Source organism: Pimephales promelas, chromosome 25 (assembly GCF_988280905.1).
Source record: "Pimephales promelas chromosome 25, fPimPro1.hap1.1, whole genome shotgun sequence".
NCBI classification, from domain to species: domain Eukaryota; kingdom Metazoa; phylum Chordata; class Actinopteri; order Cypriniformes; family Leuciscidae; genus Pimephales; species Pimephales promelas.
In genome coordinates this window covers 21,750,564-21,894,742 of record NC_142793.1, presented here as the reverse complement: position 1 = coordinate 21,894,742, position 144,179 = coordinate 21,750,564, and the positions used below count along the sequence as shown (strand labels likewise).

General features: G+C 37.9%; 3 protein-coding genes across 7 annotated transcripts; 1 reads left to right on the top strand and 2 right to left on the bottom strand.

The window, feature by feature from the left end:
- Positions 1–73,601: 73,601 nt before the first annotated feature.
- tmem266 (transmembrane protein 266) lies at positions 73,602–133,677 on the bottom strand. Of its 3 annotated transcripts, none has more exons than XM_089127954.1 (11): positions 133,543–133,677; positions 123,457–123,571; positions 110,221–110,409; positions 93,551–93,705; positions 89,432–89,505; positions 87,625–87,681; positions 86,344–86,482; positions 83,367–83,482; positions 80,984–81,164; positions 78,187–78,246; positions 73,602–77,221 (listed from the first exon to the last, which is right to left on the bottom strand). In XM_089127954.1, exons 2-11 carry the CDS (start codon positions 123,468–123,470, stop codon positions 76,575–76,577), a joined length of 1,632 nt encoding a protein of 543 aa, XP_088984080.1. In that variant the 5' UTR covers positions 123,471–123,571; positions 133,543–133,677; the 3' UTR covers positions 73,602–76,574. The 3 variants fall into 3 exon arrangements, with proteins under 3 accessions (XP_088984080.1, XP_088984079.1, XP_088984081.1); XM_089127953.1 differs by lacking the exon at positions 133,543–133,677 and adding an exon at positions 127,773–128,451; XM_089127955.1 differs by lacking the exons at positions 110,221–110,409; positions 133,543–133,677 and adding an exon at positions 127,773–128,453.
- nrg4 (neuregulin 4) lies at positions 130,844–134,816 on the top strand. Its single transcript, XM_039647069.2, has 5 exons — positions 130,844–130,970; positions 132,689–132,757; positions 132,941–133,034; positions 133,115–133,267; positions 134,021–134,816. Exons 2-5 carry the CDS (start codon positions 132,748–132,750, stop codon positions 134,100–134,102), a joined length of 339 nt encoding a protein of 112 aa, XP_039503003.1. The 5' UTR covers positions 130,844–130,970; positions 132,689–132,747; the 3' UTR covers positions 134,103–134,816.
- A 1,801-nt stretch (positions 134,817–136,617) lies between these two features.
- Positions 136,618–143,873, bottom strand: lactb (lactamase, beta). 3 transcript variants are annotated; one of them, XM_089127694.1, is made up of 7 exons: positions 143,382–143,873; positions 142,391–142,457; positions 142,015–142,205; positions 141,531–141,831; positions 139,877–140,042; positions 138,613–139,190; positions 136,618–137,239 (listed from the first exon to the last, which is right to left on the bottom strand). In XM_089127694.1, the coding sequence occupies exons 1-6, from the start codon at positions 143,733–143,735 to the stop codon at positions 138,659–138,661; spliced, it is 1,611 nt and encodes a 536-aa protein (XP_088983820.1). In that variant the 5' UTR covers positions 143,736–143,873; the 3' UTR covers positions 136,618–137,239; positions 138,613–138,658. The 3 variants fall into 3 exon arrangements, with proteins under 3 accessions (XP_088983820.1, XP_039502982.2, XP_039502983.2); XM_039647048.2 differs by lacking the exon at positions 136,618–137,239 and having other exon boundaries at positions 138,188–139,190; XM_039647049.2 differs by lacking the exon at positions 136,618–137,239 and having other exon boundaries at positions 138,188–139,190; positions 143,394–143,872.
- Positions 143,874–144,179: the final 306 nt, after the last annotated feature.

Genomic DNA, 144,179 nt, shown 5'->3' with positions numbered 1-144,179 from the left:
GGTTTAAGTCTCATTGCCCTCTATCAGAATCCAGAGTTTTGAGAAGATTGGAGAAACTTCATTTTTCACCCGAAAAAAAAAAACGTAAGGGGTACCACTGTCGTTTTTTTGGGGGGTCGAAATTTTGAGTTTCGATATCTCAGCTCTGGAAGGGTCTAGAGCCTCCATTTTTGCACTCAGGTGTAAGTCTCATTGCCTTCTATCAGAATCCAGAGTTTTGAGAGGATTGGAGAAACTTCATTTTTCGCCCGAAAAAAAAAACGTAAGGGGTACCACTGTTGTTTTTTTTGGGGGTCGAAATTTTGAGTTTCGATATCTCAGCTCTGGAAGGGTCTAGAGCCTCCATTTTTGCACTCAGGTGTAAGTCTCATTGCCCTCTATCAGAATCCAGAGTTTTGAGAAGATTGGAGAAACTTCATTTTTCGCCCGAAAAAAAAAAAAAAACGTAAGGGGTACCACTGTCGTTTTTTTTGTGGGTCGAAATTTTGAGTTTCGATATCTCAGCTCTGGAAGGGTCTAGAGCCTCCATTTTTGCACTAGGGTTTAAGTCTAATGGCCCTCTATCAGAATCCAGAGTTTTGAGAAGATTGGAGAAACTTCATTTTTCGCCCAAAAAAAAAAAACGTAAGGGGTACCACTGTCGTTTTTTTGGGGGGTCGAAATTTTGAATTTCGATATCTCAGCTCTGGAAGGGTCTAGAGCCTCCATTTTTGCACTCAGGTGTAAGTCTCATTGCCCTCTATCAGAATCCAGAGTTTTGAGACGATTGGAGAAACTTCATTTTTCGCCCGAAAAAAAAAAACGTAAGGGGTACCACTGTCGTTTTTTTTGGGGGTCAAAATTTTGAGTTTCGATATCTCAGCTCTGGAAGGGTCTAGAGCCTCCATTTTTGCACTCAAGTTTAAGTCTCTTGGCCCTCTATCAGAATCCAGAGTTTTGAGAAGATTGGAGAAACTTCATTTTTCGCCCGAAAATGAAAAAAAACGTAAGGGGTACCACTGTCGTTTTTTTGGGGGGGTCGAAATTTTGAGTTTCGATATCTCAGCTCTGGAAGGGTCTAGAGCCTCCATTTTTGTACTCAGGTGTAAGTCTCATTGCCTTCTATCAGAATCCAGAGTTTTGAGAGGATTGGAGAAACTTAATTTTTCGCTAGAAAAAAAAAAACGTAAGGGGTACCACTGTCGTTTTTTTGGGGGTCGAAATTTTGAGTTTCGATATCTCAGCTCTGGAAGGGTCTAGAGCCTCCATTTTTGCACTCAGGTTTAAGTCTCATTGCCCTCTATCAGAATCCAGAGTTTTGAGAAGATTGGAGAAACTTCATTTTTCACCCGAAAAAAAAAAACGTAAGGGGTACCACTGTCGTTTTTTTGGGGGGTCGAAATTTTGAGTTTCGATATCTCAGCTCTGGAAGGGTCTAGAGCCTCCATTTTTGCACTCAGGTGTAAGTCTCATTGCCTTCTATCAGAATCCAGAGTTTTGAGAGGATTGGAGAAACTTCATTTTTCGCCCGAAAAAAAAAAACGTAAGGGGTACCACTGTCGTTTTTTTGGGGGGTCGAAATTTTGAGTTTCGATATCTCAGCTCTGGAAGGGTCTAGAGCCTCCATTTTTGCACTCAGGTGTAAGTCTCATTGCCTTCTATCAGAATCCAGAGTTTTGAGAGGATTGGAGAAACTTCATTTTTCGCCCGAAAAAAAAAACGTAAGGGGTACCACTGTTGTTTTTTTTGGGGGTCGAAATTTTGAGTTTTGATATCTCAGCTCTGGAAGGGTCTAGAGCCTTCATTTTTGCACTCAGGTGTAAGTCTCATGACCCTCTATCAGAATCCAGAGTTTTGAGAAGATTGGAGAAACTTCATTTTTCGCCCGAAAAAAAAAAAACGTAAGGGGTACCACTGTCGTTTTTTTTGGGGGTCGAAATTTTGAATTTCTATATCTCAGCTCTGGAAGGGTCTAGAGCCTCCATTTTTGCACTCAGGTGTAAGTCTCATGGCCCTCTATCAGAATCCAGAGTTTTGAGAAGATTGGAGAAACTTCATTTTTCGCCCGAAAAAAAAAAACGTAAGGGGTACCACTGTCGTTTTTTTTGGGGGTCGAAATTTTGAGTTTCGATATCTCAGCTCTGGAAAGGTCTTGAGCCTCCATTTTTGCACTAGGGTTTAAGTCTAATTGCCCTCTATCAGAATCCCGAGTTTTGAGACGATTGGAGAAACTTCATTTTTCGCCTGAAAAAAAAAAACGTAAGGGGTACCACTGTGGTTTTTTTTGGGGGTCGAAATTTTGAGTTTCGATATCTCAGCTCTGGAAGGGTCTAGAGCCTCCATTTTTGCACTCAAGTTTAAGTCTCTTGGCCCTCTATGAGAATCCAGAGTTTTGAGAAGATTGGAGAAACTTAATTTTTCGCCCGAAAAAAAAAAAAGAACGTAAGGGGTACCACTGTCGTTTTTTTGGGGGGGGGGGGGTCGAAATTTTGAGTTTCGATATCTCAGCTCTGGAAGGGTCTAGAGCCTCCATTTTTGTACTCAGGTGTAAGTCTCATTGCCTTCTATCAGAATCCAGAGTTTTGAGAGGATTGGAGAAACTTAATTTTTCGCCCGAAAAAAAAAACGTAAGGGGTACCACTGTCATTTTTTTGGGGGGTCGAAATTTTGAGTTTCGATATCTCAGCTCTGGAAGGGTCTAGAGCCTCCATTTTTGCACTCAGGTGTAAGTCTCATTGCCCTCTATCAGAATCCAGAGTTTTGAGAGGATTGGAGAAACTTCATTTTTCGCCCGAAAAAAAAAAACGTAAGGGGTACCACTGTCGTTTTTTTTGGGGGTCGAAATTTTGAGTTTCGATATCTCAGCTCTGGAAGGGTCTAGAGCCTCCATTTTTGCACTCAGGTGTAAGTCTCATTGCCTTCTATCAGAATCCAGAGTTTTGAGAGGATTGGAGAAACTTCATTTTTCGCCCGAAAAAAAAAAACGTAAGGGGTACCACTGTCGTTTTTTTGGGGGGGTCAAAATTTTGAGTTTCGATATCTCAGCTCTGGAAGGGTCTAGAGCCTCCATTTTTGCACTCAGGTGTAAGTCTCATTGCCTTCTATCAGAATCCAGAGTTTTGAGAGGATTGGAGAAACTTCATTTTTCGCCCGAAAAAAAAAAAACGTAAGGGGTACCACTGTTGTTTTTTTTGGGGGTCGAAATTTTGAGTTTCGATATCTCAGCTCTGGAAGGGTCTAGAGCCTCCATTTTTGCACTCAGGTGTAAGTCTCATGGCCCTCTATCAGAATCCAGAGTTTTGAGAAGATTGGAGAAACTTCATTTTTCGCCCGAAAAAAAAAAAACGTAAGGGGTACCACTGTCGTTTTTTTTGGGGGTCGAAATTTTGAGTTTCGATATCTCAGCTCTGGAAAGGTCTTGAGCCTCCATTTTTGCACTAGGGTTTAAGTCTAATGGCCCTCTATCAGAATCCAGAGTTTTGAGAAGATTGGAGAAACTTCATTTTTCGCCCAAAAAAAAAAACGTAAGGGGTACCACTGTCGTTTTTTTTGGGGGTCGAAATTTTGAGTTTCGATATCTCAGCTCTGGAAGGGTCTAGAGCCTCCATTTTTGCACCCAGGTGTAAGTCTCAATGCCCTCTATCAGAATCCAGAGTTTTGAGAGGATTGGAGAAACTTCATTTTTCGCCCGAAAAAAAAAAACGTAAGGGGTACCACTGTCGTTTTTTTTGTGGGTCAAAATTATGAAGTTTCTCCAATCCTCTCAAAACGCTGTATTCTGATAGAGGGCAATGAGACTTACACCTGAGTGCAAAAATGGAGGCTCTAGACCCTTCCAGAGCTGAGATATCGAAACTCAAAATTTCGACCCCCCAAAAAAACGACAGTGGTACCCCTTACGTTTTTTTTTTCGGGCGAAAAATGAAGTTTCTCCAACCTTCTCTAAACTCTGGATTCTGATAGAGGGCCATGAGACTTAAACTTGAGTGCAAAAATGGAGGCTCTAGACCCTTCCAGAGCTGAGATATCGAAACTCAAAATTTTGACCCCCCAAAAAAACGACAGTGGTACCCCTTACGTTTTTTTTTTTTTCGGGCGAAAAATGAAGTTTCTTCAATCCTCTCAAAACTCTGGATTATGATAGAGGGCTGTAAGACTTTGACCTGAGTGCAAAAATGGAGGCTCTAGACCCTTCCAGAGCTGAGATATCAAAATTCAAAATTTCGACCCGAAAAAAAAACGACAGTGTTACCCCTTACGTTTTTTTTCATTTTCGGGCGAAAAATTAAGTTTCTCCAATCTTCTCAAAACTCTGGATTATGATAGAGGGCTGTGAGACTTTGACCTGAGTGCAAAAAGGGAGACTCTAGACCCTTCCAGAGCTGAGATATCGAAACTCAAAATTTCGACCCGAAAAAAAAACGACAGTGTTACCCCTTACGTTTTTTTTCATTTTCGGGCGAAAAATTAAGTTTCTCCAATCTTCTCAAAACTCTGGATTATGATAGAGGGCTGTGAGACTTTGACCTGAGTGCAAAAAGGGAGACTCTAGACCCTTCCAGAGCTGAGATATCGAAACTCAAAATTTCGACCCGAAAAAAAAACGACAGTGTTACCCCTTACGTTTTTTTTCATTTTCGGGCGAAAAATTAAGTTTCTCCAATCTTCTCAAAACTCTGGATTATGATAGAGGGCTGTGAGACTTTGACCTGAGTGCAAAAATGGAGGCTCTAGACCTTTCCAGAGCTGAGATATCAAAATTCAAAATTTCGACCCGAAAAAAAAACGACAGTGTTACCCCTTACGTTTTTTTTCATTTTCGGGCGAAAAATTAAGTTTCTCCAATCTTCTCAAAACTCTGGATTATGATAGAGGGCTGTGAGACTTTGACCTGAGTGCAAAAATGGAGGCTCTAGACCCTTCCAGAGCTGAGATATCAAAATTCAAAATTTCGACCCGAAAAAAAAAACGACAGTGTTACCCCTTACGTTTTTTTTCATTTTCGGGCAAAAAATTAAGTTTCTCCAATCTTCTCAAAACTCTGGATTATGATAGAGGGCTGTGACACTTTGACCTGAGTGCAAAAATGGAGGCTCTAGACCCTTCCAGAGCTGAGATATCGAAACTCAAAATTTCGACCCGAAAAAAAAAACGACAGTGTTACCCCTTTCGTTTTTTTTCATTTTCGGGCGAAAAATTAAGTTTCTCCAATCTTCTCAAAACTCTGGATTATGATAGAGGGCTGTGACACTTTGACCTGAGTGCAAAAATGGAGGCTCTAGACCCTTCCAGAGCTGAGATATCAAAATTCAAAATTTCGACCCGAAAAAAAAAACGACAGTGTTACCCCTTACGTTTTTTTTTTCATTTTCGGGCGAAAAATTAAGTTTCTCCAATCTTCTCAAAACTCTGGATTATGATAGAGGGCTGTGAGACTTTGACCTGAGTGCAAAAATGGAGGCTCTAGACCCTTCCAGAGCTGAGATATCAAAATTCAAAATTTCGACCCGAAAAAAAAAACGACAGTGTTACCCCTTTCGTTTTTTTTTATTTTGGGGCGAAAAATTAAGTTTCTCCAATCTTCTCAAAACTCTGGATTATGATAGAGGGCTGTGAGACTTTGACCTGAGTGCAAAAATGGAGGCTCTAGACCCTTCCAGAGCTGAGATATCAAATTTCAAAATTTCGACCCGAAAAAAAAACGACAGTATTACCCCTTACGTTTTTTTTCATTTCGGGCGAAAAATTAAGTTTCTCCAATCTTCTCAAAACTCTGGATTATGATAGAGGGCTGTAAGACTTTGACCTGAGTGCAAAAATGGAGGCTCTAGACCCTTCCAGAGCTGAGATATCAAAATTCAAAATTTCGGCCCGAAAAAAAACGACAGTGTTACCCCTTACGTTTTTTTTCATTTTCGGGCGAAAAATTAAGTTTCTCCAATCTTCTCAAAACTCTGGATTATGATAGAGGGCTGTGAGACTTTGACCTGAGTGCAAAAATGTAGGCTCTAGACCTTTCCAGAGCTGAGATATCAAAATTCAAAATTTCGACCCGAAAAAAAAAACGACAGTGTTACCCCTTACGTTTTTTTTTTCATTTTCGGGCGAAAAATTAAGTTTCTCCAATCTTTTCAAAACTCTGGATTATGATAGAGGGCTGTGAGACTTTGACCTGAGTGCAAAAATGGAGGCTCTAGACCTTTCCAGAGCTGAGATATCAAAATTCAAAATTTCGACCCGAAAAAAAACGACAGTGTTACCCCTTACGTTTTTTTTCATTTTCGGGCGAAAAATTAAGTTTCTCCAATCTTCTCAAAACTCTGGATTATGATAGAGGGCTGTGAGACTTTGACCTGAGTGCAAAAATGGAGGCTCTAGACCTTTCCAGAGCTGAGATATCAAAATTCAAAATTTCGACCCGAAAAAAAAAACGACAGTGTTACCCCTTACGTTTTTTTTCATTTTCGGGCAAAAATTAAGTTTCTCCAATCTTCTCAAAACTCTGGATTATGATAGAGGGCTGTGAGACTTTGACCTGAGTGCAAAAATGGAGGCTCTAGACCTTTCCAGAGCTGAGATATCAAAATTCAAAATTTTGACCCGAAAAAAAAACGACAGTGTTACCCCTTACGTTTTTTTTCATTTTGGGGCGAAAAATTAAGTTTCTCCAATCTTCTCAAAACTCTGGATTATGATAGAGGGCTGTGAGACTTTGACCTGAGTGCAAAAATTGAGGCTCTAGACCCTTCCAGAGCTGAGATATCAAAATTCAAAATTTCGACCCGAAAAAAAAACGACAGTGTTACCCCTTACGTTTTTTTTCATTTTCGGGCGAAAAATTAAGTTTCTCCAATCTTCTCAAAACTCTGGATTATGATAGAGGGCTGTGAGACTTTGACCTGAGTGCAAAAATGGAGGCTCTAGACCTTTCCAGAGCTGAGATATCAAAATTCAAAATTTCGACCCGAAAAAAAAACGACAGTGTTACCCCTTACGTTTTTTTTCATTTTCGGGCGAAAAATTAAGTTTCTCCAATCTTCTCAAAACTCTGGATTATGATAGAGGGCTGTGAGACTTTGACCTGAGTGCAAAAATGGAGGCTCTAGACCTTTCCAGAGCTGAGATATCAAAATTCAAAATTTCGACCCGAAAAAAAAACGACAGTGTTACCCCTTACGTTTTTTTTCATTTTCGGGCGAAAAATTAAGTTTCTCCAATCTTCTCAAAACTCTGGATTATGATAGAGGGCTGTGAGACTTTGACCTGAGTGCAAAAATGGAGGCTCCAGACCCTTCCAGAGCTGAGATATCAAAATTCAAAATTTCGACCCGAAAAAAAAAAACGACAGTGTTACCCCTTACGTTTTTTTTCATTTTCGGGCGAAAAATTAAGTTTCTCCAATCTTCTCAAAACTCTGGATTATGATAGAGGGCTGTGAGACTTTGACCTGAGTGCAAAAATGGAGGCTCTAGACCTTTCCAGAGCTGAGATATCAAAATTCAAAATTTCGACCCGAAAAAAAAACGACAGTGTTACCCCTTACGTTTTTTTTCATTTTCGGGCGAAAAATTAAGTTTCTCCAATCTTCTCAAAACTCTGGATTATGATAGAGGGCTGTGAGACTTTGACCTGAGTGCAAAAATGGAGGCTCTAGACCCTTCCAGAGCTGAGATATCAAAATTCAAAATTTCGACCCGAAAAAAAAAAACGACAGTGTTACCCCTTACGTTTTTTTTCATTTTCGGGCGAAAAATTAAGTTTCTCCAATCTTCTCAAAACTCTGGATTATGATAGAGGGCTGTGAGACTTTGACCTGAGTGCAAAAATGGAGGCTCTAGACCTTTCCAGAGCTGAGATATCAAAATTCAAAATTTCGACCCGAAAAAAAAACGACAGTGTTACCCCTTACTAGAGGGCTGTGAGACTTTGACCTGAGTGCAAAAATGGAGGCTCTAGACCCTTCCAGAGCTGAGATATCAAAATTCAAAATTTCGACCCGAAAAAAAAAAACGACAGTGTTACCCCTTACGTTTTTTTTCATTTTCGGGCGAAAAATTAAGTTTCTCCAATCTTCTCAAAACTCTGGATTATGATAGAGGGCTGTGAGACTTTGACCTGAGTGCAAAAATGGAGGCTCTAGACCTTTCCAGAGCTGAGATATCAAAATTCAAAATTTCGACCCGAAAAAAAAACGACAGTGTTACCCCTTACGTTTTTTTTCATTTTCGGGCGAAAAATTAAGTTTCTCCAATCTTCTCAAAACTCTGGATTATGATAGAGGGCTGTGAGACTTTGACCTGAGTGCAAAAATGGAGGCTCTAGACCCTTCCAGAGCTGAGATATCAAAATTCAAAATTTCGACCCGAAAAAAAAACGACAGTGTTACCCCTTACGTTTTTTTTCATTTTCGGGCGAAAAATTAAGTTTCTCCAATCTTCTCAAAACTCTGGATTATGATAGAGGGCTGTAAGACTTTGACCTGAGTGCAAAAATGGAGGCTCTAGACCCTTCCAGAGCTGAGATATCAAAATTCAAAATTTCGACCCGAAAAAAAACGACAGTGTTACCCCTTACGTTTTTTTTCATTTTCGGGCGAAAAATTAAGTTTCTCCAATCTTCTCAAAACTCTGGATTATGATAGAGGGCTGTGAGACTTTGACCTGAGTGCAAAAATGGAGGCTCTAGACCCTTCCAGAGCTGAGATATCAAAATTCAAAATTTCGACCCGAAAAAAAAAAACGACAGTGTTACCCCTTTCGTTTTTTTTCATTTTGGGGCGAAAAATTAAGTTTCTCCAATCTTCTCAAATCTCTGGATTATGATAGAGGGCTGTGAGACTTTGACCTGAGTGCAAAAATGGAGGCTCTAGACCCCTCCAGAGCTGAGATATCGAAACTCAAAATTTCGACCCGAAAAAAAAACGACAGTGTTACCCCTTACGTTTTTTTTCATTTTCGGGCGAAAAATTAAGTTTCTCCAATCTTCTCAAAACTCTGGATTATGATAGAGGGCTGTGACACTTTGACCTGAGTGCAAAAATGGAGGCTCTAGACCCTTCCAGAGCTGAGATATCGAAACTCAAAATTTCGACCCGAAAAAAAAACGACAGTGTTACCCCTTACGTTTTTTTTTTATTTTCGGGCGAAAAATTAAGTTTCTCCAATCTTCTCAAAACTCTGGATTATGATAGAGGGCTGTGAGACTTTGACCTGAGTGCAAAAATGGAGGCTCTAGACCCTTCCAGAGCTGAGATATCAAAATTCAAAATTTCGACCCGAAAAAAAAACGACAGTGTTACCCCTTTCGTTTTTTTTTCATTTTCGGGCGAAAAATTAAGTTTCTCCAATCTTCTCAAAACTCTGGATTATGATAGAGGGCTGTGAGACTTTGACCTGAGTGCAAAAATGGAGGCTCTAGACCCTTCCAGAGCTGAGATATCGAAACTCAAAATTTCGACCCGAAAAAAAAACGACAGTGTTACCCCTTACGTTTTTTTTCATTTTCGGGCGAAAAATTAAGTTTCTCCAATCTTCTCAAAACTCTGGATTATGATAGAGGGCTGTGAGACTTTGACCTGAGTGCAAAAATGGAGGCTCTAGACCCTTCCAGAGCTGAGATATCAAAATTCAAAATTTCGACCCGAAAAAAAAACCGACAGTGTTACCCCTTACGTTTTTTTTCATTTTCGGGCGAAAAATTAAGTTTCTCCAATCTTCTCAAAACTCTGGATTATGATAGAGGGCTGTGAGACTTTGACCTGAGTGCAAAAATGGAGGCTCTAGACCTTTCCAGAGCTGAGATATCAAAATTCAAAATTTCGACCCGAAAAAAAAACGACAGTGTTACCCCTTACGTTTTTTTTCATTTTCGGGCGAAAAATTAAGTTTCTCCAATCTTCTCAAAACTCTGGATTATGATAGAGGGCTGTGAGACTTTGACCTGAGTGCAAAAATGGAGGCTCTAGACCTTTCCAGATTTGAGATATCAAAATTCAAAATTTCGACCCGAAAAAAAAACGACAGTGTTACCCCTTACGTTTTTTTCATTTTCGGGCGAAAAATTAAGTTTCTCCAATCTTCTCAAAACTCTGGATTATGATAGAGGGCTGTGAGACTTTGACCTGAGTGCAAAAATGGAGGCTCTAGACCTTTCCAGAGCTGAGATATCAAAATTCAAAATTTCGACCCGAAAAAAAAACGACAGTGTTACCCCTTACGTTTTTTTTCATTTTCGGGCGAAAAATTAAGTTTCTCCAATCTTCTCAAAACTCTGGATTATGATAGAGGGCTGTGAGACTTTGACCTGAGTGCAAAAATGGAGGCTCTAGACCCTTCCAGAGCTGAGATATCAAAATTCAAAATTTCGACCCGAAAAAAAAAAACGACAGTGTTACCCCTTACGTTTTTTTTCATTTTCGGGCGAAAAATTAAGTTTCTCCAATCTTCTCAAAACTCTGGATTATGATAGAGGGCTGTGAGACTTTGACCTGAGTGCAAAAATGGAGGCTCTAGACCTTTCCAGAGCTGAGATATCAAAATTCAAAATTTCGACCCGAAAAAAAAACGACAGTGTTACCCCTTACGTTTTTTTTCATTTTCGGGCGAAAAATTAAGTTTCTCCAATCTTCTCAAAACTCTGGATAATGATAGAGGGCTGTGAGACTTTGACCTGAGTGCAAAAATGGAGGCTCTAGACCCTTCCAGAGCTGAGATATCAAAATTCAAAATTTCGACCCGAAAAAAAAACGACAGTGTTACCCCTTACGTTTTTTTTCATTTTCGGGCGAAAAATTAAGTTTCTCCAATCTTCTCAAAACTCTGGATTATGATAGAGGGCTGTGAGACTTTGACCTGAGTGCAAAAATGGAGGCTCTAGACCCTTCCAGAGCTGAGATATCAAAATTCAAAATTTCGACCCGAAAAAAAAAAACGACAGTGTTACCCCTTTCGTTTTTTTTCATTTTGGGGCGAAAAATTAAGTTTCTCCAATCTTCTCAAAACTCTGGATTATGATAGAGGGCTGTGAGACTTTGACCTGAGTGCAAAAATGGAGGCTCTAGACCCTTCCAGAGCTGAGATATCAAAATTCAAAATTTCGACCCGAAAAAAAAAACGACAGTGTTACCCCTTACGTTTTTTTTCATTTTCGGGCGAAAAATTAAGTTTCTCCAATCTTCTCAAAACTCTGGATTATGATAGAGGGCTGTGAGACTTAACCCGAGTGCAAAAATGGAGGCTCTAGACCCTTCCGGAGCTGAGATATCAAAATTCAAAATTTCGACCCGAAAAAAAATAAACGACAGTGTTACCCCTTTCGTTTTTTTTCATTTTGGGGCGAAAAATTAAGTTTCTCCAATCTTCTCAAATCTCTGGATTATGATAGAGGGCTGTGAGACTTTGACCTGAGTGCAAAAATGGAGGCTCTAGACCCCTCCAGAGCTGAGATATCGAAACTCAAAATTTCGACCCGAAAAAAAAACGACAGTGTTACCCCTTACGTTTTTTTTCATTTTCGGGCGAAAAATTAAGTTTCTCCAATCTTCTCAAAACTCTGGATTATGATAGAGGGCTGTGACACTTTGACCTGAGTGCAAAAATGGAGGCTCTAGACCCTTCCAGAGCTGAGATATCGAAACTCAAAATTTCGACCCGAAAAAAAAACGACAGTGTTACCCCTTACGTTTTTTTTTTATTTTCGGGCGAAAAATTAAGTTTCTCCAATCTTCTCAAATCTCTGGATTATGATAGAGGGCTGTGAGACTTTGACCTGAGTGCAAAAATGGAGGCTCTAGACCCCTCCAGAGCTGAGATATCGAAACTCAAAATTTCGACCCGGAAAAAAAACGACAGTGTTACCCCTTACGTTTTTTTTCATTTTCGGGCGAAAAATTAAGTTTCTCCAATCTTCTCAAAACTCTGGATTATGATAGAGGGCTGTGAGACTTAACCCGAGTGCAAAAATGGAGGCTCTAGACCCTTCCGGAGCTGAGATATCAAAATTCAAAATTTCGACCCGAAAAAAAATAAACGACAGTGTTACCCCTTTCGTTTTTTTTCATTTTGGGGCGAAAAATTAAGTTTCTCCAATCTTCTCAAATCTCTGGATTATGATAGAGGGCTGTGAGACTTTGACCTGAGTGCAAAAATGGAGGCTCTAGACCCCTCCAGAGCTGAGATATCGAAACTCAAAATTTCGACCCGAAAAAAAAACGACAGTGTTACCCCTTACGTTTTTTTTCATTTTCGGGCGAAAAATTAAGTTTCTCCAATCTTCTCAAAACTCTGGATTATGATAGAGGGCTGTGACACTTTGACCTGAGTGCAAAAATGGAGGCTCTAGACCCTTCCAGAGCTGAGATATCGAAACTCAAAATTTCGACCCGAAAAAAAAACGACAGTGTTACCCCTTACGTTTTTTTTTTATTTTCGGGCGAAAAATTAAGTTTCTCCAATCTTCTCAAAACTCTGGATTATGATAGAGGGCTGTGAGACTTTGACCTGAGTGCAAAAATGGAGGCTCTAGACCCTTCCAGAGCTGAGATATCAAAATTCAAAATTTCGACCCGAAAAAAAAACGACAGTGTTACCCCTTTCGTTTTTTTTCATTTTCGGGCGAAAAATTAAGTTTCTCCAATCTTCTCAAAACTCTGGATTATGATAGAGGGCTGTGAGACTTTGACCTGAGTGCAAAAATGGAGGCTCTAGACCCTTCCAGAGCTGAGATATCGAAACTCAAAATTTCGACCCGAAAAAAAACGACAGTGTTACCCCTTACGTTTTTTTTCATTTTCGGGCGAAAAATTAAGTTTCTCCAATCTTCTCAAAACTCTGGATTATGATAGAGGGCTGTGAGACTTTGACCTGAGTGCAAAAATGGAGGCTCTAGACCCTTCCAGAGCTGAGATATCAAAATTCAAATTTTCGACCCGAAAAAAAAACCGACAGTGTTACCCCTTACGTTTTTTTTCATTTTCGGGCGAAAAATTAAGTTTCTCCAATCTTCTCAAAACTCTGGATTATGATAGAGGGCTGTGAGACTTTGACCTGAGTGCAAAAATGGAGGCTCTGGACCTTTCCAGAGCTGAGATATCAAAATTCAAAATTTCGACCCGAAAAAAAAACGACAGTGTTACCCCTTACGTTTTTTTTCATTTTCGGGCGAAAAATTAAGTTTCTCCAATCTTCTCAAAACTCTGGATTATGATAGAGGGCTGTGAGACTTTGACCTGAGTGCAAAAATGGAGGCTCTAGACCCTTCCAGAGCTGAGATATCAAAATTCAAAATTTCGACCTGAAAAAAAAACGACAGTGTTACCCCTTACGTTTTTTTTTTCATTTTCGGGCGAAAAATTAAGTTTCTCCAATCTTCTCAAAACTCTGGATTATGATAGAGGGCTGTGAGACTTTGACCTGAGTGCAAAAATGGAGGCTCTAGACCTTTCCAGAGCTGAGATATCAAAATTCAAAATTTCGACCCGAAAAAAAACGACAGTGTTACCCCTTACGTTTTTTTTCATTTTCGGGCGAAAAATTAAGTTTCTCCAATCTTCTCAAAACTCTGGATTATGATAGAGGGCTGTGAGACTTTGACCTGAGTGCAAAAATGGAGGCTCTAGACCTTTCCAGAGCTGAGATATCAAAATTCAAAATTTCGACCCGAAAAAAAAAACGACAGTGTTACCCCTTACGTTTTTTTTCATTTTCGGGCAAAAATTAAGTTTCTCCAATCTTCTCAAAACTCTGGATTATGATAGAGGGCTGTGAGACTTTGACCTGAGTGCAAAAATGGAGGCTCTAGACCTTTCCAGAGCTGAGATATCAAAATTCAAAATTTTGACCCGAAAAAAAAACGACAGTGTTACCCCTTACGTTTTTTTTCATTTTGGGGCGAAAAATTAAGTTTCTCCAATCTTCTCAAAACTCTGGATTATGATAGAGGGCTGTGAGACTTTGACCTGAGTGCAAAAATTGAGGCTCTAGACCCTTCCAGAGCTGAGATATCAAAATTCAAAATTTCGACCCGAAAAAAAAACGACAGTGTTACCCCTTACGTTTTTTTTCATTTTCGGGCGAAAAATTAAGTTTCTCCAATCTTCTCAAAACTCTGGATTATGATAGAGGGCTGTGAGACTTTGACCTGAGTGCAAAAATGGAGGCTCTAGACCTTTCCAGAGCTGAGATATCAAAATTCAAAATTTCGACCCGAAAAAAAAACGACAGTGTTACCCCTTACGTTTTTTTTCATTTTCGGGCGAAAAATTAAGTTTCTCCAATCTTCTCAAAACTCTGGATTATGATAGAGGGCTGTGAGACTTTGACCTGAGTGCAAAAATGGAGGCTCTAGACCTTTCCAGAGCTGAGATATCAAAATTCAAAATTTCGACCCGAAAAAAAAACGACAGTGTTACCCCTTACGTTTTTTTTCATTTTCGGGCGAAAAATTAAGTTTCTCCAATCTTCTCAAAACTCTGGATTATGATAGAGGGCTGTGAGACTTTGACCTGAGTGCAAAAATGGAGGCTCCAGACCCTTCCAGAGCTGAGATATCAAAATTCAAAATTTCGACCCGAAAAAAAAAAACGACAGTGTTACCCCTTACGTTTTTTTTCATTTTCGGGCGAAAAATTAAGTTTCTCCAATCTTCTCAAAACTCTGGATTATGATAGAGGGCTGTGAGACTTTGACCTGAGTGCAAAAATGGAGGCTCTAGACCTTTCCAGAGCTGAGATATCAAAATTCAAAATTTCGACCCGAAAAAAAAACGACAGTGTTACCCCTTACGTTTTTTTTCATTTTCGGGCGAAAAATTAAGTTTCTCCAATCTTCTCAAAACTCTGGATTATGATAGAGGGCTGTGAGACTTTGACCTGAGTGCAAAAATGGAGGCTCTAGACCCTTCCAGAGCTGAGATATCAAAATTCAAAATTTCGACCCGAAAAAAAAAACGACAGTGTTACCCCTTACGTTTTTTTTCATTTTCGGGCGAAAAATTAAGTTTCTCCAATCTTCTCAAAACTCTGGATTATGATAGAGGGCTGTGAGACTTTGACCTGAGTGCAAAAATGGAGGCTCTAGACCTTTCCAGAGCTGAGATATCAAAATTCAAAATTTCGACCCGAAAAAAAAACGACAGTGTTACCCCTTACTAGAGGGCTGTGAGACTTTGACCTGAGTGCAAAAATGGAGGCTCTAGACCCTTCCAGAGCTGAGATATCAAAATTCAAAATTTCGACCCGAAAAAAAAAAACGACAGTGTTACCCCTTACGTTTTTTTTCATTTTCGGGCGAAAAATTAAGTTTCTCCAATCTTCTCAAAACTCTGGATTATGATAGAGGGCTGTGAGACTTTGACCTGAGTGCAAAAATGGAGGCTCTAGACCTTTCCAGAGCTGAGATATCAAAATTCAAAATTTCGACCCGAAAAAAAAACGACAGTGTTACCCCTTACGTTTTTTTTCATTTTCGGGCGAAAAATTAAGTTTCTCCAATCTTCTCAAAACTCTGGATTATGATAGAGGGCTGTGAGACTTTGACCTGAGTGCAAAAATGGAGGCTCTAGACCCTTCCAGAGCTGAGATATCAAAATTCAAAATTTCGACCCGAAAAAAAAACGACAGTGTTACCCCTTACGTTTTTTTTCATTTTCGGGCGAAAAATTAAGTTTCTCCAATCTTCTCAAAACTCTGGATTATGATAGAGGGCTGTAAGACTTTGACCTGAGTGCAAAAATGGAGGCTCTAGACCCTTCCAGAGCTGAGATATCAAAATTCAAAATTTCGACCCGAAAAAAAACGACAGTGTTACCCCTTACGTTTTTTTTCATTTTCGGGCGAAAAATTAAGTTTCTCCAATCTTCTCAAAACTCTGGATTATGATAGAGGGCTGTGAGACTTTGACCTGAGTGCAAAAATGGAGGCTCTAGACCCTTCCAGAGCTGAGATATCAAAATTCAAAATTTCGACCCGAAAAAAAAAAACGACAGTGTTACCCCTTTCGTTTTTTTTCATTTTGGGGCGAAAAATTAAGTTTCTCCAATCTTCTCAAATCTCTGGATTATGATAGAGGGCTGTGAGACTTTGACCTGAGTGCAAAAATGGAGGCTCTAGACCCCTCCAGAGCTGAGATATCGAAACTCAAAATTTCGACCCGAAAAAAAAACGACAGTGTTACCCCTTACGTTTTTTTTCATTTTCGGGCGAAAAATTAAGTTTCTCCAATCTTCTCAAAACTCTGGATTATGATAGAGGGCTGTGACACTTTGACCTGAGTGCAAAAATGGAGGCTCTAGACCCTTCCAGAGCTGAGATATCGAAACTCAAAATTTCGACCCGAAAAAAAAACGACAGTGTTACCCCTTACGTTTTTTTTTTATTTTCGGGCGAAAAATTAAGTTTCTCCAATCTTCTCAAAACTCTGGATTATGATAGAGGGCTGTGAGACTTTGACCTGAGTGCAAAAATGGAGGCTCTAGACCCTTCCAGAGCTGAGATATCAAAATTCAAAATTTCGACCCGAAAAAAAAACGACAGTGTTACCCCTTTCGTTTTTTTTTCATTTTCGGGCGAAAAATTAAGTTTCTCCAATCTTCTCAAAACTCTGGATTATGATAGAGGGCTGTGAGACTTTGACCTGAGTGCAAAAATGGAGGCTCTAGACCCTTCCAGAGCTGAGATATCGAAACTCAAAATTTCGACCCGAAAAAAAAACGACAGTGTTACCCCTTACGTTTTTTTTCATTTTCGGGCGAAAAATTAAGTTTCTCCAATCTTCTCAAAACTCTGGATTATGATAGAGGGCTGTGAGACTTTGACCTGAGTGCAAAAATGGAGGCTCTAGACCCTTCCAGAGCTGAGATATCAAAATTCAAAATTTCGACCCGAAAAAAAAACCGACAGTGTTACCCCTTACGTTTTTTTTCATTTTCGGGCGAAAAATTAAGTTTCTCCAATCTTCTCAAAACTCTGGATTATGATAGAGGGCTGTGAGACTTTGACCTGAGTGCAAAAATGGAGGCTCTAGACCTTTCCAGAGCTGAGATATCAAAATTCAAAATTTCGACCCGAAAAAAAAACGACAGTGTTACCCCTTACGTTTTTTTTCATTTTCGGGCGAAAAATTAAGTTTCTCCAATCTTCTCAAAACTCTGGATTATGATAGAGGGCTGTGAGACTTTGACCTGAGTGCAAAAATGGAGGCTCTAGACCTTTCCAGATTTGAGATATCAAAATTCAAAATTTCGACCCGAAAAAAAAACGACAGTGTTACCCCTTACGTTTTTTTCATTTTCGGGCGAAAAATTAAGTTTCTCCAATCTTCTCAAAACTCTGGATTATGATAGAGGGCTGTGAGACTTTGACCTGAGTGCAAAAATGGAGGCTCTAGACCTTTCCAGAGCTGAGATATCAAAATTCAAAATTTCGACCCGAAAAAAAAACGACAGTGTTACCCCTTACGTTTTTTTTCATTTTCGGGCGAAAAATTAAGTTTCTCCAATCTTCTCAAAACTCTGGATTATGATAGAGGGCTGTGAGACTTTGACCTGAGTGCAAAAATGGAGGCTCTAGACCCTTCCAGAGCTGAGATATCAAAATTCAAAATTTCGACCCGAAAAAAAAAAACGACAGTGTTACCCCTTACGTTTTTTTTCATTTTCGGGCGAAAAATTAAGTTTCTCCAATCTTCTCAAAACTCTGGATTATGATAGAGGGCTGTGAGACTTTGACCTGAGTGCAAAAATGGAGGCTCTAGACCTTTCCAGAGCTGAGATATCAAAATTCAAAATTTCGACCCGAAAAAAAAACGACAGTGTTACCCCTTACGTTTTTTTTCATTTTCGGGCGAAAAATTAAGTTTCTCCAATCTTCTCAAAACTCTGGATAATGATAGAGGGCTGTGAGACTTTGACCTGAGTGCAAAAATGGAGGCTCTAGACCCTTCCAGAGCTGAGATATCAAAATTCAAAATTTCGACCCGAAAAAAAAACGACAGTGTTACCCCTTACGTTTTTTTTCATTTTCGGGCGAAAAATTAAGTTTCTCCAATCTTCTCAAAACTCTGGATTATGATAGAGGGCTGTGAGACTTTGACCTGAGTGCAAAAATGGAGGCTCTAGACCCTTCCAGAGCTGAGATATCAAAATTCAAAATTTCGACCCGAAAAAAAAAAACGACAGTGTTACCCCTTTCGTTTTTTTTCATTTTGGGGCGAAAAATTAAGTTTCTCCAATCTTCTCAAAACTCTGGATTATGATAGAGGGCTGTGAGACTTTGACCTGAGTGCAAAAATGGAGGCTCTAGACCCTTCCAGAGCTGAGATATCAAAATTCAAAATTTCGACCCGAAAAAAAAAACGACAGTGTTACCCCTTACGTTTTTTTTCATTTTCGGGCGAAAAATTAAGTTTCTCCAATCTTCTCAAAACTCTGGATTATGATAGAGGGCTGTGAGACTTAACCCGAGTGCAAAAATGGAGGCTCTAGACCCTTCCGGAGCTGAGATATCAAAATTCAAAATTTCGACCCGAAAAAAAATAAACGACAGTGTTACCCCTTTCGTTTTTTTTCATTTTGGGGCGAAAAATTAAGTTTCTCCAATCTTCTCAAATCTCTGGATTATGATAGAGGGCTGTGAGACTTTGACCTGAGTGCAAAAATGGAGGCTCTAGACCCCTCCAGAGCTGAGATATCGAAACTCAAAATTTCGACCCGAAAAAAAAACGACAGTGTTACCCCTTACGTTTTTTTTCATTTTCGGGCGAAAAATTAAGTTTCTCCAATCTTCTCAAAACTCTGGATTATGATAGAGGGCTGTGACACTTTGACCTGAGTGCAAAAATGGAGGCTCTAGACCCTTCCAGAGCTGAGATATCGAAACTCAAAATTTCGACCCGAAAAAAAAACGACAGTGTTACCCCTTACGTTTTTTTTTTATTTTCGGGCGAAAAATTAAGTTTCTCCAATCTTCTCAAATCTCTGGATTATGATAGAGGGCTGTGAGACTTTGACCTGAGTGCAAAAATGGAGGCTCTAGACCCCTCCAGAGCTGAGATATCGAAACTCAAAATTTCGACCCGGAAAAAAAACGACAGTGTTACCCCTTACGTTTTTTTTCATTTTCGGGCGAAAAATTAAGTTTCTCCAATCTTCTCAAAACTCTGGATTATGATAGAGGGCTGTGAGATTTAACCCGAGTGCAAAAATGGAGGCTCTAGACCCTTCCGGAGCTGAGATATCAAAATTCAAAATTTCGACCCGAAAAAAAATAAACGACAGTGTTACCCCTTTCGTTTTTTTTCATTTTGGGGCGAAAAATTAAGTTTCTCCAATCTTCTCAAATCTCTGGATTATGATAGAGGGCTGTGAGACTTTGACCTGAGTGCAAAAATGGAGGCTCTAGACCCCTCCAGAGCTGAGATATCGAAACTCAAAATTTCGACCCGAAAAAAAAACGACAGTGTTACCCCTTACGTTTTTTTTCATTTTCGGGCGAAAAATTAAGTTTCTCCAATCTTCTCAAAACTCTGGATTATGATAGAGGGCTGTGACACTTTGACCTGAGTGCAAAAATGGAGGCTCTAGACCCTTCCAGAGCTGAGATATCGAAACTCAAAATTTCGACCCGAAAAAAAAACGACAGTGTTACCCCTTACGTTTTTTTTTTATTTTCGGGCGAAAAATTAAGTTTCTCCAATCTTCTCAAAACTCTGGATTATGATAGAGGGCTGTGAGACTTTGACCTGAGTGCAAAAATGGAGGCTCTAGACCCTTCCAGAGCTGAGATATCAAAATTCAAAATTTCGACCCGAAAAAAAAACGACAGTGTTACCCCTTTCGTTTTTTTTCATTTTCGGGCGAAAAATTAAGTTTCTCCAATCTTCTCAAAACTCTGGATTATGATAGAGGGCTGTGAGACTTTGACCTGAGTGCAAAAATGGAGGCTCTAGACCCTTCCAGAGCTGAGATATCGAAACTCAAAATTTCGACCCGAAAAAAAACGACAGTGTTACCCCTTACGTTTTTTTTCATTTTCGGGCGAAAAATTAAGTTTCTCCAATCTTCTCAAAACTCTGGATTATGATAGAGGGCTGTGAGACTTTGACCTGAGTGCAAAAATGGAGGCTCTAGACCCTTCCAGAGCTGAGATATCAAAATTCAAATTTTCGACCCGAAAAAAAAACCGACAGTGTTACCCCTTACGTTTTTTTTCATTTTCGGGCGAAAAATTAAGTTTCTCCAATCTTCTCAAAACTCTGGATTATGATAGAGGGCTGTGAGACTTTGACCTGAGTGCAAAAATGGAGGCTCTGGACCTTTCCAGAGCTGAGATATCAAAATTCAAAATTTCGACCCGAAAAAAAAACGACAGTGTTACCCCTTACGTTTTTTTTCATTTTCGGGCGAAAAATTAAGTTTCTCCAATCTTCTCAAAACTCTGGATTATGATAGAGGGCTGTGAGACTTTGACCTGAGTGCAAAAATGGAGGCTCTAGACCCTTCCAGAGCTGAGATATCAAAATTCAAAATTTCGACCTGAAAAAAAAACGACAGTGTTACCCCTTACGTTTTTTTTTTCATTTTCGGGCGAAAAATTAAGTTTCTCCAATCTTCTCAAAACTCTGGATTATGATAGAGGGCTGTGAGACTTTGACCTGAGTGCAAAAATGGAGGCTCTAGACCTTTCCAGAGCTGAGATATCAAAATTCAAAATTTCGACCCGAAAAAAAACGACAGTGTTACCCCTTACGTTTTTTTTCATTTTCGGGCGAAAAATTAAGTTTCTCCAATCTTCTCAAAACTCTGGATTATGATAGAGGGCTGTGAGACTTTGACCTGAGTGCAAAAATGGAGGCTCTAGACCTTTCCAGAGCTGAGATATCAAAATTCAAAATTTCGACCCGAAAAAAAAACGACAGTGTTACCCCTTACGTTTTTTTTCATTTTCGGGCGAAAAATTAAGTTTCTCCAATCTTCTCAAAACTCTGGATTATGATAGAGGGCTGTGAGACTTTGACCTGAGTGCAAAAATGGAGGCTCTAGACCTTTCCAGAGCTGAGATATCAAAATTCAAAATTTCGACCCGAAAAAAAAAACGACAGTGTTACCCCTTACGTTTTTTTTCATTTTCGGGCGAAAAATTAAGTTTCTCCAATCTTCTCAAAACTCTGGATTATGATAGAGGGCTGTGACACTTTGACCTGAGTGCAAAAATGGAGGCTCTAGACCCTTCCAGAGCTGAGATATCAAAATTCAAAATTTCGACCCGAAAAAAAAACGACAGTGTTACCCCTTACGTTTTTTTTCATTTTCGGGCGAAAAATTAAGTTTCTCCAATCTTCTCAAAACTCTGGATTATGATAGAGGGCTGTGAGACTTTGACCTGAGTGCAAAAATGGAGGCTCTAGACCCTTCCAGAGCTGAGATATCAAAATTCAAAATTTCGACCCGAAAAAAAAACGACAGTGTTACCCCTTACGTTTTTTTTCATTTTCGGGCGAAAAATTAAGTTTCTCCAATCTTCTCAAAACTCTGGATTATGATAGAGGGCTGTAAGACTTTGACCTGAGTGCAAAAATGGAGGCTCTAGACCCTTCCAGAGCTGAGATATCAAAATTCAAAATTTCGACCCGAAAAAAAAAAACGACAGTGTTACCCCTTTCGTTTTTTTTTCATTTTGGGGCGAAAAATTAAGTTTCTCCAATCTTCTCAAATCTCTGGATTATGATAGAGGGCTGTGAGACTTTGACCTGAGTGCAAAAATGGAGGCTCTAGACCCCTCCAGAGCTGAGATATCGAAACTCAAAATTTCGACCCGGAAAAAAAACGACAGTGTTACCCCTTACGTTTTTTTTCATTTTCGGGCGAAAAATTAAGTTTCTCCAATCTTCTCAAAACTCTGGATTATGATAGAGGGCTGTGACACTTTGACCTGAGTGCAAAAATGGAGGCTCTAGACCCTTCCAGAGCTGAGATATCAAAATTCAAAATTTCGACCCGAAAAAAAACGACAGTGTTACCCCTTACGTTTTTTTTCATTTTCGGGCGAAAAATTAAGTTTCTCCAATCTTCTCAAAACTCTGGATTATGATAGAGGGCTGTGAGACTTTGACCTGAGTGCAAAAATGGAGGCTCTAGACCTTTCCAGAGCTGAGATATCAAAATTCAAAATTTCGACCCGAAAAAAAAAACGACAGTGTTACCCCTTACGTTTTTTTTCATTTTCGGGCGAAAAATTAAGTTTCTCCAATCTTCTCAAAACTCTGGATTATGATAGAGGGCTGTGAGACTTTGACCTGAGTGCAAAAATGGAGGCTCTAGACCCTTCCAGAGCTGAGATATCAAAATTCAAAATTTCGACCCGAAAAAAAAACGACAGTGTTACCCCTTACGTTTTTTTTCATTTTCGGGCGAAAAATTAAGTTTCTCCAATCTTCTCAAAACTCTGGATTATGATAGAGGGCTGTGAGACTTTGACCTGAGTGCAAAAATGGAGGCTCTAGACCCTTCCAGAGCTGAGATATCAAAATTCAAAATTTCGACCCGAAAAAAAAAAACGACAGTGTTACCCCTTACGTTTTTTTTCATTTTCGGGCGAAAAATTAAGTTTCTCCAATCTTCTCAAAACTCTGGATTATGATAGAGGGCTGTGAGACTTTGACCTGAGTGCAAAAATGGAGGCTCTAGACCTTTCCAGAGCTGAGATATCAAAATTCAAAATTTCGACCCGAAAAAAAAAACGACAGTGTTACCCCTTACGTTTTTTTTCATTTTCGGGCGAAAAATTAAGTTTCTCCAATCTTCTCAAAACTCTGGATTATGATAGAGGGCTGTGAGACTTTGACCTGAGTGCAAAAATGGAGGCTCTAGACCCTTCCAGAGCTGAGATATCAAAATTCAAAATTTCGACCCGAAAAAAAAACGACAGTGTTACCCCTTACGTTTTTTTTCATTTTCGGGCGAAAAATTAAGTTTCTCCAATCTTCTCAAAACTCTGGATTATGATAGAGGGCTGTGAGACTTTGACCTGAGTGCAAAAATGGAGGCTCTAGACCCTTCCAGAGCTGAGATATCAAAATTCAAAATTTCGACCCGAAAAAAAAACGACAGTGTTACCCCTTACGTTTTTTTTCATTTTCGGGCGAAAAATTAAGTTTCTCCAATCTTCTCAAAACTCTGGATTATGATAGAGGGCTGTAAGACTTTGACCTGAGTGCAAAAATGGAGGCTCTAGACCCTTCCAGAGCTGAGATATCAAAATTCAAAATTTCGACCCGAAAAAAAAAAACGACAGTGTTACCCCTTTCGTTTTTTTTCATTTTGGGGCGAAAAATTAAGTTTCTCCAATCTTCTCAAATCTCTGGATTATGATAGAGGGCTGTGAGACTTTGACCTGAGTGCAAAAATGGAGGCTCTAGACCCCTCCAGAGCTGAGATATCGAAACTCAAAATTTCGACCCGGAAAAAAAACGACAGTGTTACCCCTTACGTTTTTTTTCATTTTCGGGCGAAAAATTAAGTTTCTCCAATCTTCTCAAAACTCTGGATTATGATAGAGGGCTGTGACACTTTGACCTGAGTGCAAAAATGGAGGCTCTAGACCCTTCCAGAGCTGAGATATCGAAACTCAAAATTTCGACCCGAAAAAAAAACGACAGTGTTACCCCTTACGTTTTTTTTTTATTTTCGGGCGAAAAATTAAGTTTCTCCAATCTTCTCAAAACTCTGGATTATGATAGAGGGCTGTGAGACTTTGACCTGAGTGCAAAAATGGAGGCTCTAGACCCTTCCAGAGCTGAGATATCAAAATTCAAAATTTCGACCCGAAAAAAAAACGACAGTGTTACCCCTTTCGTTTTTTTTCATTTTCGGGCGAAAAATTAAGTTTCTCCAATCTTCTCAAAACTCTGGATTATGATAGAGGGCTGTGAGACTTTGACCTGAGTGCAAAAATGGAGGCTCTAGACCCTTCCAGAGCTGAGATATCGAAACTCAAAATTTCGACCCGAAAAAAAACCGACAGTGTTACCCCTTACGTTTTTTTTCATTTTCGGGCGAAAAATTAAGTTTCTCCAATCTTCTCAAAACTCTGGATTATGATAGAGGGCTGTGAGACTTTGACCTGAGTGCAAAAATGGAGGCTCTAGACCCTTCCAGAGCTGAGATATCAAAATTCAAAATTTCGACCCGAAAAAAAAACCGACAGTGTTACCCCTTACGTTTTTTTTCATTTTCGGGCGAAAAATTAAGTTTCTCCAATCTTCTCAAAACTCTGGATTATGATAGAGGGCTGTGAGACTTTGACCTGAGTGCAAAAATGGAGGCTCTAGACCTTTCCAGAGCTGAGATATCAAAATTCAAAATTTCGACCCGAAAAAAAAACGACAGTGTTACCCCTTACGTTTTTTTTCATTTTCGGGCGAAAAATTAAGTTTCTCCAATCTTCTCAAAACTCTGGATTATGATAGAGGGCTGTGAGACTTTGACCTGAGTGCAAAAATGGAGGCTCTAGACCTTTCCAGAGCTGAGATATCAAAATTCAAAATTTCGACCCGAAAAAAAAACGACAGTGTTACCCCTTACGTTTTTTTTCATTTTCGGGCGAAAAATTAAGTTTCTCCAATCTTCTCAAAACTCTGGATTATGATAGAGGGCTGTGAGACTTTGACCTGAGTGCAAAAATGGAGGCTCTAGACCTTTCCAGAGCTGAGATATCAAAATTCTAAATTTCGACCCGAAAAAAAAACGACAGTGTTACCCCTTACGTTTTTTTTCATTTTCGGGCGAAAAATTAAGTTTCTCCAATCTTCTCAAAACTCTGGATTATGATAGAGGGCTGTGACACTTTGACCTGAGTGCAAAAATGGAGGCTCTAGACCCTTCCAGAGCTGAGATATCAAAATTCAAAATTTCGACCTGAAAAAAAAACGACAGTGTTACCCCTTACGTTTTTTTTTTCATTTTCGGGCGAAAAATTAAGTTTCTCCAATCTTCTCAAAACTCTGGATTATGATAGAGGGCTGTGAGACTTTGACCTGAGTGCAAAAATGGAGGCTCTAGACCTTTCCAGAGCTGAGATATCAAAATTCAAAATTTCGACCCGAAAAAAAACGACAGTGTTACCCCTTACGTTTTTTTTCATTTTCGGGCGAAAAATTAAGTTTCTCCAATCTTCTCAAAACTCTGGATTATGATAGAGGGCTGTGAGACTTTGACCTGAGTGCAAAAATGGAGGCTCTAGACCTTTCCAGAGCTGAGATATCAAAATTCAAAATTTCGACCCGAAAAAAAAAACGACAGTGTTACCCCTTACGTTTTTTTTCATTTTCGGGCAAAAATTAAGTTTCTCCAATCTTCTCAAAACTCTGGATTATGATAGAGGGCTGTGAGACTTTGACCTGAGTGCAAAAATGGAGGCTCTAGACCTTTCCAGAGCTGAGATATCAAAATTCAAAATTTTGACCCGAAAAAAAAACGACAGTGTTACCCCTTACGTTTTTTTTCATTTTGGGGCGAAAAATTAAGTTTCTCCAATCTTCTCAAAACTCTGGATTATGATAGAGGGCTGTGAGACTTTGACCTGAGTGCAAAAATTGAGGCTCTAGACCCTTCCAGAGCTGAGATATCAAAATTCAAAATTTCGACCCGAAAAAAAAACGACAGTGTTACCCCTTACGTTTTTTTTCATTTTCGGGCGAAAAATTAAGTTTCTCCAATCTTCTCAAAACTCTGGATTATGATAGAGGGCTGTGAGACTTTGACCTGAGTGCAAAAATGGAGGCTCTAGACCTTTCCAGAGCTGAGATATCAAAATTCAAAATTTCGACCCGAAAAAAAAACGACAGTGTTACCCCTTACGTTTTTTTTCATTTTCGGGCGAAAAATTAAGTTTCTCCAATCTTCTCAAAACTCTGGATTATGATAGAGGGCTGTGAGACTTTGACCTGAGTGCAAAAATGGAGGCTCTAGACCTTTCCAGAGCTGAGATATCAAAATTCAAAATTTCGACCCGAAAAAAAAACGACAGTGTTACCCCTTACGTTTTTTTTCATTTTCGGGCGAAAAATTAAGTTTCTCCAATCTTCTCAAAACTCTGGATTATGATAGAGGGCTGTGAGACTTTGACCTGAGTGCAAAAATGGAGGCTCCAGACCCTTCCAGAGCTGAGATATCAAAATTCAAAATTTCGACCCGAAAAAAAAAAACGACAGTGTTACCCCTTACGTTTTTTTTCATTTTCGGGCGAAAAATTAAGTTTCTCCAATCTTCTCAAAACTCTGGATTATGATAGAGGGCTGTGAGACTTTGACCTGAGTGCAAAAATGGAGGCTCTAGACCTTTCCAGAGCTGAGATATCAAAATTCAAAATTTCGACCCGAAAAAAAAACGACAGTGTTACCCCTTACGTTTTTTTTCATTTTCGGGCGAAAAATTAAGTTTCTCCAATCTTCTCAAAACTCTGGATTATGATAGAGGGCTGTGAGACTTTGACCTGAGTGCAAAAATGGAGGCTCTAGACCCTTCCAGAGCTGAGATATCAAAATTCAAAATTTCGACCCGAAAAAAAAAAACGACAGTGTTACCCCTTACGTTTTTTTTCATTTTCGGGCGAAAAATTAAGTTTCTCCAATCTTCTCAAAACTCTGGATTATGATAGAGGGCTGTGAGACTTTGACCTGAGTGCAAAAATGGAGGCTCTAGACCTTTCCAGAGCTGAGATATCAAAATTCAAAATTTCGACCCGAAAAAAAAACGACAGTGTTACCCCTTACTAGAGGGCTGTGAGACTTTGACCTGAGTGCAAAAATGGAGGCTCTAGACCCTTCCAGAGCTGAGATATCAAAATTCAAAATTTCGACCCGAAAAAAAAAAACGACAGTGTTACCCCTTACGTTTTTTTTCATTTTCGGGCGAAAAATTAAGTTTCTCCAATCTTCTCAAAACTCTGGATTATGATAGAGGGCTGTGAGACTTTGACCTGAGTGCAAAAATGGAGGCTCTAGACCTTTCCAGAGCTGAGATATCAAAATTCAAAATTTCGACCCGAAAAAAAAACGACAGTGTTACCCCTTACGTTTTTTTTCATTTTCGGGCGAAAAATTAAGTTTCTCCAATCTTCTCAAAACTCTGGATTATGATAGAGGGCTGTGAGACTTTGACCTGAGTGCAAAAATGGAGGCTCTAGACCCTTCCAGAGCTGAGATATCAAAATTCAAAATTTCGACCCGAAAAAAAAACGACAGTGTTACCCCTTACGTTTTTTTTCATTTTCGGGCGAAAAATTAAGTTTCTCCAATCTTCTCAAAACTCTGGATTATGATAGAGGGCTGTAAGACTTTGACCTGAGTGCAAAAATGGAGGCTCTAGACCCTTCCAGAGCTGAGATATCAAAATTCAAAATTTCGACCCGAAAAAAAACGACAGTGTTACCCCTTACGTTTTTTTTCATTTTCGGGCGAAAAATTAAGTTTCTCCAATCTTCTCAAAACTCTGGATTATGATAGAGGGCTGTGAGACTTTGACCTGAGTGCAAAAATGGAGGCTCTAGACCCTTCCAGAGCTGAGATATCAAAATTCAAAATTTCGACCCGAAAAAAAAAAACGACAGTGTTACCCCTTTCGTTTTTTTTCATTTTGGGGCGAAAAATTAAGTTTCTCCAATCTTCTCAAATCTCTGGATTATGATAGAGGGCTGTGAGACTTTGACCTGAGTGCAAAAATGGAGGCTCTAGACCCCTCCAGAGCTGAGATATCGAAACTCAAAATTTCGACCCGAAAAAAAAACGACAGTGTTACCCCTTACGTTTTTTTTCATTTTCGGGCGAAAAATTAAGTTTCTCCAATCTTCTCAAAACTCTGGATTATGATAGAGGGCTGTGACACTTTGACCTGAGTGCAAAAATGGAGGCTCTAGACCCTTCCAGAGCTGAGATATCGAAACTCAAAATTTCGACCCGAAAAAAAAACGACAGTGTTACCCCTTACGTTTTTTTTTTATTTTCGGGCGAAAAATTAAGTTTCTCCAATCTTCTCAAAACTCTGGATTATGATAGAGGGCTGTGAGACTTTGACCTGAGTGCAAAAATGGAGGCTCTAGACCCTTCCAGAGCTGAGATATCAAAATTCAAAATTTCGACCCGAAAAAAAAACGACAGTGTTACCCCTTTCGTTTTTTTTTCATTTTCGGGCGAAAAATTAAGTTTCTCCAATCTTCTCAAAACTCTGGATTATGATAGAGGGCTGTGAGACTTTGACCTGAGTGCAAAAATGGAGGCTCTAGACCCTTCCAGAGCTGAGATATCGAAACTCAAAATTTCGACCCGAAAAAAAAACGACAGTGTTACCCCTTACGTTTTTTTTCATTTTCGGGCGAAAAATTAAGTTTCTCCAATCTTCTCAAAACTCTGGATTATGATAGAGGGCTGTGAGACTTTGACCTGAGTGCAAAAATGGAGGCTCTAGACCCTTCCAGAGCTGAGATATCAAAATTCAAAATTTCGACCCGAAAAAAAAACCGACAGTGTTACCCCTTACGTTTTTTTTCATTTTCGGGCGAAAAATTAAGTTTCTCCAATCTTCTCAAAACTCTGGATTATGATAGAGGGCTGTGAGACTTTGACCTGAGTGCAAAAATGGAGGCTCTAGACCTTTCCAGAGCTGAGATATCAAAATTCAAAATTTCGACCCGAAAAAAAAACGACAGTGTTACCCCTTACGTTTTTTTTCATTTTCGGGCGAAAAATTAAGTTTCTCCAATCTTCTCAAAACTCTGGATTATGATAGAGGGCTGTGAGACTTTGACCTGAGTGCAAAAATGGAGGCTCTAGACCTTTCCAGATTTGAGATATCAAAATTCAAAATTTCGACCCGAAAAAAAAACGACAGTGTTACCCCTTACGTTTTTTTCATTTTCGGGCGAAAAATTAAGTTTCTCCAATCTTCTCAAAACTCTGGATTATGATAGAGGGCTGTGAGACTTTGACCTGAGTGCAAAAATGGAGGCTCTAGACCTTTCCAGAGCTGAGATATCAAAATTCAAAATTTCGACCCGAAAAAAAAACGACAGTGTTACCCCTTACGTTTTTTTTCATTTTCGGGCGAAAAATTAAGTTTCTCCAATCTTCTCAAAACTCTGGATTATGATAGAGGGCTGTGAGACTTTGACCTGAGTGCAAAAATGGAGGCTCTAGACCCTTCCAGAGCTGAGATATCAAAATTCAAAATTTCGACCCGAAAAAAAAAAACGACAGTGTTACCCCTTACGTTTTTTTTCATTTTCGGGCGAAAAATTAAGTTTCTCCAATCTTCTCAAAACTCTGGATTATGATAGAGGGCTGTGAGACTTTGACCTGAGTGCAAAAATGGAGGCTCTAGACCTTTCCAGAGCTGAGATATCAAAATTCAAAATTTCGACCCGAAAAAAAAACGACAGTGTTACCCCTTACGTTTTTTTTCATTTTCGGGCGAAAAATTAAGTTTCTCCAATCTTCTCAAAACTCTGGATAATGATAGAGGGCTGTGAGACTTTGACCTGAGTGCAAAAATGGAGGCTCTAGACCCTTCCAGAGCTGAGATATCAAAATTCAAAATTTCGACCCGAAAAAAAAACGACAGTGTTACCCCTTACGTTTTTTTTCATTTTCGGGCGAAAAATTAAGTTTCTCCAATCTTCTCAAAACTCTGGATTATGATAGAGGGCTGTGAGACTTTGACCTGAGTGCAAAAATGGAGGCTCTAGACCCTTCCAGAGCTGAGATATCAAAATTCAAAATTTCGACCCGAAAAAAAAAAACGACAGTGTTACCCCTTTCGTTTTTTTTCATTTTGGGGCGAAAAATTAAGTTTCTCCAATCTTCTCAAAACTCTGGATTATGATAGAGGGCTGTGAGACTTTGACCTGAGTGCAAAAATGGAGGCTCTAGACCCTTCCAGAGCTGAGATATCAAAATTCAAAATTTCGACCCGAAAAAAAAAACGACAGTGTTACCCCTTACGTTTTTTTTCATTTTCGGGCGAAAAATTAAGTTTCTCCAATCTTCTCAAAACTCTGGATTATGATAGAGGGCTGTGAGACTTAACCCGAGTGCAAAAATGGAGGCTCTAGACCCTTCCGGAGCTGAGATATCAAAATTCAAAATTTCGACCCGAAAAAAAATAAACGACAGTGTTACCCCTTTCGTTTTTTTTCATTTTGGGGCGAAAAATTAAGTTTCTCCAATCTTCTCAAATCTCTGGATTATGATAGAGGGCTGTGAGACTTTGACCTGAGTGCAAAAATGGAGGCTCTAGACCCCTCCAGAGCTGAGATATCGAAACTCAAAATTTCGACCCGAAAAAAAAACGACAGTGTTACCCCTTACGTTTTTTTTCATTTTCGGGCGAAAAATTAAGTTTCTCCAATCTTCTCAAAACTCTGGATTATGATAGAGGGCTGTGACACTTTGACCTGAGTGCAAAAATGGAGGCTCTAGACCCTTCCAGAGCTGAGATATCGAAACTCAAAATTTCGACCCGAAAAAAAAACGACAGTGTTACCCCTTACGTTTTTTTTTTATTTTCGGGCGAAAAATTAAGTTTCTCCAATCTTCTCAAATCTCTGGATTATGATAGAGGGCTGTGAGACTTTGACCTGAGTGCAAAAATGGAGGCTCTAGACCCCTCCAGAGCTGAGATATCGAAACTCAAAATTTCGACCCGGAAAAAAAACGACAGTGTTACCCCTTACGTTTTTTTTCATTTTCGGGCGAAAAATTAAGTTTCTCCAATCTTCTCAAAACTCTGGATTATGATAGAGGGCTGTGAGATTTAACCCGAGTGCAAAAATGGAGGCTCTAGACCCTTCCGGAGCTGAGATATCAAAATTCAAAATTTCGACCCGAAAAAAAATAAACGACAGTGTTACCCCTTTCGTTTTTTTTCATTTTGGGGCGAAAAATTAAGTTTCTCCAATCTTCTCAAATCTCTGGATTATGATAGAGGGCTGTGAGACTTTGACCTGAGTGCAAAAATGGAGGCTCTAGACCCCTCCAGAGCTGAGATATCGAAACTCAAAATTTCGACCCGAAAAAAAAACGACAGTGTTACCCCTTACGTTTTTTTTCATTTTCGGGCGAAAAATTAAGTTTCTCCAATCTTCTCAAAACTCTGGATTATGATAGAGGGCTGTGACACTTTGACCTGAGTGCAAAAATGGAGGCTCTAGACCCTTCCAGAGCTGAGATATCGAAACTCAAAATTTCGACCCGAAAAAAAAACGACAGTGTTACCCCTTACGTTTTTTTTTTATTTTCGGGCGAAAAATTAAGTTTCTCCAATCTTCTCAAAACTCTGGATTATGATAGAGGGCTGTGAGACTTTGACCTGAGTGCAAAAATGGAGGCTCTAGACCCTTCCAGAGCTGAGATATCAAAATTCAAAATTTCGACCCGAAAAAAAAACGACAGTGTTACCCCTTTCGTTTTTTTTCATTTTCGGGCGAAAAATTAAGTTTCTCCAATCTTCTCAAAACTCTGGATTATGATAGAGGGCTGTGAGACTTTGACCTGAGTGCAAAAATGGAGGCTCTAGACCCTTCCAGAGCTGAGATATCGAAACTCAAAATTTCGACCCGAAAAAAAACGACAGTGTTACCCCTTACGTTTTTTTTCATTTTCGGGCGAAAAATTAAGTTTCTCCAATCTTCTCAAAACTCTGGATTATGATAGAGGGCTGTGAGACTTTGACCTGAGTGCAAAAATGGAGGCTCTAGACCCTTCCAGAGCTGAGATATCAAAATTCAAATTTTCGACCCGAAAAAAAAACCGACAGTGTTACCCCTTACGTTTTTTTTCATTTTCGGGCGAAAAATTAAGTTTCTCCAATCTTCTCAAAACTCTGGATTATGATAGAGGGCTGTGAGACTTTGACCTGAGTGCAAAAATGGAGGCTCTGGACCTTTCCAGAGCTGAGATATCAAAATTCAAAATTTCGACCCGAAAAAAAAACGACAGTGTTACCCCTTACGTTTTTTTTCATTTTCGGGCGAAAAATTAAGTTTCTCCAATCTTCTCAAAACTCTGGATTATGATAGAGGGCTGTGAGACTTTGACCTGAGTGCAAAAATGGAGGCTCTAGACCCTTCCAGAGCTGAGATATCAAAATTCAAAATTTCGACCTGAAAAAAAAACGACAGTGTTACCCCTTACGTTTTTTTTTTCATTTTCGGGCGAAAAATTAAGTTTCTCCAATCTTCTCAAAACTCTGGATTATGATAGAGGGCTGTGAGACTTTGACCTGAGTGCAAAAATGGAGGCTCTAGACCTTTCCAGAGCTGAGATATCAAAATTCAAAATTTCGACCCGAAAAAAAACGACAGTGTTACCCCTTACGTTTTTTTTCATTTTCGGGCGAAAAATTAAGTTTCTCCAATCTTCTCAAAACTCTGGATTATGATAGAGGGCTGTGAGACTTTGACCTGAGTGCAAAAATGGAGGCTCTAGACCTTTCCAGAGCTGAGATATCAAAATTCAAAATTTCGACCCGAAAAAAAAACGACAGTGTTACCCCTTACGTTTTTTTTCATTTTCGGGCGAAAAATTAAGTTTCTCCAATCTTCTCAAAACTCTGGATTATGATAGAGGGCTGTGAGACTTTGACCTGAGTGCAAAAATGGAGGCTCTAGACCTTTCCAGAGCTGAGATATCAAAATTCAAAATTTCGACCCGAAAAAAAAAACGACAGTGTTACCCCTTACGTTTTTTTTCATTTTCGGGCGAAAAATTAAGTTTCTCCAATCTTCTCAAAACTCTGGATTATGATAGAGGGCTGTGACACTTTGACCTGAGTGCAAAAATGGAGGCTCTAGACCCTTCCAGAGCTGAGATATCAAAATTCAAAATTTCGACCCGAAAAAAAAACGACAGTGTTACCCCTTACGTTTTTTTTCATTTTCGGGCGAAAAATTAAGTTTCTCCAATCTTCTCAAAACTCTGGATTATGATAGAGGGCTGTGAGACTTTGACCTGAGTGCAAAAATGGAGGCTCTAGACCCTTCCAGAGCTGAGATATCAAAATTCAAAATTTCGACCCGAAAAAAAAACGACAGTGTTACCCCTTACGTTTTTTTTCATTTTCGGGCGAAAAATTAAGTTTCTCCAATCTTCTCAAAACTCTGGATTATGATAGAGGGCTGTAAGACTTTGACCTGAGTGCAAAAATGGAGGCTCTAGACCCTTCCAGAGCTGAGATATCAAAATTCAAAATTTCGACCCGAAAAAAAAAAACGACAGTGTTACCCCTTTCGTTTTTTTTTCATTTTGGGGCGAAAAATTAAGTTTCTCCAATCTTCTCAAATCTCTGGATTATGATAGAGGGCTGTGAGACTTTGACCTGAGTGCAAAAATGGAGGCTCTAGACCCCTCCAGAGCTGAGATATCGAAACTCAAAATTTCGACCCGGAAAAAAAACGACAGTGTTACCCCTTACGTTTTTTTTCATTTTCGGGCGAAAAATTAAGTTTCTCCAATCTTCTCAAAACTCTGGATTATGATAGAGGGCTGTGACACTTTGACCTGAGTGCAAAAATGGAGGCTCTAGACCCTTCCAGAGCTGAGATATCAAAATTCAAAATTTCGACCCGAAAAAAAACGACAGTGTTACCCCTTACGTTTTTTTTCATTTTCGGGCGAAAAATTAAGTTTCTCCAATCTTCTCAAAACTCTGGATTATGATAGAGGGCTGTGAGACTTTGACCTGAGTGCAAAAATGGAGGCTCTAGACCTTTCCAGAGCTGAGATATCAAAATTCAAAATTTCGACCCGAAAAAAAAAACGACAGTGTTACCCCTTACGTTTTTTTTCATTTTCGGGCGAAAAATTAAGTTTCTCCAATCTTCTCAAAACTCTGGATTATGATAGAGGGCTGTGAGACTTTGACCTGAGTGCAAAAATGGAGGCTCTAGACCCTTCCAGAGCTGAGATATCAAAATTCAAAATTTCGACCCGAAAAAAAAACGACAGTGTTACCCCTTACGTTTTTTTTCATTTTCGGGCGAAAAATTAAGTTTCTCCAATCTTCTCAAAACTCTGGATTATGATAGAGGGCTGTGAGACTTTGACCTGAGTGCAAAAATGGAGGCTCTAGACCCTTCCAGAGCTGAGATATCAAAATTCAAAATTTCGACCCGAAAAAAAAAAACGACAGTGTTACCCCTTACGTTTTTTTTCATTTTCGGGCGAAAAATTAAGTTTCTCCAATCTTCTCAAAACTCTGGATTATGATAGAGGGCTGTGAGACTTTGACCTGAGTGCAAAAATGGAGGCTCTAGACCTTTCCAGAGCTGAGATATCAAAATTCAAAATTTCGACCCGAAAAAAAAAACGACAGTGTTACCCCTTACGTTTTTTTTCATTTTCGGGCGAAAAATTAAGTTTCTCCAATCTTCTCAAAACTCTGGATTATGATAGAGGGCTGTGAGACTTTGACCTGAGTGCAAAAATGGAGGCTCTAGACCCTTCCAGAGCTGAGATATCAAAATTCAAAATTTCGACCCGAAAAAAAAACGACAGTGTTACCCCTTACGTTTTTTTTCATTTTCGGGCGAAAAATTAAGTTTCTCCAATCTTCTCAAAACTCTGGATTATGATAGAGGGCTGTGAGACTTTGACCTGAGTGCAAAAATGGAGGCTCTAGACCCTTCCAGAGCTGAGATATCAAAATTCAAAATTTCGACCCGAAAAAAAAACGACAGTGTTACCCCTTACGTTTTTTTTCATTTTCGGGCGAAAAATTAAGTTTCTCCAATCTTCTCAAAACTCTGGATTATGATAGAGGGCTGTAAGACTTTGACCTGAGTGCAAAAATGGAGGCTCTAGACCCTTCCAGAGCTGAGATATCAAAATTCAAAATTTCGACCCGAAAAAAAAAAACGACAGTGTTACCCCTTTCGTTTTTTTTCATTTTGGGGCGAAAAATTAAGTTTCTCCAATCTTCTCAAATCTCTGGATTATGATAGAGGGCTGTGAGACTTTGACCTGAGTGCAAAAATGGAGGCTCTAGACCCCTCCAGAGCTGAGATATCGAAACTCAAAATTTCGACCCGGAAAAAAAACGACAGTGTTACCCCTTACGTTTTTTTTCATTTTCGGGCGAAAAATTAAGTTTCTCCAATCTTCTCAAAACTCTGGATTATGATAGAGGGCTGTGACACTTTGACCTGAGTGCAAAAATGGAGGCTCTAGACCCTTCCAGAGCTGAGATATCGAAACTCAAAATTTCGACCCGAAAAAAAAACGACAGTGTTACCCCTTACGTTTTTTTTTTATTTTCGGGCGAAAAATTAAGTTTCTCCAATCTTCTCAAAACTCTGGATTATGATAGAGGGCTGTGAGACTTTGACCTGAGTGCAAAAATGGAGGCTCTAGACCCTTCCAGAGCTGAGATATCAAAATTCAAAATTTCGACCCGAAAAAAAAACGACAGTGTTACCCCTTTCGTTTTTTTTCATTTTCGGGCGAAAAATTAAGTTTCTCCAATCTTCTCAAAACTCTGGATTATGATAGAGGGCTGTGAGACTTTGACCTGAGTGCAAAAATGGAGGCTCTAGACCCTTCCAGAGCTGAGATATCGAAACTCAAAATTTCGACCCGAAAAAAAACCGACAGTGTTACCCCTTACGTTTTTTTTCATTTTCGGGCGAAAAATTAAGTTTCTCCAATCTTCTCAAAACTCTGGATTATGATAGAGGGCTGTGAGACTTTGACCTGAGTGCAAAAATGGAGGCTCTAGACCCTTCCAGAGCTGAGATATCAAAATTCAAAATTTCGACCCGAAAAAAAAACCGACAGTGTTACCCCTTACGTTTTTTTTCATTTTCGGGCGAAAAATTAAGTTTCTCCAATCTTCTCAAAACTCTGGATTATGATAGAGGGCTGTGAGACTTTGACCTGAGTGCAAAAATGGAGGCTCTAGACCTTTCCAGAGCTGAGATATCAAAATTCAAAATTTCGACCCGAAAAAAAAACGACAGTGTTACCCCTTACGTTTTTTTTCATTTTCGGGCGAAAAATTAAGTTTCTCCAATCTTCTCAAAACTCTGGATTATGATAGAGGGCTGTGAGACTTTGACCTGAGTGCAAAAATGGAGGCTCTAGACCTTTCCAGAGCTGAGATATCAAAATTCAAAATTTCGACCCGAAAAAAAAACGACAGTGTTACCCCTTACGTTTTTTTTCATTTTCGGGCGAAAAATTAAGTTTCTCCAATCTTCTCAAAACTCTGGATTATGATAGAGGGCTGTGAGACTTTGACCTGAGTGCAAAAATGGAGGCTCTAGACCTTTCCAGAGCTGAGATATCAAAATTCTAAATTTCGACCCGAAAAAAAAACGACAGTGTTACCCCTTACGTTTTTTTTCATTTTCGGGCGAAAAATTAAGTTTCTCCAATCTTCTCAAAACTCTGGATTATGATAGAGGGCTGTGACACTTTGACCTGAGTGCAAAAATGGAGGCTCTAGACCCTTCCAGAGCTGAGATATCGAAACTCAAAATTTCGACCCGAAAAAAAAACGACAGTGTTACCCCTTACGTTTTTTTTTAATTTTCGGGCGAAAAATTAAGTTTCTCCAATCTTCTCAAAACTCTGGATTATGATAGAGGGCTGTGAGACTTTGACCTGAGTGCAAAAATGGAGGCTCTAGACCCTTCCAGAGCTGAGATATCAAAATTCAAAATTTCGACCCGAAAAAAAAACGACAGTGTTACCCCTTTCGTTTTTTTTCATTTTCGGGCGAAAAATTAAGTTTCTCCAATCTTCTCAAAACTCTGGATTATGATAGAGGGCTGTGAGACTTTGACCTGAGTGCAAAAATGGAGGCTCTAGACCCTTCCAGAGCTGAGATATCGAAACTCAAAATTTCGACCCGAAAAAAAAACGACAGTGTTACCCCTTACGTTTTTTTTCATTTTCGGGCGAAAAATTAAGTTTCTCCAATCTTCTCAAAACTCTGGATTATGATAGAGGGCTGTGAGACTTTGACCTGAGTGCAAAAATGGAGGCTCTAGACCCTTCCAGAGCTGAGATATCAAAATTCAAATTTTCGACCCGAAAAAAAAACCGACAGTGTTACCCCTTACGTTTTTTTTCATTTTCGGGCGAAAAATTAAGTTTCTCCAATCTTCTCAAAACTCTGGATTATGATAGAGGGCTGTGAGACTTTGACCTGAGTGCAAAAATGGAGGCTCTAGACCTTTCCAGAGCTGAGATATCAAAATTCAAAATTTCGACCCGAAAAAAAAACGACAGTGTTACCCCTTACGTTTTTTTTCATTTTCGGGCGAAAAATTAAGTTTCTCCAATCTTCTCAAAACTCTGGATTATGATAGAGGGCTGTGAGACTTTGACCTGAGTGCAAAAATGGAGGCTCTAGACCCTTCCAGAGCTGAGATATCAAAATTCAAAATTTCGACCCGAAAAAAAAACGACAGTGTTACCCCTTACGTTTTTTTTTCATTTTCGGGCGAAAAATTAAGTTTCTCCAATCTTCTCAAAACTCTGGATTATGATAGAGGGCTGTGAGACTTTGACCTGAGTGCAAAAATGGAGGCTCTAGACCTTTCCAGAGCTGAGATATCAAAATTCAAAATTTCGACCCGAAAAAAAACGACAGTGTTACCCCTTACGTTTTTTTTCATTTTCGGGCGAAAAATTAAGTTTCTCCAATCTTCTCAAAACTCTGGATTATGATAGAGGGCTGTGAGACTTTGACCTGAGTGCAAAAATGGAGGCTCTAGACCTTTCCAGAGCTGAGATATCAAAATTCAAAATTTCGACCCGAAAAAAAAACGACAGTGTTACCCCTTACGTTTTTTTTCATTTTCGGGCGAAAAATTAAGTTTCTCCAATCTTCTCAAAACTCTGGATTATGATAGAGGGCTGTGAGACTTTGACCTGAGTGCAAAAATGGAGGCTCTAGACCTTTCCAGAGCTGAGATATCAAAATTCAAAATTTCGACCCGAAAAAAAAACGACAGTGTTACCCCTTACGTTTTTTTTCATTTTCGGGCGAAAAATTAAGTTTCTTCAATCTTCTCAAAACTCTGGATTATGATAGAGGGCTGTGACACTTTGACCTGAGTGCAAAAATGGAGGCTCTAGACCCTTCCAGAGCTGAGATATCAAAATTCAAAATTTCGACCCGAAAAAAAAACGACAGTGTTACCCCTTACGTTTTTTTTCATTTTCGGGCGAAAAATTAAGTTTCTCCAATCTTCTCAAAACTCTGGATTATGATAGAGGGCTGTGAGACTTTGACCTGAGTGCAAAAATGGAGGCTCTAGACCCTTCCAGAGCTGAGATATCAAAATTCAAAATTTCGACCCGAAAAAAAAACGACAGTGTTACCCCTTACGTTTTTTTTCATTTTCGGGCGAAAAATTAAGTTTCTCCAATCTTCTCAAAACTCTGGATTATGATAGAGGGCTGTAAGACTTTGACCTGAGTGCAAAAATGGAGGCTCTAGACCCTTCCAGAGCTGAGATATCAAAATTCAAAATTTCGACCCGAAAAAAAAAAACGACAGTGTTACCCCTTTCGTTTTTTTTTCATTTTGGGGCGAAAAATTAAGTTTCTCCAATCTTCTCAAATCTCTGGATTATGATAGAGGGCTGTGAGACTTTGACCTGAGTGCAAAAATGGAGGCTCTAGACCCCTCCAGAGCTGAGATATCGAAACTCAAAATTTCGACCCGGAAAAAAAACGACAGTGTTACCCCTTACGTTTTTTTTCATTTTCGGGCGAAAAATTAAGTTTCTCCAATCTTCTCAAAACTCTGGATTATGATAGAGGGCTGTGACACTTTGACCTGAGTGCAAAAATGGAGGCTCTAGACCCTTCCAGAGCTGAGATATCAAAATTCAAAATTTCGACCCGAAAAAAAACGACAGTGTTACCCCTTACGTTTTTTTTCATTTTCGGGCGAAAAATTAAGTTTCTCCAATCTTCTCAAAACTCTGGATTATGATAGAGGGCTGTGAGACTTTGACCTGAGTGCAAAAATGGAGGCTCTAGACCTTTCCAGAGCTGAGATATCAAAATTCAAAATTTCGACCCGAAAAAAAAAACGACAGTGTTACCCCTTACGTTTTTTTTCATTTTCGGGCGAAAAATTAAGTTTCTCCAATCTTCTCAAAACTCTGGATTATGATAGAGGGCTGTGAGACTTTGACCTGAGTGCAAAAATGGAGGCTCTAGACCCTTCCAGAGCTGAGATATCAAAATTCAAAATTTCGACCCGAAAAAAAAACGACAGTGTTACCCCTTACGTTTTTTTTCATTTTCGGGCGAAAAATTAAGTTTCTCCAATCTTCTCAAAACTCTGGATTATGATAGAGGGCTGTGAGACTTTGACCTGAGTGCAAAAATGGAGGCTCTAGACCCTTCCAGAGCTGAGATATCAAAATTCAAAATTTCGACCCGAAAAAAAAAACGACAGTGTTACCCCTTACGTTTTTTTTCATTTTCGGGCGAAAAATTAAGTTTCTCCAATCTTCTCAAAACTCTGGATTATGATAGAGGGCTGTGAGACTTTGACCTGAGTGCAAAAATGGAGGCTCTAGACCTTTCCAGAGCTGAGATATCAAAATTCAAAATTTCGACCCGAAAAAAAAAACGACAGTGTTACCCCTTACGTTTTTTTTCATTTTCGGGCGAAAAATTAAGTTTCTCCAATCTTCTCAAAACTCTGGATTATGATAGAGGGCTGTGAGACTTTGACCTGAGTGCAAAAATGGAGGCTCTAGACCCTTCCAGAGCTGAGATATCAAAATTCAAAATTTCGACCCGAAAAAAAAACGACAGTGTTACCCCTTACGTTTTTTTTCATTTTCGGGCGAAAAATTAAGTTTCTCCAATCTTCTCAAAACTCTGGATTATGATAGAGGGCTGTGAGACTTTGACCTGAGTGCAAAAATGGAGGCTCTAGACCCTTCCAGAGCTGAGATATCAAAATTCAAAATTTCGACCCGAAAAAAAAACGACAGTGTTACCCCTTACGTTTTTTTTCATTTTCGGGCGAAAAATTAAGTTTCTCCAATCTTCTCAAAACTCTGGATTATGATAGAGGGCTGTAAGACTTTGACCTGAGTGCAAAAATGGAGGCTCTAGACCCTTCCAGAGCTGAGATATCAAAATTCAAAATTTCGACCCGAAAAAAAAAACGACAGTGTTACCCCTTTCGTTTTTTTTCATTTTGGGGCGAAAAATTAAGTTTCTCCAATCTTCTCAAATCTCTGGATTATGATAGAGGGCTGTGAGACTTTGACCTGAGTGCAAAAATGGAGGCTCTAGACCCCTCCAGAGCTGAGATATCGAAACTCAAAATTTCGACCCGGAAAAAAAACGACAGTGTTACCCCTTACGTTTTTTTCATTTTCGGGCGAAAAATTAAGTTTCTCCAATCTTCTCAAAACTCTGGATTATGATAGAGGGCTGTGACACTTTGACCTGAGTGCAAAAATGGAGGCTCTAGACCCTTCCAGAGCTGAGATATCGAAACTCAAAATTTCGACCCGAAAAAAAAACGACAGTGTTACCCCTTACGTTTTTTTTTTATTTTCGGGCGAAAAATTAAGTTTCTCCAATCTTCTCAAAACTCTGGATTATGATAGAGGGCTGTGAGACTTTGACCTGAGTGCAAAAATGGAGGCTCTAGACCCTTCCAGAGCTGAGATATCAAAATTCAAAATTTCGACCCGAAAAAAAAACGACAGTGTTACCCCTTTCGTTTTTTTTCATTTTCGGGCGAAAAATTAAGTTTCTCCAATCTTCTCAAAACTCTGGATTATGATAGAGGGCTGTGAGACTTTGACCTGAGTGCAAAAATGGAGGCTCTAGACCCTTCCAGAGCTGAGATATCGAAACTCAAAATTTCGACCCGAAAAAAAAACGACAGTGTTACCCCTTACGTTTTTTTTCATTTTCGGGCGAAAAATTAAGTTTCTCCAATCTTCTCAAAACTCTGGATTATGATAGAGGGCTGTGAGACTTTGACCTGAGTGCAAAAATGGAGGCTCTAGACCCTTCCAGAGCTGAGATATCAAAATTCAAAATTTCGACCCGAAAAAAAAACCGACAGTGTTACCCCTTACGTTTTTTTTCATTTTCGGGCGAAAAATTAAGTTTCTCCAATCTTCTCAAAACTCTGGATTATGATAGAGGGCTGTGAGACTTTGACCTGAGTGCAAAAATGGAGGCTCTAGACCTTTCCAGAGCTGAGATATCAAAATTCAAAATTTCGACCCGAAAAAAAAACGACAGTGTTACCCCTTACGTTTTTTTTCATTTTCGGGCGAAAAATTAAGTTTCTCCAATCTTCTCAAAACTCTGGATTATGATAGAGGGCTGTGAGACTTTGACCTGAGTGCAAAAATGGAGGCTCTAGACCTTTCCAGAGCTGAGATATCAAAATTCAAAATTTCGACCCGAAAAAAAAACGACAGTGTTACCCCTTACGTTTTTTTTCATTTTCGGGCGAAAAATTAAGTTTCTCCAATCTTCTCAAAACTCTGGATTATGATAGAGGGCTGTGAGACTTTGACCTGAGTGCAAAAATGGAGGCTCTAGACCTTTCCAGAGCTGAGATATCAAAATTCTAAATTTCGACCCGAAAAAAAAACGACAGTGTTACCCCTTACGTTTTTTTTCATTTTCGGGCGAAAAATTAAGTTTCTCCAATCTTCTCAAAACTCTGGATTATGATAGAGGGCTGTGAGACTTTGACCTGAGTGCAAAAATGGAGGCTCTAGACCCTTCCAGAGCTGAGATATCAAAATTCAAAATTTCGACCCGAAAAAAAAAAACGACAGTGTTACCCCTTACGTTTTTTTTCATTTTCGGGCGAAAAATTAAGTTTCTCCAATCTTCTCAAAACTCTGGATTATGATAGAGGGCTGTGAGACTTTGACCTGAGTGCAAAAATGGAGGCTCTAGACCCTTCCAGAGCTGAGATATCAAAATTAAAAATTTCGACCCGAAAAAAAAAAACGACAGTGTTACCCCTTTCGTTTTTTTTCATTTTGGGGCGAAAAATTAAGTTTCTCCAATCTTCTCAAAACTCTGGATTATGATAGAGGGCTGTGAGACTTTGACCTGAGTGCAAAAATGGAGGCTCTAGACCCTTCCAGAGCTGAGATATCAAAATTCAAAATTTCGACCCGAAAAAAAAACGACAGTGTTACCCCTTACGTTTTTTTTCATTTTCGGGCGAAAAATTAAGTTTCTCCAATCTTCTCAAAACTCTGGATTATGATAGAGGGCTGTAAGACTTTGACCTGAGTGCAAAAATGGAGGCTCTAGACCCTTCCAGAGCTGAGATATCAAAATTCAAAATTTCGACCCGAAAAAAAAAAACGACAGTGTTACCCCTTTCGTTTTTTTTTCATTTTGGGGCGAAAAATTAAGTTTCTCCAATCTTCTCAAATCTCTGGATTATGATAGAGGGCTGTGAGACTTTGACCTGAGTGCAAAAATGGAGGCTCTAGACCCCTCCAGAGCTGAGATATCGAAACTCAAAATTTCGACCCGGAAAAAAAACGACAGTGTTACCCCTTACGTTTTTTTTCATTTTCGGGCGAAAAATTAAGTTTCTCCAATCTTCTCAAAACTCTGGATTATGATAGAGGGCTGTGACACTTTGACCTGAGTGCAAAAATGGAGGCTCTAGACCCTTCCAGAGCTGAGATATCAAAATTCAAAATTTCGACCCGAAAAAAAACGACAGTGTTACCCCTTACGTTTTTTTTCATTTTCGGGCGAAAAATTAAGTTTCTCCAATCTTCTCAAAACTCTGGATTATGATAGAGGGCTGTGAGACTTTGACCTGAGTGCAAAAATGGAGGCTCTAGACCTTTCCAGAGCTGAGATATCAAAATTCAAAATTTCGACCCGAAAAAAAAACGACAGTGTTACCCCTTACGTTTTTTTTCATTTTCGGGCGAAAAATTAAGTTTCTCCAATCTTCTCAAAACTCTGGATTATGATAGAGGGCTGTGAGACTTTGACCTGAGTGCAAAAATGGAGGCTCTAGACCCTTCCAGAGCTGAGATATCAAAATTCAAAATTTCGACCCGAAAAAAAAACGACAGTGTTACCCCTTACGTTTTTTTTCATTTTCGGGCGAAAAATTAAGTTTCTCCAATCTTCTCAAAACTCTGGATTATGATAGAGGGCTGTGAGACTTTGACCTGAGTGCAAAAATGGAGGCTCTAGACCCTTCCAGAGCTGAGATATCAAAATTCAAAATTTCGACCCGAAAAAAAAAAAACGACAGTGTTACCCCTTACGTTTTTTTTCATTTTCGGGCGAAAAATTAAGTTTCTCCAATCTTCTCAAAACTCTGGATTATGATAGAGGGCTGTGAGACTTTGACCTGAGTGCAAAAATGGAGGCTCTAGACCTTTCCAGAGCTGAGATATCAAAATTCAAAATTTCGACCCGAAAAAAAAAACGACAGTGTTACCCCTTACGTTTTTTTTCATTTTCGGGCGAAAAATTAAGTTTCTCCAATCTTCTCAAAACTCTGGATTATGATAGAGGGCTGTGAGACTTTGACCTGAGTGCAAAAATGGAGGCTCTAGACCCTTCCAGAGCTGAGATATCAAAATTCAAAATTTCGACCCGAAAAAAAAACGACAGTGTTACCCCTTACGTTTTTTTTCATTTTCGGGCGAAAAATTAAGTTTCTCCAATCTTCTCAAAACTCTGGATTATGATAGAGGGCTGTGAGACTTTGACCTGAGTGCAAAAATGGAGGCTCTAGACCCTTCCAGAGCTGAGATATCAAAATTCAAAATTTCGACCCGAAAAAAAAACGACAGTGTTACCCCTTACGTTTTTTTTCATTTTCGGGCGAAAAATTAAGTTTCTCCAATCTTCTCAAAACTCTGGATTATGATAGAGGGCTGTAAGACTTTGACCTGAGTGCAAAAATGGAGGCTCTAGACCCTTCCAGAGCTGAGATATCAAAATTCAAAATTTCGACCCGAAAAAAAAAAACGACAGTGTTACCCCTTTCGTTTTTTTTCATTTTGGGGCGAAAAATTAAGTTTCTCCAATCTTCTCAAATCTCTGGATTATGATAGAGGGCTGTGAGACTTTGACCTGAGTGCAAAAATGGAGGCTCTAGACCCCTCCAGAGCTGAGATATCGAAACTCAAAATTTCGACCCGGAAAAAAAACGACAGTGTTACCCCTTACGTTTTTTTTCATTTTCGGGCGAAAAATTAAGTTTCTCCAATCTTCTCAAAACTCTGGATTATGATAGAGGGCTGTGACACTTTGACCTGAGTGCAAAAATGGAGGCTCTAGACCCTTCCAGAGCTGAGATATCGAAACTCAAAATTTCAACCGGAAAAAAAACGACAGTGTTACCCCTTACGTTTTTTTTTTATTTTCGGGCGAAAAATTAAGTTTCTCCAATCTTCTCAAAACTCTGGATTATGATAGAGGGCTGTGAGACTTTGACCTGAGTGCAAAAATGGAGGCTCTAGACCCTTCCAGAGCTGAGATATCAAAATTCAAAATTTCGACCCGAAAAAAAAACGACAGTGTTACCCCTTTCGTTTTTTTTCATTTTCGGGCGAAAAATTAAGTTTCTCCAATCTTCTCAAAACTCTGGATTATGATAGAGGGCTGTGAGACTTTGACCTGAGTGCAAAAATGGAGGCTCTAGACCCTTCCAGAGCTGAGATATCGAAACTCAAAATTTCGACCCGAAAAAAAACCGACAGTGTTACCCCTTACGTTTTTTTTCATTTTCGGGCGAAAAATTAAGTTTCTCCAATCTTCTCAAAACTCTGGATTATGATAGAGGGCTGTGAGACTTTGACCTGAGTGCAAAAATGGAGGCTCTAGACCCTTCCAGAGCTGAGATATCAAAATTCAAAATTTCGACCCGAAAAAAAAACCGACAGTGTTACCCCTTACGTTTTTTTTCATTTTCGGGCGAAAAATTAAGTTTCTCCAATCTTCTCAAAACTCTGGATTATGATAGAGGGCTGTGAGACTTTGACCTGAGTGCAAAAATGGAGGCTCTAGACCTTTCCAGAGCTGAGATATCAAAATTCAAAATTTCGACCCGAAAAAAAAACGACAGTGTTACCCCTTACGTTTTTTTTCATTTTCGGGCGAAAAATTAAGTTTCTCCAATCTTCTCAAAACTCTGGATTATGATAGAGGGCTGTGAGACTTTGACCTGAGTGCAAAAATGGAGGCTCTAGACCTTTCCAGAGCTGAGATATCAAAATTCAAAATTTCGACCCGAAAAAAAAACGACAGTGTTACCCCTTACGTTTTTTTTCATTTTCGGGCGAAAAATTAAGTTTCTCCAATCTTCTCAAAACTCTGGATTATGATAGAGGGCTGTGAGACTTTGACCTGAGTGCAAAAATGGAGGCTCTAGACCTTTCCAGAGCTGAGATATCAAAATTCTAAATTTCGACCCGAAAAAAAAACGACAGTGTTACCCCTTACGTTTTTTTTCATTTTCGGGCGAAAAATTAAGTTTCTCCAATCTTCTCAAAACTCTGGATTATGATAGAGGGCTGTGACACTTTGACCTGAGTGCAAAAATGGAGGCTCTAGACCCTTCCAGAGCTGAGATATCGAAACTCAAAATTTCGACCCGAAAAAAAAACGACAGTGTTACCCCTTACGTTTTTTTTTAATTTTCGGGCGAAAAATTAAGTTTCTCCAATCTTCTCAAAACTCTGGATTATGATAGAGGGCTGTGAGACTTTGACCTGAGTGCAAAAATGGAGGCTCTAGACCCTTCCAGAGCTGAGATATCAAAATTCAAAATTTCGACCCGAAAAAAAAACGACAGTGTTACCCCTTTCGTTTTTTTTCATTTTCGGGCGAAAAATTAAGTTTCTCCAATCTTCTCAAAACTCTGGATTATGATAGAGGGCTGTGACACTTTGACCTGAGTGCAAAAATGGAGGCTCTAGACCCTTCCAGAGCTGAGATATCAAAATTCAAAATTTCGACCCGAAAAAAAACGACAGTGTTACCCCTTACGTTTTTTTTCATTTTCGGGCGAAAAATTAAGTTTCTCCAATCTTCTCAAAACTCTGGATTATGATAGAGGGCTGTGAGACTTTGACCTGAGTGCAAAAATGGAGGCTCTAGACCTTTCCAGAGCTGAGATATCAAAATTCAAAATTTCGACCCGAAAAAAAAAACGACAGTGTTACCCCTTACGTTTTTTTTCATTTTCGGGCGAAAAATTAAGTTTCTCCAATCTTCTCAAAACTCTGGATTATGATAGAGGGCTGTGAGACTTTGACCTGAGTGCAAAAATGGAGGCTCTAGACCCTTCCAGAGCTGAGATATCAAAATTCAAAATTTCGACCCGAAAAAAAAACGACAGTGTTACCCCTTACGTTTTTTTTCATTTTCGGGCGAAAAATTAAGTTTCTCCAATCTTCTCAAAACTCTGGATTATGATAGAGGGCTGTGAGACTTTGACCTGAGTGCAAAAATGGAGGCTCTAGACCCTTCCAGAGCTGAGATATCAAAATTCAAAATTTCGACCCGAAAAAAAAAACGACAGTGTTACCCCTTACGTTTTTTTTCATTTTCGGGCGAAAAATTAAGTTTCTCCAATCTTCTCAAAACTCTGGATTATGATAGAGGGCTGTGAGACTTTGACCTGAGTGCAAAAATGGAGGCTCTAGACCTTTCCAGAGCTGAGATATCAAAATTCAAAATTTCGACCCGAAAAAAAAAACGACAGTGTTACCCCTTACGTTTTTTTTCATTTTCGGGCGAAAAATTAAGTTTCTCCAATCTTCTCAAAACTCTGGATTATGATAGAGGGCTGTGAGACTTTGACCTGAGTGCAAAAATGGAGGCTCTAGACCCTTCCAGAGCTGAGATATCAAAATTCAAAATTTCGACCCGAAAAAAAAACGACAGTGTTACCCCTTACGTTTTTTTTCATTTTCGGGCGAAAAATTAAGTTTCTCCAATCTTCTCAAAACTCTGGATTATGATAGAGGGCTGTGAGACTTTGACCTGAGTGCAAAAATGGAGGCTCTAGACCCTTCCAGAGCTGAGATATCAAAATTCAAAATTTCGACCCGAAAAAAAAACGACAGTGTTACCCCTTACGTTTTTTTTCATTTTCGGGCGAAAAATTAAGTTTCTCCAATCTTCTCAAAACTCTGGATTATGATAGAGGGCTGTAAGACTTTGACCTGAGTGCAAAAATGGAGGCTCTAGACCCTTCCAGAGCTGAGATATCAAAATTCAAAATTTCGACCCGAAAAAAAAAAACGACAGTGTTACCCCTTTCGTTTTTTTTCATTTTGGGGCGAAAAATTAAGTTTCTCCAATCTTCTCAAATCTCTGGATTATGATAGAGGGCTGTGAGACTTTGACCTGAGTGCAAAAATGGAGGCTCTAGACCCCTCCAGAGCTGAGATATCGAAACTCAAAATTTCGACCCGGAAAAAAAACGACAGTGTTACCCCTTACGTTTTTTTCATTTTCGGGCGAAAAATTAAGTTTCTCCAATCTTCTCAAAACTCTGGATTATGATAGAGGGCTGTGACACTTTGACCTGAGTGCAAAAATGGAGGCTCTAGACCCTTCCAGAGCTGAGATATCGAAACTCAAAATTTCGACCCGAAAAAAAAACGACAGTGTTACCCCTTACGTTTTTTTTTTATTTTCGGGCGAAAAATTAAGTTTCTCCAATCTTCTCAAAACTCTGGATTATGATAGAGGGCTGTGAGACTTTGACCTGAGTGCAAAAATGGAGGCTCTAGACCCTTCCAGAGCTGAGATATCAAAATTCAAAATTTCGACCCGAAAAAAAAACGACAGTGTTACCCCTTTCGTTTTTTTTCATTTTCGGGCGAAAAATTAAGTTTCTCCAATCTTCTCAAAACTCTGGATTATGATAGAGGGCTGTGAGACTTTGACCTGAGTGCAAAAATGGAGGCTCTAGACCCTTCCAGAGCTGAGATATCGAAACTCAAAATTTCGACCCGAAAAAAAAACGACAGTGTTACCCCTTACGTTTTTTTTCATTTTCGGGCGAAAAATTAAGTTTCTCCAATCTTCTCAAAACTCTGGATTATGATAGAGGGCTGTGAGACTTTGACCTGAGTGCAAAAATGGAGGCTCTAGACCCTTCCAGAGCTGAGATATCAAAATTCAAAATTTCGACCCGAAAAAAAAACCGACAGTGTTACCCCTTACGTTTTTTTTCATTTTCGGGCGAAAAATTAAGTTTCTCCAATCTTCTCAAAACTCTGGATTATGATAGAGGGCTGTGAGACTTTGACCTGAGTGCAAAAATGGAGGCTCTAGACCTTTCCAGAGCTGAGATATCAAAATTCAAAATTTCGACCCGAAAAAAAAACGACAGTGTTACCCCTTACGTTTTTTTTCATTTTCGGGCGAAAAATTAAGTTTCTCCAATCTTCTCAAAACTCTGGATTATGATAGAGGGCTGTGAGACTTTGACCTGAGTGCAAAAATGGAGGCTCTAGACCTTTCCAGAGCTGAGATATCAAAATTCAAAATTTCGACCCGAAAAAAAAAACGACAGTGTTACCCCTTACGTTTTTTTTCATTTTCGGGCGAAAAATTAAGTTTCTCCAATCTTCTCAAAACTCTGGATTATGATAGAGGGCTGTGAGACTTTGACCTGAGTGCAAAAATGGAGGCTCTAGACCCTTCCAGAGCTGAGATATCAAAATTCAAAATTTCGACCCGAAAAAAAAACGACAGTGTTACCCCTTACGTTTTTTTTCATTTTCGGGCGAAAAATTAAGTTTCTCCAATCTTCTCAAAACTCTGGATTATGATAGAGGGCTGTGAGACTTTGACCTGAGTGCAAAAATGGAGGCTCTAGACCCTTCCAGAGCTGAGATATCAAAATTCAAAATTTCGACCCGAAAAAAAAACGACAGTGTTACCCCTTACGTTTTTTTTCATTTTCGGGCGAAAAATTAAGTTTCTCCAATCTTCTCAAAACTCTGGATTATGATAGAGGGCTGTAAGACTTTGACCTGAGTGCAAAAATGGAGGCTCTAGACCCTTCCAGAGCTGAGATATCAAAATTCAAAATTTCGACCCGAAAAAAAAAACGACAGTGTTACCCCTTTCGTTTTTTTTCATTTTGGGGCGAAAAATTAAGTTTCTCCAATCTTCTCAAATCTCTGGATTATGATAGAGGGCTGTGAGACTTTGACCTGAGTGCAAAAATGGAGGCTCTAGACCCCTCCAGAGCTGAGATATCGAAACTCAAAATTTCGACCCGGAAAAAAAACGACAGTGTTACCCCTTACGTTTTTTTCATTTTCGGGCGAAAAATTAAGTTTCTCCAATCTTCTCAAAACTCTGGATTATGATAGAGGGCTGTGACACTTTGACCTGAGTGCAAAAATGGAGGCTCTAGACCCTTCCAGAGCTGAGATATCGAAACTCAAAATTTCGACCCGAAAAAAAAACGACAGTGTTACCCCTTACGTTTTTTTTTTTATTTTCGGGCGAAAAATTAAGTTTCTCCAATCTTCTCAAAACTCTGGATTATGATAGAGGGCTGTGAGACTTTGACCTGAGTGCAAAAATGGAGGCTCTAGACCCTTCCAGAGCTGAGATATCAAAATTCAAAATTTCGACCCGAAAAAAAAACGACAGTGTTACCCCTTTCGTTTTTTTTCATTTTCGGGCGAAAAATTAAGTTTCTCCAATCTTCTCAAAACTCTGGATTATGATAGAGGGCTGTGAGACTTTGACCTGAGTGCAAAAATGGAGGCTCTAGACCCTTCCAGAGCTGAGATATCGAAACTCAAAATTTCGACCCGAAAAAAAAACGACAGTGTTACCCCTTACGTTTTTTTTCATTTTCGGGCGAAAAATTAAGTTTCTCCAATCTTCTCAAAACTCTGGATTATGATAGAGGGCTGTGAGACTTTGACCTGAGTGCAAAAATGGAGGCTCTAGACCCTTCCAGAGCTGAGATATCAAAATTCAAAATTTCGACCCGAAAAAAAAACCGACAGTGTTACCCCTTACGTTTTTTTTCATTTTCGGGCGAAAAATTAAGTTTCTCCAATCTTCTCAAAACTCTGGATTATGATAGAGGGCTGTGAGACTTTGACCTGAGTGCAAAAATGGAGGCTCTAGACCTTTCCAGAGCTGAGATATCAAAATTCAAAATTTCGACCCGAAAAAAAAACGACAGTGTTACCCCTTACGTTTTTTTTCATTTTCGGGCGAAAAATTAAGTTTCTCCAATCTTCTCAAAACTCTGGATTATGATAGAGGGCTGTGAGACTTTGACCTGAGTGCAAAAATGGAGGCTCTAGACCTTTCCAGAGCTGAGATATCAAAATTCAAAATTTCGACCCGAAAAAAAAACGACAGTGTTACCCCTTACGTTTTTTTTCATTTTCGGGCGAAAAATTAAGTTTCTCCAATCTTCTCAAAACTCTGGATTATGATAGAGGGCTGTGAGACTTTGACCTGAGTGCAAAAATGGAGGCTCTAGACCTTTCCAGAGCTGAGATATCAAAATTCTAAATTTCGACCCGAAAAAAAAACGACAGTGTTACCCCTTACGTTTTTTTTCATTTTCGGGCGAAAAATTAAGTTTCTCCAATCTTCTCAAAACTCTGGATTATGATAGAGGGCTGTGAGACTTTGACCTGAGTGCAAAAATGGAGGCTCTAGACCCTTCCAGAGCTGAGATATCAAAATTCAAAATTTCGACCCGAAAAAAAAAAACGACAGTGTTACCCCTTACGTTTTTTTTCATTTTCGGGCGAAAAATTAAGTTTCTCCAATCTTCTCAAAACTCTGGATTATGATAGAGGGCTGTGAGACTTTGACCTGAGTGCAAAAATGGAGGCTCTAGACCCTTCCAGAGCTGAGATATCAAAATTAAAAATTTCGACCCGAAAAAAAAAACGACAGTGTTACCCCTTTCGTTTTTTTTCATTTTGGGGCGAAAAATTAAGTTTCTCCAATCTTCTCAAAACTCTGGATTATGATAGAGGGCTGTGAGACTTTGACCTGAGTGCAAAAATGGAGGCTCTAGACCCTTCCAGAGCTGAGATATCAAAATTCAAAATTTCGACCCGAAAAAAAAACGACAGTGTTACCCCTTACGTTTTTTTTCATTTTCGGGCGAAAAATTAAGTTTCTCCAATCTTCTCAAAACTCTGGATTATGATAGAGGGCTGTAAGACTTTGACCTGAGTGCAAAAATGGAGGCTCTAGACCCTTCCAGAGCTGAGATATCAAAATTCAAAATTTCGACCCGAAAAAAAAAAACGACAGTGTTACCCCTTTCGTTTTTTTTTCATTTTGGGGCGAAAAATTAAGTTTCTCCAATCTTCTCAAATCTCTGGATTATGATAGAGGGCTGTGAGACTTTGACCTGAGTGCAAAAATGGAGGCTCTAGACCCCTCCAGAGCTGAGATATCGAAACTCAAAATTTCGACCCGGAAAAAAAACGACAGTGTTACCCCTTACGTTTTTTTTCATTTTCGGGCGAAAAATTAAGTTTCTCCAATCTTCTCAAAACTCTGGATTATGATAGAGGGCTGTGACACTTTGACCTGAGTGCAAAAATGGAGGCTCTAGACCCTTCCAGAGCTGAGATATCAAAATTCAAAATTTCGACCCGAAAAAAAACGACAGTGTTACCCCTTACGTTTTTTTTCATTTTCGGGCGAAAAATTAAGTTTCTCCAATCTTCTCAAAACTCTGGATTATGATAGAGGGCTGTGAGACTTTGACCTGAGTGCAAAAATGGAGGCTCTAGACCTTTCCAGAGCTGAGATATCAAAATTCAAAATTTCGACCCGAAAAAAAAACGACAGTGTTACCCCTTACGTTTTTTTTCATTTTCGGGCGAAAAATTAAGTTTCTCCAATCTTCTCAAAACTCTGGATTATGATAGAGGGCTGTGAGACTTTGACCTGAGTGCAAAAATGGAGGCTCTAGACCCTTCCAGAGCTGAGATATCAAAATTCAAAATTTCGACCCGAAAAAAAAACGACAGTGTTACCCCTTACGTTTTTTTTCATTTTCGGGCGAAAAATTAAGTTTCTCCAATCTTCTCAAAACTCTGGATTATGATAGAGGGCTGTGAGACTTTGACCTGAGTGCAAAAATGGAGGCTCTAGACCCTTCCAGAGCTGAGATATCAAAATTCAAAATTTCGACCCGAAAAAAAAAAAACGACAGTGTTACCCCTTACGTTTTTTTTCATTTTCGGGCGAAAAATTAAGTTTCTCCAATCTTCTCAAAACTCTGGATTATGATAGAGGGCTGTGAGACTTTGACCTGAGTGCAAAAATGGAGGCTCTAGACCTTTCCAGAGCTGAGATATCAAAATTCAAAATTTCGACCCGAAAAAAAAAACGACAGTGTTACCCCTTACGTTTTTTTTCATTTTCGGGCGAAAAATTAAGTTTCTCCAATCTTCTCAAAACTCTGGATTATGATAGAGGGCTGTGAGACTTTGACCTGAGTGCAAAAATGGAGGCTCTAGACCCTTCCAGAGCTGAGATATCAAAATTCAAAATTTCGACCCGAAAAAAAAACGACAGTGTTACCCCTTACGTTTTTTTTCATTTTCGGGCGAAAAATTAAGTTTCTCCAATCTTCTCAAAACTCTGGATTATGATAGAGGGCTGTGAGACTTTGACCTGAGTGCAAAAATGGAGGCTCTAGACCCTTCCAGAGCTGAGATATCAAAATTCAAAATTTCGACCCGAAAAAAAAACGACAGTGTTACCCCTTACGTTTTTTTTCATTTTCGGGCGAAAAATTAAGTTTCTCCAATCTTCTCAAAACTCTGGATTATGATAGAGGGCTGTAAGACTTTGACCTGAGTGCAAAAATGGAGGCTCTAGACCCTTCCAGAGCTGAGATATCAAAATTCAAAATTTCGACCCGAAAAAAAAAAACGACAGTGTTACCCCTTTCGTTTTTTTTCATTTTGGGGCGAAAAATTAAGTTTCTCCAATCTTCTCAAATCTCTGGATTATGATAGAGGGCTGTGAGACTTTGACCTGAGTGCAAAAATGGAGGCTCTAGACCCCTCCAGAGCTGAGATATCGAAACTCAAAATTTCGACCCGGAAAAAAAACGACAGTGTTACCCCTTACGTTTTTTTTCATTTTCGGGCGAAAAATTAAGTTTCTCCAATCTTCTCAAAACTCTGGATTATGATAGAGGGCTGTGACACTTTGACCTGAGTGCAAAAATGGAGGCTCTAGACCCTTCCAGAGCTGAGATATCGAAACTCAAAATTTCAACCGGAAAAAAAACGACAGTGTTACCCCTTACGTTTTTTTTTTATTTTCGGGCGAAAAATTAAGTTTCTCCAATCTTCTCAAAACTCTGGATTATGATAGAGGGCTGTGAGACTTTGACCTGAGTGCAAAAATGGAGGCTCTAGACCCTTCCAGAGCTGAGATATCAAAATTCAAAATTTCGACCCGAAAAAAAAACGACAGTGTTACCCCTTTCGTTTTTTTTCATTTTCGGGCGAAAAATTAAGTTTCTCCAATCTTCTCAAAACTCTGGATTATGATAGAGGGCTGTGAGACTTTGACCTGAGTGCAAAAATGGAGGCTCTAGACCCTTCCAGAGCTGAGATATCGAAACTCAAAATTTCGACCCGAAAAAAAACCGACAGTGTTACCCCTTACGTTTTTTTTCATTTTCGGGCGAAAAATTAAGTTTCTCCAATCTTCTCAAAACTCTGGATTATGATAGAGGGCTGTGAGACTTTGACCTGAGTGCAAAAATGGAGGCTCTAGACCCTTCCAGAGCTGAGATATCAAAATTCAAAATTTCGACCCGAAAAAAAAACCGACAGTGTTACCCCTTACGTTTTTTTTCATTTTCGGGCGAAAAATTAAGTTTCTCCAATCTTCTCAAAACTCTGGATTATGATAGAGGGCTGTGAGACTTTGACCTGAGTGCAAAAATGGAGGCTCTAGACCTTTCCAGAGCTGAGATATCAAAATTCAAAATTTCGACCCGAAAAAAAAACGACAGTGTTACCCCTTACGTTTTTTTTCATTTTCGGGCGAAAAATTAAGTTTCTCCAATCTTCTCAAAACTCTGGATTATGATAGAGGGCTGTGAGACTTTGACCTGAGTGCAAAAATGGAGGCTCTAGACCTTTCCAGAGCTGAGATATCAAAATTCAAAATTTCGACCCGAAAAAAAAACGACAGTGTTACCCCTTACGTTTTTTTTCATTTTCGGGCGAAAAATTAAGTTTCTCCAATCTTCTCAAAACTCTGGATTATGATAGAGGGCTGTGAGACTTTGACCTGAGTGCAAAAATGGAGGCTCTAGACCTTTCCAGAGCTGAGATATCAAAATTCTAAATTTCGACCCGAAAAAAAAACGACAGTGTTACCCCTTACGTTTTTTTTCATTTTCGGGCGAAAAATTAAGTTTCTCCAATCTTCTCAAAACTCTGGATTATGATAGAGGGCTGTGACACTTTGACCTGAGTGCAAAAATGGAGGCTCTAGACCCTTCCAGAGCTGAGATATCGAAACTCAAAATTTCGACCCGAAAAAAAAACGACAGTGTTACCCCTTACGTTTTTTTTTAATTTTCGGGCGAAAAATTAAGTTTCTCCAATCTTCTCAAAACTCTGGATTATGATAGAGGGCTGTGAGACTTTGACCTGAGTGCAAAAATGGAGGCTCTAGACCCTTCCAGAGCTGAGATATCAAAATTCAAAATTTCGACCCGAAAAAAAAACGACAGTGTTACCCCTTTCGTTTTTTTTCATTTTCGGGCGAAAAATTAAGTTTCTCCAATCTTCTCAAAACTCTGGATTATGATAGAGGGCTGTGAGACTTTGACCTGAGTGCAAAAATGGAGGCTCTAGACCTTTCCAGAGCTGAGATATCAAAATTCAAAATTTCGACCCGAAAAAAAAACGACAGTGTTACCCCTTACGTTTTTTTTCATTTTCGGGCGAAAAATTAAGTTTCTCCAATCTTCTCAAAACTCTGGATTATGATAGAGGGCTGTGAGACTTTGACCTGAGTGCAAAAATGGAGGCTCTAGACCCTTCCAGAGCTGAGATATCAAAATTCAAAATTTCGACCCGAAAAAAAAACGACAGTGTTACCCCTTACGTTTTTTTTTCATTTTCGGGCGAAAAATTAAGTTTCTCCAATCTTCTCAAAACTCTGGATTATGATAGAGGGCTGTGAGACTTTGACCTGAGTGCAAAAATGGAGGCTCTAGACCTTTCCAGAGCTGAGATATCAAAATTCAAAATTTCGACCCGAAAAAAAACGACAGTGTTACCCCTTACGTTTTTTTTCATTTTCGGGCGAAAAATTAAGTTTCTCCAATCTTCTCAAAACTCTGGATTATGATAGAGGGCTGTGAGACTTTGACCTGAGTGCAAAAATGGAGGCTCTAGACCTTTCCAGAGCTGAGATATCAAAATTCAAAATTTCGACCCGAAAAAAAAACGACAGTGTTACCCCTTACGTTTTTTTTCATTTTCGGGCGAAAAATTAAGTTTCTCCAATCTTCTCAAAACTCTGGATTATGATAGAGGGCTGTGAGACTTTGACCTGAGTGCAAAAATGGAGGCTCTAGACCTTTCCAGAGCTGAGATATCAAAATTCAAAATTTCGACCCGAAAAAAAAACGACAGTGTTACCCCTTACGTTTTTTTTCATTTTCGGGCGAAAAATTAAGTTTCTCCAATCTTCTCAAAACTCTGGATTATGATAGAGGGCTGTGACACTTTGACCTGAGTGCAAAAATGGAGGCTCTAGACCCTTCCAGAGCTGAGATATCAAAATTCAAAATTTCGACCCGAAAAAAAAACGACAGTGTTACCCCTTACGTTTTTTTTCATTTTCGGGCGAAAAATTAAGTTTCTCCAATCTTCTCAAAACTCTGGATTATGATAGAGGGCTGTGAGACTTTGACCTGAGTGCAAAAATGGAGGCTCTAGACCCTTCCAGAGCTGAGATATCAAAATTCAAAATTTCGACCCGAAAAAAAAACGACAGTGTTACCCCTTACGTTTTTTTTCATTTTCGGGCGAAAAATTAAGTTTCTCCAATTTTCTCAAAACTCTGGATTATGATAGAGGGCTGTAAGACTTTGACCTGAGTGCAAAAATGGAGGCTCTAGACCCTTCCAGAGCTGAGATATCAAAATTCAAAATTTCGACCCGAAAAAAAAAAACGACAGTGTTACCCCTTTCGTTTTTTTTTCATTTTGGGGCGAAAAATTAAGTTTCTCCAATCTTCTCAAATCTCTGGATTATGATAGAGGGCTGTGAGACTTTGACCTGAGTGCAAAAATGGAGGCTCTAGACCCCTCCAGAGCTGAGATATCGAAACTCAAAATTTCGACCCGGAAAAAAAACGACAGTGTTACCCCTTACGTTTTTTTTCATTTTCGGGCGAAAAATTAAGTTTCTCCAATCTTCTCAAAACTCTGGATTATGATAGAGGGCTGTGACACTTTGACCTGAGTGCAAAAATGGAGGCTCTAGACCCTTCCAGAGCTGAGATATCAAAATTCAAAATTTCGACCCGAAAAAAAAACGACAGTGTTACCCCTTACGTTTTTTTTCATTTTCGGGCGAAAAATTAAGTTTCTCCAATCTTCTCAAAACTCTGGATTATGATAGAGGGCTGTGAGACTTTGACCTGAGTGCAAAAATGGAGGCTCTAGACCTTTCCAGAGCTGAGATATCAAAATTCAAAATTTCGACCCGAAAAAAAAACGACAGTGTTACCCCTTACGTTTTTTTTCATTTTCGGGCGAAAAATTAAGTTTCTCCAATCTTCTCAAAACTCTGGATTATGATAGAGGGCTGTGAGACTTTGACCTGAGTGCAAAAATGGAGGCTCTAGACCCTTCCAGAGCTGAGATATCAAAATTCAAAATTTCGACCCGAAAAAAAAACGACAGTGTTACCCCTTACGTTTTTTTTCATTTTCGGGCGAAAAATTAAGTTTCTCCAATCTTCTCAAAACTCTGGATTATGATAGAGGGCTGTGAGACTTTGACCTGAGTGCAAAAATGGAGGCTCTAGACCCTTCCAGAGCTGAGATATCAAAATTCAAAATTTCGACCCGAAAAAAAAAACGACAGTGTTACCCCTTACGTTTTTTTTCATTTTCGGGCGAAAAATTAAGTTTCTCCAATCTTCTCAAAACTCTGGATTATGATAGAGGGCTGTGAGACTTTGACCTGAGTGCAAAAATGGAGGCTCTAGACCTTTCCAGAGCTGAGATATCAAAATTCAAAATTTCGACCCGAAAAAAAAAACGACAGTGTTACCCCTTACGTTTTTTTTCATTTTCGGGCGAAAAATTAAGTTTCTCCAATCTTCTCAAAACTCTGGATTATGATAGAGGGCTGTGAGACTTTGACCTGAGTGCAAAAATGGAGGCTCTAGACCCTTCCAGAGCTGAGATATCAAAATTCAAAATTTCGACCCGAAAAAAAAACGACAGTGTTACCCCTTACGTTTTTTTTCATTTTCGGGCGAAAAATTAAGTTTCTCCAATCTTCTCAAAACTCTGGATTATGATAGAGGGCTGTGAGACTTTGACCTGAGTGCAAAAATGGAGGCTCTAGACCCTTCCAGAGCTGAGATATCAAAATTCAAAATTTCGACCCGAAAAAAAAACGACAGTGTTACCCCTTACGTTTTTTTTCATTTTCGGGCGAAAAATTAAGTTTCTCCAATCTTCTCAAAACTCTGGATTATGATAGAGGGCTGTAAGACTTTGACCTGAGTGCAAAAATGGAGGCTCTAGACCCTTCCAGAGCTGAGATATCAAAATTCAAAATTTCGACCCGAAAAAAAAAAACGACAGTGTTACCCCTTTCGTTTTTTTTCATTTTGGGGCGAAAAATTAAGTTTCTCCAATCTTCTCAAATCTCTGGATTATGATAGAGGGCTGTGAGACTTTGACCTGAGTGCAAAAATGGAGGCTCTAGACCCCTCCAGAGCTGAGATATCGAAACTCAAAATTTCGACCCGGAAAAAAAACGACAGTGTTACCCCTTACGTTTTTTTCATTTTCGGGCGAAAAATTAAGTTTCTCCAATCTTCTCAAAACTCTGGATTATGATAGAGGGCTGTGACACTTTGACCTGAGTGCAAAAATGGAGGCTCTAGACCCTTCCAGAGCTGAGATATCGAAACTCAAAATTTCGACCCGAAAAAAAAACGACAGTGTTACCCCTTACGTTTTTTTTTTATTTTCGGGCGAAAAATTAAGTTTCTCCAATCTTCTCAAAACTCTGGATTATGATAGAGGGCTGTGAGACTTTGACCTGAGTGCAAAAATGGAGGCTCTAGACCCTTCCAGAGCTGAGATATCAAAATTCAAAATTTCGACCCGAAAAAAAAACGACAGTGTTACCCCTTTCGTTTTTTTTCATTTTCGGGCGAAAAATTAAGTTTCTCCAATCTTCTCAAAACTCTGGATTATGATAGAGGGCTGTGAGACTTTGACCTGAGTGCAAAAATGGAGGCTCTAGACCCTTCCAGAGCTGAGATATCGAAACTCAAAATTTCGACCCGAAAAAAAACCGACAGTGTTACCCCTTACGTTTTTTTTCATTTTCGGGCGAAAAATTAAGTTTCTCCAATCTTCTCAAAACTCTGGATTATGATAGAGGGCTGTGAGACTTTGACCTGAGTGCAAAAATGGAGGCTCTAGACCCTTCCAGAGCTGAGATATCAAAATTCAAAATTTCGACCCGAAAAAAAAACCGACAGTGTTACCCCTTACGTTTTTTTTCATTTTCGGGCGAAAAATTAAGTTTCTCCAATCTTCTCAAAACTCTGGATTATGATAGAGGGCTGTGAGACTTTGACCTGAGTGCAAAAATGGAGGCTCTAGACCTTTCCAGAGCTGAGATATCAAAATTCAAAATTTCGACCCGAAAAAAAAACGACAGTGTTACCCCTTACGTTTTTTTTCATTTTCGGGCGAAAAATTAAGTTTCTCCAATCTTCTCAAAACTCTGGATTATGATAGAGGGCTGTGAGACTTTGACCTGAGTGCAAAAATGGAGGCTCTAGACCTTTCCAGAGCTGAGATATCAAAATTCAAAATTTCGACCCGAAAAAAAAACGACAGTGTTACCCCTTACGTTTTTTTTCATTTTCGGGCGAAAAATTAAGTTTCTCCAATCTTCTCAAAACTCTGGATTATGATAGAGGGCTGTGAGACTTTGACCTGAGTGCAAAAATGGAGGCTCTAGACCTTTCCAGAGCTGAGATATCAAAATTCTAAATTTCGACCCGAAAAAAAAACGACAGTGTTACCCCTTACGTTTTTTTTTCATTTTCGGGCGAAAAATTAAGTTTCTCCAATCTTCTCAAAACTCTGGATTATGATAGAGGGCTGTGAGACTTTGACCTGAGTGCAAAAATGGAGGCTCTAGACCCTTCCAGAGCTGAGATATCAAAATTCAAAATTTCGACCCGAAAAAAAAAAACGACAGTGTTACCCCTTACGTTTTTTTTCATTTTCGGGCGAAAAATTAAGTTTCTCCAATCTTCTCAAAACTCTGGATTATGATAGAGGGCTGTGAGACTTTGACCTGAGTGCAAAAATGGAGGCTCTAGACCTTTCCAGAGCTGAGATATCAAAATTCAAAATTTCGACCCGAAAAAAAAAACGACAGTGTTACCCCTTACGTTTTTTTTCATTTTCGGGCGAAAAATTAAGTTTCTCCAATCTTCTCAAAACTCTGGATTATGATAGAGGGCTGTGAGACTTTGACCTGAGTGCAAAAATGGAGGCTCTAGACCCTTCCAGAGCTGAGATATCAAAATTCAAAATTTCGACCCGAAAAAAAAACGACAGTGTTACCCCTTACGTTTTTTTTAATTTTCGGGCGAAAAATTAAGTTTCTCCAATCTTCTCAAAACTCTGGATTATGATAGAGGGCTGTGAGACTTTGACCTGAGTGCAAAAATGGAGGCTCTAGACCCTTCCAGAGCTGAGATATCAAAATTCAAAATTTCGACCCGAAAAAAAAAAACGACAGTGTTACCCCTTTCGTTTTTTTTCATTTTGGGGCGAAAAATTAAGTTTCTCCAATCTTCTCAAAACTCTGGATTATGATAGAGGGTTGTGAGACTTTGACCTGAGTGCAAAAATGGAGGCTCTAGACCCTTCCAGAGCTGAGATATCAAAATTCAAAATTTCGACCCGAAAAAAAAACGACAGTGTTACCCCTTACGTTTTTTTTCATTTTCGGGCGAAAAATTAAGTTTCTCCAATCTTCTCAAAACTCTGGATTATGATAGAGGGCTGTGAGACTTTGACCTGAGTGCAAAAATGGAGGCTCTAGACCCTTCCAGAGCTGAGATATCAAAATTCAAAATTTCGACCCGAAAAAAAAAAACGACAGTGTTACCCCTTTCGTTTTTTTTCATTTTGGGGCGAAAAATTAAGTTTCTCCAATCTTCTCAAATCTCTGGATTATGATAGAGGGCTGTGAGACTTTGACCTGAGTGCAAAAATGGAGGCTCTAGACCCCTCCAGAGCTGAGATATCGAAACTCAAAATTTCGACCCGAAAAAAAAACGACAGTGTTACCCCTTACGTTTTTTTTCATTTTCGGGCGAAAAATTAAGTTTCTCCAATCTTCTCAAAACTCTGGATTATGATAGAGGGCTGTGACACTTTGACCTGAGTGCAAAAATGGAGGCTCTAGACCCTTCCAGAGCTGAGATATCGAAACTCAAAATTTCGACCCGAAAAAAAAACGACAGTGTTACCCCTTACGTTTTTTTTTTTATTTTCGGGCGAAAAATTAAGTTTCTCCAATCTTCTCAAAACTCTGGATTATGATAGAGGGCTGTGAGACTTTGACCTGAGTGCAAAAATGGAGGCTCTAGACCCTTCCAGAGCTGAGATATCAAAATTCAAAATTTCGACCCGAAAAAAAAACGACAGTGTTACCCCTTTCGTTTTTTTTCATTTTCGGGCGAAAAATTAAGTTTCTCCAATCTTCTCAAAACTCTGGATTATGATAGAGGGCTGTGAGACTTTGACCTGAGTGCAAAAATGGAGGCTCTAGACCTTTCCAGAGCTGAGATATCAAAATTCAAAATTTCGACCCGAAAAAAAAACGACAGTGTTACCCCTTACGTTTTTTTTCATTTTCGGGCGAAAAATTAAGTTTCTCCAATCTTCTCAAAACTCTGGATTATGATAGAGGGCTGTGAGACTTTGACCTGAGTGCAAAAATGGAGGCTCTAGACCCTTCCAGAGCTGAGATATCAAAATTCAAAATTTCGACCCGAAAAAAAAACGACAGTGTTACCCCTTACGTTTTTTTTTCATTTTCGGGCGAAAAATTAAGTTTCTCCAATCTTCTCAAAACTCTGGATTATGATAGAGGGCTGTGAGACTTTGACCTGAGTGCAAAAATGGAGGCTCTAGACCTTTCCAGAGCTGAGATATCAAAATTCAAAATTTCGACCCGAAAAAAAACGACAGTGTTACCCCTTACGTTTTTTTTCATTTTCGGGCGAAAAATTAAGTTTCTCCAATCTTCTCAAAACTCTGGATTATGATAGAGGGCTGTGAGACTTTGACCTGAGTGCAAAAATGGAGGCTCTAGACCTTTCCAGAGCTGAGATATCAAAATTCAAAATTTCGACCCGAAAAAAAAACGACAGTGTTACCCCTTACGTTTTTTTTCATTTTCGGGCGAAAAATTAAGTTTCTCCAATCTTCTCAAAACTCTGGATTATGATAGAGGGCTGTGAGACTTTGACCTGAGTGCAAAAATGGAGGCTCTAGACCTTTCCAGAGCTGAGATATCAAAATTCAAAATTTCGACCCGAAAAAAAAACGACAGTGTTACCCCTTACGTTTTTTTTCATTTTCGGGCGAAAAATTAAGTTTCTCCAATCTTCTCAAAACTCTGGATTATGATAGAGGGCTGTGACACTTTGACCTGAGTGCAAAAATGGAGGCTCTAGACCCTTCCAGAGCTGAGATATCAAAATTCAAAATTTCGACCCGAAAAAAAAACGACAGTGTTACCCCTTACGTTTTTTTTCATTTTCGGGCGAAAAATTAAGTTTCTCCAATCTTCTCAAAACTCTGGATTATGATAGAGGGCTGTGAGACTTTGACCTGAGTGCAAAAATGGAGGCTCTAGACCCTTCCAGAGCTGAGATATCAAAATTCAAAATTTCGACCCGAAAAAAAAACGACAGTGTTACCCCTTACGTTTTTTTTCATTTTCGGGCGAAAAATTAAGTTTCTCCAATCTTCTCAAAACTCTGGATTATGATAGAGGGCTGTAAGACTTTGACCTGAGTGCAAAAATGGAGGCTCTAGACCCTTCCAGAGCTGAGATATCAAAATTCAAAATTTCGACCCGAAAAAAAAAAACGACAGTGTTACCCCTTTCGTTTTTTTTTCATTTTGGGGCGAAAAATTAAGTTTCTCCAATCTTCTCAAATCTCTGGATTATGATAGAGGGCTGTGAGACTTTGACCTGAGTGCAAAAATGGAGGCTCTAGACCCCTCCAGAGCTGAGATATCGAAACTCAAAATTTCGACCCGGAAAAAAAACGACAGTGTTACCCCTTACGTTTTTTTTCATTTTCGGGCGAAAAATTAAGTTTCTCCAATCTTCTCAAAACTCTGGATTATGATAGAGGGCTGTGACACTTTGACCTGAGTGCAAAAATGGAGGCTCTAGACCCTTCCAGAGCTGAGATATCAAAATTCAAAATTTCGACCCGAAAAAAAAACGACAGTGTTACCCCTTACGTTTTTTTTCATTTTCGGGCGAAAAATTAAGTTTCTCCAATCTTCTCAAAACTCTGGATTATGATAGAGGGCTGTGAGACTTTGACCTGAGTGCAAAAATGGAGGCTCTAGACCTTTCCAGAGCTGAGATATCAAAATTCAAAATTTCGACCCGAAAAAAAAACGACAGTGTTACCCCTTACGTTTTTTTTCATTTTCGGGCGAAAAATTAAGTTTCTCCAATCTTCTCAAAACTCTGGATTATGATAGAGGGCTGTGAGACTTTGACCTGAGTGCAAAAATGGAGGCTCTAGACCCTTCCAGAGCTGAGATATCAAAATTCAAAATTTCGACCCGAAAAAAAAACGACAGTGTTACCCCTTACGTTTTTTTTCATTTTCGGGCGAAAAATTAAGTTTCTCCAATCTTCTCAAAACTCTGGATTATGATAGAGGGCTGTGAGACTTTGACCTGAGTGCAAAAATGGAGGCTCTAGACCCTTCCAGAGCTGAGATATCAAAATTCAAAATTTCGACCCGAAAAAAAAAACGACAGTGTTACCCCTTACGTTTTTTTTCATTTTCGGGCGAAAAATTAAGTTTCTCCAATCTTCTCAAAACTCTGGATTATGATAGAGGGCTGTGAGACTTTGACCTGAGTGCAAAAATGGAGGCTCTAGACCTTTCCAGAGCTGAGATATCAAAATTCAAAATTTCGACCCGAAAAAAAAAACGACAGTGTTACCCCTTACGTTTTTTTTCATTTTCGGGCGAAAAATTAAGTTTCTCCAATCTTCTCAAAACTCTGGATTATGATAGAGGGCTGTGAGACTTTGACCTGAGTGCAAAAATGGAGGCTCTAGACCCTTCCAGAGCTGAGATATCAAAATTCAAAATTTCGACCCGAAAAAAAAACGACAGTGTTACCCCTTACGTTTTTTTTCATTTTCGGGCGAAAAATTAAGTTTCTCCAATCTTCTCAAAACTCTGGATTATGATAGAGGGCTGTGAGACTTTGACCTGAGTGCAAAAATGGAGGCTCTAGACCCTTCCAGAGCTGAGATATCAAAATTCAAAATTTCGACCCGAAAAAAAAACGACAGTGTTACCCCTTACGTTTTTTTTCATTTTCGGGCGAAAAATTAAGTTTCTCCAATCTTCTCAAAACTCTGGATTATGATAGAGGGCTGTAAGACTTTGACCTGAGTGCAAAAATGGAGGCTCTAGACCCTTCCAGAGCTGAGATATCAAAATTCAAAATTTCGACCCGAAAAAAAAAAACGACAGTGTTACCCCTTTCGTTTTTTTTCATTTTGGGGCGAAAAATTAAGTTTCTCCAATCTTCTCAAATCTCTGGATTATGATAGAGGGCTGTGAGACTTTGACCTGAGTGCAAAAATGGAGGCTCTAGACCCCTCCAGAGCTGAGATATCGAAACTCAAAATTTCGACCCGGAAAAAAAACGACAGTGTTACCCCTTACGTTTTTTTCATTTTCGGGCGAAAAATTAAGTTTCTCCAATCTTCTCAAAACTCTGGATTATGATAGAGGGCTGTGACACTTTGACCTGAGTGCAAAAATGGAGGCTCTAGACCCTTCCAGAGCTGAGATATCGAAACTCAAAATTTCGACCCGAAAAAAAAACGACAGTGTTACCCCTTACGTTTTTTTTTTATTTTCGGGCGAAAAATTAAGTTTCTCCAATCTTCTCAAAACTCTGGATTATGATAGAGGGCTGTGAGACTTTGACCTGAGTGCAAAAATGGAGGCTCTAGACCCTTCCAGAGCTGAGATATCAAAATTCAAAATTTCGACCCGAAAAAAAAACGACAGTGTTACCCCTTTCGTTTTTTTTCATTTTCGGGCGAAAAATTAAGTTTCTCCAATCTTCTCAAAACTCTGGATTATGATAGAGGGCTGTGAGACTTTGACCTGAGTGCAAAAATGGAGGCTCTAGACCCTTCCAGAGCTGAGATATCGAAACTCAAAATTTCGACCCGAAAAAAAACCGACAGTGTTACCCCTTACGTTTTTTTTCATTTTCGGGCGAAAAATTAAGTTTCTCCAATCTTCTCAAAACTCTGGATTATGATAGAGGGCTGTGAGACTTTGACCTGAGTGCAAAAATGGAGGCTCTAGACCCTTCCAGAGCTGAGATATCAAAATTCAAAATTTCGACCCGAAAAAAAACCCAACAGTGTTACCCCTTACGTTTTTTTTCATTTTCGGGCGAAAAATTAAGTTTCTCCAATCTTCTCAAAACTCTGGATTATGATAGAGGGCTGTGAGACTTTGACCTGAGTGCAAAAATGGAGGCTCTAGACCTTTCCAGAGCTGAGATATCAAAATTCAAAATTTCGACCCGAAAAAAAAACGACAGTGTTACCCCTTACGTTTTTTTTCATTTTCGGGCGAAAAATTAAGTTTCTCCAATCTTCTCAAAACTCTGGATTATGATAGAGGGCTGTGAGACTTTGACCTGAGTGCAAAAATGGAGGCTCTAGACCTTTCCAGAGCTGAGATATCAAAATTCAAAATTTCGACCCGAAAAAAAAACGACAGTGTTACCCCTTACGTTTTTTTTCATTTTCGGGCGAAAAATTAAGTTTCTCCAATCTTCTCAAAACTCTGGATTATGATAGAGGGCTGTGAGACTTTGACCTGAGTGCAAAAATGGAGGCTCTAGACCTTTCCAGAGCTGAGATATCAAAATTCTAAATTTCGACCCGAAAAAAAAACGACAGTGTTACCCCTTACGTTTTTTTTTCATTTTCGGGCGAAAAATTAAGTTTCTCCAATCTTCTCAAAACTCTGGATTATGATAGAGGGCTGTGAGACTTTGACCTGAGTGCAAAAATGGAGGCTCTAGACCCTTCCAGAGCTGAGATATCAAAATTCAAAATTTCGACCCGAAAAAAAAAAACGACAGTGTTACCCCTTACGTTTTTTTTCATTTTCGGGCGAAAAATTAAGTTTCTCCAATCTTCTCAAAACTCTGGATTATGATAGAGGGCTGTGAGACTTTGACCTGAGTGCAAAAATGGAGGCTCTAGACCTTTCCAGAGCTGAGATATCAAAATTCAAAATTTCGACCCGAAAAAAAAAACGACAGTGTTACCCCTTACGTTTTTTTTCATTTTCGGGCGAAAAATTAAGTTTCTCCAATCTTCTCAAAACTCTGGATTATGATAGAGGGCTGTGAGACTTTGACCTGAGTGCAAAAATGGAGGCTCTAGACCCTTCCAGAGCTGAGATATCAAAATTCAAAATTTCGACCCGAAAAAAAAACGACAGTGTTACCCCTTACGTTTTTTTTAATTTTCGGGCGAAAAATTAAGTTTCTCCAATCTTCTCAAAACTCTGGATTATGATAGAGGGCTGTGAGACTTTGACCTGAGTGCAAAAATGGAGGCTCTAGACCCTTCCAGAGCTGAGATATCAAAATTCAAAATTTCGACCCGAAAAAAAAAAACGACAGTGTTACCCCTTTCGTTTTTTTTCATTTTGGGGCGAAAAATTAAGTTTCTCCAATCTTCTCAAAACTCTGGATTATGATAGAGGGTTGTGAGACTTTGACCTGAGTGCAAAAATGGAGGCTCTAGACCCTTCCAGAGCTGAGATATCAAAATTCAAAATTTCGACCCGAAAAAAAAACGACAGTGTTACCCCTTACGTTTTTTTTCATTTTCGGGCGAAAAATTAAGTTTCTCCAATCTTCTCAAAACTCTGGATTATGATAGAGGGCTGTGAGACTTTGACCTGAGTGCAAAAATGGAGGCTCTAGACCCTTCCAGAGCTGAGATATCAAAATTCAAAATTTCGACCCGAAAAAAAAAAACGACAGTGTTACCCCTTTCGTTTTTTTTCATTTTGGGGCGAAAAATTAAGTTTCTCCAATCTTCTCAAATCTCTGGATTATGATAGAGGGCTGTGAGACTTTGACCTGAGTGCAAAAATGGAGGCTCTAGACCCCTCCAGAGCTGAGATATCGAAACTCAAAATTTCGACCCGAAAAAAAAACGACAGTGTTACCCCTTACGTTTTTTTTCATTTTCGGGCGAAAAATTAAGTTTCTCCAATCTTCTCAAAACTCTGGATTATGATAGAGGGCTGTGACACTTTGACCTGAGTGCAAAAATGGAGGCTCTAGACCCTTCCAGAGCTGAGATATCGAAACTCAAAATTTCGACCCGAAAAAAAAACGACAGTGTTACCCCTTACGTTTTTTTTTTTATTTTCGGGCGAAAAATTAAGTTTCTCCAATCTTCTCAAAACTCTGGATTATGATAGAGGGCTGTGAGACTTTGACCTGAGTGCAAAAATGGAGGCTCTAGACCCTTCCAGAGCTGAGATATCAAAATTCAAAATTTCGACCCGAAAAAAAAACGACAGTGTTACCCCTTTCGTTTTTTTTCATTTTCGGGCGAAAAATTAAGTTTCTCCAATCTTCTCAAAACTCTGGATTATGATAGAGGGCTGTGAGACTTTGACCTGAGTGCAAAAATGGAGGCTCTAGACCCTTCCAGAGCTGAGATATCGAAACTCAAAATTTCGACCCGAAAAAAAAACGACAGTGTTACCCCTTACGTTTTTTTTCATTTTCGGGCGAAAAATTAAGTTTCTCCAATCTTCTCAAAACTCTGGATTATGATAGAGGGCTGTGAGACTTTGACCTGAGTGCAAAAATGGAGGCTCTAGACCCTTCCAGAGCTGAGATATCAAAATTCAAAATTTCGACCCGAAAAAAAAACCGACAGTGTTACCCCTTACGTTTTTTTTTCATTTTCGGGCGAAAAATTAAGTTTCTCCAATCTTCTCAAAACTCTGGATTATGATAGAGGGCTGTGAGACTTTGACCTGAGTGCAAAAATGGAGGCTCTAGACCTTTCCAGAGCTGAGATATCAAAATTCAAAATTTCGACCCGAAAAAAAAACGACAGTGTTACCCCTTACGTTTTTTTTTCATTTTCGGGCGAAAAATTAAGTTTCTCCAATCTTCTCAAAACTCTGGATTATGATAGAGGGCTGTGAGACTTTGACCTGAGTGCAAAAATGGAGGCTCTAGACCTTTCCAGAGCTGAGATATCAAAATTCAAAATTTCGACCCGAAAAAAAACGACAGTGTTACCCCTTACGTTTTTTTTTCATTTTCGGGCGAAAAATTAAGTTTCTCCAATCTTCTCAAAACTCTGGATTATGATAGAGGGCTGTGAGACTTTGACCTGAGTGCAAAAATGGAGGCTCTAGACCTTTCCAGAGCTGAGATATCAAAATTCAAAATTTCGACCCGAAAAAAAAACGACAGTGTTACCCCTTACGTTTTTTTTCATTTTCGGGCGAAAAATTAAGTTTCTCCAATCTTCTCAAAACTCTGGATTATGATAGAGGGCTGTGAGACTTTGACCTGAGTGCAAAAATGGAGGCTCTAGACCTTTCCAGAGCTGAGATATCAAAATTCAAAATTTCGACCCGAAAAAAAAACGACAGTGTTACCCCTTACGTTTTTTTTCATTTTCGGGCGAAAAATTAAGTTTCTCCAATCTTCTCAAAACTCTGGATTATGATAGAGGGCTGTGAGACTTTGACCTGAGTGCAAAAATGGAGGCTCTAGACCCTTCCAGAGCTGAGATATCAAAATTCAAAATTTCGACCCGAAAAAAAAACGACAGTGTTACCCCTTACGTTTTTTTTCATTTTCGGGCGAAAAATTAAGTTTCTCCAATCTTCTCAAAACTCTGGATTATGATAGAGGGCTGTGAGACTTTGACCTGAGTGCAAAAATGGAGGCTCTAGACCCTTCCAGAGCTGAGATATCAAAATTCAAAATTTCGACCCGAAAAAAAAAAACGACAGTGTTACCCCTTACATTTTTTTTCATTTTCGGGCGAAAAATTAAGTTTCTCCAATCTTCTCAAAACTCTGGATTATGATAGAGGGCTGTGAGACTTTGACCTGAGTGCAAAAATGGAGGCTCTAGACCTTTCCAGAGCTGAGATATCAAAATTCAAAATTTCGACCCGAAAAAAAAAAACGACAGTGTTACCCCTTACGTTTTTTTTCATTTTCGGGCGAAAAATTAAGTTTCTCCAATCTTCTCAAAACTCTGGATTATGATAGAGGGCTGTGAGACTTTGACCTGAGTGCAAAAATGGAGGCTCTAGACCCTTCCAGAGCTGAGATATCAAAATTCAAAATTTCGACCCGAAAAAAAAAAACGACAGTGTTACCCCTTACGTTTTTTTTCATTTTCGGGCGAAAAATTAAGTTTCTCCAATCTTCTCAAAACTCTGGATTATGATAGAGGGCTGTGAGACTTTGACCTGAGTGCAAAAATGGAGGCTCTAGACCCTTCCAGAGCTGAGATATCAAAATTCAAAATTTCGACCCGAAAAAAAAACGACAGTGTTACCCCTTACGTTTTTTTTCATTTTCGGGCGAAAAATTAAGTTTCTCCAATCTTCTCAAAACTCTGGATTATGATAGAGGGCTGTAAGACTTTGACCTGAGTGCAAAAATGGAGGCTCTAGACCCTTCCAGAGCTGAGATATCAAAATTCAAAATTTCGACCCGAAAAAAAAACGACAGTGTTACCCCTTACGTTTTTTTTCATTTTCGGGCGAAAAATTAAGTTTCTCCAATCTTCTCAAAACTCTGGATTATGATAGAGGGCTGTGAGACTTTGACCTGAGTGCAAAAATGGAGGCTCTAGACCTTTCCAGAGCTGAGATATCAAAATTCAAAATTTCGACCCGAAAAAAAAAAACGACAGTGTTACCCCTTACGTTTTTTTTCATTTTCGGGCGAAAAATTAAGTTTCTCCAATCTTCTCAAAACTCTGGATTATGATAGAGGGCTGTAAGACTTTGACCTGAGTGCAAAAATGGAGGCTCTAGACCCTTCCAGAGCTGAGATATCAAAATTCAAAATTTCGACCCGAAAAAAAACGACAGTGTTACCCCTTACGTTTTTTTTCATTTTCGGGCGAAAAATTAAGTTTCTCCAATCTTCTCAAAACTCTGGATTATGATAGAGGGCTGTAAGACTTTGACCTGAGTGCAAAAATGGAGGCTCTAGACCCTTCCAGAGCTGAGATATCAAAATTCAAAATTTCGACCCGAAAAAAAAACGACAGTGTTACCCCTTACGTTTTTTTTCATTTTCGGGCGAAAAATTAAGTTTCTCCAATCTTCTCAAAACTCTGGATTATGATAGAGGGCTGTAAGACTTTGACCTGAGTGCAAAAATGGAGGCTCTAGACCCTTCCAGAGCTGAGATATCAAAATTCAAAATTTCGACCCGAAAAAAAAACGACAGTGTTACCCCTTACGTTTTTTTTCATTTTCGGGCGAAAAATTAAGTTTCTCCAATCTTCTCAAAACTCTGGATTATGATAGAGGGCTGTGAGACTTTGACCTGAGTGCAAAAATGGAGGCTCTAGACCCTTCCAGAGCTGAGATATCAAAATTCAAAATTTCGACCCGAAAAAAAAAACGACAGTGTTACCCCTTTCGTTTTTTTTCATTTTGGGGCGAAAAATTAAGTTTCTCCAATCTTCTCAAATCTCTGGATTATGATAGAGGGCTGTGAGACTTTGACCTGAGTGCAAAAATGGAGGCTCTAGACCCTTCCAGAGCTGAGATATCGAAACTCAAAATTTCGACCCGAAAAAAAAACGACAGTGTTACCCCTTACGTTTTTTTTCATTTTCAGATGAAAAATTAAGTTTCTCCAATCTTCTCAAAACTCTGGATTATGATAGAGGGCTGTGAGACTTTGACCTGAGTGCAAAAATGGAGGCTCTAGACCCTTCCAGAGCTGAGATATCGAAACTCAAAATTTCGACCCAAAAAAAACCCGACAGTGTTACCCCTTACGTTTTTTTTCATTTTCGGGCGAAAAATTAAGTTTCTCCAATCTTCTCAAAACTCTGGATTATAATAGACGGCTGTGACACTTTGACCTGAGTGCAAAAATGGAGGCTCTAGACCCTTCCAGAGCTGAGATATCGAAACTCAAAATTTCGACCCAAAAAAACCCCGACAGTGTTACCCCTTACGTTTTTTTCATTTTCGGGCGAAAAATTAAGTTTCTCCAATCTTCTCAAAACTCTGGATTATGATAGAGGGCTGTGAGACTTTGACCTGAGTGCAAAAATGGAGGCTCTAGACCCTTCCAGAGCTGAGATATCGAAACTCAAAATTTCGACCCCCCAAAAAAAACGACAGTGGTACCCCTTACATTTTTTTTTTTCGGGTGAAAAATGAAGTTTCTCCAATCTTCTCAAAACTCTGGATTCTGATAGAGGGCAATGAGACTTAAACCTGAGTGCAAAAATGGAGGCTCTAGACCCTTCCAGAGCTGAGATATCGAAACTCAAAATTTCGACCCCCCAAAAAAACGACAGTGGTACCCCTTACGTTTTTTTTTTTCAGGCGAAAAATGAAGTTTCTCCAATCTTCTCAAAACTCTGGATTCTGATAGAGGGCCATGAGACTTAAACCTGAGTGCAAAAATGGAGGCTCTAGACCCTTCCAGAGCTGAGATATCGAAACTCAAAATTTCGACCCCCCCCCAAAAAAAACGACAGTGGTACCCCTTACGTTTTTTTTTTCGGGCGAAAAATGAAGTTTCTCCAATCTTCTCAAAACTCTGGATTCTGATAGAGGGCCATGAGACTTAAACCCTAGTGCAAAAATGGAGGCTCTAGACCCTTCCAGAGCTGAGATATCGAAACTCAAAATTTCGACCCCCAAAAAAAACGACAGTGGTACCCCTTACGTTTTTTTTTTTCGGGCGAAAAATGAAGTTTCTCCAATCTTCTCAAAACTCTGGATTCTGATAGAGGGCAATGAGACTTAAACCTGAGTGCAAAAATGGAGGCTCTAGACCCTTCCAGAGCTGAGGTATCGAAACTCAAAATTTCGACCCCCCAAAAAAACGACAGTGGTACCCCTTACGTTTTTTTTTTTCGGGTGAAAAATTAAGTTTCTCCAATCCTCTCAAAACTCTGGATTCTGATAGAGGGCAATGAGACTTACACCTGAGTGCAAAAATGGAGGCTCTAGACCCTTCCAGAGCTGAGATATCGAAACTCAAAATTTCGACCCCCAAAAAAACGACAGTGGTACCCCTTACGTTTTTTTTTTTCGGGCGAAAAATGAAGTTTCTCCAAACCTCTCAAAACTCTGGATTCTGATAGAGGGCAATGAGACTTACACCTGAGTGCAAAAATGGAGGCTCTAGACCCTTCCAGAGCTGAGATATCGAAACTCAAAATTTCGACCCCCCAAAAAAACGACAGTGGTACCCCTTACGTTTTTTTTCTTCGGGCGAAAAATGAAGTTTCTCCAATCTTCTCAAAACTCTGGATTCTGATAGAGGGCCATGAGACTAAACCTGAGTGCAAAAATGGAGGCTCTAGACCCTTCCAGAGCTGAGATATCGAAACTCAAAATTTCGATCGCCAAAAAAAACGACAGGTGTACCCCTTACGTTTTTTTTTTTCGGGCGAAAAATGAAGTTTCTCCAATCTTCTCAAAACTCTGGATTCTGATAGAGGGCCATGAGACTTAAACCCTAGTGCAAAAATTGAGGCTCTAGACCCTTCCAGAGCTGAGATATCGAAACTCAAAATTTCGACCCCCCAAAAAAACGACAGTGGTACCCCTTACGGTTTTTTTTTTTGGGCGAAAAATGAAGTTTCTCCAATCTTCTCAAAACTCTGGATTCTGATAGAGGGCCATGAGACTTAAACCTGAGTGCAAAAATGGAGGCTCTAGACCCTTCCAGAGCTGAGATATCGAAACTCAAAATTTCGACCCGAAAAAAAAAACGACAGTGGTACCCCTTTGGTTTTTTTTTTTTTTCGGGTGAAAAATTAAGTTTCTCCAATCTTCTCAAAACTCTGGATTCTGATAGACGGCCATGAGACTTAAACCTGAGTGCAAAAATGGAGGCTCTAGACCCTTCCAGAGCTGAGATATCGAAACTCAAAATTTTGACCCGAAAAAAAAAAAACGACAGTGGTACCCCTTTCGTTTTTTTTTTTGGGTGAAAAATTAAGTTTCTCCAATCTTCTCAAAACTCTGGATTCTGATAGAGGGCCATGAGACTTAAACCTGAGTGCAAAAATGGAGGCTCTAGACCTTTCCAGAGCTGAGATATCGAAACTCAAAATTTCGCCCCGAAAAAAAAACGACAGTGGTACCCCTTTCGTTTTTTTTTTTGGGTGAAAATTGAAGTTTCTCCAATCTTCTCAAAACTCTGGATTCTGATAGAGGGCCATGAGACTTAAACCTGAGTGCAAAAATAGAGGCTCTAGACCCTTCCAGAGCTGAGATATCGAAACTCAAAAATTCAACCCACCCCCCAAAAAAATACGACAATGGTACCCTTTTCGTTTTTTTTTTCAGGCAAAAAATAAAGTTTCTCCAATCTTCTCAAAACTCTGGATTCTGATAGAGGGCCATGGGACTTAGACCTGAGTGCAAAAATGGAGGCTCTAGACCCTTCCAGAGCTGAGATATTGAGATCCCACGTAGCATTTATGCCATTATAAATATCAAACTATATCAATACATCAGTCATGGTTGATTTACTCTCTCTGTATTATTTTCTAGGTTGAACCAGAGTTGACTGAAGCCCTGAAAAAGTGAGACAACTCAGAAAGATGGTACTCACCTGGAGAACTTTACTGGGAACCTGCCTTTAGAAGCTTGAGTGGGATTTTACTCCAGAACACCTGTGTACTTCAGCTAATGTAGACAGCAAACCACTTCTTTTAATAAAAGAATTGAGTGACACGTGGGCTCGAAAGTTTTCTGTTTTACATAATGGTTGCTGTAGACTCATACAGAGTTGTCAAATTCTGCTCCACCTTCAACTCTAATCAAACACCTAAACCAGCTAATCCTGGACACCCCTGCTGTATACTGACCTCAATTATCCAGCAGTTGTGATGGTCTTTTAATCTATTGGTGAAAGTAATTTGCTTTATTTTAACAAGGTATCTATTTGGGCTTGGATGTTCAATAAAACTATCCAATAAACAGACTTCTGCTTTTACTCATTTACAAATGACTAGTATTTTGAATATTTTGGCAAAACAGAACACCTTTGTGGACATCCTTTCTCCTACAACAAACTAGACAAACCAAATTAAGCTGGATTTTTGAATTGACCAACTTTTAATTGCTTGACAATCTCTCCCATTATCAGTTTATAAAATCCCTTGTTGATAACACAGGATTAATTTGTCCTCAGTCAGAAAGCAGATAGATCTTTTTAAAGGCTCATGCTATTGGGGTGGGGGTAAAGGTTTGGGGTTATGACAACATTCTAACCATAATTTCTCATAAAAATCTTCTAATACTGTTTACCTGAAATGTTCGCTTATCGTTTTCTCGGTTTTAAAAATACTTGAGCACTTTTTTTTTCCTCGCATAGAATTTGAATACAAACATCAGCATCAGTAATGTAAGAAAGGCAAAGGTAAGAAATTTGGCTGAATCACACAGCTTGACACATTTGAACATGGATCAAATGTAACCCTGCAGCATTGGGGGGGAGGACTGTACATTGTGTGTCAGTTACATTTCGTACAAATAAACAAATCGACAAAAAAAAAAACTCCCTCCCACGCCACCCTGAATGAGAACACAAGTCTTCCAGCCACACTCCGACATTGGTCTACCGTCTAAAAGAGTGTGTCTTTGCTGGTTTTATACACCACTCACCCAACAGACACACTGAAATTCCTGAAGAATCTTCCAATGATGGCTCCCGAAGTACCCCCCCTGACTCCTTGGAAGGTTGTGCAATTTCGGCAGGAGTGGCACACTTTGAGTGCTCTTGCAGAGTTGGAGAGGGAGAGAGAGTGAAATGTACATCTTTAAGGAGGAACATTGCATGAGGTGGGTAGCAGAGGGCATTAAACTCATGTCACTTCCTGTGCCCCTTTCTGAGAACATGAAACCTGTAGGATAGTGCTGTTCAACACAGAGAGAAAGACAAATTGACTGTGTCCGAAACAAAAAACAACCCCTACCCAGTCACTCAACGTTTGTACGAAGATACACTCTTAATTCCTCAGGGTTCCTCAAATCCAGCCCTGGAAGACCAAGAGTTGCGCTCAAACCCTGATCAAACTGACCTACCAGTTTTTTTCTAGTAACTTCGAAGACTTTGATTAGCTTGTGCGTTTAGCCACTTCTCCACCGTGAGCCCAAACTTTTCTTCTTGCTTAACCATTCCAATCTGTGCCGATCTGGCCCAGCCGGTATGGATATGGTTTCATTTTTCCATTCCGGGGCTCTATGGAATGTAATACAAATGCATCAGTCATTGCCTTGGTAACACAAAAGTTTACATACGGTATGAGATGTAAATAGCGACCCTGTTATGGAGGATGATCAGATATTTCTATTATTAACTGTGTTTACTTTAGCGTGCTTGGCAAGGCACAGAGAAACTGGTAGACAAAGTGACCAATCCTGAGTGGCGACGTCACTACACACAATCTACCAGCACGGTTGGCTAACCACGCTGAGAATCCCGGGGCAAGAACAGTTGGTAAGTGTGCCGTGCCAAACCAAGCTCAAGTGGAAATATAATTATAACTGTTCCTTCATCTTGACGGAAAAGTGGCATTTGATTAGAGTTGACACAGGGCAAGATTTGAGGAACCATGGACACTAATTGGACAACTCAGACTTAAATTGTATTTGAACAATTGCATTTTCCAAACTGCCATGAAACTAATCAACTTGCCCCCCAATTTCCATTCTGGAGTAGTCAAAGCAAGTTGCAGAAAGTCAGTTTGATCCTCAGTATATGATGTGGAGTTTATTTTCCTGAAAATTTTTACAAAGCCAAGTGAATGATGCTTAGGGCCAGATTAGTGTAAGAGTGCAATCCCATAAAAGCACCAATGGGAGTGGAAAGTTCTGCACGTGATCGACTGACGACGCACAAATTAAAGAAGACCGATGCAGCTGGATAATTTCCATAATGACCAACACAATCTACCAAGAAGCAGCGCAAATTAGCATCTGGTTTAAGATGGTAAATAAAGGCGCAAATACCAGTAAATTGAAATCTTAGTAAACCTGGTGTGATTCATGTAAATACTCTCCTCCAATAAATGTAGCATGTGAAAGGAAAACTCCTACAAATCCATATGCAATAAGGTCAGCCACAAAAATAACTGTTCAAGCGCTAATTTTTCACTGCGTGTTTTTAATGCCAAAAGAGGGTTTGCGCTGACGCAAGCTTCTAGTAAAATCTGGCCCTTAGCGTTTTAAAACCTGTTCAGATCTTAAGTCGTACAGTGCATTCCACCACACGATGGGACATGAATCTGGTGAAAAGAAGCAGGGGTGTCCTATCTTGCTCCTGGAGAATTACCTTCATGCAGGGTTTAGCTCCAACCCTTATCGAACACTAAAGAACCCACCAAACCAATCTTTTTTGGGGGATTATTTGAAACCTACAGGAAGGTGTGTTGGAGCACCTAGGAAGGTGACTCTCCAGCAGTAGTGTTGGTCCTGAGTCATTTACATTGATTCGGCAACTACTAGTCTAGCCTAGTCACACTCTTTCAGTAAACCGGATGTTCCACAAACATTGGAATCGGATACGCCTTGATGCCTTCCTACCTCAGGTACTGCCAGTGAAGGCACCATTTTCAGTTTTTCGGACACAGCCAATGAGTAAGTGATATAGAGAGAGAGAGGCCAAGAGAGAGGCTGCTTCAGCTGGTGTTGGTGGTTACTGTCCCACACTTCATGCTCTATGTGTCTGGTATATGGCTCAGTGGAGTATCTGCCGGCTCCATAAGCCTGTACTTCTCCTCCAGAGATGGCTCGGTCCCCTGCAGGTGAATTAGTGGCTTGGTCTGGAATACACCCAGACTTTCCTGGTTTCTCCTGTTGTATATGTTCACCCTGTGCTCCAGTTCCGGACTGGCCTTCACTGACCCTGCCGGACTGGGCAATTTAAGGTTCACCGGGTCCACCCTGCCTTTCTGCGCAAGGCAGGAGTCCTCGGACAAGGAAGAGAGAAGCTCTTTGACCACCGCTCTGGGGTCATGGACGCCCGGTTGCGTCCCGAGGGTCAAAGGGCTGCAGTATGGAGGAGGGCAGCAGCGCTGGCCACTGTAGTCGGAGGTGGAGGCCTCCCGTACGGTAGAGCTGCAGTCAGTTGTGGAGCCCAGCGTGTGGCTGCTGATGCTGTGCTGCCGGGCCGTGAAGCTGCAGCTCGACCGGGACATGGTCGTGCTGGATGCTTCACTTACAGAGCTGACCGTGCGCTCTTGACCACTTCCTGGACCGTCTGCACTGACAAGGGAAGGCGGCAGCTGGTTGGGGTTGGTGGGAAGGTGCACATCGATGGCTGCTGTGGTTATGACACGAGCACCAGGGTCGGGCACTCCGATGTCTGTGTGTACAACAGATTGCACAACTTAGGGAATGAGTGCCGTCCTAAATATTTAAGCATCATTGACAGTGGTCAACGGATATATCAGCCAGACCATTTGGGATTTCAATATTAATTGAGCTGGTTAATTGAATTTCAAGTCAAATTTGAACAAATCTCTAGTTTCAGTTATCTCACGTTTTTTAAATGATATTTCTTGCATACTTATGTTTATATAATTATATATACTGTATATTTCAACATTTTATGGCTCATGAGCAACACTGCCATCCAAATGTTGTCACTGGCCATTGAAAAAATCAGTTGACCACTTATTTGGATGCATGCATCCAATTCATGCAGGAAAAGGTGAATGCACGTCCTGATTTTATAGAGTTAGACACGTTCCTGAGTCAACATATTTTGTTGATCCTGGGCCAAATGTAATCCTAACCAGGGGCTTTTGCACCAGGTAGTTATAGGAACTTATAGGCACCAGGGCAGTTACTTTAAAGGAGTTCCTAGAATTAAAATCATTCCCAGTTCCCTTGCGCTGCAAACACAACAACAAAAAACCCCCCCAAAAAAACAGGTACCTCCGCCATTAGTTCTAGGAACTATGAAAAGGTTCATCTGGTGCAAAAGCCCCTTATATCCCTACCTCTAAACCTAACTCAACCCATAACTTATCCCTAAAATCAGAGGTGAATAACACTTATATAGAAGAAGCAACTAACCCCGGTTGTAAGCCTAAACTTGACGTGAACTGTAAAAATCGGACTGGTTGATTGGAACATCGTTGCACAACATGTTGCACTTGGTGAAATCGGCATGCCAGTAAATGCATATGCAGTTGACATGCAAAAATGATATGCATAGATCAAACCTACAAATAATATATATATATAATAGAACATTGTGTAATCAAACAGAATAATATAAATTCAAATATAATAAAAAAGAAATGAATAACTTTTGAGACTTACCGCTACTTGGCTCACTGTAATACTGACTGATGTAGTTATTCATGTCATCATGAACACTCTCTGAAACAGAACAAATGTAGGTCCATCACAACATAATAAACTCTTTCCCATAACGTTTAAAACAAAACAGAATACTGAAGTTTTTCTGATCATTTTTCTCATTTTACAGCTTTATAATGTTGCTTAAACTAGTGTGCTACTGTGCAAGCAATGCATTAACGTTCTGATTCTGGCCATCCCTGTCTGCTGTTTGGCCTCCTGACCCATAAAGAGTCTGTCTGATGTGGTTGTGGCTGTAGAAGCAGCGGAGGTCATCGGCTGGGCAGAAGCTCTTATGATCCGCCTGGCAGAGCGAGTCTTCGACTGCACTAAGTGCCATCCGCACATCTCTGGAGACGAGACAACTCGCAGCACCTTTTTAAATTCATTTTTCCTGTTTAAAATATTAATCAAACGGAGGCTCGTGAGGAGATGGGGAGCCGACTAAAACACCAGGAAGACGATCCCAGCAGAATAAATAACACATGAGGACGAAGACGACCACACACACACTTTTTTTTTGACTTCTTCCAGGGAGAAAGGAGAAGAAAGAGTTAATATGAAAAAGAAAACAAAAATGTACAATTGTAATCAATGCTTTTGCCAAAATACCATTTTGATTCACACCAGACTAGAATATGTATGTGAGGTCTGACTTAATGTCCTGCACTGCAAAAAAAAAAAAAAAAAAAAAAAAACATCTGAATTTTTGTCTTGTTTTCCAGTAAAACATCCTTAAAACAAGATGCATTTAAGCAGGAAGAAAAATGTGAAGACTTCATATTTTCAGTCGTGTTTATTTTTCTAACCTTATTGGCAGTTTTATCTTGTTGTCACAAAATGTTACATTTCTATTTTAAGATTTGAGGCTTCCTCTCAAATCTTAATCTTTTTATGAAGTCGTTTTATTTATTTTTGGTGTCTCCATCCAGTATGTGAGGAATCCGGTTCCTGAAACTAAGCAGACTTTGGCGAGCGATGATTCAACATGGTCATGTCACGCAGTATCTCTTTGCGGCCGCTCGGCGCAGTAAATTCTCATCTGAACCACAGCGGAGATAAAAGACCTCGCTCTCGCTGAACTCTGAAAGGTAGCCGGCCACAACTTCAAAAAGCAGCTCTTTAAGAAATGAGATCACTCAACAGCTCCTGTATTTTTTGCGTCTTTGTCTTCGGTGCTTAAACGCGTCTAATTCCTGTCTTTGAGGCACCAAATGTAAAATATGGGCGCTAAGAAAGAAGCCCTCAGGCAACCGTCACTCTCTCCCCCGCTCTTCTGTCTCCAGGGGTCGGCCCCTGCTTTGACAGCGTTTCTGTCCATGTGCCGTTTAGAGGAAAGAGCCACGGGCGGGCTCCTGGTGCCCACATTTCCCACAGTCCTCTGGGGGATGAAGTGTGGCTTGCATGAAGACCATTGAGGGGTTTTTCAGGTTAAAGGAACAGATGTTTGTGCCATAGTTGAACACTCTTTCAGGAGGAACAAGGCCCAATGCACAGAGCAGCCTGTGTGTGTGTGTGTGTGTGTTTGTGTGTGTATAACAGCTGTACTCCTGCCAAACAGATCCCAATGTGACCTGACATAATGTGGGGAACAGTATAGCGGTCTGTTATAATGGGATATCATATGATCTGTCCTGCTTGTACTGTCCCAGTAAATGCTGAATGGATGTTGAAGTCTGTGTTTAGAGGCTGGGATGATTTAACTCAGGAGAATCACTAAACTTGAGCCGTTAAATTGAGTATTCTCATTCCATTTCTGTTACACGCAAAATGAAGGCGAGTGAATAGAGAAAAATGATCAGTTAAAAATTTGTATTACTTCCACAGTAACTACATTTTGCACTATTTGTATGAAATGGACAGCTGGTCTAGTCTAGATCTATCTATCTATCTATCTATCTATCTATCTATCTATCTATCTATCTATCTATCTATCTATCTATCTATCTATCTATCTATCTATCTATCTATCTATCTATCTATCTATCTGTATCTATCTATCTATCTATCTATCTATCTATCTATCTATCTGTATCTATCCATCTATATACCTATCTATCTATCTATCTATCTATCTATCTATCTATCTATCTATCTATCTATCTATCTATCTATCTATCTATCTATCTATCTATCTATCTATCTATCTATCTATCTATCCATCTATATACCTATCTATCTATCTATCTATCTATCTATCTATCTATCTATCTATCTATCTATCTATCTATCTATCTATCTATCTATCTATCTATCTATCTATCTATCCATCCATCTATATACCTATCTATATACCTATCTATCTATCTATCTATATACCTATCTATATACCTATCTATATACCTATCTATCTATCTATCTATCTATCTATCTATCTATCTATCTATCTATCTATCTATCTATCTATCTATCTATCTATCTATCTATCTATCTATCTATCTATCTATCTATCCACCAATCTACCAATCTATCCACCAATCTATCTATCTATCCATCCATCCATCCATCCATCCGTCTATCTATCTATCTATCTATCTATCTATCTATCTATCTATCTATCTATCTATCTATCTATCTATCTATCTATCTATCTATCTATCTATCTATCTATCTGTATGTATGTCTATATATCTATCTACAGAAGAATCATACAAAGTTATGCAATTGATACAGTACTGTCCTTAAAGTGGCACATGTATAAAGGTCACTAGATTTGGGTTGTAGGAGCAGGAAAACAGGGATAGGACAGGGCTGGTACCTGGAGCAGGTCTGGGTTCTCTGGTGTGTTTGTCAGATCCAGCGGGGCCCAGACCGTCGATCTCCTGGAAGCTGCTGCTCTGTTTCCCCCATACGTGATGGATCTGCATGGCAGCCTCTCGCTCAGCGGCCAGATCCAGATCCTGCTGCGCCAGATGAGCCCTCAACTGCCTGATCTCAAACTGACAACCAGAGGAACAGAGACTTACTAATACATCGGCCAGGCAGATTGAAGTCACCATGAAATCAAAATTGGTAATTCAGATTACAATGATTTATCTGTGTTTATTTTATGTTGTTTTAATGTTTACCGTTATGAACTCCACATTAATTTAACTGTATTCTAATATCTGCCACCTTGCTCTCTAAATATCAGGAATCACCTTTGGAAAAACCTCTAAATTGGGTGTCACAAGTTCAGAGATTGAAGCTCTTAAACTATAAATTATAATTATAGCTATGGGTAATTATAGGTTTTCCAATTATCATTGCTGATAAGAGAGAAGAGTGGTAATTAAATTAAACTAATTTGTTTAGAATAGCTTTTACTGTAAATGATTGATTGAATTGATTAATCTTCCATGCTTTTTACTGTATTCTTTGTGACTATACTTTGGGCACCTATACTTAAAATGTATTATTATTATTATTATTATTGTTGAATCAACATCCACACACTCAACATAATCAATGACTGCACTGATATCGACAGACCTTAGATCATTTCCCAACACACTCTTCAAGACATTACTAGCACAGTCTTCATTCCCAAGCAGAAGAAACAACAGAAACACATCTAGGGTAAATTGTGTATTCAGTGGTGTGCATTGATCCCTGTCTGTGTTATCTGTCTGGTGGACCCAGGACAGCCTGGACGGGTCACGTGAACACTTTATGTAATACACTGGGTTGGGATTGCAGCTTGAAACGGGAGCTTGCATCACCCGGCGAGACCCGATCAGAAATAAAGCATGAGCTTGGTAAAAATATGCTCTTCAGACACAATTCACTTAGATCAGAGTATCGACATCAGTGGCATGTAATTCTACACAGATAAAAAAAAAAAAATGAGCCCAAAAAGGCTCAATTGCAATAAAATGTCTAAATCTGATCCAATCTGATCCATCAAAACGCAAACATTTTCAATGACATGTGCTGTGTTACTGAGCAGATGAAATTGAAGTGAAATTAGCTTGCGTGTCAGAGTGCTGCCATCTGCTGGTCAAAGGGAGAAAATAGAGCGGTATTTTTGTATACCAATCAGGAGTTGGCATCACACTGGATAATAGGATTTTCCTTTTAGACTATTGCAGAAAATAAGGTCTGTGACTAACAAAAGCTTATACACCTTTTGTTCATCGTGATAATCTTCACGAATGACAACAACTTTTATGAATTTCGAAAGTCCGCAGAATTCAAAAGCTAAACATAGGTTATAAACAAACTACACTAAAAAAAAAAGAAAACAAAAATCGTGAAGCCAAAATGTGGCTTCTGTTTTGATCAACAAATTTTTACTCCTCTCTGCACTTTACTGTTAAAAGACGTAAGTGTTAATAATTTGTAATACAGTCAGGAGCGACTTTCATTTAAAATGATTTTATTGCTGTGTTTTTACATCCATTCAAATGAAGGATTTTACAAATATATATATATGTTTATTTTATATGCTGGAATATGTAGAAATGTAAGTTAACAGAAGACGGACTTTCTTTATTTCATTAAAATATGGTGGAATGTGCAGAAAATAGGTTTAAATGTTCAACAATTTTCTTCCAGTCTGAGACTGTTGCATTTAATCACATTTTTTTGTTTGATGCAATGTGCATAAAGTTGATTTTTGTCTTATTTATTATTGAAACTAGTAATAAAACAAGTTTAAAAAAAGAGAATATTTCATTTGATTACATTTTAGATGATGGAATATGCAGAAAGAATAGAATTAGGCTGAAATGCCTATTGCGTTAGCGTATTCAGGTCATGCATCATGTGTTTGTAACTAAGTAACATGGTAAAGTAACTAATTACTTTTGAAAATACGTAATCAGTAAAGTAACTGGATTACTTTCTTTGAGAAGTAATCTGTAATCAGTAACTAATTACTATTTCCAAGTAACTGCAAACCATGAAACTATTTTTGTATTTAGTGTCGTCCACTTGTGATCCGATCAACCAAAACGCAGGTGTAAACAGGACCTAAAAGATAAGAAAGACCTAAAGAACTAGTGGAGTGGAGTTTAGTGTATGAGTACCTGCGCATCCGTAATAGTCTGGTTTAACAATGGTAGGGACATTTAAAAATCGTGTCACTGGCCTAATAGAAGTGCTTTTTGTGTTATTTTGAGTGCAGGGTGAACAGGAAGCATTAGTTGATCATCACTCACGGCCTGTTCCTGACAGATCTGTGTGAGTCTCTCCAGCTGTTCCTCTCTCATAGCTTTGGTCTTCTCGTACTGCTGGATCTCCATCTCCATCTCCACCTTCACCTGGAGCACGTACGCTACAAAAGAGAAAGAGCAAACTTACTGTATGTACTTGTCTTTGGTAGGACTTCTGATTTGCTCAAATCCTTTCGGAGCAAACACTAACCAAAAATGAACCATGATATTAACACGGCTTGTGTACTGAACATTCATACACTATCGTTCAAAAGTTTGGGGTTGATAAGAGCTTTTAGAAAGTCTCATGCTCTCTAAGGCTGCATTTGTTTGGTCAAATATACAGTAAAAACAGTCATATTGTGAAATTTATTATTACTATTTAAATGAACTGTTTTCTATTTTAATATATTTAACATTTTTATTTATTCAAAAAAAGAACATTAAATATTATTATTAATAATATAGTAAAATTATAAATAATACTATACACTAATATAAATGTGTCTGAATATATTTAAATAGCTCATCTCGGTTCTGAAACAGCTAATCAAATATTAACAGGCTTATTGGTTTCTGAAATCATTCAATGCAGCCAAATGCTAACATCAGCTCCACCCACAGCTAAGCGGAGAGAACATATTTGACCGATATTTCATGAATTGACAATAGCGTCTGACGTTGATTCTCTCAGGCTTGGCTGGGATTGTGCTGAGAGGGCCAAAGGCTTTTCATCAGGTGCTGCTGGCTCTTAATAAAGCCATATCCACATGACCCCTCTTACCATCTACTCGCTTCCCATATCAATTAGACTCTCCTCACACTGGTACCATCTGCCGAGAGAACTCCCAGCATGCTTTGCTGCATGGCAATGTGTTACTCAGTCCCTCAATATTCTTCCTACATTTCAGGATTATTATATATTATTCCATTATTATATTATTCCAAAATCACCATGAAATCAAAATGAACAAATCTTGTTGTTTTTTTTTAAAATTGAATATTACAGTATGTATTATTAATGATTTATCTGTGCACAATTGTTATTTTTATAATAAAATTCAAGTGTCCTCATAATCTTTAATCAAAATAACTTGTGTTGTAATAATGATGTGTTTACTGACACTGTCACTCACATGATATCCACCAATAGCAAACCACAACCATCCAATCAATTTACAATGGACAAAATTTAGCTCCTAATGTTTAAACTAATGTTTATCTGGTGAATAAAAACCGAAATTACACCTGTTTTATTATATTACACATTATATACCCCGATTTTATTATATTTAGAAGAATATCAGTAACCAGACAGTTTCTGGTCTCATTGACTTCCAGAGTAGGAAAAAATATATACTATGAAAGTCAATGGGACCAGAAACGGTCTGGCTAGTGATATTTTTCTAAATATCAGAAAATCGGCTGATTGGATTCCACAACGGACTGTGGGGGAGTTGTAAAATGATCCTATTTCCAAAAAAAGTGGAGTATCCCTTTAAAAAAAAAGAAAAAAAAATATAGATAAAATATACTAATATAAAGAATAAAATAAAAACAGGAACAAACCCTTAATAAATCAAATTGTGTACTGGAGTCTTTTCAAAAGTTCAGCACATGGTGTTTTATGTCCAGCTGTGAACATATCAAGAAACAACCACAGGGTGGCGTAAAACTGAATCCGAATCGCTTGAGCTCACGAATGTTAATTGGTCAGCGTGTCTCTGTCAAATATCAAGCTTTAATTCCTTCTTCATTTTTCAGAGTTCAGATTGCATTACACAGTGTTAATACAACACCAATGCAACACTGAAGTTAAGTATAACGGCAGTATACAGCGGTCTGCTGTTTTTTGCCTACTGTGCACTCTCTCTCTCTCTCTCTTGAGGTGCATGAACGCACACACATGAAACAATGTGTAATTCTCATATCTTGCACATAACCATTCTGGAAGAAAATGGAAAAGATATGGAGAAACAGACATGCATAATACACAAGATTCATGGGCACAAAGCGATTTAGATGTAAATTGGAATAAAAAGGTACACAAGGCAAAAAAAATCTAAGCAAGTTTGCCCTCATATGGACTGCATTGACATGCCACAAACTCATAGTAAGAACAGTCAAAACAATTTAAAGGGATTTGTTCACATTTTTGAGTGAACTATCCCTTTAAAATGTACCTTATATATATAACAATTAGACTAAACATTCTTTGCAAGTAAAGATGTTTTTACTATCATCCTTTGATGATTTCTGTATGTAAATGAGCTCTATTATGAACTGATGCCACATTCATGATTATTTATACATTACATTTTTGTTAGTTTCTAAAATTGTTTTTGGTGAATGCCTGATATTGCATCAGTGCAATGGCGCTATTGTATTCTAATACAGTTTTATTAATATTTTAAATTAGCCTTCACTTTTTTATTTTAAGTTTTTCAATTCACTTTTAGTTTAAGCTTTTTTTTTTGTTATGATTTTTATTACCTCTTAAATAATTCTATATAGCTTTGAATTTTCTTTCAATTTCAGTAATCTTACTATTATTTATCATGTCTTTCATACAGTATGTGACTGTGTCTCTCTCTGGTAGAGATGCTTGTTGTTCGTGACGGCGCTGCACTCGACAGCTCAATGATGTTTAGTGAGAATGAGGGTGACCTGCCCCAGCCATCGATCATGAAAACACTTGCATAAACAGAACCTGTGCCGAGACATTATGGACATCATGCTCCTTTCAGCATCAACAAAAGACCCTGAATCAATCTGAATTTTAATAAGACCACCACTGGCAGCAGCAGAGCGTGCGTGACGTCTATCATAACTCACACTCATTGAGCCGGACAGGACAACAGCTAGTAAAATTAATCAGTTGAATTGGCTAATACATTTACATGATCACATTCTTGAAGAGTTCTTGTTTTTAAGACTTCATAAGGAAACCCTGTGAATGTAGTGTCGTCAAAAAGCAACTGACCGTCAATGATCCTCTTGACTCTCCAGATGCGGAGGGTGATGATGAGGCTGATGGCGTCCCAGGGGCTGCTGGGACCGTTAGCCACCGTGGAGGCCACCATTGGGGCCAGAGAGAGGACAATCACAGCACCGTCAAATACCTGACAAAACAAACAAACAAATGCCAGTGTCGTTTAGCTTGTAACATGTAAAAGTCTTTTTAATATTATGGGCTGTTACACAGCAGGTAATACAATCAACTCATCTTCGTAACAGCATATCTACTTAAATAAATAACTACTTATAATATATACAAATAATAATATATTTGGAATGGAATTTATACTATGTATCCAATAAACTTCAAAATATTTTATAAATGCTTTCAAATAAATTATTTCTGAAAAACATCATATATACATTAATTATTCTTTATGTATTTTAGATATTTTTTCTATTATACAAAACACATGGCTTTTTGGTATCTATGTGCAGGAGTACATATTTAATAAAAACTAGGGCTGTGCAAAAGTTAATTGCGATTAATCACATCCAAAATAAAAGTCTGTGTTTACATAATATTTTGTGTGTGCTGTATATAATTATTTTGTATATATAAATACCTATGCATGCATGTATATATTTAAGAATTATTTGCGCTTAAATTCTGTATATATTTATAAATACATAATCTATATTATATAAATATAAATATTTTATATATGAATAACACATTTTCTTAAATATATACATGCATGTGTGTGTATTTATACATACAGCACACACAAATATATTATGTAAACACAGACTTTTATTTTGGATGCGATTAATCGCAATTAATTTTTGCACAGCCCTAATAAAAACATTAATATATTTAATACACACACACACAGATATATTTACACGCACATGTAAATATAAAATAAATTTGTTCTGTATATATAGAAATATTGATTTCTTTCATGTATATATAGACATATTTATACTTTATATTTACTATAAATATATTATTTACCTTTTGTTTGAATTTATATTAAATTCTTTATCATGTGTTTTCATCAAGTAAATGCTTTTTAAAAATTTCAAATCAGGCACATTTGACAACAAATGTAATATGTAAATGAATGGAACTGAATAGCCAATCCCAGTGCAGTTGGATCAATGGATCCTCTCCTGCTCTGGCAACAATGTGACATTGAGAGAGTGTCACTGTGCCAGAGAGACTCATTCTTCATTAAGTTTCAAGGGCTCGCCCTCTTCCCTCTGTGTCCCCCCTGTACTAATGGGACCCCGGGGAGCTTACCTCAACTTTGTTCTCTATATAATCCCATATCCCGAGCACCACAATCCTAAAGACAGTCTGGGAGAGCAAGAGAGACACAGAATGAAAGAAAACCAGTTACATTTCTGATGGTCAAACACATTGCATTCTGGGAAATCATCCATTAATGAACAACAAACCAAGTTTTGTGAAAACCGAGAGAGAAGCCTTGAAAAAACCTCCCCCCAAAAAACAGGCAAACATTCCTTTTCAAGCGACCCACGAGCAGCGCACGTAAATAATGAGCTTGCAGGGGAAATGTGTACGTAGTGTAATTCGAAATTTAAGTGATATCGAGATGTGGCGGCAACAGAATTCACCTCCATTTGGTGGCGAAATAACCCCGGCGCCTCCGCAAAACCCATTCCCAACCCGAATCATTTTTTTCCCCCTTTCATCTAGTCTCTGAACGCAGCTCATAATATATCAGTGACCTGCAATATGTATTCATAAACCCGCAAGCTGGCGAGATCTCATCGAAACACTCGAAGGAGACGCTGTGTTTTAGTGACTGCTGACTCAGGTGGCACACGGTAGTCTTTTTAGATTTTTTTCTATCTCCTACTTTACTCTCTCTCTCTCTGGCTAAAAGATGAAAGTTTCAGGCCTTCCTGTCTCTTGGCCTCTATCGACAAGTAAAACACAAGTTGAAGGAAATAATTGCAAGTCTGCTTTAAAAGAGTCAGAGACAAATGCAACTGGATCTGAAGAAATGGGAATCAATAGAAGTCAGCACGTGTCGGGACACACACACACACACACACTTTTAAAGTACAGTAACAGCACTATGTGAAACGGCTTTTTCTTGGGTTCAATTAAGATGGCCCTACAGCATAAACATTCAGACGAAGCCTTACATCAAATACTTCCATCCAATAGATCTCGTTGTGGTCTCATTCATTTAAAACAACATACTTTATCGATAATTGTGAAAAAGGCTTTCTAGTAAGCCTGGTGGCTCTCTGTAAATCATGATTGTCTCAGAGTCAGCATCTCGGTTGTTTTAGTCGCCTGAGACCTCTAAACACTCATAGCCGTGAGAATCTTTTATCGCAGAGATTAAATGTGAGCTTTGTTATGTGTTCTTTGTGATGACCTGACCTGAGATGCAGATGGAAAGTAGCTCTGGGGCTAATTCTGGCATATTTACATTGCTGAAAGCTAAGATGCTTATCAATATGCATTGTCCCTTTAAAATAAATAAATAAATAAATAAATAAATGTTACACCGTTATCTTTCATTTAAGTCTCAGACGTTTCTACAAAACTTCATATACACCAAATATTTATGGAAAAACATCATTTATTAACATTTATTTCCATCAAGAGGTGCATCAATCTTGTATTGAGTCCAGCACATCCCAAAGACTTTCACTGAATTTAAGAGTTGTCAATTCACGTGTGAAAATTATTCTTCATGCTCTCTCCCAACCATTCGTTCTCAATTTTAGCATGATGAATCGTAACATCATCATCCTGAAACATGACCATGATGTGTCTTCCTACAGGGTTGTTTAAGAAATGAAAAGCTACACACTCCATCAATAGGATTAAAAGAGCTGTTTCCAAACATGTAACATGTTAGAAACATATGAATCACTGCAATAGTGATCTAATCATAGACTCTTAAATCCAAAATGTATTTTTTTTGTATGTTATAAATAAAATAATAATAAATGTGTATATTATAGAGACGACTTAGTCTTGAAAGAATTGAAGGAGAGATTTTTTCTAATGAGAAATGACTGAGATCTTGAGTGACTTTTCGCAAACAAACATTTACACTCACCTCAGTGAAGAAGACCGACAGGATGACCAGGCTGATCCAGTGGATGATACAGGCGAACTGGAATGCATTGTTAACTGTGGACACAAATCAAAGAGATTCTGCGCTCACAATTCACATAATGATTCTGGATAAAACACAGTCAAATGCAATGAGCTCAAAATAAACAAGTACACTACCATTCAAAAGTGATTGCAAAAGATATGCTTTTTATTTTGAACTTTTTATTCATCAAATTGTTTTACGGTTTCCACAAAAGTATGAAGCAGCTCGACTGTTTTCAACATGTTTTTTGAGCAGCAAATCATCATATTAGAATGATTTCTGAAGGATCACGTGACACTGAAGACTGGAGCAATGATGCGGAAAATTCAGTTTTGCAGCACAGGAATAAATTACATTATAAAATATATTCACCTATCAATGGACTATTTACTCTTCTCCCATCTGGGAGACGATATAGGAGCTTTCGCTGTCGTACGAGCAGATTTAGGAACAGTTTCTGCCCATCTGCGGTCAAGATGTTAAACACTACCTCTAATTTCTGAGACATTGCACTGAGCCCTGCAACTGCACTATTTATTTATATTTATATATTGTAATTATAACTTTTTATGTTTCTTTTAAATTATATTACTACTGTTTGCACTTCTGGTCAGATGCTAACTATGTTTCGTTGGCTTTGTACTTTGTATTTTGTCAGTGACAATAAAATGAATCTGAATCTGAATCTGAAAGAAAACAGTTATTTTAAGTTGTAATAATATTTTAGAATACTGCTGCTTTTACTGTATTTTTAATCCAAGAAATGCAGGCCTGGCGAGAACAAGACTTCTTTCAAAAGTATTAAAAAGTCTTACAGACCCCAAACTTTTAAATGTTAGTGTATTTAGTGTTCAGTTCATTTTAGTGGACTGGTTCATTTGGATGTAATGTTTCAATGAATCAACACTCTTAGAAGAAAAGGTTCTATACAGAACCTTTAAAGGTTCTATACAGAACCTTTAAAGGTTCTATCAGTGCTGTATTTGGAACCCCTAAAAGGTTCTATACACTCTTTAAAAAGGGTTCCTCTGGGTTCTATATAGAACCCTGGTGTTCCATACATGGCCAATAGAACCTTTTACCAAAAAAATGGCTCTATATAGAACCATTTTGGAGTTCCATATATGAAGCGGGGGATGGAACCATTTCTGGTTCTAAATAGAACCATTTCTTCTAAGAGTGAATGTTCAAATGAATGAATCAAAGTTGTTGGATGATGGCACGCTACATTACATTTTGATCAAATACATTACAAATACTGTAACTTAGTCATTTTAATTTAAATATTATAAAATATGAATTTCTGATAATTCTAATAATAGGCAAAGATACATTATTTACAATAAAACCTTTTCCTCTATTTTTACCTTAAGAAAGTGAAAAGGGTGAATTTTGGTTTCATTTTCAATGTTGATGAGGAAAGTTATTTGTTTTTCAAAAAAAAAACAAAACAAAAAAAAACAGATAGCATACAAGTAGCGTCATCTGGGCCAACTATGGCACATATGGCTCAGTTCTGGCAGCGGCAAAGCTCATCTGGGTCGCATCTGGCCCACAACTCACACTAAACCCAGCTTTATGTGTGTGGGCCAGATACAGATATGACCGCTGCCAGAACTGAGCCATGTGTGCCATAGCTGGCCCAGATGAGGACACTCAGGTTGAGTCATGCGGTATGTGGGCCAGAAGAATGTGGGAGATGTGGGCCAAAACTAGGCCAGATGTCATTTGCGATCAGATTTCCAAATGATTTGCTAATCAGCTCATACAAATCATTAAACTGGTTCACATTGTCTGTTTCTGAATCATCATTAATAGTCACTTGAAAAGTTACGCTAAAAAATGAATTACTAGCTACTACTTACATCTTTACCAGTGTAATTAGATCAATGCAGTAAATCACCCTATTTAAAAAGAATTGCATAACTTATTACTTACTAAATACCATATCAACCTAAACCAGTTGAACAAAACAAATCAATCAGTTAATAATTATATATAAAATTGCATAAAATATTTACATATTGATGTACTGTACGTTTACATAACACACGAAAACCTGGGGGGCAAAAAATGGGCCATTTATTCTTCAGAATTATCCTCATATGAAACTACTCCTCCTTACAGGGACTTTTCGAGTGGGAAGCCAAATTCCCTGTACGAGCCGCAAGCCGAAGACAGTCACTGCTCAATCTCATTACGGCAGCCGCCTGAACTGAAAGCATTTGGCATTTGAGATTTGATATTGCACCCAATCCGCGTCCTGCATCTGTCTATTTATCCGCTCCATTACGGTACAAGAGATCTACTGCATTCAGTTATCACCCGGCCTCCCTCCCTCCCCGCCCATATGTCTTAGTTTGCTCTGTTCACTGATCTGTCCATCAGCCCATTCATCTCCCTCAATCCCTCCTTCCATTAATCTCGCCGGCCGGTCGCTGTCCTGCACTCCTTCACTCTTCTCTCTCTCCGTTCCAATCCATCTCCCCCTCAATCTGTCTTTCGGGAGTTTGTAAAGGCCAGAGAAGACATAGAGATATAGGCTGACTTATGCTTCTGTCATCTCTCACATTTCTCTCTTTAGTGCGCACTCATCTGCACGCTGAGCCGTGATTTTTCGCCATAGCATGAATGGGGATCTCCATTGGGATTTACAATAGGCTCTTACGAGAGATGAAAATGTCCAGGCAAATAGCAGCATGTTTATTGAGAATAATCTCGGCGGAGATTAGTTCAACAATTGCAGATGTATGGTTATGAGAGATGGTGTATACTATCTGCATACTTTTCAATTGTCAAGATTGTATTATGAGAATATGAAATGCATGTGGTTTATTAGGTTGGGAAATGAAAACCAGTTCTTATTCAGGACCTACTGAATATTTAAAGATCTAAATCTAATCTAAACAAACGACTCTTAGTGAATCACTCTGAATCCCAAACAACTGATTCTTTTAAGGCGTTTCTTTCAGTGAATTAAAAACATACAGCGTGACCAGTGTAGTCCAATTCCTCAACGAATGACTCATGTGAGTTCTTTTTAGTAAATCAAAACATACAGTGTGACCAGAGTTATCCAAATCCCAGACAAATGACATGCATATCGACCAGTATAGGCTGATTCTGTATGAATGACTCTTATAAACTACTGTATGTATTCGATTCCCAAACTAATTATTATGAACTATTTCTTCCAAGCGAATCAAAAGTGGTGTGAATCCCAAACACAGGATTCTTTTAAAGGGGTCATGAACTGGCTTTTTAAATTCGAATATATTGTTGTCTGAGGTCAACTTATGACGTTCGCTTGTTTTTTTACATTCAAAAACATCAAAATGAATAAGTAATAGGCTATTTTCTACCCTAGTTTTGAGCCTAGCTCAAAAACGCTCGGTTTGTATGGGCGTCTCGCAATGAAATGTCGTCAAATGTTGTAAAATGGCAACCAGAATGATTCGTCCATACATTCGACCCAGAGTCCGTGTGTTGCATCATTCCTGTCAGATCCAATATAGACGACACACACCGTTCTTTACTCTTCGGTCTGCAAATCCAGTCTTGTTTACAAAACAATCCTCAGTGAAATGAAGCGAACAGACGGACAATGTTTTACCCTCATCAGCTGGAACGTCATTAAAAATAAAGTTTAACCATGCTAATTTCCTATTGGGATCCAGATGAAGCGTATGCAGCGACTGTCTTCTTCCACATGGCACATCACAATATTCTGTATTGCTCGGTAGCTCGATCCGGTTTGTCATCACGAGGTAAGCATCTATGTTAATTAGCTAATGCGCGAATCGGTGGGCGGGGCTAAACCGGCCGTGTTAAAGTGGGCGTTGATCTTCTTCTGCGGGGGTGGTGTTTTGTCCTCTTTGACGTCATAGTTCCCCACTTTGAAAAACTGGGGAACTGGGAAGTAGTTTGCTGGGGCTGGTGTCAATAAAAGCTTTTATTGGACTGACAAGGCCATTTTCAGTTCAGAAACTTAGAGCATGTGTGCTAACTAGATGGTAAATTGTCATTCTGAGGCTAGAATGGCTTCTAAAGAGATCATGAACCCCTTCTAATACTCACATTGTAGAAGCTTAGTATCGATGAGCAGTTCCAGAGTCAGTAAGAGCACCACCAAGATGACACAGGCCACCAGGAAACAGTTGAAGCCAGCACTCAGCAAACACACCTGCCAGAGCGCTGCCCTCCTCCCGCAGCACGGCTTCAGCCAGTTAGACCTGCAGATCACATACAGCGACAGAGACAAACAGTTCTGAGCTACAAAACCACAAACACAAGGTCTACTTTCACACAGATTTGCTAACAACACAGTATTTCTACTTGTATGTAAAAGTATAAGTCAATAGTACTGTATGTACAAGTGGTAATGGCGCGTCTATTATAGCCAACAAACCGACTCGGACCTCGGATATGACCTCACGTCCACACTTCAAGCGTTCTATTATGTTTTGCGTGTCCTAGTCGGAGAAAAAAATGGACGCCACCCTGAAAGCTGTTGCAATGGTAGCACTTGCCAAGTACCAGGCACTTACATTAAAAAAATATACTATGACTTCACCTTATCAAAACGCAGCCATTAAAACTTGAAAATGTTCACTTTATTTAATGTTTTTCATGTTAATCTTCTGTTAGCAATGCAAGCAACGTTAGTAATTGCACTCACAACAACCGATTCCCTCGTGATTATAATCGTCATTTAAAATACCAAAGCGGTTCAAAAACAATGAAAACAATTCATACATGTTACACAGGGCGCAGCCATCTTGAATTCCGAAACGCAATTCTTGCTCGGTGTCCTCACGGTTGTCCGACGTCCAAGAAGAGAAATCCGAGGAAAGGGGGCGTGTTGCTAGGCAACGTCTGTCGCATCATATCTTATTTAGTGCTATCAAAGTGTCTCGCGCTAGAGCGATAGACGACAGAGGTATGCTTCAACTCGTCTTAGTTAAGGGAATAACATAGTTTAATATGAAAAAAATGGTGGAGTATCCCTTTAATATAAAAATTGTATGATTTAGATTGTTACACCAGTAGGTGGTGACAAGTGACTGTAAAAAAGTGTATGTTATTGAATTATTCATTCAAGAGATTCGTTAAAAAAAAACGCTGATTCATCCAGTAATGAAACAAGTGAAGCGAGTCATTGAATCATTCATTCTTTCTTTATAATTCATTCAAATAAATTCTAGACTGCAGCAATTAACATTTTATCAGAACCTCTAGTAAATTGCATGTTATTTTGTTTAGTTGTCTGTTCAGAATCGTGCTCTCTGTTTGAAACAAACAATCAAAACAAACAAAAATCGGGATTCTCAATTTATCCAGAAATGTGCAGCTCTGATTCATTTCCAAATATCGCCCAGGTTTTCACCACTGCTTAATTTTGCCACCATATATGCTCTCTTTTTTGCTGAACTGTTGGAACGTGAGCATTTGCGCACTATTTTCCAGACTGAGCTCCAAGCCCATACTGTGCATCCTGGGCTCCTTCTCTCGGGAGCGGATTCTGATCTTGGCAGCGTAGAAAAGACTGATCAGTGTGGCCAGACTGACCTCATCCTGTGGCTCTCTGAGTTGCATCCATACTCACACACACACACCATCTGGAGAATACAGACTCCACTTATCAGACGCAGCCAAAAAGATGATTGCTTAACAGCATGGCCGTGCCTTCATTTGATCAGATGGACTATATTTGCATGCTTTGGGCTTCGCCCTTGTGCGGTTCGAGCAGGAAGGGCAGATCAGACATGGAATCTGTGTGCTTGGCTGAGCACTGGTGTCTAATAATACCAGCTTAGCACTCTGTAACTTTACGCCCTCCTAAAAGTGCAAACTCCAAGTTCCCTGATGGCTCGACAACACCAGCACATAATGCTTTTTGTTATAATCTGATAACATTTTATGTATGTTGAGATTACATATTGTGGTACGGGTTGACCACTAACGTTGTGACTTTTTTCCCACAATAATTCATTACACTGCTTATTTTACACATACTACATGCAAATATAAATAATTATGATTATTATTATTGATTTTTTTTTATCTATTGACAGTCCTGGTAAAAATTCAAAATAAAATTGTTTGGTTGTTGTTTTCTTGCTTGTGTAAGTAATGTTTATATATAAAACCTGAAAAATTGTATCACTATTAAAGGGATAGTTCACTTTGAAATTAATTTTTGGTATGTTTTAGCTTACCTCAAGTGCATCCAAAGATGTAGGTGTGTTTGTTTCAGCAGTATTTTCAATTTTGATATTTTTAGGTCAAACCGTTCATGTCTGTCAGTCATATAATGGAGGTCTACGGTCACCACCTCAAAGAGCATACACATTAAATATGATTTAATGACTCGAAAATGTAAGCACACATTGATGGCCTAAGACACGAAACGAACATTATTTATATCGTTTTTACCTCTTGTAACCACAGCCACGTTCAAGTAATCTGAGGTAAAAACGATATAAAAACTGTTCGTTTTCTCACACAAATCGCTCGTTTCGTGTCTTGAGCAATCAATGTGTACTTACATTTATGAGTCATTGAATCATGTTTAATTTGGACTTCTGTGTGCATGCTCTTTGAGGTGGTGACCATAGACCTCCATTATATGACTGATAGACACCAACGGTTTGACCTAAAAATATCAAAATTGAAACTACTGCGGAAGCAAAGACCCCTACATCTTGGATGCCCTTGAGGTAAGCTAAAACTATCAAAAATTTATTTCAAAGTAAACTATCCCTTTAAGTGTAACAAACACTTAAAGGTGGTCAATCTCCTTGAACATCAGTAACATTGTGCAGTGAAGGAAAGGGTGGTTCTGGCTGCAGCTGCAGTAGTGTACTAGCAAGCAGTCTGGAAGGGCAGTGTAATCGAAGCTCGACCACTGGGACCAAGAGCGCGGGTGAAACATGGCAATGTCTGGAGGTTGTTATTTTATGCTGAGCGAGCAGCAGCTAGTCAGACTCAAACCCAATCCCACGACCTGTATTAGAGGAATGGATGAATGAGTCATAGGTGGGAAGGTTCAACCCAAAAAGCCACCGAGTATGAAGGACACTGCTGGTCTCCAGTTCCAGAGTGGAGCTTTGGAGTGTGACTGGATCTCTTTCACCTTCCCTCCACCTCATCAAGCTGGTCACAGTGGAGCCTGATCAGGGGTCATATGAGAACGGGGGTTGCAGGCTCAGGCCACAGAGGTGTCAGTCAAACTAGAGGTGAGGGCTAATCATTAGGGCACGTAAAGATGGCCAATGACAGAAAAAAAATAGTGATTTAGTAAAATTGCTACACAAAATGGAGGGCCAAAATCATTAACTGAATCTGACATTTAACCCTCAAGGGGTCTACGGACAGGTGGATTTTTTTTTTTTTCTCATAACAGCGGAAATTTTTTTTTAAATACCCCACACAGAAAACAAGTAACTGATTTCTGTACATAATCTACATCTAACTACTGTTACATCTACCTGAAAAACACAGTTTATTTCATTTGCATCTCTGTTCTGTTGTTTATTTGTGCTATTGCTTGTAGTTTTATTTATATTTTATATTTATGTCGAATCTCTGCATCACTAAAAATACACCTTTCAAAAATCTTTAAATGTAAAACATATGCAAATTTGTTAGAAATATACTCTCGGTATTCATGTTGGTTTCATATGATTCTGAAAAATATTTATACCATTTTCAAGAAAAGTTTCAATTAAAAAAAAATGTCATGTGGTCTAACCAAGTAAAAAGTAATAACAATTTCCGAGTAAACTCACAGAAGAGGTGCATTTAGCATTTATTATTATTTATTAGTGTTTTTTGTAGTAAATTTATAAATAGGACAAATAATAAGTGTGATGTCATTAAAGAGCCCCTATCATGGATTTTTGAAAATGACTGTTCATATGGTGTGGAATATAGCTCTAAGGGAATGAAAACATCCTGCAAAGATTTATATCTGAAAGTGCACCGTATATAAAGTTATTGTCTTTCAAAAGTGAGAGTCGACTCTGAGTCTATGAAATGAATTGTTTTTGAAGCGAGTCATTAGCTGGTTCGTAGTGACGTAGATACATACTGGCAGACGGAAGTGTAAACTTGAAGTCAACACATTCAAATACTTCATCATAGCATCATGTCGAGAAGACGCTGTGTTCTACAATGCAAAGATAGTTCAGCCACTTTGTTTTCGTTTACCAGGGACGAGCATGTGAAGAATCGGTGGCTAGAGTTCATATTTGCAACGATACCACAACAGTATAGCCCGATTGTGTTCTCATCATTTTATTGACGAATAACGTTAGTTCAAAAACATAAATGAATTCAAATGTGGATTCGCAAGCGGTTGTTCCTGAAGGAGGGCTCAGTAACTTACTTACCCAGTGTATATGGATCAGCTTCCTCCTTCGAATCACAACCTGTGAGTATTATTAATAATTGTTGCTTTTATGGGTTTTGAACGGTTTTGTTGCGTCGGGGCGCGAGGCAGTATGTGTGTGCGCGTGTATTTGTGTGTGTGTAAGTTACGCTCAGCGCAGCTTCTAGGTCTCCAATGTCAATTTTATTTAAATATGTGAAATGTTTGTCGCTGTTATTGGAGTTGTCATAAAGAATAGAGCGTCTTGTACTACTGCAGTGCTTTATCAATATGTTGATGCGTTATGCTAACAAACAATAACTGACCGGGTCTGTCATCTGACCAATCACCGCCGATTAGCGTCACGCAAAGGAGTGGTTCGGAAAAATGAGTCGTTGTACGAATCATTTGGGAGTCGGTGAGCAAATCAATTCAAAATAAATGCATATTAAAGTGCATGCATGTTAAACTGTTTTTGGGAACTCCTAAAACAAAAATAGGAACATTTCAAATGCTATGATGGGGGCTCTTTAAAATGTCTGCCGTAAAATCATCCGTAATTTGTGCCAGAACACTTCCTGACATTCGTCTTTGACTACCATCTCTACATGCATACACGCCTGACTGGAGCTTTACACAAACGATGTTCAAACATTCACTTCGGTAATGTACACAAACACATTTCCAAACGTGAATGGTAATTTGCACTTTTGCTAACCCTACGCACACACAGAAAGAGCGAGGGGGAAGTGTGTGTGCTGGAGTGGACAGGTTTATAGAGACATCAGTATCAGCACTCCGCGAGACGCAGGAGAGACGGATTGAACTCCCGCACATGGGCGAGCGGAGAGGGCTGAATTACACCATGAACCTGATCGATCGTGAACTGGAGAAATGTGCTGTCATACTCGGCTCTCGGTCAAACACTGATTCTCTCGCTCCCGCTCTTGCTTCGGGAGAAAAATGAACAGGAAAGAAAACTACTCTGAACTCTGGCGAGGTGCTTTGCTGTCGACATAGGCCTTGCTTCACTAAGTGAAACAGAGCTTTAAAAGTGACTATGTTCTTCACAGGCAACAGATCAGCCGGAAGTTAAAGCCATTGTAGCAGAAACAAGAAAGTTGCATCATACGACCCTCAAAGATGATTAGTTTTTTTGTTTTTTATTCATCTTCCAGGTTTTTGCCTTGAACTCCTATTAAGAGCTGTACATAAACTCATAGTTATCCATGGTTAGTAGCCTGGATGCCAGCCCGAACCCCGCCCACAACATTTTTTAGGCGGGAAGTTCGGTCTGGACTCGATCCATTGAGGAGTAATTATGATCAGACAAGAAACGTTCGGGCCAATCAAATTGCCAGGGCGGGCTTTAAACGATGATGGACAGGTGATCTGCAAGGACGTAATCATCACGTTATCAAAAAGCGCATAACTGGTTTCCCTCAAAGATGACTGCAGCTGGAGAATTGAGATGTATCGATTACACATTCATTTTGACGCATCCATTTTAATAGACGAACAGAAAACTGCAATCAAGGCGTTTGTCGATCGGAAATATATTTTTGCCGTCCTTACTACATGATTCGGGAAAATTGGAACTTATCAGTCGCTAAGAAGATGGGACGTAATGAAAAGCCTGTGGTCGTTGTGGTTTCTCTTTTGGTCGTACTCATGGAGGATCAAGTAAAAGAAGCAATACTTGTTATTTTACTTCTAAAAAAGTAAGTTCTGTAGTTGACAACTGTATGCAAAGTATTTGACTTACTGCGTTGCTCTGATTGGTTGTAGGTAGAGCCCGACCGATAAAGGATTTTGAAGGCCGATACCGATACAAATATTTTTGGATTTTAAAATCCGATATGCCGATATATCGGCCGATATTTTTTATTTTTTTTATTAAATATTGTTGGATTTTACACACGTGTAAAAGAAAAGCTAACTTTTCTGCACAAGATACGTTTGATACTTTTTCTCTATGTCTAAATGTTCACTCCTCGCAAGTATAACTTACATTTTACAATGCAGGGACTGTAACTAGAGATATGCTAGTTATAAATACAGTAATAATTACTTAAATTAGGCAGAAAAAGTTCATTGTGGTTTCCAAGCTCATTAATGTTAACGTTAGCGGTCTTCCACTGATGATAGTGGCATTAGCTTGCTTTGTGGTTAGCTAGTCTATGATGAGCCATAATTTAGCAATAGATAACATCATACTGCAAATTGTAAAACATACATTTTCAAAATAACAGGCCAAGGAGAGATGATTAAAGCGAGTTTCGTCCGTTTTTATTTTATTTTTTAAATATTCATTTATCGGCCATTATAGCTGCCGATACCGATATTATGGAAAATGCCTAATATCGGCCGATAATATCGGCTGGCCGATATATCGGTCTGGCTCTAGTTGTAGGTCTGTCGGACTATCCAATTGAGTGCAGAGGTTTTTTTTTGTGGTTTGTTTAAGCGTGCCTCATAATCAAAGCCCTACGGAGAAGTATCAGACTCATTTTCGAGGCTACATGATTAGCAAAGCACTGATGAAAACACAAGGCAGCAGATAGAGTGGACAAGCATATGTTCATATGGCCTCACTAGTAGCTGAACTCTGGCAGTGAGTCTCCAACGCCAAGAGGTTGAGAAGGCATCACGTTGGTCTCTGAGGAAATCACTTTTAGAAAAAGCAATCAAGGAGCACAAAGCTGTACCACAAGCGCCTTCAAGCCACCACATAAATCAACCTCACTCACGGTAGCATTAACAGCTTCACGTTACTGACCCCGGTGAACTTCAGCCAGGGTCTCGGCCTTTAAAGAATAACTAAAGGGCAAACAAGAACCAGAACCGATCGCTGCTTTGACAGAGATCTCAGATGCATGTGACTCTCAAAAACAGCACAGCATTAGCAATCCAACCCTACTGTTGATTCTACAAATCATTATTGGCACGAGCCGGTGAGAAATAGACTTGCTTCCAATAGCTTGATCAAAGCCATTATGTTTCTTGATAGGAATCATTTTTAAAAAGGAAACGTAATATCTGTAAAATAACAAAATCACACAGCATATATACGATATTTCCAAGAGCAGTAATACCAATCTATCAGGTGCAGTCAAGGCTTTGAAACCTGCTCTTTGGGTTCTGATAATGGCATGGTTATATAGTTTGATTCACACTCACTGCAGCAGGAATTGAAAGAAAATGATAGACTGGAAGATTCTTTGGCATGGAAGCTTGTTCTGATATTAAGAGTAAAAAAAATAAGAAATAAAAAGGCAACAGTGAATTTATTTTTCGTAAGAATGACCCTTTCTCATTGAACTTGATTTGCACAATTGCGACATTTCTTGTAATTGTGGCCCAGAATGTAAATCACAAAAGTAGGACTTCATTTCTTGTACTTGCGGCTTTACATCTCGTGAAAGCGTGACTTTATATATTACAGTTTTGAGTTTAAAATCTCACAATTGTGGCCTAATTTCTTGTGATTGTGGCTTTATTTATCATAACGTGACTTTAAATCTTACGATTCTGACTTTATATCTCACAATTGTGACTTAATTTCCTGTAATAGTGGCTTTATATCTCAGAAAGTGACTTTAAATCTCATAATTGCGACTTAATTTTTTGTAATTGTGGCCTTATTTTTGAATGCAGCTTATCTCACAATGCGACTTTCTCATAAATGCATCATTATATCTCACAATTTAGATTTAGCATTTAGATACAATTTTAAACTCTGAGCTGGAAGATGTGAGTGGAACTGTGAGTCCCACAAAGTATTTGGCATATTTAGCAAAAAAAATTAAACAAAATATATAGTAACATGTTACGTAAATACCTTTACCGGTACATTTTTTTTCTTCATTTTTTGTTTCTAGAGTGTTTTGGTAGAAGACAAAGCATGTATACATATAATTCATACCTAAAAAAGAAATGGGTCTATGGGTCAAGTTCACATTGTAAGTTTAATATTTAAGGTCAGGCGATTTCTAATTCCTGTCCGGAAATATGTCTATGAGCACTAGCAAGGTCCCTCAGTCTTCAAGGTTGGCAATGCCCAATAAAGCAGCCTCAAATGAATAAAAATGCATGATAATTCTTTCTAAGCAGTCTTTTGAGAATTGTCTGCTTTTGGGTCCTGTGTCATAAGGAAATAGGACAGACTGATTTCCAGTGACCGCTGCGAATGTCAAAAGTTGGATGCTGATCTAAGACACATATCTCTTACATCCCCAGCTTCTAAACATAATGAAGAGAGCGGCTGATCTCAGATCAGCAGGAAAGAGCACGCTCCACTGACAATGTCAGGTAAAGAGCAAGCAAGCAAAAGCTAAAAACAATTGTCACAGCCAGCAGACAAACCTCAGCACAGGGAAGGGATAAAGAAGTTAAAAAACAAAAACAACAACAAAAGCTAAGCATAAAATATCTGCTGAATCTCAGAGAGATTCTTTATTTGAAAAGCACACCATTAATCTCTCAGGATTTACCAGGAGGACGTGTCACTTCAGTGCTAAATTTATAAACTTGAGTTTATAAAATTAATGAAAGAGCTCAAATGTATCGCAATATTATCAAATTCTTTAAACTGCAACTAAGCATCTTAAAAATACTTGAAATATTTCATTTTTTTCACAGAGAAAAAAATATATACAGTATATATTTGTATATAATATACCTCTCCGAGGTCTTTTTCATCTGTTTGAGGCTGGATGTCAGTAATTCACCCATAATGCACTTGGCTTAATGTCTCGTTCTATAGATACAGTTGAGCAAGGGCATTAATGTAAAAATCTAGTTTATAAACATTATATTCAATTAAATGGGCAGCCTACCAAAACATTAGAAAATCATTTTAAATTTTTAGAACGTATTTAACACTTAATAAACACCCAAAACAAAACCATTACAATTGAAAATCATAATTATTTTTTTTTTTACATTTTTTTCTCAGTCAATATCTTTTGTTATGAAAAGCATACAAGATACAACAGAAAGCCGGAATATTTTGGGCAGTCCACATACACACCAGTCTAATGTTCCGGTCAGGAAGTCCAAGTGCCAGCACATGCTAATAATATCCCACACACTGAAGGCCTTGCCCCTGCACTGAGACTGCCAGCTCTGCAAATGCCCCCTGAAGTTTGCAACTACTACCATCCGCCCACGTGGCAGCCCACCAGTGAGTGCGCTAGACTACATCATCTCTGTAATATCTGCTGTTTGATCACAACAGACAAGGTGTGTGAGATGTTAAAACGGGTCTTGGGTGGGATATTTGTAAGTAAATCACTCAAAAGTGTCAGTCAGATTTTTTTAAATAGAAATGAACAGCTGTGTTCACCAAGTGCACATTAAATTGATCAACAATGACAGTACATGTTTACATTGTTACAAAAGATTCGTTTGCTCTTTTGAACTTTCTATTCATCAAAGAATCCTGAATTTGTTTTTTCACTATTTCCACAAAAAGTAGTACAACTGTTTTCTACGGTGGCGCAATGCTAGCACACACATTTCTCTACTCAATTATGTAAATAATAACGAGATGTTGTGTCGTATAAAAGACGTGTTTTCTTGTAATAACGAGATGCTATGTCGTTAAAACAAAAAGTTAGAACGAAAATACGTTAAAACAGTTTTTTCTTAATAACAAGATAGTGTCGTTAAAACAAAATTTGTCTAATTAAGATATATTTTCTAATAATGAGATCACGTTAAAAAATTGTTAAAAAAATTGTTTTAACGACATCTCGTTATTATGAGAAAAATGGCATTTTAACGAGACGTTACGAAAAAACTGTTTCAATAACATATTATGAGAGAATATGTAGTATTTTGTCGAGGGAAAAATGTTTTTTTAAAACAATGTGAAATTTTTTTTTTTTAACGTGATCTCATTATTATAAGAAAACATATTTTAATGAGACAAATTTTGTTTTAACAACTTTTCTCATAATAACTAGATAGTCTTGAAAACAACATTTTTCCTTGATAAAATACTACATATTCTCTCATAATATTTTGTTGAAACAGTTTTTTTCGTAATGTCTCATTAAAATGCCATTTTTCTTGTTAAAATTACATTTTCTCATAATAATGAAATGTCGTTAAAACAATGTTTTATCGTAATACTCACATGTGTTAATAAAACAAAAAGAAATTCTCTTTAAAATAATATATTTCCTCATAATAACATTATCTTGTAATAAGAGATGTCATTAAAACAATCTTTTTTTCATAATAACGACATAGTGTCATTACATTTTTTTTATTAAAATGATATATTTACGTTTAAAAGTGAAATTTCTCTAAAGAAATCCTGTCGTCATTGGAGAGCAATGAAAAAAGAATAAAATAGCTTATAAACTGAAAAGTGCTGGCATATACAGTATTGCTTTCTGTTTTTGATCAAAAACCTACAGCTTCACTATTATTAGCACAGGAAGCATTCATTCACACACACAATCGCTCTCACACTAATGCATTCAAATCTTATTGTGCTACTTCATCTGTCTCTGATTTAGACCCAGCAGAAATCTGTAATGTGTACAACGACACAGACAAAACAACTGAAAAATAAGCTGTCATGTTGCAAATTGACATTACATCTCGTTATTAACATAACAGAGTAAAATTTAATTGAATATATTAAACCAGAAAATATTTATTTTAAAATGCAATAATATTTCACAATGCAGCCTCGGAGAGCAAGAGAAAGTCAATGTAAACTTGCAGTGCGGCCAAGTTTGTGGTGTGTGATCTCATTTAAAGCCTAGCCATAAAATGTAAGGCATTTTATACTTTCAATAAACCAATTGGAGTCGAAAGGCTGGGGAATCAACTATAAAGAGATGCATATATTTGCATTAAATAGCTCATGAATAAAAATACAATAATACTACTAAAATATTACATCTCTAGGACCATGCATAACTCACGCACACACACACACACACACTTTAAAAGTAGGTTTAAATGAATAGAAAAGGGCTGATATCCTGCGAGCTGTGGTTTGCTTCCTGTCGAGTACTGATCCTTGTCCCTTCTCCCTTTGATGATCCTTCAAACCCTGACAGATCTGTGAAATACATTCTTAGTTTTGTTCACGACATATTTTATCTTAGGTGTGGTATCTAGAACAATTTTAAGCGATTAAAAAACAATCCCTTGCAAGTAAAACATTTTGTCGCCCCATCTCATTTTTAAGTGTTTTAGGGTTTCTTGTTGTGTGTTTTTTTTTTGTTTTTTTTCGAACAGCAATCGAAATACAATAAATGCTGTAAAAAGTTTTCTGGGATATTTTCTGTTAGAACATGCTTTCTGTTAATATTATCCTCAAAACATTTATGACAGAAACTGATTTGCACAGATTCCCATAGAAAGCGCAAGGTCATGGCCATTCCGGGACACTGTTTGTGACAGTTTCACCCCACCGGCATATCAGCAGCTTTGTTTCCTTCTCCCATAACTGTGAGTAGAGAAAGCGAGAGCACGTCATGTTTCTGAAGTGACTCACATCTGAAACATGTACAGAATGATACAGAGGATATTTTCACGCATAAACAGCTGTGCTCTACCAGGCAAACTTTCAGTTTAGTCTACTGCAAAGGTTGCTGTGGCCACTGACTGTGTAACGAGGTTTCTTTGACAAAAGTGGATAAGCTGGAAGCGTTAATAAGTTCATACATCAGGAAATGATTGGGAGTTCCTCGCTGTGGGACTTTATCGCAGTGTTGTAGTCGAGACCACCTCGCTCGAGTCCGAGTCGACACCGAGTCCATAGAGAGTCGAGTCCGAGACCAGAGACGGTCGAGTCCGAGTCGAGACCGAGACCAGTGAGGGTTGATTACCTAATTTACTTTTATTTATTTAGAGAAATCCTTTTTTTTTTTTTTTTTACTGAATTTACTTAGAGTTTAAAAAATATGATCAGTTTAGGGTAAAAAGGGCACATAGTAGGTGGTGTTAAAAGTAATTTTATTACAATTTGTCATGCGCAGTTGCGCACTAGAAAATCACCAATCACTGGGCGTGTCAATCAATTTAAAGAAATATTTTATTAACATACATTAATAATCATGAAAAATATTTTGAATTGAACTCGAGTGGACTCGGGAATAATTCCGAGTCTTAAAAAAAAAATGTTCGAGTACGAGTCAATTCCGAGTCCAAATGGACACGAGTCCATGACAAGACCAAGACCATTAAAATATGGTCTCGAGACCGAGTCCGAGACGAGTCCGAGTCTCGAGTACTACAACACTGCTTTATCGTAAAGGAATCTCTGCTTTAGTAATTGCGAGATTTGTGAGAGAAAATCGTCAAATGGCTAATAAAATTTGTACCGTGAGGATGTGTTGCTAATGTTATTCGCTGATTCTGACCGTAAAACTTCAAATAATAGCCCGGGCTTTTATTTTCCCAAATGGCGAACTGCACCGGCTTATATTTGAGACAGGCGTCTATATGAGACCGGCCTTTATAATTTAGTGTTGAGAGATGTTGTTCACTGAGCAATGTCTAAAAATCTCCAAATGCTCCACGTGAAACTGCGGTCTTCCAACCTTTTACTATCGTGTCAATTGAACTGAATGTTCGCTGTGATCGTGCTTTGTCAAAGGCTTTTAATAACAAATACATTTTAATATTATATGCAACACAATATTTCTGTTACATTTTGAAAACATAACATTAAACTTGCAACATTAAAAATGACACATATTACAGCGTCTCCTGATCCAAACACAGACGAAGACGAAGAAGAAACAAGCAATATCATATGCATACGTAAAATAACGCGATCATCAACATATAAACTAAAACTGCCTGATGTTACTGAATTAAATGTCATTAAATTAAATGCCCCAGGACGAGGTATAGGTGACGTTTCGGGGTGTTGAAGGACTCGATCTACTCCATCTATGTTTTGATATTCGTTCTGAACCTGATCCTTTTGCTCAAAATTGCTTTTTTTAATGAAACTTACCCACAATCAAGTGTTGATAAAAAAAATAATACATGAAGCTAATATATTAAAGCTTTCTTTTGACATATTACATGTTCAGATTTTCATAAAACTATTAAAAATTGTGAAAATTATCAAAAAATGCTGGCGCTGGATGGCAACTTTTCAAAAAGAGTTAAATACGGAGAAAAAAAAAAAGTTTCACAACATTTAGCTGAGCTGTTATCACAGGTGTGTCACCTGACAAAGTGAGTTGTGAGAGGCAGAATGCTCTGTGCTGACATCTCAGAAACAAACTCACACGATCACACACTTGAGAGATTGTACGGACCATCTGTCTCACACACACACACACACACAATACAGGCATGGCTTGTGGACAGTGTGACGGCTGCCATAATTAAGCTTATGGTGTTTGTCAACTTTCCCTGCATGAAGCAGAGCATTGCACAGTGGCCGTCCACGGTGAGTCACGCTACCCAGACGGGACAGCAGCGTCGCCTGCCAAAAAAAACCCCGTCAGCACCATAAAGGTCTGGGTGCTCTACACTCCCAGCATGCAATGCGGCTGCCAGATGATTTTTAAAGCCACATTTGCACACTAACCACTGAGGAACACAAATACACCCACTGAAACCTGGCATTTAAAAATATGGTGTGAAGTAGTCGAGAATCCAACCTCCTGCGGTAAACATCCGGTTTTTGAAAAAAAAAATAAAATAAAAAAAAATGGCACAGACATACTACACACTCTTAGAAAAAAAGGTTCAATGGGGTTTAATATAGACCTGTAGGGTTTTAAAATGGTTCTATTAATGTTTAACACGCTATTTCATATATTTTCTAGTGATAAAGCATGATCAAGCTCCTAAAATGTAATAAATAAATAAAAAAACACTATTAATTAAAACTAATAAGCAGCGCCTGACCCTTTAAGCGTCTACATGGAGCCTCGTCTTCTAAGAGTGTAGGAGAGGTTTGAGAAGTAAGGTAACACATTACGCTATGAGTCCAGTGTAAAAAGGAAAAAGCCTGTGATTGGTCAATTCAAATGGCGTTTTTCCAGTCTAAGTGGTCCAGACTTTGTGCTGATAGTCAAAAGTATATCTCAGTGAGAACAGAATTACACAAGCAGAAAAAAATGTTGATCCAAAAATCTTAAAATGATGCAACAAGATGATATGGATCACAAAGGCATGCTAATCGAAAACCCAAAAAATGCTATGAATGGCAGTAACCAATCCATTTATTGGTTACTAGAAAAGCGTAACAGTTTTGAGAGCTAAAACTTCTGTAACAAACAGCAGAATAGTGTTATTGCACAGTAGTACTTTCATTTGTTTTAGTTATTTTATCTTTCAAGATATAATTTTGGTGTTGTCTGAGTTTCCATTAGAAATCTTAGAAATAAAAAAAATAAAATAATAATCTTTCTCAGTGCTCCCAGGTTTTTACCGAAACACAATAGGTAAACAAGCCTCAACGATCCAGTTCTGCATTACAAATCATTTCAGCATACCAACATATATTATAAACAAATTCCTTTAGAGTTCTACTGTATGTCAGATGCAATAAAGATTGAAATCTCGGCTACTTTAGATACAGCTACTATTGTTTATAAGACATGTTGAGGCTTATTTTTACCTCACCCCTGCCAAGCATCAAATGAATTCCTGGAATTCCAGTTAAAAGTCAGTATCGTTGATGTAAGTGAGAGTATGCTGCTCTTCCTGATTTTTTGGATATCTGAATATTTCTGTCCCAGTCTGGCGTACGTTTCGTCGGAATCCTTTATCCGATAATAACTGAAAGTGGCACCGTGACAAGAGCGCAAACAAAGAGACACCGTCAAAATGTTACGTTAGAGTAGCGCAAACTAGGAAACAGTTGCCCTGGAAATGTTTCATTTCAGACTAAAATGTCATATTATGCCTCTACATTCAATATTATCATGTTCTTGTGTGTGGACCAAAAAAAGACTCCATTTAGGGATATAGGCCTTGTCCACACTAATACATTTTCTTTTTAAAACACATTTTTCTCTCCATTTTGGCCTTCCGTCCATGCTGAGACTGCGTTTTTATTCATTTGAATGAAGCTTTTTGAAAATGAATAAATTTGAAAATGTCGTTTTTGCGCGGTAGCATTAGTGAATGGTGAGATCTTTTGCTAAATAAAATGATCATATTAGAAGAATTGCACAGAAGGTTTTACAGATGTGCAGTAAGTTGAATTTAGCATTTTCAGGTGTTTTCCAAAAGTTTCTCATCCACACTGAAACGTTGGAAAACGCCTGAAAACGGAGAGTTTTTAAACGAAAGTGGTGTTTTCAAATGTATCCGGATTTATGTAGACGTAGCCTTAGGGAAGTGCATAGTTGATAAAAAAACAAAAAAAATTATAAGCAAAATAAATGAATACATTTTTTTATTCTTTAGGTGTGTTCAAAAGGAAAACCTGCTCACAAATAGACTAAATGTCTATCCTAGTGCTGTCAAATCGATTAATCGCATCTAACACAAAAGTTTGTTTATATAATATATAAATGTGTGTGTTTGTGTGTTTATATATATATTATATATATATATATAAACCCTCAAATGGTCTTTGTTTCCTGTTTACACTTCTGGGTCTATACGACCCCAACAATTGATTGAGTAATTGTACAAAAAATGTAAATTTTTAATCATACAAATAATATATATATTTTTTTACTTCTATCTATACATTAATGCTGTGTTTTTGGAGATATAAAGTACTTTTGTATCCATATACCACACAATTTCTCAACTACACCATTAGCTTGCATATGAAATATTATATTTTTATGATACATTGCATTCATACTCTAGTACTAGACCTTCATTTCTGTGTAAAAATTTTCAGATTTATGCCAGATTTTTTTTTTCTTTTCTTTTTTTTTTTTGTGTGAAAATATATATATTTAGTTTTTTTCACATTTCCCATTCATTTCAATGTGGGGTCATATTGACCCCGAAGACCAGAAGTGTAAATTTATTTTTATTTTTTTACATACCTTCAGAATAACTGAATCAAGCCCAGTTTTTTTGTGTGTCTATAGATAGATAATGTATGAAAAGTCACAAAATCTTATTGAGATGAAGGGAACCTTTTTTTTTATTAAGTAAAAGTCGATTGGGGTCGTATAGACCCCATGACCCGATTGAGGGCAACTATAAACACACACACAACATTTGATAAAACACAAACTTTTATGGTAGATGCGATAACACACGATTAATCGATTTGACAGCCCTACTATACTCGCTACTAAAAAGCTCATTTTTGGATTTGGGTTAATCTTATAGCACTAAAGTCAATGGGAAGTCCCAAATTACACAGATGCGGAAGTGCAGTATCACATGTGTGCCAGCAGTTTCTTACCCTTCTTGGTTGTCCTCTTCATCCAGATTGGAAAGTAGCTGGGATCCGGCCAGCGAGAGGTCCAGGGCAGCGAGAGGAAGGTCCCTGTAGGCGAAGCTGACCAGCTGCACTGGAGCCATGCACTGGCCTTCATCCTCCACCTGCTGAGAGATCACCTCCAGATCCGGCACTGCCGCCTGCTGAGGGGGCCTGGGGACACATGGGGGACACTACTCTGTTGTCTTCTTACATTAACCGTCTTCAACCAGTTACCATAAAGAAAATGACCTGGATTACCACAAAAAAATGAACAGACTAAATGAAACCTAACTATCATCACAGAAAGGGCACTGCAAAGTCAACATGAAAACAAAACTGTTACCCTTTACATTCTTAATACAATTTTCTGGTCTTATTGTGAAATGCTTTATCAGTGCGATGACTCATAATCTTTCACTGAAATGTTCAGACAGTCCCCTGACCTTTTAACCAACAATAGAAACTATTTGTTCACTTAGAAATATTTCTGATCAATGCATTGGAAAGTTACTCGTTTTAACGAATCGGTTCATTTAGATGTTTTATGTAAATCAAGCAGTGTACTTTTGTGAACTGCTTACATGGACCATCCCAAAAAACTGGATGTCGAAGTCCTGAATTTCTGGCAGCAAAATATTTGGTTAACCATAGCTGTTTGCACTGGAAACTTACACTAATTTAGTTAGTTAAATGGTTTGTGTAAATCAAGCAGTGGGCTCCTTTCACATGGGCTCTCCGAAAGAAATGATTCACTAAAATGAGTCACTGATTCAGCAGAAGTCCTGAATTTGTGGTAGCAAAATAATTGGTTATCAGCAGTTGTTTGCTCTGGAAACTTAAACTCATTTTAGTTAATTGGTTCATGTAAATCAAGCAGTGTACTTTTGTGAACTGCTTCCTTCAGATGGACTGTCTGAAAGAACAGATTCACTAAAATGAGAAACTGATTCATTTGAGTCCATGTGTAAAAGTCCTGAGTTTCTGGTGACAAAATATTTGGTTAACCACAGTTGTTTACACTCATTTCAGTTAATTGGTTTTTTTAAATGGTAAATGTAAATCATGCAGTTTACTTTAGCGTACTGCTTCATTTCACATGGCTCGTCTGGAAGAATCGATTCACTAAAATGAGATTCATTACAGGCCCTGCCTTTTTGGTAGAGAAATCTAGTTAAGCACAGCTATTTACACCGGAAATTTATACTTATTTGAGTAAATTAAATTTTGATTAAGCGCAGTTGGTTGGTTCGCATCATGGTTCATGTGAACCGATTGATTTGCATGAATCTTCAGAACAAACTAAACGAGTCAATGATTCATTGAGGCCCTACATTAAAGTCCCTGTGAGGTATTTTACATGTTTTTTGTAGTATGACATTGTTGTTTATTACTACAAAACAAAATGTTTTTTTGCCAAATAAATATTGCTTTGAAAGCCTATAATGTTGATATTTACATTGTATTTTTGCTTGGAAAAATGACGCAATATGGAAGCAAAATTAGTTGTTTCATGTTGACTTTAAACGGCAAATAATGGCAGGCCACAAAATAAGTAGTATACTGTATAAAAACCTAAAATAAGGGAATAATTAACTGTCTTAAGGCAAAGCGTACCAAAGAATAACACAAGGGGAACTACATATATGGCACAAATGAGAAGGAGAAAATAATAATAATCACAATTCAAGGGGTGGATCAGAATACAGGAGAGGTCAGGGATGAGGAATGTGTTTTATCCTGACAATGCATGATGTATGAGACACAAACACAATGAACGACCAGCAACAGAAGAGGGAAGTGAATCACAGACGCCACAGAGACCCAGAATCCCATTATTGAGATGTATTCCCGCAGATTACTGACTGATGTGATTCTAAGACAGACGAGAAGCAGATTAAGGAATCTCAAAAAGGGCATGGCCACAAACAGAAGTGGAATATATGGAAATGCATACGAAACCTCAATGGCTACATAAGTAATGCATGAAAGAAGATTAAGTTGTGGCCAGCAGCGTCCCACGTGTCGAGATTGATTCCTAAACCCAGAATATTCATCATGGTCGGAGGATCATGCGTTGCGTTCTACAATAATGAGGTGTCGAGAGATTTCCAAAGCACAATATTGTGGCAAAACAACAAAGTCCCACAGTTGGATGTCATGGCTGGTTCTGCCCGGTTTTGTGTTTGATTTATTGGATTTAGTGTGCTGATTCATCTCACGTTTGCAGTTTGGGATTGCTGTTCTCAATCTCAGCGCAAACAAGGCAATGAATATATATATATATATATACTTCTGCAATGCTCACAGTTGCTTTTGATATCAAACTTTAGTGAGGTAATAGTTCACACAAATATGTTTTGATAAGCGTGAGGTTGAGTAAAAGATGACAAAATTTACTACTTTTAATTGCGGGCCAGAAAGGGAGATCCTTACAAAATAAACAACAATGTGATAATTGTGATCATAACGAATGCGAGTCATAACTGTAATCGATACTTTTAAGATGACTTAATCAAGGGCAGAAGAAAGGACAGAGACGGGAAGAAACCTGGGTTTTGGCTTCTGTCCCAGCCGTGCCGGATGAGCGGTGATAAATTATGCCAGTGCAAAGAAAAAAAAAATATGCGGAGAACAAAAAAGGAAGCATGTAATAGTACAGATTCTTAGGAGAATAAAGCTGCGCCACTGTCAATAGAGAGGCTGCATGTATGTGTGGATTGCTATCATAAGACAGTGATATTATGCTGGGAAGCGTTTCTGTTACTGTTCCCCATCCCAATCTTTAAAACATTAATGGCTGTATGGACCCAAACGTACTGTAATTTCTCCAGAAAATCTTCTGCTTTTCTTTTATCTCTGTGTTTGTTGTGTTTTGAGCAAACAATGCATCAAACATGAATGAATGATGAATAATTGGGTGAATCTGACCAAATCTGTCAGAGACGTGGTGTAATTGACAATTTATAATTTAACAAGAAAGCAATATGCAAAGATAATACTGACATTGTTTTTATGACACATTGCTGCATTGTAATGCAAAAAAAATGAGTGCTGTCAAATCGATTAATCGCATCTAACAAACGTTTTTGTTTCTGTATGTATGTACTTTATTGTATGCATGTATATATCATGTAGATATACAACATGCTTACATTCATGCATACATATAGAAAGCAAGCAAGCAATAGATATACTATTATAGTTATTTATTAACATTTTGAAATAGATTTAAATAAATTACAATAAAAAAAATACTAAACACTTAAATCACATTGTACCATTGTGAATAATTGCAAAATAAAAAAACTCAAAACTGAAATATCTGGACACATTACATTAATGGCAGGAAATGTGATTAATTGTAAAAAATAATGTCAAATTGTCAAAAATTGTTCCAAAAAAAGGTTCATTTTCTTTATATTTTATTTAATGGGGAATTTGCCCATTTGAACATCATTTTATAATAAATTACAGTAGCGTACATAGCTTCACAGACACCAAAATGCTCCATGACAGCAGCGCTTCGATCACACTTCTCCCCAAAATCTCTTTTCACACCCTTCATGCGGGCTGGCTGGTAAAGGACGGGCTCAGCATGCGGCGTCCCGTCCTCCCTGATGCTATCTGCGCACTTGGCACTGCATCCCACCAATTGCTAACAGGACTCTAATCAGTCCTGACACGCACAAACTGTTCAGGGCATCAAAATCACATTTGCAAATAACCATATGCAAAGCCGTAGCGCTGTCAGGTACTGATGAGTGTTCGCTATAGTGGCACGACGCCCGCATGAAGTTTCTGTTCGCCACACCGCAGGACGAGTAGTAGAGGACACAGACATAAGACCAAGTTTGGTGTACAAATTAGAGGGGGTTTCTGGGGGAAATCAGATTTTGATATCGTCCTCTACAAACTGTGCTAGTGAGTTCAGAGCCGTTGTAAAGAGTATATCTCCTCTGTGATTTGCTGTGTGTTTTAGTGTCTACAGACGCCCATCAAGGGACAGGTTATGATGACTTTAGTGCATCCCATGCTGAAACAGCATTTTATTGTCTTGTAAGGCCACATATTCTCATAACTCATCCAAACCTGGATCAAAGGAACTTGAGATAAAAGAGAAACCTTGCATAAGCCAGAGATATTTCTAATTTGCTATGTTAACTTTCTTTTCTCTCTCTAATCTTAATTTAATTTCTACATTTACTACATTTACTATTTACATATTTAAAATCAAAAGTTGTATGTGTTAATATTAGTTAAAGGCCAAGGGATACTCCACTTTTTTTGGAAATAGGCTCAACCACAGAGATAAACAGTTGAGTTTGACCGTTTTCGAATCCATTTAGCCGATTTTTTGATATTTAGAAGAATATCAGTAATCAGACAGTTTCTGGTCTCATTGACTTCCATAGTAGGAAAAAAATATATACTATGGAAGTCAATGAGACCAGAAATTGTCTGGTTACTGATATTCTTCTACATATCAGAAAATCGGCTGAATTGATTCGAAAACAGAAAAACTCAACTTTTTAACTCTGGGGGAGTTGTAAAATGAGCCTATTTCCAAAAAAAAAAGTGGAGTATCCCTTTAACGCACTAACCATGATAAATATATTTTAAAAAATATATTGCTTATGGGCTAGTTCATGTTAACCTAACTAAGGTTTTCAAATGAGGCCTTATTGTAAAGTGTTTCCGAAGTCATTTTCAACCAGAGTAATTATTGTTAGATTGTCATATTTTTTTACACATTAGACCTGAATTGACAATCCATTACAGTATTACAAAGTAAATGTTTTTCATATTAAAATATTTTAATATATTAAATATTATGCATCAAATAATTTAACTGATATTAATCTCAATAGAAACATTTATAAAGTGTAAATACACTTAGCATTTGTTTTGTTGTTAATTGTTATAGTGGGTGTATTTAAAGTATAATGTTAATAAATATTAAAATTTCTTTAATCAATCATGATCAAAACTTTCTTCTATGATTACAATAACTATATACTGCACAGTTATAAAGTAGACCAAGCCTATTCATTAATTTAACACCGATTTAATTTTCTGCATGTCTGCATAGTCTCTTATTGCAGATTCACTCTCTTATTGAGGTTCATATTCAGCTCTTTTTCACTTTGCCGTCTGAGCGCATCTATGGTGGAGCGCATCGTGATGTTCAAGTCATTTACAGGAGATACTGCAGAAGATTGTAACCTCTCTGTGAAGCGCTTCTCTAGAGACTAACATTTCCACCTAAATCACTCATCAACCATTGCCAAGCCACTGTTATTGTTAGGTTTATGTCAAAAGTACAAAACTCTCAGGGAAAATATGTTCCCTCAAGCTTAGCATTTCTTTCACTTCACAAACACTAGTGAGGTATTTTTTTAGGGCTGTCAAACGATTAATCGCGATTAATCTCATCCAAAATAAAAGTTTATATTTACATAATATATGTGGGTGCACTGTGTTAAATACAGATTTTTAAGAAATATTTTCATGTATATACTGTATAAAGATTTATATATAATTTATATTATATATAAATATAAATATATTTTTTTCTTAAATGTACATTCATGTGTGTGTATTTACATACACAAAATAATTATACACAGTGCACCCCCATATATTATGTAAATATAAACTTTTATTTTGGATGCGATTAATCGTTTGACAACCCTCATTTTTTTAAATGCATATTTTGGGTAACCAGCCTTTATTTACGACATATTCAAGCTATAAAGCTTGAAAACGCAGTAACCCATAAAAATGGTGGATAGGGGTTAATGTTCGTCCCTGTGGACTACTTTCTTATTTATTTCTATTGATTCTTCCCAGCTGATTTATGACCGTTCACTGTAAACTCACTGGGGGCAAAGTGAGACGGCAGCTAGTTTACATCTTATCAGTCAACGGAAATAAAAGAATGCGTAGAGTAAGTGCGACGACACTTGAATTAAAATGTATCGATATACACTGATGAGCCAAAACATTGAGTCATCTCCTAACAAGGGCGTGTATTAAGGACTTTTTAGATTACATGTAAGCAAACAATCAGTTTTCTTAATCAACATGTTGGATGGGGGAGAAAAGGCCAGGAATTTGAGTGACTTTGACAAGGGCCAAATAGAGCTCCGGATGTCACTGGTTGAGCTGAGTTATTAGTAGGGATGTGACCAAGTATTAGCTACTGTCGGTAGGTTTACATATATCCCAGCCACCGCACTAGACATTATTTTTAATCGAAGAAGACGTAGGCGTGTTATCCAAGCATTAATGACAAGGAAAGCCTTTTTTGCGATACATGGAGTTTTTGCTAAATTTCTGTTTCATTGGGCGTAATTCGCAATTTTTTTCATTTGCCATATACATTTCATAGATACATTTCATGTCATTCATGTAATTTTTATTTGTCAACAATTTTTTTTTTATTATAGAACTTGTAAACATTACAAAAATCATGTGGCTAAATTCGACAAAAATATATAATGTAGTGTGTATATTTCGTGATATTTCCCAAACACACTCGAAACGACTGACCAATCACAACAACACTGGTCCAGCCGACCAATCAGAGCACATTAGTACTTTTCAGAAGGAGGGGCTTCATGAAGACCGGAATTAAACAGAGCATTACTGAAAGACTGGGATAAGGGCTGCAACAATAAAAAACATTCAAGCATTGAAAACCTACAGTAGAATAATAAAAAAAGGCTGTGAAAACAATATGCATAAATAGGTCATCTTTAAAGTACAGCCTAGAAATAGGTAGGGTAGGTAAGGTAGTAAAACCGTATATGTAGGAGTTGTATAAGTTCAAGAGGGGTTTCAACTAATGTCCCAGTAACATCTGTTTGACATTCACAGCCAGATGCTGCAACCATCATTCATCAGTTTGTGTTAATCAGCAGGATGTCCTGTCACCAGCAGTGAGATTCCCATGTCCCAGCCAAGTGCTTAACATGATGTAATCATTTCTGAGGGTGCACTGGAAAGATTCACGTCATCCTTCTGCAACAGCCATATCTTAGAGACTTGTGTGGCCGTGAACGGTATTTTGAGGTTAAACAAGAACACAACTATTGTGTATTATAGATGATGAATTAGAACACCAGACATCTGTTCACTTTTTTCACCATGTCTGCATGACCCCTTTCAGCAATAAGAAGTGAAAGCATATGGTACTGTACACAAACAGGGTATATTTAGTGTCCCATTACTTATTTTTTAAACATGTGGCACAAATCCCATGTTCTGCATGAACCATTAGATGTGTTTGGTCAGCTATTATGTAATAAAATTAATATACACTCTTAGAAGAAAAGGTTCTATATAGAACCTTAAAAGGTTCTATCAGCGCTATGTATTTAGAACCCCTAAAACATTCTATTCAGAGCCATTTTTTAGGGTTCTGTGTAACCAGGAAAAAGGTTCTATAAGGAACCTTCTGGGTTCATTCATTATCATTTGTTTTGTCTTTTAAGGATTAAATATTTTATATTATTGACAAACATCAAGACCCTAAAATGTATTTATGAATGCATGTGAATGATCACAAAATTCCAGATAGAAAATGTATATATTTATATCATTTTATGCAGTTTTTCTCCTCCAAAAATCAGAATGATTAAAATGTGATATTAAGAAGACACTACAACAGTTTAATAAACAATAATTTAATTAACTACAAAATGTTGCAGACCATGCAAATATACAGAATATATATAATAAATATACAGAATAAATTCTGTATAAATATATACAGAATAAAATGTAAAATATGAATGAATAATAGCCTATAAAGAACCTTTGTGCCAGAATAGAAACTTTTTAGCATAAAAGATTTTTAGGAGTTGAGTAAAGAACCCTATGCTTCATATATAATACAAACCCAATGAACCCTTTTTTCTAAGAGTGAAAAGCAGTTCATTTTAAAGATTTGTTATGTCTCACTCAACTGTATCCATCAAGGTATTTTTACACATTTTGAAAAGAGCAATAGTGTGCACATCTCACCTTCTGGCAGGTGCAGGACAAGAAGAACTAATGAAGTCAAATAAAATGTAATGAACGCAAAATGTAAATGACAAAAACAGAAATCCTGCATAGTGCTGCATGCTTTAAGATGTTATTTACAATGACTTTTAAGAAGATCCTTTTCGAGAATTTAAATTTTTTTAAATTTTGTTTAAAGAATTATCTTAAAGAAAAAAGATAAGAATTTTTTTTTTTTGGATATTTTTGGGAATATAGAGTGCCGAAGTCATCACGTCACTCTGTATGCCAAAACGCGGAAGTGAGTTAGCATTTTAGCACTCCCGGTTCCCACGCTCTAAAGCCTATGGGATTTTTGAATGGGTTTTTGCTAAATCGCCTGAAATAAGGTCTGTGGTGAACAAAGCCTCGAAAAATGTTCACGTTTTGATCTATGACATAAAACACACTGTAATAACCTGTTTGTGTTTTTTTTTACTTTATTGTGTCTGCGTTTTTTTTTTTTTTTTAGGTTAATTTATATAGGCTTCAAAATGTATACATTTTGGATTAACTTGATAAGATTACAACTTAACAAGATTATCTTGATAGACAAAACGTGTTAGGGTCACAACTTTTTGTTGAACACATCTTATTTTTGCAATTTTCCAAAAGTCTGTGGGGAAACTGCATAGCTTTTCGATCGAGGGAATTCATGCGACGCTAACTTACAAGTTGTCCTACAAAGTGATGTCATCACTTCGGCACTCTATTAAGAAAGAAAATAAGAAAACCACATTTAGTTGATAGTTTTGTGAATCCGGCCCCTGGATCCTTTCTGACATAAAGACTAATAATATAATTCTATTTAGGACTGTACCGGTGTGAAATTTTAGCCAATACCAATAACTCTTTATATTTAAAAACTGATAACAAAATATATTGGCTGATAAATCTAAATCGATTTTTTTTTAAATATTTTGAGAGCCTGACAAAAGCCTTACACAGTTTTACATTTTTCAACCCAATTACCAACATTATAAAAACATAATTTATAGGAATTGTTTAGTTCATTAGTAATTAATATAAACTTGCAATTTGTCCCTTTTGAGTGGCAGCTAGGATAAATTTGCAACCCTGTTGTTTATTAATTTATTAATTATGTTTTCTAGCATATTAGGCGTATATATTTTGAAATGTCACAAATTTAGTTAATGGGGCAAAACTCATTTAAAACGAATGAAAAAAAGCTAATTTAATACTGAGTATGACTTTCTGATTTTGACAGTCTAAATGATATATACATATATAGTTATATAATATAATATATAATTTCTTTATCTTTATATGACCATTTGTTGAAAGATTTGTTTTAAAGAGTCCGGTATTATTTTGTACCCTGAACATGGAAAGTGCCCTGCATTTAAACTAATCCCTGCAAACTGCATCTGAAGAACACGAGTCCTACATACAGATGAAAATGAGCAGATTAATTGTGTAATTATTATATAGTGAGATCATAAAGACTTTGATGGTACTATAATCTTCCTGCAAAACATGCAAAGAGGATTTTATTGTTAAAATTGAATGTCACGACAAGAAAACGATCAGCTTGCGCACAAAACAACAAGACAGACCTCATTAGACAGAACAGTCGAGGCTAAATGTTAGCTGACCTGTTTCAAGCACAAAGGCGTCCTCAGGGTGTGTCAGAGTGCATGTAAGCATGCGTGTGTGAAAACAAGAGCACATGAGTGTGCATGCACGTGTGCACAATCACTCACACAAACACACACACACCTTGTGTGGTGAAAAAAGGACATACACAAACAATAACAATAGGACTAAATGAGCATCAAGAAACACTAAAAGCACAACCTCACATTTTACATTTGCTCCACTGCAGCTACTGACTATGGCTATTATTATTATTTAAATAATATTAGCTTCTGATGAGGATGAGCAAGGATTATAAAAAAGTAACCTTGACAAATCTGACCCATAAAAAACTGAAACAATAAAGCTGCACCTTCAGAAGGGTGGCCAAGTTTTAAAATATATCTGTTATTCCTTAGTCATGCATAAGTCATTCCACTATTACCAGAAAGACACATGTAATGTCATTATGTAGGCATAAAGAGATTTCTGGTTTGAATTATTTATAATAAATAAATTAATTAAATAGAAAATTGGTACATATTATATTTACAAAAGTAGCAAGTGTCCCATTTGCCAAAACATTTAATGATCTTAACTCAAAACTGTAGTTTTGTATGTTTTATCATTTAGTCCATGCCTGTTAGCATTTAGACCAATCAAATTTTTGACCAATCAAGTGCTCTCTGGAATGGGAGTGTCCCTCCCACCGACTAGCAAGTAGTGAATTTTGATTTTGGCAGGTTGTGACATGAACTAAAGGCTACTGGCTATAAAAAAAATAAAAAACACAACCCCCTCAACCCAACTTTGTGATAGAAAAATGTCAAAACCGCAATGACGTCCCTGAACACTCAGCTGTGAAACTGGTATCCAAGTTCTTAGATCCTAATGTTGTTGAATTACCTCACTTAAAGGGGGTCATGAACTGGATTAGTTTATAATGTTTCCTGAGGTGCCCTAATAATGTTAGTATGATTTTTACACCAACAATTGTCATAATTTAGAAAGAAGGCATTTTCCCTACCCTAATTTAAGCCTACGTTTGAAGGGGCGTGTCTGCTATGAGTCTTCAGTGTAAAGTGTAGTCCGCCGGTTTGAGCAGGAATATGCTGTCGTCTACTGCTGCTGTGCAACACAATAGGAATACGGTTCAAGATGGCAGCCGGATCTCTCAGTGCCCTGTAGTCTTGAATAGATATGATAAAACCGACGCCATCGTTACTGTTCGTATCACTGCGTATAAAGTGCTGAGGAAGATCTGGATCTGAAATTCAGATAATGGGCGTTTCGTTTCCGACATGCGCTGTAAGCGGTAGACCAATCACAACAGACTGGGCCATCTGACCAATCAGAGTAGGCTCTCAGAAAGAAGGGGTTTATAGAGACTGAATCCTCTATTGAGCCGTTTCAGACACTGTGAGAACAAATCTGATGCTGGAATGTATATTATAATAAAACTTTGTTGTTGTTTTTTACCTTGGATGGATGTAAATCTACTGTAGGAGACCTTTAAAACAACACAAGGAACCTTTAATACAGCATAATAGGGGCACTTTAAGTATTTGTATATCTATTTCTCACAACACAAGATCAGCAGTACATGCTACATATGTAAATAATATCCACATGGTGGTTTTGGAAAAGCGGATTGATTTAATATAAGGTGTCTTTTGCGGTGTACTTGCAATCTATCCCATGGTGTGTAATTGAGTCAAAAGTATCATGTTATTCTCTGCTGCTAACTCCCAGACTTGCTCTGAATGCACAGTACACAAGTGCAGCTCTGATGAACAAAGACGGCTGCTGAAGTAATCCACTCTGCATTCACTACCAACCTCCCAAACCTCCCTCGCTCGCCCCCTCTCCCTGGACACGGAAACCACTGCCATCAGAATACAGGAGCTTCCTGTGAGGGCCACACACCAAGCACTTCTTCATAAAACAATATATATACTGACACCGGTGTTAGTATCGGTTGTACTCCCGTTTAATATTCCTTCAACATATTTAATTTGACGCGAACCGAAACAAGGCTGTGAGGAATTGAAGTACTGTCCGTTCGAATAACTCTCATCTCATCGGTATTCATATATTTGTATGTAAAGTGTGTTTCAAGCACATTATATTTCAAACATTTGGATAGACATGTCTATGTTAGGACCATTAAAGGATTTGTAATAATTAGTATATCTCTAGTTGCTCTTCAAAGAAAAGGTTCCCATTACGGGATCATTTTATGGATTTAACTTAAAGGGATACACCACTTTTTTTGGAAATAGGCTCATTTTTTCAACGTTTTACCGGTTTTGAATCCATTCAGCCGATTTTCTGAAATTTAGAAGAACACCAGTAACCAGACAGTTTCTGGTCTCATTGACTTCAATAGTAGGAAAAAAAAAATATACCATGGAAGTCAATGAGACCAGAAACTGGTTTGGTTACTGATATTCTTCTAAATATGAAGAATATGATTCTTCTAAAAAATGGTAAAACTCAACTGTTTAACTATTTAAAATGAGCCTATTTCCAAAAAAAGTGGAGTATCCCTTTAAAAAAAAACTAATTTAGCTTTAAAGCTATAATATATAAGATTTTTGTAATAAAATATCCCAAAATCACTTGCACACACAGTGTGATATATTTACTGCAGTTGTGTACTTACAATATCCGAAAAATTCCCAAAGATTTTCAAAGTTACTTAGATTTAGTGATCAACACCAGCACCCACTGTACAAGTCATTGTTATATACTGAAAAGACTGAACATCTACCTCACAGACCCATTTTCACTGGCATCAAATTAAATTGGGTAAGGTGGCCTGATTCTGACTCGTTGAGAAGACGACGCAAAAGTCGCGCCATGAAGACTACACCCAATTTGGCTTAGTCAGCACCTGTGCTGCTGATCCTGGAACAGTTGTGAGCTGGAAGGATGTGGAAAGGGCATTCTCCACATGAATCTGAGGACATGCTGAGCACCTGACTGCAGAACAATGTGTGACTATAAATTACGATATCATACGCCGCCTGCTGCAGAGCAAACACATGGATGCCGAGTGAGATGTGCTGCGGTTCCTGCTGGTGAAGATGACGAGTCAGTAATATAGATGCATGTGTTTGTATTTATGTATATATAAAATAATTATATACAGTGCACCCACATATACTTTTATTTTGGATGCGATTAATCGTTTGACAGCCCTAATATATATATATATACACATATATTTTTGATTAGGATATTTACAGCCACATATACAGTATAATGTATATTATCAATATTTAACAGTATCGATTTATGATCTATTTTTGGTAGGACCAGATTTGTATGACGAATTGTATTGTTCATGCAATGCAACCTAAAAAAAAACTACACTCCAAAACATATTAAAACGGAAAAAAAGGGGGACAGAAAAGTCTAAACAATACAATGCTTAACACATAATTAGTGTTACTGGAGTGTAAACACACACAAACACAATTTAACACTCTCATGCACCCAATACACAGTGGCGTTCCTCACACACCACTCCACATCATTATAAAGCAGGTAGGATGTAGATTGAACACTCACTGTGGCTGGCTCATGGTGTGATACGCAGCAAACGCTGAACGGACTTCCTCTTTCTCTTCTCTTAAACGTGAGCTCTAGTTTGTGCTAGACGGGGGCGACTTCACTCATACCAGACCTGTGAAGAAAAGCAGAAAAACAGAAATCAACATACTCTCTTTGACCACATCATAATAAAATAAATACTGTAGGAACTACTCTGCGAGTTAAAAATATGTTTATGAATGCGTGGACATCTAGTTCAGCTCGTGACACAGTTATCATTGCGAAGGGAGGAAAAGTAGCTTATGCAATAAAATCAATGAAGCGAGATATTGGATCTGTTATGAAATCAAATACTCGCTTAACTTCACAGCTTTACCTCTGACCTGTGATTGAAATCAAGCGAAGAAACCGTTTAAAGCTATGAGCTTACTCCATGATTCAGCAACACTTCATACCCCATTTAACAGAATATTTGATATGCAGCATAAAAGTAAAAAACATTGCTGGCTTAAATTGAGTAGAATCAACATTGATGTTTATGTCAACTTTCAACTTAAATTAAATAAAACTGACTTAAATGAGTTGAATTTTGTATAACTTATAAAAAAAAAAGCTGAAAATTGTTTAATTTATTTTAGGGCTGTGCAAAAGTTAATTGCGATTAATCGCATCCAAAATAAAAGTCTGTGTTTACATAGTATATTTGTGTGTGCTGTATATAATTATTTTGTATATATAAATACACACACATGCATGTATATGTTTAAGAAAATGTGTTATTCCTATATAAAACATTTTTATTTGTATAATATAGATTATGTATTTATATATATATACAGAATTTAAGCGCAAATAATTCTTAAATATATACATGCATGCATAGGTATTTATATATACAAAATAATTATATACAGCACACTCAAATATATTATGTAAAACAGACTTTTATTTTGGATGCGATTAATCGCAATTAACTTTTGCACAGCCCTAATTTATTTTGATGAGGTAATGCGATGTAAAAACATAATGTCATACATTATAGATTAGAGCCAGACCGATATATCGGCCGATATTAGGCATTTTCCAAACTATCGGTATCGGCAGTTATAATGGCCGATAAATGAATATTTCAACAATAAAATTAAAACGGACGAAACGCGCTTGAACCATGTCATGAGTGTTGGAGTTGTATAGTTTGTCCACCAGAGGGCACTCTACACCGTTCCTGTTGGCAACACTCGTTGAGTTGGTCACGATACATACATTGCTTGAATAACAATTAAAAGAACATCCCCATCAGTTCTCTAAACTCAAATAAGCATGACAAAATAAATAAAAGAATAAAATATCGGCCGATATATCGGAATATCGGATTTTAAAACCCCAAAATATTTGTATCGGTATCGGCCGGGCTCTATTATTGATCGTATCCTTTTTTACAGAGTAGTTCTGTCATGACAACTCTTGGAGAGTTTGGCATGATAATGGATATGGCAAGTCCAGTTAATTGAAAAGAATTGCCTGATATAAAACACTTTGTGCACTAATCCAGTCGAATCATTAAATAAATTATTTGGAGTCGATTTGTTTCAATGAACCAGTTGACCTATTTCACAAATCAAAGTCTCTCACCGATCTATTTTTTCATCTATTTTCAGACACTTAAATTTCAGTCTTTTAATTACACACAGCTATAACATAAGAGAAGACAAAAGAAACAGGTATATGAGCCATATGGGCTACTTTTATGTATGTTTTTTTTTTCTTCTTATCTTGGCGCTTAAACAAGTTCATTGTGAACTATTGTTGTATAAAAAAAAACTGATGCAAGATTCACATTTTGTGCTCCATAGAAAAGAAGAATAACACCACACAGGTTTTAAACAACACGAGGACGAGTAAATAATGCTGAATTTTCATTTTTTGGTGAACTGCGCCTTTAAATTGACAATCATATAAACAAAACGGGTGTCCAGAGCTAAAGAAGACTCTTTAAGTGGTCTCTCAAACAGGACAAGATATATTCTTGAAGCGAAGACCAGCCTTTTGAATTCCCAGAATTCCTATTGTCCTACATATGCGAGAGCTGAGCTCATAGTGCTTCATTCACATTTAATAACCACCTCGACCTCGAAAAAAAAGTTGTTATTGTACAAACAGCATGAATTTCAGCTGGCTAAGCATTACACAAAACTCCAGCCTGCGATTGCCTTTTTTTGGTGTCAAGGTGAGATGAAGTTGTCAACCTCGGTTACGGACGGCCATCAATAAATAGAATGGTCTGTAGCGCTTGGTTACCACCAGCTTCGACAACTCAAGCACTTCATTTACTGAGACGCATGGTGTCTCAAACTCTAGCGCTTTTACAAGAGGTATTACATCGGGCTGGGGGAGGAGGTGAAACTAGTACACAAGACAAATCATATTAGGCCAAATAAGGCATACCGTACACAGGTCACTGAGACAGTAAATCTGAATAGATGGAAGTGGGATGAGGTAGAGGAGAGACGATGATGTGAGGGAGGATTCATTTTTGCATTCTTATAGGAGAAATGTGCTATACAAGGTGAAAAAACACTTTGCAATACCTTTTCTAAATAGCATTAACAAGCATTATTACACAACATAATGCTTAACAGATTATATATTTATTTAAAATGTTAACATTAAATTTGATTAACATTTTCACAAAGTGAGTCAAGTCCAAATGCATGGATAGCTGTCTGAAATATCATTTTTGTGAATCCTGTCCAAATTAGATTTACAGATATAAACAGAGGTTGAACTGTTTTCTTGCTTTTCCAATTTAGTTTAATTAGATCATTAAAGTATGTGAATCGAAACATAGCTATTTTTTGTTACTTTTAGATTTTTACCATTTCACTAATTATTTTTTTTCAGTTGTTGTCCAAACGAAAGTGAAACACTATAGGGGTATGTTGTCACAGAAACTCAACATGTGTTTAATGGTCTGTATTTTATGTTGGTTATATAAATGTGTTGATTTATATGTTAGGACATAAAGCACATTTTAAGTGACCTGAAGAAGTCAGTCAATGTGCGCTTCATTGTTCATTCATAATATTAGGGTGTCAGTGTTCAGAGTAATTCTACTTAAATACTGAGTAATATTAATGAACTATATACTTACTAGGTTAGGGTAGGATTAGGATTTGGTTGAGGGTTAGTTGCAAGTAATTATGCATAATTTAATGGAATTATGGTACATGTAACGTGACATGGACACTGTAAAATAAAGTATTACCGGCTATTTTTCTAAAAAAAAAAAAAAACCATTGAAGCCTTTATTAAAACCCTGCAGCTGTATGGATAACTTCCATGACGGATGTGCTTTTTTGGATTTCCAAATCTCAGTTACTATTGCATTCACTCCCATTACATGTATTCATTTAGCTGACGCTTTTATCCAACGTGACTTACAATTGCTATACATGTCAGAGGTCGCACGCCTCTGGAGCAACTAGGGGTTAAGTGTCTTGTTCAGGGACACACTGGTCTCTCACACCAAAGGCATGTGTCTTATCCACTACGCCATCACCACCCCATTATAAAGCTTGGAAGAGGATTTTTTTTTAATATAGAACTACAATTGAGTTTGGCTGAAGGAAGAAAGTCATTCACCTTAAAGCAGAGTACATCATGGGATAATTTTATTTTTTTGGGTGAACTAACCCTTTAAGTAGCCTATGGGATGATTCCATATTACACAGTCTACTTCAATAAGGCAGTTCGGGTTGTCTACCTGCAGTGCATGATGCGTCTTCCAGATTAATAACAATAAATATAACGAATTACTTATTGGTCAGTAAAACAGATTTGAATCACGCACGTCTCACATCAATGCTCCTTTTGATTTGTTGTGTTGACCACGTGCCCAAAGACCTACAGAATCAAAGTTCAGTTCAGTAGCCTATAAAAAGTTTAGCAATGAACTTGATCAGACGGAACTTATTCAGGCAACATGAAAAGCAAAACATGCAACATGGCGATGAAGCTTTGTCGTGATGCCAAGCTACAACCTACTCGCAGCATTTCCTTACTTGTCAGGAGTGACCAAAAAATCCCCCATAAACACAGCATTTGATGCGCACGTAATATCTATTGCATTCAAAAATGGAAGACATGTCTTGTATTTCCCAGGCCTAAAGATTGGACGGAGTGAGGTCTTCCGATTAAATGCTACTCAGCACAATGACAGCTGATTTAGTGATGCAATTACCAAAATAACAGCAAACACCCATTAAGCGAATAATCGGCGGAATGAAAGGAAGAATAAGCAGTGATGAAGCGCTCGTCTCCAAGGGCTGACCTACCTCGATTTACATCGTTGAAACTTTAATCGCGTCTCCCTGGCCCTCGTGGTTAAGATAACGTGTCCCTTGCCAATATTCAGAAGAGGCTTGATGCGTGAAGACAGTTTCGCAGTGGTCAAGCATCCGTTCTGCTGCTTCTTTCGCGAGTAAAGCGGACGACGGGCAAAGGCGAGCCGTGAAACGAGCATCATCGCTCAGCGAGGTGATATTAGGAGTCCAACCATCCAGAGAAAGGCATCGTATTCGCGACAGGAGGAGCGCATTGTGTGTGTTTTGTGTTGTGCTGAGTGTCGGTCGGGCTCCCCTCTTCAATTCACGCCAGGGACTCAGTCTTCTCCATCACGCTGAAGCCGCGAGTCGATTGAAGCGTGATGAACGCCAGCATCTCTCCGTTATGTCGGAGGAGGAGGAGGATGAGGAGGAGGAGATTCATTACGCAGAGAAAACGCTATTCTATTGGTTTCCTGTCCGAGGGATGGCAAATGTTCTTCGGGATAACCTCGCATCCATCAAAACACCTCACTGGCCGCTGAGGTGCGGGTATCTCGCGTGCATTTCCATGCCAACGTCAAACACACATCAGTCATGTAGAATAACGCCAACAGCTGTCATGAGTCATGACTGAGCATATGGAAATGGCAAGGGGTGACATTGAGATGTGAGAAATGCGTTTCGAAGAGAGATGACTATTGAAAGGGGACGTGCGCGTGAGACAGTGAGAGAGATGAAGACCACCAAGTAAGAAAGACATAAAAAGGTCTATTGACTGCCTTTGTACAAAACTGCTTCAGAATTCAGATAACACTACTGCAATAGGCTACTATCTTACTACTAATGCCATCATATCATACTATAGGCCTATATATCAGTCTTGAAAATAAAGGTTCTTTATGGTTCAAAGAAGAATCCATGGAAGATTCTTTCAAGTGGAAAATGGTTATTTAGATTTTTAAATGTTTTTCACACAAGAGAAAAAAAACAAGTTTCCGTCCCACTTTATATTAAGTGTCTTTAAGTATGTAGGCTATTAAAATTAATAATTTGATACAACAGACTTATTGTGTGCACATGTTTTTACATTGTAGCTATATATTTTGAAAATACCTGCATACAGCTGTAATTTATGTAATTGCATTATTTACACTGTTGACCCTTCCCACACATTAACCTCGACCTATACCACCTCACGTCCCTGACCTTACCCGTATCACCAACGCATTCTCACCCCAAGGCGTCACCTTTGACCATGCTTCAATATTTGACGTTTTAGGCGCCCTTTAGCGTCACTTACATGACGCGATCCTAATGCGTCATCTAACTGACGCTAAAGGAAAGCGTCTGTTAGAGGACGCGGTTAGGTTTAGGTGTGGGGTGGGGGTAGGGTACACGCGATCCTAGGGCGTCATTTAACTCACGCTAAAGGGCGCCTAAAGCGTCAGATATTGAAGCATGTCCAAATGCTTCCCAAGGCGTCAGTTAGGTGACGCCTTGGGAGTGAGAATGGGCTGGTATCACACCTCAATAGCAGCAAAAGTGTTTTACAAAACATGAAGTACATATAAAGCTTCACATCACATGCCACTTACTTATACCACTATTCTGTCATATTCATAATATGCGTAAAGCTGAAAATAACCTAATAATTTACTTATATTCAAGTAATATGCGTCTCTTATGATCACCAAGCAGAAAATATTTTGATCAAAATACAGTACTATTGTGAAATATTACAAATAAAATGACTATTTATTATATTTTACATTCTTAAACATTCTGATAGTAAGGCTGGCTTTTCAGCATCATTAGCAGTCTTCAGTGTCACATGATCCTAATGATGTTAGCTGCTCAAGAAACATTTTTAATAATTATCGATGTTGTTTGTGTAAACCAATATACATTTTCCATGATTCTTGGATCTACAGAAAGTTGAAAAGAACAGTATTTATTTGAAATATAAATTTCTAATATTATAAATGCCTTTACTGTCACTTCTGATCAATTTAACTTACTGTCACTTCAATAAAAATATGAATTTCTTGGATACAAATCATACTGGGCCTATGACATCATAGCCTACACTCTTAGAAGAAAAGGTTCTATATAGAACCTTAAAAGGTTCTATCAGCGCTACATATTTGGAACCCCTACAAGGTTCTATACACTCTTAAAAAAAAGGGTTCCTCTGGGTTCTATATAGAACCCTGGGGTTCCACACTTGGCCAATAGAACCTTTTACCAAAAAATGGTTCTATAGAACCAATATATATGAAGCACAGGATGGAAGTGTATCTCTTTCAATGTTAAGTTGCGGTTTCTATATGGCAAACTTTGTTAGTTATATTTTTTTAATTCATTTCATTGCACTGCAAAAAAAAAAAAAAAAGAAAATGTCTTTAATTGTCATTACTTTAAATTTGGCCTTGTTGCACCTCAGAACTATGCTGTTCTAACGGTTTTTGCTGACACAACATGACGTCTCCTTTTGTCCCTCGTGTGCTCTTTAAACGAAGAATGTAAACAATCCGATTAAAGTCTGCAAAGTTCCCACGATTCCACGCATACCTGCAGCGCACAAAACTTCCCCATTAGCATACCTGGCATACCAGAGTCTGACACCAAACCCATCCGGTCTACACACACACAGAGAGAGAGAGAGAGAGAGAGCGAAGCAGTCTCACTGAGAGTACCGGACCACACCTTCTCTTAATGCACTAAAAATAACAGTAACACCCCACACAGTTTCTATAAATACATATCTGAATAAAACCTAAAGCTTTACAATCCATAATCACTGCATGACCCAAAGATGTTTAAACAAAATGGAATAAATGTGGCAATGCACTCAGAGCGGCTTTTACTTTACAGAACGTTTTAGGCCTGGTTTCACAAACAGGGTTTAGATTAAGCCAGGATTAGGCCTTTGTTCAATTATAAACGTGCCTTTAATGTCTTTTGTCTTAGAAGTTTGTGATGCAATAGCAGGTAATTCCCTATAAATAAACTCTCATCATTACGTTCCACCGACGCACAAGAAGAATCGTTCCATTCACAAATGTGGACAAACAGCAATCACGACATTTCTGCGCTCAAAAGGATCCGCCCTCTGTTCTCATGTGACTGAGTCGCACGCTGACGTTTAATGCAGAACTTATTTGAGGAGGACGAGGTGACTCACCTGCACTGCATTTCACCTGGAAGGTAAGTCTCCTAACATTTCCCTGCGTGTCAATAGGATTTGCTAGTTTTAAAAACTGAAGCCTTGTAAAATTGCATGTCGTAAAGCGTAAAACTTGTCAGCAGGCGAATTCTGGCTTTATCTGCTCAGATAAAACCTGAGACACTTAATGGAGCTTCCCTGTAATGGTTCATTTAAATATCAACTTTGTCTGAGAAGTTTATCCTCAAATTTCTTGAGAGAAACCAATATGAGACACAGAGCTATTTCAACAATGTGAATTTGATTAGAAATAGTTCAAATTGAAATATTTGACGTTGGATTCTAGTCTGGTCTCTGATGGTAAATCAGAGCACAGTTCGAGATCCTGCCATGGGCAAGCTGCATAAACTTAGTCATTAAGACTCGGGTCTTAAGAACAAGTTTGGCCAACTAAGTTTCACAATAGATAATAATCAGTCTTACTTTTCTGATTCAAAATTAGGCCAATCAACTTTCTTATGTAACTTGGTTTAAAAAAAAGAGGTAAGGAGTGTCTTGATGAAAAAAATAGATGCCTAATTTTTAAGGCTAGCCTAAGCAGTTTATGCAACTCTTCTAAAACTTTAGACGACAGGTGATATTACTACACAGTAAACAAATTTGTTGGTTTAACTTAAAAAAAGTAAGTAACCTGGTTGGCTGCCTTAAAATTTTAAGTTGATTGAACTGGAAAAAGTGAGTTAATACAATGGAAATTAATTTAATCATCAGAAACTCAAAATAATAAGTTATCTCAACTAAATAAATTATTTAAGTTGATTTGACAAAAGTAAAAATGTGATAACAAATCTTGAAAATATATATTTTTTTTTACAGTGTAGGAGCTCTTGCTCAAGAAAAATGAAGCAGGAGACTTGATTTGTTCTCTATCTAAACAAATCTTTGCTGTCAAACAATTGAGCTATTCAAGAAATCACTTATTTATAAACATAAAATGTCTTTTTAATTATGAATAAGATATATTACAGTGCCAATGGGGTATATGTCGAATGTTGCATGACCAAACCGGAACACTGGTCTCATGATCGCATCGCTTGTCACAGAAAGTGTGAACTGACACAGATATCCAGTGACTTAAGGCAATCAGCAACCTACCCAGTTCACTTATTGGCGTTTTTATGATTTAAATAATAAACATTAGTGTGAAAAAGAGAAAAATTAAAATACTTTTAGTTTTTAAATCAAAATAATATATATATATATATATATATACACACACATATTATATAAAGAAACTTATGTTAGATGCAATTAATTGCGATTATTAATTTAACAGCACTAATATATGTAGGTATATTATTAAAACTGGAATATTAAATAGTATTTTATTATATTAACCATTCAATTCAGTGGTCAAATCGATTAATCGCATCTAGCATAAAAGTTTGTTTATATAATATATGTGTGTGTGTGTGTGTGTGTGTATATATACATGTATAAATATAATACTATAACATTTTAAATTAAAATTATAATATTATTTAATATTCCAGTTTTAATAATAATAAATATTATTTAATCAATATCATCCAGATAAACTTTGACGAATTAATAATTACGAACATCATCTCTTACAGAGAGCATTTACATTCTGTAGGAACGTTGACATCTTTAACAAACAACCAATATAATTAATATTGGTTGACTGTAACAAGTGTAAAATGTAATGTAATCTGACCATAACTTCCTTTGTTCTCAGGTGATTATAAGAGACTGCTGTTAAAGTTCCCATACAAGAAGATCTATTTAGCATTTCCCATGATGGCAGGTAATAATAACAACACACATACAAAGTAAATTAATGTAAACATTATAGATATAAAAAATATTATTCAAATATTTCCATGATGTGGAATTCTTGAAATGCAAAAAAAAAAAAAAAACCTGCTCAGTGGGGGAAAGCTTGATAAATGATGTATCTATTTTGTTTTCTTTATATTTCCTATTACAGAACATGGTGACCCTTGCACTGGGTCTGAAGCCAACTTTTGCATGAACGGAGGAACATGCTTTAAAATACCTTCTGTGTCAACCCCCACCTGTGTGTAAGTGTCCTAACGAACAGAAAATATATTGTTTTATCTGATGACTTATCGTCTGGCTAAACCCTTTCCCTGTCGTGTAGCTGCAGTGCGAACTATGAGGGCAGCAGATGTGAGCAGTATCAGCTGTTCAGTTTCTCACACAGCAGTGAAGAGAAGGGCATGGTCGCGGCTGTGGTCATCATGGTCCTGCTCATTTTAGCGGTGCTTGGGGTGGTCATCTATTACATCTACAAGTGAGTCACGTGCGCCTTTCACGCTGGTTTCGGATTCAGTAACGTTACAAATTTGATCAACATGATTAAGAAGACACATGATAAACCACCGAAAACTGTTTCTCATCCCTCGACTGATTATCTAGCAAATGTATTTACAATGGAAGTAACATTATGCAATATCACGAGCACGCCGAAGGAAATTACTGGAGGGCTCATATTCGGAAAAAAGTGCGATATTTCTCGTTTTTAAAAAGCAATTTTAGTAAACAAGAAGTCAATATTGAATATCTTACATTTCTGACACAATATTTCCAGTTGCTTCGACTGTTTTTGCGTCGCCAACTAAAGTTGTTCCAAACGAAGCCACTGCAGAACCGTTTGTTTTGTTGGTTGAATGAATCGGTTGAGTGAACGATTCAGCACACGTGACAGTTACAATGGAAGTGAATGTGCCGATGTGTACTTTAAAATACTCACGGGTTCAACGTAGCCTAAACAATTTAACATTTTTTCTTTTTTTGTGGTAGGGTAATCAACTTTGTTTTACATGCTGTCGAATCTGACGACTTGGGGAAAAATAGGCTAGATATTGCTACTTTTTTCTCCGAATTGCAGATATATTGAGAGTTTTAAACTCGCAATTCTGAGAGGGAAAAAAAATATCAGATTTTATTTCATGGTGGAAACAAGTTTCCATATTATAGGCAAGAGCTATTTTAACCCCTTAAACCCTGCAAGAAGTATAACAGTTGTCTTTCCATTTATTCACAGAATTAGGAAAAATACCCAGAGCCAACCAAAACACGAGGAATACAAGAGAGGCAAATCAAGTGCGAACTCTGAACCAGTGTGAATCGACTTTTGATGCATGTGAACTCGACATTGGCCTTGATGTTGCAAACCTTGTAACATCACTCCCTTGTGGAAGTCTTGAATTCAATGTGAAAATGTGTCAAATTGCACACAAAATACTTTTCTTATGTTTTTACATTTTGTAAATAGTCATTTAACATATTTAAACATGTAACAAAAGGAATGCAAATTCTTGAAACAAATTGTTACCATGTCAGCTGTTCAATGGAAAGCAATACATTTCAAAAGCAGCATCCATTAGTGTAGATTTGTCATTTTAATTGGATATAGATGACTTGATATTATTTAATATACTAGTCACATGTGTCATGTACATATGCTATTTTTTACAATGTGCTGTTTTTGTTTTGAATAACATATTGTTTCTTATCATTTTGTCACTTAAAGGGATAGTTCTCCCAAAAATGTAAATTCTGTCATCATTTACTTACTCTTAAGTTGTTCCAAACCATGTATGAATGTCTTTCTTCCGTTAAACAATAATATATTTTGAAGAATGTCAGTAACCAGTTGTTGGGCCCCATGGACATTCATATAGGGGAAACAATGGAAGTCAATGGGGCCCCGTCAACTGTTTGGTTACCCATATTCGTCAAAATATATTATTTTGTGTTCAGCAGAAGACAGAAGTTAATACAGGTTTGGAACAACTTGAGGGTAAGTAAATGATGTCAGAATTGACATTTTTGGGAGAACTATCTCTTTAAATTCTACTGGATTACTGGGGGGGGGGGGGATGTCATAGCCTATGCTACTCATATATTTTTCTACAGAAATGTACTGTGTACAGTATGCAAGTTTTCTGTATTGAAGTTCTACTGTATGTGTAAAAATGTGCAGTGTACAACAACACAGTACAATGGGACATGTATCCCATAATGCAATGTGATTCCAGTGAGATGTACTGATGAATAAACCAGATGGATGAAAATTAACTGGAATATTTACCACCATTTTCTTCCCACTAATTAATCTGACTGTAACACACTTTTAGATAAACTTCAATTAAAACTAATAGTACATTTGAAAAACTCTGTTTTATTTTACCCTGAGTAAGCTGAGTTGTCTGGTCGTGTCAGAAAAATTAGATTAGATGACTGAGTTTCCCTTTTGGCCTATTTTCTGTGCTTCATCAATAAATAAAATCACCAACATGATAGCTTTCAATAATGAAATGATTCAGGTAATAGGAGAGTTAAACATCACCCAGTCCTCTGGAAATTCAACTATCAATAACATCTTAGTCTTTTTCCTTCATTAACAGTATTTGGGCACATTTGAGAGGTCCACAGACACACACCACTTGCTGGCTGTCTTCAAATCCCCTCTGTTAACATAACAAGTTAGGCACATGAGAAAAAGAGAGTTGCAACTGACCTATAAACCAAAAACAATAATGGTAGTACAACTGCATTAATGTAAAAAAAGAAAAAAAAGGAAACATAGGAGGAGTTTTGAGGTTGAAATTTTAAAAAGTAACAAATCTTTCACTCGCGGATCAATTTGACCCCCATAGGAATTAATGGAATGCAAGGAATGCTTTAGTAGCTACACATAGAAAATTCAAACTAAAAATGCTAAAACTTTACCAAAAAATGATTTTATAAAGTCAATGGTCTACACGAGTATGAATGCAAACTGAAGAAAAATTTACTTTAGGACCCAGCGGAAGAGCTCATTTGCCAACCCGGTATCACGACAAGACGTGAAATAATCACGTTGGTCCAGTCACTGGACTCCAGTGGTCCACTTTGGGAAAACGTGTAGATGTCACGGTTTAACCCCCTCAAACGTGAAACTTTGCGTTAACACGTTCCAGTGGAGAGATACCCGGATGATGACCTATTCTTCTACACGCAATCGCCTCTGCCATAACGACCTATTGGTTTTCATTAAACCGAGAAAAATGCAATTTTGTTATATTGACGATCACTGAGAAATGTTCTATTATTTAAAATGCATTTTTTTTTTATTATTTTCAAGGTGAAAAGGATTCATTTGCCTTGATCCACGCCAAAAAAACGTCTAAATGTCACGTTTTTTAATGAATTAGCCTAATGAGTAAAATGTCTATTTTTCCGGCGTCCCCCAGCTCCTCGTTTTGCATTTGCTCCATATAGAGCTATGAGGCCATCTAGTGGCAAGCGTCCTGAAACATCATTATGTTATAGCCTATTTTCCACAAGAGGTCTACAAAGACACCCAATGTTAAGATATTTTGCGTTATATTATATTAAGCTATATTAAAAGGGTTGTGTATGAAATTGTGAGTTATTAAGTTGAATGAAATGTGAGGAATGTGCTTAAATTACTAGCTGGCTGTCTTCAAATCCCCTAAAATTATTTTAAATTAAAATAACAAGTTAGGCACATGAGAACAAGAGAGTTGCAACTGACCTATAAACCAAAAACAATAGGCTAGTACAACTGCATTAATGTAAAAAAACAAACAAACAAACAAACAAAAAAACAAAAACAAAAAAACGAAACATAGGAGTTTTGAGGTTGAAATTTTAATTCTAATTTTAACTGCTATCCCAATAGTTTTCGTTAACAGGCCTACAATTTGGTATAGCCACCACAGTCATTTTAGAAATATACAAAATAACACAATGTGAAAATAAAGTGCAAATACTCCTGATGAACAGATCTGAACATCATCTGCATGCAAATCCTTTCCAGTTTACACACGACATAGCCAACCAGTTATGTAGCCTAATTTATTGGTAATTTGGATTTTTGGTAATTTCATGATTTACTAATTGACAATACAGTAATACTTTGCATGCTCGTAATTTCATTTGAGGGTGCAGTAGCAAATACTCGCTTTTCTGAGACGAGGCTAATTTTTATCAAGCTACCAAAATAACGTTAGAATAATGACATAGCCTGACTCTATTCAGAGACATTCTATGACAAAAAAAAAAAAAACAAAAAAAAAAAAAAACACATAACATTCTATGACGCAGCGCGTGTCGCTGTCTCTATGGCAGCGAAGAATGCAAGTGACCTCACGTGCAACAAGTGTGCAGCCACAACAACCAATCACATCGCGAAGAAAGCGTCTTTGCGTCATATGATTCTAAATTCCTCGTCATGATGTCACAAGGAGAACTTCTGTAAAAAAAAAAAAAAAACAGTTGAAACAGGTGAAATCTAGGTTTGGCCATCGGGGCCTCGTGGTTGTTGTTTTTTAAATTATTATTATTATTATTTTATAATAACAACAAAAATTTAAACTACTACAAAAATAAAAACAACAAAAGTAATAAAGACAACACAATTTAGATAACATCAATAAAAATAATGTCAAAACTAAAAAATAACAAAAATAAAAACAACACCAATAATAAAAGTAATAATAGCAAAAACAATAACAACAACAAACATCAACTATTAGAAGTATTTTGTACTGAAAGTTGCTGGTAACATCAGTAGCTGGTGACTTTAATACTGTAAATGAAACTGCTGTGGGCTACCAGATTAAGATTCTTTTTTTTTTTTGACAAATTAAGATTTTTTATACATGAAGAATTTTCTAACTATAGATTCTATGTAAACAATATCTTATATAGGCAAATAAACTAATAGTGGGTTTAAAAAGAAGCTGAATTGATTAAAAATTATATTTAAACATATATGAGTAATCCATCGCTTGTTTTTATGCACACATTAACTTATTAAAGTAACTTTTCATTTGACTGCTTGTTTTTTTCTGACAACTGGTAAATTGGTAAAAAAAAAAAAAAGAGACAATATTGTAAGTCAAAAATGAATGAAGTTAGTTTTAATGCTCTGGTCTTTCTACTAATGGAAGTATGAACGAATTTAAGTTTATTCCGACTTGAAACTGAACTGATGATAGTGCTGCGATCTAGTGGAGATATATATATATATATATATATATCTATAGACACAAATAGATATTATTATTAGTCTTTTGTAATCAGTAAGATTGTCTGATTGTCGTACATTAGTCTTTTTGTTCCATGCTATTAATTCCTATTAATATCCTTTATGGTTTTTCAAATGATTATAGAAATTCCTTTAGGATAACAAACAAAATGTTTCATTTGTTACATTTTTAATGTGTAAAATAAAATGTTTTTGGGTACAGTAATCGATCAGTTTTACACCATTTTAACCAGGTTAAGACTTTATGCACTTCACTTATTCCAAATGATTTTTTTAAAGAACAAATATCCCATCAAGACTTAATACAAGGTCATGAAATCCACACTGCTTGTCATCCCAACTACAGTTTAATGATTGTGATAAATCACCAGATTGTGAGCATGACATGTGGAAGGAAAATGAAAAGAGGCCATAATATTTGTATAAATTACAGTTTCCATAATACTTTTTTTATTCAATCACAAATGTATAAAAGCTATCAAAATGAGCGCTCTGCACAACTGTTCACTTAAAATCGAAGCATGGACACACCTCAGCATTGTAAACAAAGAAGCATCCTGATGTTCACCACAAACCTCTCAAAACGGCTACAAAAGGACCAGTGCCGTGAGTGAGTGTGTATCAAGCAGAGGCCATGTCTCCGTCCCTGGCCTTGTCAAATGTTTGTGCAATCTTGAGCGCGGTGGTATTGAGCCCCACTGACTGCATGTTAGTGATGATGGTCACCACCACCCCCTGTGGAGGAGGCAGCGTCTGATTGGTGCGCTGCTCTCTGGGCAACACCAGCAGGACGCTACTCGCCCCCACAGCGCCCCCTGTGTGCGAGACGTAATGCCTGCGGCTGCGGCACTGCCCGTATTTCTGCTGTTTCTCCACGACCAGCCAGCCCTGGGCGTACAGTCCGTCTTTGTCCCACGATGCCTCTGTTTTGTCCACCGGTGCCCATATGGCTTTGGCTGTGTGGGGTCTGAAGAAGCCAGGAAGCAGCCCGTCTGTGTTCTTCGCTTCGGCCATCTGATAGCTGTAGAGCAGAGCGTTACCGAAGACCAGAAGGTCACTCACAGTGGACAGAAATCCACCTCCAGCCCATTTGTACGAATTGTCCACATAGGGGCAGTTGACAACACGGCGCTTTTTGTTGAAGTGGTAGAATCTGCAGAAAACAGGGAAGATACATGTCGGTGACTAATAAGAGGGAAAATCTGGTTATAAATCGGTTTTGAAATCCTTGGTGCTATCATATGAAATCAAAATGTTGGCTTTAATAATATGGACTAATAATAATTACTCTAAACATCTCATGTGGTGTAACCTTCAATTAAAAATAACAACATATTTTCCTTACACCTTAAATGCGTTTTTTCAAAAAAAGATTTAAAAAGATATTTAATTATAAAGATAAAATAAAGGTAAAACGTCATTTTTAATTACAATTATAATGGATAATTTATAAATATAAGTATATTTTTGGAAATAATTTGTATAAATTTTATCTTTTTTTTTTATTAAAAAAAAAAACGCACAGCAAAATCAAATTCTGTCTTTGGCTCATTGCAGATTTAAGGAGAACATCCTCAGCAATGGTCTGTGTTGAAATGACTTATGAATTTGCACATTTGGGGGGGTTGACTGCTTTTTTTTTTTTGCATGATTGTGTTTATAGGGTGCAATATAACATGTATTTGTGGTTTTTCTTTAAGTAATTACTGTACGAGATTCCGACTCGTAAAAAAGCGCCCATGTCCTCGTAGAACCTTTAATAACAACTCTGAATTTTCTGAGAGCTTGTACCCGACAGCTGCAGATTCACATGTGTTTGAATCGTAATATCTCTTTTACCTCGAGCGGTTGTATATGATTGGGTCGTTTTCGTCTGGTACGGTGTTAAGCATGCCCAGCTCACGAAACATCTGCATCATGTGGTCGAGGAAGCGCTGCCCTGCTGCTCTCTCCACCACGGCGCTCAGCAGAGTGAACGCGTGCGTGGAATACAGGAATGTAGAACCTACAGCGGTCGTGTAAGATAGAACAAGGTCAAAATACAACATGTGCACCAGTTATACAGCTGTTTGTGAATGTAGTTTCACCCAATCATAACTGACTGGGCCATCTGACCAATCAGAGCAGAGTAGACCAATCGCAACAGACTGGGCCATCTGACCAATCAGAGCAGAGTAGACCAATCACAACAGACTGGGCCATCTGACCAATCAGAGCAGAGTGTACCAATCACAATAGACTGGGCCATCTGACCAATCAGAGCAGAGTAGAGTAGACCAATCACAACAGACTGGGCCATCTGACCAATCAGAGCAGAGTAGACCAATCACAACAGACTGGGCCATCTGACCAATCAGAGCAGAGTAGACCAATCACAACAGACTGGGCCAGCTGACCAATCACAGCAGAGTAGACCAATCAACAGACTGGACCATCTGACCAATCAGAGCAGAGTAGACCAATCACAACAGACTGGGCCAGCTGACCAATCACAGCAGAGTAGACCAATCAACAGACTGGACCATCTGACCAATCAGAGCAGAGTAGACCAATCACAACAGACTGGGCCATCTGACCAATCAGAGCAGAGTAGACCAATCACAACAGACTGGGCCAGCTGACCAATCACAGCAGAGTAGACCAATCAACAGACTGGACCATCTGACCAATCAGAGCAGACCAATCACAACAGACTGAGCCATCTGACCAATCAGAGCAGAGTAGCCTCTCAGAAAGGAGGGGTTTAGAGAGACTGAATCCTTTATCGAACTGTTTCAGAGAATAAAAAAAGAGCTGATGCTGCAATGTATTATGAGAAAATTATTCTAATAAGTGTTGTTTGACCTAGGATGCATGTAAACCTGTTGTAGAAGACCTTTAAAACAACATTAAGAACCTTTAAAATAACAATATGAGCACTTTAAAATCTTCATGCAACACACATTTGATATCAGTTTGATCGAAGAATTGCCTAAATTTCATTACAATCGCATTATGAGTGTGCATGTAAATGTAGTCAACTCCACCAAAGACATTTTGAATTTACTCAAGTCAGGTTTGGAATGACATGAGATGCTATTCCTCTAAAGGGATACTCCACTTTTTTTTTGGAAATAGGCTCATTTTACCACTCCCCCAGAGTTTTACCGTTTTCGAATGTATTAAGCCGATTTTCTGATATTTAGAAGAATAACAGTAACCAGACAGTTTCTGGTCTCATTGACTTCCATAGTATATATTTTTTCCTACTATGGAAGTCAATGAGACCAGAAACTGTCTGGTTACTGATATTCTTCTAAATATCAGAAAATCGCCTGAATGGATTCGAAAACGGTAAAACTGTTTAACTCTTGGGGAGTGGTAAAATGAGCCTATTTCCAAAAAAAGTGGAGTATCCCTTTAAAAAGATAAGGTTTTTAAGGCAAGATGCCCTAAAAATAGGAGACGTCCAACACATTAACAGCGCTCTGTTCTGATTGGAATGAAAACTTACCGGGTTTAAAAATCAGAGGATCGTCTTTGAACAAGTCCAAAGCCTGGATGACGGTCTCAAAGTTGTCTTTGAGGTAGTACTCCTCCTGCTCAAACTCCCTTATCTTCTTTTTGCTTTTAGCGCCGCTGTCCTCCGCTTTCGGCTTCTCTTTGTTTTCAGCCGAGCCCTTCTCCTCTTTCTTCTCCGGGGGCTTCAGAAGGCGCTTGGCTTTCTCCTTGTCCTCTCTCACTTTTTTGCCATCTTTTTCATAGTGACGGATGCCACTCAAGTGGGACAGGAGCATCCGAGGGGTAATTGTGACCTGGATTAAGGACAAAGGGAAGAATGCTGAAACCAAAACCAAATTCAATATTAATAAATTATTCTATACTCGCTGTATAGTCGAGCATACATTTACATAAATGTAATTAGTATTAAATTGCATTCATTATATTTTAAATAAATAAATGTGATTAAAAACCTCTTTTTAAATGGATGTGCTCACATTCTCTCCTTCGAATTGCTTGTGTGGGAACTCTGGGACGTATTTTTGGACAGGGGCATCGAGATCGATCTTGCCCTCCTCCCAGAGTCTGGCGACGGCCGCTGCAGTCAGAGGTTTACTGATGCTGGCGATTCTCATCACCGTTTCCGGACCACAAGGCACTCTGTTCTCCAGATCTGCATAGCCGACGCCTCAGAGAGAACACACACAGCTCGGGTTCACTTTCAGAGCCACTGAAACACTCCTTGGTTTCTAAAGACATGGTTAACTTGTGGCCTTTGCATTTTCATTTTAAGCATGCACAACCATTAGTAGCGCAGATTACCCATGAGCCTTTTCAGGACCAGACCGAAATGTGCAGTGGAAGACTTCTTACCTTCACACCAAACATGGCTGCCGTCCACCGAGACTCCAATAACCATCCCAGGAGCACCAACTTCATCCTGAAAAATTATAGACCATTCTGCACTATAAACTATTCTCTTTTTTTTATTTTTTTTTTTATAATTGTGTTTATTAAATTTTCACTATAATAAAAACAATTCAATAAAAAGAAAGAAAGAACACCAATTACCTCAGAATTGCATATAAAACAGGACTACACAGTATCAACTACAGTATATATATTTTTTCATTAAAATATATATATAATTAATAACTATATATAAAATTATTAAATAAATAAATGTAACTGAAGTAGTAAAATATTATTTTCTTGTACAATAATGAACTCCTTTTTTTTATTTTGATATTGTATATGCAGGATAAATGATAGGAGACGTCTGGCGTACGTTAAGCTAGAGATGTCTGTCTTTCACCAGAAGATGGAGTTATATTGACGGATTAAAAAAATAAAAAAATTAATCATTTGAAATATATATATATATATATACTATATATATATCCATAGTAATAAATAGAAAATATATAATTATAATTTCAGTAATAAAATATTATTTAATCATAAACATATTGAATAAACCGATTAAATAAAGATTGAGAATTCAAATATATATATTTTTATTTATATGTATATATCAAAATATTCATCATTTTTTTAGTACTGATAAATCAATTAATCGCAGATGAAGCATTAATTATTTTTAATCTAACATAAAAGTTGTAAATATTATAGTGTGTATAATAACACACACACACATAAAATAAATGCAATGAATCGATTTGACAGCACTACTTTTCATATGATATAAATATTCATATTAGAGATTAGCAGTATTATAGATTTTGAATTTAAATGAGCAGGACTTGTTGACAAGAAATGTTATCCGGCTAATTCAACCAACTAAAAACTATGATGAAAAATAAAAGACATGATATGAGTAGTAAATGAAGTGTGGTCGTGATACCTGTAACGTTACCTTTATCCGCCGCAGAAGGTCTCTGCTGGTCTCTATTGCAGCCGTGTACTGTGAGACTGTCTTCTGTGCGTTACATTCACAGTGTTCAGAAGCAGAACCACGATATTTCAGGCCCAGAGCCAGAACAAAACCTGTCCCGATGCCGAACAGCCACAATACCGTGTGTCGGTTGCTGTAGGAGGGGATGACTGGTCTTCTGGGTGTCGAAATGAATCTCTTCATCAGCTGATCTCTGAACTTTACTCTGGGTGTCAACAAAGACACCAAGGGCTCGGATTTCTGAACACTGCATTTACATTTTGTGCATATGAGACCCCGTGATAAACACAATAACCGAGACATGACTGTTTTACGAATAATAATAATATATGTAGAAAAGTGATAAAAGTTATAGGAAGAAAACAGCAAAGAATTCCCGTCTGAACTCTACAAAAGCGACAGACAGACTGACTACTCACTATTTTACAGAATAAAAGTCCATGACTTTTGTTTAACATGAAAAATATTCTGTATTTTGGAATACTTTATATTATACTTAAAATTAACATTTTAATTTACATGGAATATGAATTCACTGTTTATATTTAATGTTTGTAATAAATGTAAAATCAATTTAATTATGTATATTGAAAAACTGACGATCTTAAAAAAAAATTGTAAAACCAAATGCCTAAATATTTAAACTTAGTTAAATATGCATTTCACAAGTCTGTGAGCATGTGAATTTCTAAAAAAAAAAAAAAATGGGCCGGATTAAAAACAAGACTTTAATAATAAAAAAAAAGG

Excerpts from the sequence above, each read along its gene's own strand:
- tmem266 (XM_089127954.1), bottom strand. Across the intron at positions 93,706-110,220 it reads GAAGAGGACAACCAAGAAGG|GTCTAACTGGCTGAAGCCGT; the intron begins GTAAGAAACTGC and ends TGTGATCTGCAG. Across the intron at positions 78,247-80,983 it reads AGAACCCAGACCTGCTCCAG|AGAGTGTTCATGATGACATG; the intron begins GTACCAGCCCTG and ends GTTCTGTTTCAG.
- nrg4 (XM_039647069.2), top strand. Across the intron at positions 133,035-133,114 it reads GTGTCAACCCCCACCTGTGT|CTGCAGTGCGAACTATGAGG; the intron begins GTAAGTGTCCTA and ends CCTGTCGTGTAG. Across the intron at positions 133,268-134,020 it reads GTCATCTATTACATCTACAA|AATTAGGAAAAATACCCAGA; the intron begins GTGAGTCACGTG and ends ATTTATTCACAG.
- lactb (XM_089127694.1), bottom strand. The coding sequence starts at position 143,735 with ATGTCTCGGTTATTGTGTTTATCACGGGGTCTCATATGCACAAAATGT. Across the intron at positions 141,832-142,014 it reads AGCAATTCGAAGGAGAGAAT|GTCACAATTACCCCTCGGAT; the intron begins GTGAGCACATCC and ends TCCTTAATCCAG. Across the intron at positions 139,191-139,876 it reads ATCATATACAACCGCTCGAG|ATTCTACCACTTCAACAAAA; the intron begins GTAAAAGAGATA and ends TGTTTTCTGCAG.